General features: G+C 47.8%; 4 protein-coding genes across 7 annotated transcripts; 3 read left to right on the top strand and 1 right to left on the bottom strand.

Moving 5' to 3' along the window:
- The first annotated feature begins 21,887 nt into the window (after positions 1 to 21,887).
- LOC101948741 (zinc finger protein 707-like) lies at positions 21,888 to 63,597 on the top strand. Of its 4 annotated transcripts, XR_010591716.1 has the most exons (7): positions 21,888 to 22,048; positions 26,071 to 26,197; positions 32,828 to 32,941; positions 52,110 to 52,322; positions 59,995 to 60,123; positions 60,485 to 60,580; positions 63,435 to 63,597. XR_010591716.1 is itself a non-coding variant. In XM_065562639.1 (4 exons), exons 3-4 carry the CDS (start codon positions 27,159 to 27,161, stop codon positions 28,525 to 28,527), a joined length of 711 nt encoding a protein of 236 aa, XP_065418711.1. In that variant the 5' UTR covers positions 21,888 to 22,048; positions 26,071 to 26,197; positions 27,077 to 27,158; the 3' UTR covers positions 28,528 to 28,963. The 4 variants fall into 4 exon arrangements, 3 of the variants coding, with proteins under 3 accessions (XP_065418711.1, XP_065418714.1, XP_065418712.1); XM_065562639.1 differs by lacking the exons at positions 32,828 to 32,941; positions 52,110 to 52,322; positions 59,995 to 60,123; positions 60,485 to 60,580; positions 63,435 to 63,597 and adding exons at positions 27,077 to 27,648; positions 28,307 to 28,963; XM_065562642.1 differs by lacking the exons at positions 21,888 to 22,048; positions 59,995 to 60,123; positions 60,485 to 60,580; positions 63,435 to 63,597 and adding an exon at positions 22,456 to 24,867 and having other exon boundaries at positions 52,110 to 55,752.
- On the top strand, positions 33,240 to 46,575 carry LOC122172745 (zinc finger protein 160; the record flags this gene model as incomplete). Its single annotated transcript, XM_065562555.1, has 1 exon — positions 33,240 to 46,575. A coding segment is annotated over one exon (1,746 nt), but the record flags the coding sequence as incomplete, so codon positions are not given.
- A 6,907-nt stretch (positions 63,598 to 70,504) lies between the features above and the next one.
- On the bottom strand, positions 70,505 to 72,956 carry LOC135974439 (SRRM2 protein homolog rsr-2-like). Its single transcript, XM_065562568.1, has 2 exons — positions 72,259 to 72,956; positions 70,505 to 71,193 (listed from the first exon to the last, which is right to left on the bottom strand). The coding sequence occupies exons 1-2, from the start codon at positions 72,803 to 72,805 to the stop codon at positions 70,655 to 70,657; spliced, it is 1,086 nt and encodes a 361-aa protein (XP_065418640.1). The 5' UTR covers positions 72,806 to 72,956; the 3' UTR covers positions 70,505 to 70,654.
- Positions 72,957 to 73,151: 195 nt separating this feature from the next.
- Positions 73,152 to 84,604, top strand: LOC122172744 (tripartite motif-containing protein 10-like). The gene is made up of 4 exons (XM_065562982.1): positions 73,152 to 74,449; positions 81,866 to 82,058; positions 82,743 to 82,973; positions 84,464 to 84,604. The coding sequence occupies exons 1-4, from the start codon at positions 73,881 to 73,883 to the stop codon at positions 84,602 to 84,604; spliced, it is 1,134 nt and encodes a 377-aa protein (XP_065419054.1). The 5' UTR covers positions 73,152 to 73,880.
- The last annotated feature ends 21,010 nt before the right edge of the window (positions 84,605 to 105,614 follow it).

A 105,614-nucleotide genomic window follows, 5' to 3' on the forward strand; every position in this document is an offset into this window, starting at 1 on the left:
TCTGCGAGCGTTTGGCTTCGGGCCCCAGTTTGTGGGTTTTCTCTAGGTGCTGTATGCCGCCGCAGAGTGTTTGGTCAGGCTCAACTGGACCCTGACCGAACCGGTCAGCTTCGGGCGAGGAGTACGTCAAGGGTGCCCCCTCTCGGGCCAGCTGTATGCTCTGGCGATCGAGCCCTTCCTCTGTCTCCTCTGTAGGAGGTTGGCAGGGTTGGTGCTGCGGGAACCGGAGCTGCGGCTGGTCCTGTCGGTGTACGCCGACGATGTGCTCCTCGTGGTCGAGGACCCGGGCGACTTGGTGCGGGTGGAGGCTTGCCAGACCATCTATTTGGCGGCCTCCTCCGCCCGGGTCAACTGGGTCAAGAGCTCTGGCCTGGTGGTAGGGGACGGGTGGCAGGCGAGCTCCCTCCCACCCGCGCTTCAGGCCATCCGGTGGAGCGCGGGTCCGCTGCTCTATCTCGGCGTTTACCTTTCTGCCACGCATCCGTCTCCGCCGGAGAACTGGCTAGGTTTAGAGGGCAGAGTGTCGGAGCGGCTCCGGAAATGGACGGGACTGCTCCAGTGTCTCTCCCTTCGAGGGAGAGCACTGGTGCTCAATCAACTAGTCCTGTCCATGCTCTGGTACCGGCTCAACACCCTGGTCCCAGCCCCGGGCTTCCTGACCACCCTCTGGACGTTGATTCTAGAGTTCTTTTGGTCAGGACTGCACTGGGTCTCTGCGGGGGTTCTCCATCTACCCCTGGAGGAGGGAGGGCAGGGCCTGAAGTGTCTGCACGCTCAGGTCCACGTCTTCCGCCTCCAGGCCCTGCAGAGGCTCCTTTATGGTGCAGGTAGTCCGGCATGGAGCGTATTGGTGCACGCCTTCCTGCGCCGCTTCCGAGGGCTCCGATATGACCGGCAGCTCCTTTGTCTCCATCCAAGAGGTCTTCCGCGAGGCCTCTCCGAGCTGCCGGTCTTCTGCCAGGACCTCCTCCGGACCTGGAAACTGTTTTCAGTGACCAGGTCCGTGGCGGCCACCGTGGGGGCAGATCTCCTCATGGAGCCCCTGCTACACAACCCCCAGCTTCGTGTACAGGTGGCGGAGTCCCCCATGGTGCGCCAGAGGTTGGTCCTAGCAGAAGTCACCAAAGTCGGAGTCCTCCTGGACTAAAACGGGGAGACTGGCTGGATCCCCTGATGCTCGCTCAGCGCATGGGGCTCTCCAGTCCTCGTACTCCCCGGAGTGTACTTCAGGAGGTGAGGGCTGCTTTGCCACCCCTGCTCGGGACTAACTCGACCAGGTCCTGCGAGATGGCATGCCCCGCCCACCCTCCACTCCAAGCCCTCCAGATTTTTTCATCAGGCCCCTGCCCCGTGGACCCAACCAGCCCCCTCCCCGTCCATTTGCCATGAGCCGGCTGCACGATCTGCAGCCGATTCTGTTCCGGACTGCGCCAAGGAAACATCTATACACACTCATGCTCCATGTTCTTCATGTCCTCACCCTCGCATCCTGCCCCGATACGAAGTGGCGGGACCTTTTGCCACCTCTGGAGGGTGAGCAGCCCCGATGGGCCAGCCTTTATTCTGCTCTGATCCCAAAGCGCACCAGGGACATCAGTTGGTGGCTCCTTCACGGAGCCATGAGCACGGGCGTGTACTTGGCGCGGTTTACCCCTATCCCAGACACCTGCCCCTTTTGCTGTGTGAGGGAGACCCTGGCGCATGTTTACCTGGAGTGCGCCAGGCTGCAGCCCCTATTCCGGCTCCTCACGGATATTTTATTGAGAAAAGTGCAACCAAAATCTTCTCACCTTTTTATTTATGCGCTCCCTATCAGTCGCCCCACAAAGTCGCGGGACCTCCTGGTCAACCTCCTCCTGGCCCTAGCGAAACTGGCCATCTATAAAACCAGAGTGAGGAGGTTGGCCGATGGAGTCTCCTGTGACTGTGGAGCATATTTCAGGTCCTCCGTTCTTTCACATATCCAGGCAGAGTTCCTCTGGGCGGTGTCCATTGGCACCCTTGACGCCTTCGAGGAGCAGTGGGTGCTGTCCGGGGTTCTCTGCTCGGTGTCCCCATCTGGTTCCCTTCATTTGACCCTTTGACCTCACTCCTGTCCCTGTTCTTTTATTAGTTGTCCCCTGTAATTTTTTGGTCTCCGGATCCTGTGGACCCCCCATTAGGCTGGGGGGGATCCTTTAGCTTCGCCTGCCCACTTCTTGGATCCCAATAGGACCAGACTCCTGTACCCCACTGGTCTGGGTCTGTCACAACACAAATTCACAAACCCAGAACCATGTGTATTTGGGTCTTTTCCATTCACCTTGTCCACCAGTGACTCCCATGAGCTGGGGTCGCCTTCCTCCAAAGAGTTGATCTTCCTCACAAGCAGTTGGGTTTCGCGGTTGGATTCCAACATATCCATCAATGGCTTAAGCTTTAAAGTTTTGGGTTGTTTGGAAATAAAATGGATGTATCACAACCACAGTAAACACCCTACAACTACCCCTAGCTTTAAATGTTTGTACAGCAGATACTTGTTCTATAAAAGTATGGTGGAGGTTTGTGAACCCTTGAAACATTTCAGTTTTGGGTTAGATCCCTTGTTTATTTTTGTAAATATATTATTTTAATGATTTTGAGTTGCTAGAAAGAGTGACCCATAGCGTTAACCAACTCCTAGGTTATATTAAAACTGTCCCATAGCATCTATGAACTCCTGGGGTTATATTTCATTTAATATTAATCAGAGCTCACCATCCCCACCTACCCACCTCCCTTACTGTGGGTGTTCACCCATCACACTTAATTACTGATCACAAATACATTTAACCCTGATGGAAACAAGGGTGGATAATCACATCTAGATCTACAGACTCAATAGAGTCACCCTGGCTATTCAGTGGGGGTGTGGTTAAACCATCAGCTCAACAGGGTGAGTCAGCTCTATTGTAGTCAAATACATGTCTCAAACATCCCTGTTTTATATAGACACCTTTTTTGGGGGGTGGGCTTTTATTTTAAACACATTTTTTGGGGGGGTCCCCACAAGATTCTACTACACGCATTTCAGCTGTTATGCTGTAAAAGGGTCTCTTTTACAGAAAGACACAAGAGCTAGTTTCTTATGAACTTTTTTTTTTAATTTAAAAGACATACAGCCCTTGAAAACAAACCAAGATGCTCCATCAAAACTTTTATCTCACTTAAGGGCCACACAGACCTTCTAACAGAAACAGATAGTCACAAAGTCCTTTTCAATCGATATTTTTATTTACAGCTACCAAGTTTTATATCGCATGTTTGTCCCCGCACCATTCTCTAACTTAATCCTTTTAGATTTCTTACAAATAGTCTTTTTCTTAAGCAGGGTTCTGTAACTTTCTATGTGGACCAGACAGTCAATATAACGCTGTAAGCAGGCATCTTCTGGTTTGGTCATTTCCTTTAAAATACTGCCAGGGTCTCGACCGAATTGCACAGCATTTACCAAGGTCATCCCTTGTGCTAAATTTTCTTGGGTTAGGCACAGACATTGCAAAGCATAATCTATGTCAATAACAGTGTTTAATAAGCTTTCCAAACACAGGTCAGTGCACAGGTCCCGAAGCTTGCAGTTTATATCCTCTGAAGTCCAACTCAGTCAGTCATAGTGCTGTTGGGCTGGCGTGTCTATGACACAGGCCTCACAATCTTCAAAAAGCTTTTCCCTAAGGCAGTGATTAAAGACAGCATAAACAGCAATACGTACAATAGAATACATGACGTTTTAACACTCACAACGTGGCACTGTCTCAGTTCCATGCCACGCCTCTTCCTTAAATCCATATAACCGTCATCCTCGGTGTCCTTGTCAACAATTTGTACCAGCATTGAGCAAAACCAAGATGGGCCCAGTTCATCTTCATTGTCTGATGCAATGCTGTCCAGGGCCTCCAGATCCTCTAGAAAGGCATCGTTGAGCTGTCGAAAGATTTTCAGAAAAGAAACAACTGTAAGCCCCCACTGCTTATTTTCAGATTTACGCAACCACGGGTCAGTTCCTAACCCCATTACACCCCATCCTTGACCCTCACTTCTTAATTGTTCATTTACCTCAGTGACTTCTCTTCCATTCACCTTGTCCACTGGTGACTCCCATGAGCCGTGGTCACCTTCCTCCATAGGGGTGGTCTTCCTCACAAGTGGTTGGGTTTGGGGGTTGGGTTCCGGCATATCCATCAACAGCTGGGCCAAAGGGCTCACCATAGCGCTCCCTCCTCCTCGGAACTGTCGCTGATGTAGCGCTTCCTCCACAGGTGGTTGAAGGCCCTCAGAGCTAAAACAAAGCCTGAAGTTCTCACGGGGGTGGAGAAGGAGTCCATGTTTCCTCTCAGCCTTCCATGATTTCTAAAACATGCGTTCTTGGAATGAAATGGCCTCTTCCATGTGGCGCTGGGACTTCTGGGGATGATGCTGCGCTCTGATTGGAAGAGGGTAATGGGGGAGCTCTTAGAGGGGTCACACGACCCTCTTCTGGGCGGGTCACTCCGCCTTGGAACTCCCCCCGCCCCACGATTGGTCAAATCCACTCTCAGGGAGGTCCTCTGCCGCTGAAACCCATCCTGACTGGTAGAGGGCAGTGGGAGGAAAATAAACACTCTCCCCTCTCTCTGCTTCACCCTCTCTGCTCTGACTTAATTAGTCTGGGCAAAACACCCTGACTTCCTCAAACAAATTGTATGTGGCACTAGTTACATTTTCTCTGTGCCACAAATTCTTCCTTTTCCTTCTCTGTTTGTGGTGTTGGAACCTTTAAAAGTTTGAAATCAATTTTCTGGGGCTTCTCTGGAGCCTTGTCTGGGCTGAGTTGTGACCTGCAGACTTGGAAATAATAATACTTAGATTTCCTGTGAAAGATAAAATCCCTCTTCAGTTAAGGCTGTCACATCCTGGGGTGCAATCCAGACCGGGCAGAGCATACATGCCAACTCTCCTGAACTGATCACCAGACTCACGATTTCTAAGTTAAATTAAGCCTCACAGAGGATCTTATGATAGAACTCTCAAATGGCAGGATTTTTTTTCACCTGTGGCACATTCTTAAAATGGGTTTCCAGTCAAACAGGAGTGACCCACAGTAAACAAAGAAATGTGCTTTCTTCACTGGGCAGTTACTGCCACAATACTTGGAAAGACACTGATAATTCACACACATATCAGGTAAACAAAGCTACCAAGCTAACAAGTGGGGGGAAGAGAGAACTTCAGTTGAGACAGAAAGAAGGGGGCAGAGGGGCCAACCATCAAATAAGCAATTGAATCAACTGAAAAAAAAATCCTGACATTTGAGAGTTCTAAAAGTGAGGCTTAGAAATCCTGTCAGCTACCGTGAGCAAGGCAGGGCTCCAGCTGTGAGCCCCAGGTGGTTGTTCCCCTGGGAAGTGGAAGAGGGGACCCTACTGCAGCCCCCCACCCTGGGGATGCTGAAGAACCCTAAGGAGCAGAGATGAAGCTGGGAGTTGCAGGGGGGCTGAAGTTAGTCGGGTGAGTGAACTGCATTGATGGTGGGTTCTGAGCAGATGGGATGAGTGCTGGGAGGATGCATTGAGTGCGGTGGGGTTCGATGGGGTGGTGATGATGGGGGATGGGGGATTGAACTGGGGGGCTGAATTGAGTGGAATTGGGTGGGAACAGAACTGATGGGGGACAGGATTAATTGCTTGGCAGTAGATGGGCAGATGTGGGGCCAAGAGCTCCTGAAGCAGGGGCCAAAATCACCTTACCCAGTACGTAGGAGACATTAATTGTCACATGCACACACCCTGAGGTCACGCAGGGGGAGTTCAAGCATCAAGAGACTGACCTAAAAACACAATATAATATTTTATTAAAATGTTAAGTTTTTTGGGCCATTCTCATGATTTTTGGGGGTCGGACTCATGATTTTTGATCTCCCAAAATTGGCAATACTGTATTGATGGATAAAGGTAGTGGTAGCAAATTGTGACAGGCATACTGTTGCCTGATTTTAGGAGGTTAATATTATTAGTTAGATAATATGAGTTATAGGCTCGCCAGTTGATCTGATCAGAAGATAATAAGATTCTTGTCCCAGAATCAGGCTACACAGAGTTGCAAGGACCCTTGGGATGTATGACAAGGACACTCACATTGAGACAAATGTAGCTTTAAAGACTTTTATTGAGATAAATGGAATAGTAATCAAACAGTAATTAAATGGTAAAATAATCAGAGTTACAAAGGCAATAATATTGTTCTAGAGATACGTGTGATATTATGCACTATAAAGCTTTTGATTAATATACTCAGAGCCTTCCTTGATAACCTGGTGATAAGAGACAAAGAACCAGCCTTGCCTCTGGCATGCTAAGAGAGTTCAGGTCCAGGTTCCTCAGTTCTTGAGTGGGAAGTGCAGAGCTTAGGAGAAGCTAGAGAGCTGAGAGCTATAGAAGACTGAAGAAGCTAATTGAGAGTTTTACTGAACTAACTGACTTAAAACTTACAATTCAGAACTAACAGACTAATAAACCAAAGGGTAATAAACTAAGAACAAAGAAGCTTCTTTGGCATGGTAGAAGGTAGCCCTCCTTCTCTGTACAAACTCAGTTTTCTCACCCACAGAAATGTTAGGGTACACTTACTCCATAGACTGGTATGTTTATATTTATTGATGACATATACATACATATTAATGACATTAGCTCATTCTCACATTTGTTATTTCTGTCCTACCCAGTTATTTCAGTTATTTGCAAGTTCCAAGTTGTGGTGTACCTGTTAAGTTTAAAGAGGGTATGCACTTAGGTAGCCCCCCGTATACCACCCTGCTTCAACGCATTCTTTATGTATCTATGTTAAAGGTCACAACCATATATGGACCTTATGCTTTAGCTCATCACCACCTATCTAGGTGAAAGGTCCCAAACATATGTACATTAACTTTGCCTTAGCTCAACACACAGGATGTGGCCTGTAGTTCCCTTGTGTTATAGCCAAACATACTCTAATTAAATCTATAAATCTATTATAATAAAATAAATAGTCAAACCCATAAGAAAATAAGAAACCCATAAGAAAAGATATTTAGGCAAGCAAGCTGGCTAGCCCTATAGGCTACGATACCCCATATCCATCACAACTTTCTACCTCTGGACTAGGAGATAGGGAAAGGTAGAGGATGGGGAAGGTGAGAGGCAGCAAATTGTGGTGGGAATGCCTCCATCCATCAAAACTTACTGCCCTTGGACTGTAGGATGGGGAAAGGCAAAAGCAGCAAATTGTGACAGGGCAGCAAAGGAGAGGATACACAGATTTTAATAACTGGTACCAGAGGCAAATTGTGCAGGCGAAGTTACACTGGCAGGGTGAGGCACAGCAGGTAGCCCTGTGTGGAAACGGGGGGAGAACTGGAGGGATTTTTACCTACAGCCCAGTGATGAGTTAATTTGACCCTACAAATAACCAGAGGAACCTGGTGACATAGCACTGATAACTCCATGGCCCGAACTAAGGGAGCAGACCTTGCAGCTCAGCCCAGGGCTAGCAGACAGTGAACAGCTGTGGGAAAAAGAGACCACATCTTACAAACTGCTCCCTGGATCAATCTCTTCAGAGTGAATCAGACAGTGTCGCTCACTGGGAAAAATATCCCCTGCCTCTCTGGGTTCCGGGCAGCATCTGTAGGACCAGAAATCCATCACCTCCATGTCCCAAGTCTCTATAGATGTCCAAGCGGGATGTCTCCTCTCTGTCCCCCCCATTGACAGAGTGCATTCTATGCATAATGCCTCCTTAATGCTGAGAGGAGCTGCCTGTTCCTAGGGGGATGTGGTTCCCCGGAGAGGGAGGGTCTGGGGCAGGTGGCTGCAGTGTAATCCTTTTTATTTATTTATTTGATTAATTTTCATAAAGAAAGAAACAATAATCCTTTATGTATGTATTTATTTATTTGATTGATTAATTTGCATAAAGAAAGAAACTGAACACAATAAAAATATAAAAAGGGAAATGACTGGCAGCTTGACTGAGTTACCCAACACCGCATGTCTCATAGGATAGCCAGTAACATTATTCACTCAAACAACTTCACAACTTTTCAAAGCTGCCAAACTAGCCTGTGCAAAATCAGGCACTATTACACAGACAGAACATGCTAGGGGAATTCAGACCTGCCAACAGCAATTCTGGGCCCCAGGGCAGAACAGTCAATGGCCACCTAGAAAGGGATGGCTGAGGTTGATGATGCTACTTTTTATCCTATGGATAATACATTAGAACCCACTATGTGTAAGTTGTGGTGTATATAAAAGAAAAAGTGATATGGCCTCAAAAGTGAAGTTTAATTATTTAAAGTTTACTGTACTTCTTTATATGTAGTGAATCCTTTCCTTTCACCAGTTCTTCAGTTTTCTTTCTCCTCATGTGGCCACACATACTTTTCTGTAGATCGCATTTTTCGCAGCAGTGGTTGATTGCTCTTTAAGAAGGCATGAAAGTCTTTGCAAGAAGTTTGTCTGAAGTTGTACTGTACAAGTAGAATTCCTTTCAGCGACTCAACATTCAAGTTGTTCCTTTCCTTTGTCCACTGGCTTTGCATCAGTGAAAAAATTCGCTCTACATTTGTATTGTGAGAAGGAATAGCAAAGAAGAATTGTGCAATCTTTAACAGTTCTGAATGACACTCAATGTTTTTAGATTTCTCAAAATATTTGGTCCACTTTTGGTGTGCTAGCAAATAATTACTGAACTCTTCATCACTGTTGCAACTTTCTGTAAACTTCTTCAAGTTGCTGACCTGATCAAAACACTTCACGTCATCAATTTTCACCCCCTTATCGATCAGGTACTTGATACAAGGTTCCACATCACTCCAATTCAGTGTCTCACACAGGGTAATCCACCTGAAACAAGAGAAGTCTTCCAGGGGTCTAAGCCACTTCTCCAAATATTCTAAGCATCTGCTGTACATATTATCTACTTCAGCACAGAATTTGTCACACCCTTTATCAATTCCTTCCATGCACTTTTGTGCCAGTAGTCCCTTAACTTTCAGGGACATAAAGTGGTGAGTCTTGCGTTCAAGAAGGGTAGTGTGAACCGAGTTCAAACTTTTCAGCACTTCCACGACAGAATTGCTTTCCCTTTTGATTTCTTGGATGTAAGTTTGGAATACACTCATGAGTGAATGCATGTGCCAGAGGTAAATCTCACTTAATTCATACTCAAAAAATGTCTCAAGCACTGTGGGTGGTTTGTCCTGTGACAGAAAGAATGACTTCAAGGCCAGAAACATCTGTATCGGCCTTGTAATGCCTGGAAATAATGACAGCCATCGTGTCTTGCTATGAGAAAACAGCTTTCTGTATTCAACATCAACAAACTCTCAGTACTCCTTCAGCCACTCAGTTCGGACAGTGTAGATATGAAAGTACTGGTAAATTTTAAAAATAATGTTCTCAATGTCAACGTTCATTCTTTCTGTTGCATGGTGAACACAGCTGTTCAAAATGTGTGCTGGGCAACCCACACCAATTAATGTTCTCTTCTGCAACAAGTTTTTTAAGTTTGCAAACACATTCTTTCCATCTTCATCACGCCGGAGTCCTCCAAACATTGTATTGCAGTTGTCACCTGTAAATGCAATACACTTCTCGAACAAACCATTTTTTTCAAGCGTTTCTTTTATGTAATGAGCAATTGTGTCAGCAGTCTCATTAGGTGTGTTCTGGACCTCAATCAATTTTGACTGCAAACCGCCATTCTTCCAGTTGAAATACTGAATAATTACTGGAAATATTTTCACTGAACTGTGATTGCTTCCATCTGCAGCAACTCCACAGTAAGCTATGTCATTTTCTTCAAATGTTTTCAGAACAACATCAACAGAATGCAGTGCAAGCACAGAGATAATTGCTTCTGTCTTGGTTCTAGCACTTGAAAATTTCCATGCTACTTCAGAATCAGGGAATGTCTTCTTCAACAAGACAGAGGTGCAATCCATTGATTTAACGCTATTCTGATGCTTAACGGCGTGAAATGCAAAAGCACCCTCTGCTGCAGTAACAGCAGCCTCTGATTTGCTGCCTGGTTTTACAAAATAATCTGTCAATTTTGTTGATGAGCTCTCTCCCCAAACTGCTTTTTTGTACTTGTCTGAGTCCGTATGAGTTTGTAAATCATTAGCGCCTTTATTTTTCACAGAGACGTAAGTACCAGGTCTACATACCAAGCACTCAGCTTCCCATTCTTTTCTACCACTTCGAAAACACGGGAATTTCGTCTTTAGTTCTGCAGTGAATTTACACTTTCATTTTGGCATTGTGTTTGGGGGTAGTGAAATAAAATATCAAATAAAGAGCTCTTGAGGAAACACTACCGTGCACGCTACAAACTCAGAAAAGACACTGAAATTGTTGATGTTGCACTATCGCCACTATGGAAAAATGATCTTACCTGTCTGGAACCATAGGGTTAGGTGCCAACTTTCCCCGGTGCCGGTGAGTGCTCGTGCCCCCCGCCCCCGGCCCTGCCCCAACTCCACCCCTTCCCCGCCCCTTCTGTGCCCCCATTTCAACCCCTTCCCCAAAGTCCCCACCCCAACTCCGCCCCCTCCCTGTCCCATTGGACCCCTTCCCCAAATCCCCGCCCCAGACCCGCCTCCTCCCCTGAGCTGTTTCGCGGCGCAAGCACTGGGAGCTAGGGGGGAAAAGCGGGCACTCTCTCGAGTGAGCAACATTCACTTTCTTTCTCAAATGATTGACATTCACTCTCTTTCTTGAATGATCAACTCTTCTTTGGGGAAAAATAATAATGGCAAAATCCTGGACATTTTTAGATATTTAAAAATTCCTCCCAGATGGCGATTTAAGAACCAAAAAGCCAGACATGTCCAGAAAATACGGATTTAGGGTAACCCTACCTAGGGGTGACAACAAAATAAATAATAACAATAACAGACAGACACAGGCCAGACCCAGTGCTATCCATTTTGCTAGGACCCAGGAGGTGCTGGGTGGAGCAATCCCCAGGGTCACTCAGCCTGACAGCAGGAGTGAATTGCAGTCGCGCCTGCAGTGTCTCTGTTGCGGTGCAACCCACCTTTTTTGGGAGACCCCAGGGCCTCGGCTGCTGCCACTGAGGACCCCAGAGCCCTAGCTGCAGGCGGGGGAGGAACATTCCCGCTACTCCCTGAGAGACTCTCCCAATGCAGAGACCCCAGCCTGTCCTGCTCCCCCTTACTGGAACCCAGAGCCCTGCTCCCAGGCAGTGCCCCACATGGAGAGAAGGTGACACCTGCCCCCATCCCCAGAAAGTGCTGCTCCCGGTGCAGCCTGTCTGCAGGGGCAGGGGGATGCCCCAGGTTGCTCCCAGCTGTGCTGGCTGCGATTCCCTGCATTGGCAGAGGAAAGTTGGCTGCCAACTCCCATTGTTTGCAGTGAGTGTGAGGGATTGGGGGTGGGACAGTGACAGGTGGGGAGCCAGAGGGGAGTGGGAGCCTGAAGGGGGATGAAGAGAGGGAGGGGGCTCTGAGAGTCAGAGGGCATTGAGGGGTGAACAGGGATGTGTGTGTGTGGGGGGGGGGGGAACTTGGATGCAGGGGTGGGATGGGGCCATGGGGATGTGGGGCCACAAAAAGGAAGCTGAGGGAATACCCAGGAATCAGGGGGCAGGGGGAGAATTCTGGAGCTCAGGGGAACAGAGCTGGAATAGAGGGAAACTCTGAGTGGGGCGATAAATGAAGGAAAAGGGGGGATGTGAGGAGAAAGGGCTGTGGGGAGGCTGGAGGAAGAATATGAGAGCAAGCGGAGACCGTCTGGGGAAGGGAGAGCCAGAGAGTAGGAGAAGGGAGAGGGATGGTGAGAGATACAATGGCAGCTCCCCCAGCCCATGGGGTAGGAGAGGGAGAAGGGGCTGCCCCGCCTAGCAGCCAGTGGTGAATCTTTTCCCCCTAAAAATGGTCAAACAAGCATTGGGGGTGGGCAGGGGACTTCCCTCTAAGGGCTCAGACTATACAAGGCAAATACTCCCCCTCTCCCACCACACACACACTGCTCACAATTTAGTCTTTGATTTTCTTAAGACAATCTAATTATTTGGGGGTCTGACTCCTGATGTTAAATGTTTGGGGTTGACAGAACTGAAGAGGGTCCTGCTCTGATTTCTGTGCAGGATTCTGCATCAAACCAGAGTCACTGTAAGCAACAGCAGGTAAGGAGTCTAACTGAAACTTATTTTGTTTTTGTTTTTTCTGTTCAGTTCGGGTTCAGTCAGTAAAACAAAACTAGGGTTCAGGTTCTGTTCCAGTTTAAGTACAAAATCCCAGTTTGAAGTGGTTCTCTGGTTCCAGTGTGAGACTAGATGGGCAAATGAGATCAGCACTGGCCTGACTGTCCCTGGGGCCTGCAGGGGCAGCACATGGAGGCTCCGTCATTAGCTGCCCCCACTAGAGGGCTCTGGTAATTGCTAAGGCAGAGGAGGCTGGTATCAGTCTCTCTTTGTGCTCAGGATACTGCAACCCTAGAGCTAGCTGGGCTTCCTGGGGTAGATGCTGCTGCCTCTGTTGTGATCTGGGAACATGGGCTTAGCAGCTGCTGCTGCCCAGCAGTGTCTGTGGTGGGGTAGACCATCACTAATGCCCCCTCTATGTCCAGTCGAGGGGGGGACTTTCTCCTGTGACTGGAATCAGTGCTCTAGGTCTGCCCCGGGCTCTGCCACGACAAGCTCCTGAGCTGAAGACTCCAGGTGATGATAGAGAACTTGGAGAAAGTGCTGGGGACAGACAGAAAAGTAACTGCTCAAACGGCCCCTCCTCACCCCATCTCTTCTTCCAGCTCTCTGTGAGTCCCAGAGCTGCTGCCTCCGACACACCCAGGCCCACACTCCTGTTAGCAGTGACAGTAGTTATTGGAGAGGAAACACCCACAGGAATGGCAGGACAGTAACCAGCTCTTCCATGCAGAAAGGAGACAGGAGAGACTGAATGGGGCCGCAGGAGCAATAAGTGGGGAGGGAGGTTCCCGGCTCCCAGCCCTGCCCAGCTCCATTTCCTGCAGCACCCCGGGGCAGATTGACTTACTTGGGAAAAAGGTGAGGAGCAGAGAAAGTAAAAGCCAGTTCCTGCTTCTGCTTATTCTCCATGCTGCTGGGCGAATGTGCTGGCCTGGGGACAGTGTCAGGGGGGATCCACCGAAGTGGCTTCTTCGATTCTGCTCTTTTCTAGCATTTGGCTCAGAGACTGTGTTCGTATGGGGTTTAAAGTGTCTTGTGGGTTTGGTCCCTGTGGGAGGGGTCAGGTCTGTGTTGTAATAAGGTAACTGAGCGTTTTCCCAGCATGGCGGAATCTAGAGTGTCTGTCTGCAGGGAAAGAGCTTGGGGGGAATTGGGGTGTGAAATGGATTAACACTAATTCAGAAACTTCCCCAATTGTCCTCCTCACCCTGACAGGCTGCAGAATAATGACCCTGTTTTGCTCCAGATCATCCCTACTTCCTAGGGGACAGGGAAGGGGAATGGCTGTGCTGGAGCCATCTTAGGTAGGGGATGTTTTGGGGAGCTGCTGGGGAAGGTTGTTGTAGAGAGGGAGGGCCAGAAATACACAGAGTGAGCCAGGGACGGGGACCGGCTGTGTTAAACATGCTGGGACATGCTCAGGCTAGGGGATGATTTATGAGCAGGTGTGTGTGTATATATGTATATATACATATATATCTTCTTACTATATGTTCCATTCTATGCATCTGATGAAATGGGTTCTAGCCCATGAAAGCTTATGCTCAAATAAATTTGTTAGTCTCTAAGGTGCCACAAGTACTCCTGTTCTTTTTGCGGATACAGACTAACATGGCTGCTACTCTGAAATGAATCTAATGGACATGCTAATTTATCCGCATCTCTCCAGCTTTCCTGGAGGCAGAAGCAGTGTATTATCCTATCTGCATTAATTCTCACTCACACACTGTGCACCTCCCTTCATATGACTAACTCCATGTCTGGGGAGGGCTCTGGGGTGTTCAGATATAGGCAGGGGTTTAACACCAGACCTGTGTGTGCCTCAGAAAGTCCCCCAGAGCCCACAGATCCTCAGAACTCCTAGTGAGGGTGGGACAACTCCCCCTCCCCCAGACATCGGCCTCTCCCAAGGGGGCTCAGTGACCATGTTCTCATCATTTCAGATCCCACAACCCCCAAGAAAGTCATGGGGTCAGTTTAAACTCAAGATGGTGTCCTTTGTGACAAATACTCCACCAATCCTCAGTGCACTCTGATCATACCTGATTTCATCCCTGAGCAGGACTCCCATTCCCAAGCCTGATCTGATCGCCCGGCTGGAAGCAGGGAAAGAGCTGTGGATCCCGCATCTCCAAGCCTCCGAGGAAAGGAAGATCCCAAGAGGCAGCCACGCAGGTGAGGAGTCAGTGACACTGACACAAAAAGTATCGGCAAATGAAGGAAAAGTTTATAATCTCTAAGATGTGGTATGAGCCCCTCAGTTCTGCCTCATCTCACTCAGGTCAGGCTGTGGTCAGCAGGTTTCATGACATCATGGGAGATATCGCTCATGGTTTCTCACCCACCCTGTTAGCTGCCAGGAGTTTTCTCCTCATCTTCACTTCCCTGTGAGTGTTTGGATGGGATGTGGACGTAGAATCCAATTTTTCATTCTTCCCACGGTTATTGCGCTTTGTTTTCTCTCATTGCTATTCCCCTTTCTGTCCTTTTGACCAGTCCAGGCAATGACTCCTGCCTGGATTCTCTCTCTCCCCCAGAAGGTGATGAGACAATGAGTCTCAGATATCAGGAATGGCAATATACAAAAAACCTGTAGGAGAACACTTCAACCTCCCTGGCCACACAATAGCAGATGTAAAGGTAGCCATCTTATAGCAAAAAAACTTCAGGACCAGACTCCAAAGAGAAACTGCTGAGCTCCAGTTCATTTGCAAATTTGACACCATCAGATCAGGATTAAACAAAGACTGTGAATGGCTATCCAACTATAGAAGCAGTTTCTCCTCCCTTGGTGTTCACACCTCAACTGCTAGCAGAGCACCTCACCCTCCCTGATTGAACTAACCTCGTTATCTCCATACTGATTTATACCTGCCTCTAGAGATTTCCATTACTTGCATCTGAAGAAGTGAGGTTCTTACCCACGAAAGCTTATGCTCCCAATACTTCTGTTAGTCTCTAAGGTGCCACAGGACCCTCTGTTGCTTTTTACAGATTCAGACTAACAGGCTACCCCTCTGATACGAGACAATGAGTGAGAACGAGGAGGCAAATCCACAGCAGGAAGATCCTGAGCAAGTGGAACTCCAGGTGACCTTTTGGAGAAGAGCTGAACATTTTTGTCCCCAGTGCTTGGAACAGAGAAAAGGCTGGAATAATTGGCACAGATCAGAGAGGAAGCTGGGAAACCGCACAAGGAAGAAAGTGGATGAATCAATTGAATGTAGTGAAGGAGGCAAGGATCCCAAAGAAACCGCAGCCCAACAGACAAATCACAAGGAAAATAAACCCTATAAATGCAGTGAGTGTGGGAAAAGCTACTGTCGGAATCTTATTAGTATTACCCATGGGGGAGAGACCCTATAAACATGGGGTAGAGACCCTATAAATGCTTGGATTGTGGGAAAAGCTTCAGTCAGAGCTCAAGTCTTAATACTCATTGGAGACTGCACATGGGAGAGAGACACTATAAGTGCCTTGAGTGCAGGAAAAGCTTTAGTGACAGATCACAACTCATTACACATCAGAGAACCCACACGGGAGAGAAACCGAATAAATGCTTGGATAATGGGAAAAGCTTCAGTTCCAGCTCATACCTTGCAATACATTGGAGAATCCACATGGGACAGAATCTATAAATGCCTTGACAGCTGTGTACCCTCTAATTTTTCCCACACATGTGCGGAATTAATTTTGTTATGTGCACCAATATGGAGGTGTTGTGTGACACATCACCTTCATATTAGTGCACAAAACGAAAGTCATGTGGCGGGGTGGGGTCGAGGGGTTCGGAGTGTGGGAGGGGGCTCAGGGCTAGGACAGATGGTTGAGGTGCGAGGGTGTGAGGGCTCCAGCTGGGGCTGTGGGCTCTGGGGTGTGGCCTGCGATGAAGGGCTCTGGGCTGGGGAAGAGGGTTAGAGTGCAGGGGGTGAGGGCTCCAGCTGGGGTGTGGGCTCTGGGGTGGGGTCAGGTATGAGGAATTTGGGGTACAGGAGGGTGCTCTGGGGCTACAGAGGGGAGAGAGGACTTCCCCAGCTCTCTCTCCCCACAGCAGCACCTGGGCTGAGGGGGAAAGTGTCTCTCCCTGACTGTGGCAGGTCAGGCCTGGGCTGCATTCGGGCTGCCCCTCCCCTGGCCGCGGCAGGTCCTGGCCGGGAGGGTTCCCTCAGTGCCATCACGGTGTTAAATAGGCTGCTGCACAGCTGCATGGCCGCGCAGCTTACACTGAACTTAGCATGACAGTGGAAAAAGTTTCATTCAAAGATCAAACCCTGCTTCACATCAGACAAACCACACAATGGAGAATACATAAATATTTGGATTGTGGCAAAAGCTTCAATAACCGCAGAAAGAGATACAGTCTGAGCACACACATGACTCCCCATCTGACAATTCACACAAGAAAGAGCTTGAATGTGGGGGAAACTTAATTTGTTGCTCACACGGCATCAAGCATTAGCAGATCCACCCAGGGAAGAGCCTCTCAGATGTCCTTAGCATGGAAAATGCTTCCATTGGAGCTAACATCACACTGGACATCAGAGACTCCTCCACACAGGAGAGAAATTCTCTCAGTGCCCTGACTAGGGCTGGCCACAGTGAAAACTCCATTTCCTAATTCCCACACACAGCAGTGACATTTGGCTCCCATGTATCCAGCTGCCCATCTCTGGGGGCAGGTTCCAGCAGACGCTGACCCAGAGATGATCAATGAGCCTGATTTTGCCTGGTCTAAGCAAATCGACGTCCTCCCTGCTGCAGGCCTGGCTGCTGAACTGATGGGCCTTTCTGCCTCCTGCTAACCTGCGGGGGAAGGGAGAATGAAAATCCTCCAGAAGCTTATTCAGCCTGAATGAATTTCCCCCCTCTCCCTTCCCTTCCAAGATGCGATGTCCTTTCCATGGAGACTAGGAGAGGGATACTTGGGCCAGGCTCGTCATTCACTCGGGACACCTGCCCCACCCCCCATTTTTCAGGAACCCCTGGATGGGCTCCCTCACTTACTTAGAGCTGGTCCCAGTAGGGTGAGTGTCCCTGGGGGCTAGCAGCTCTTCCCCTCCCTAAATCCCCTGAGGTGCTGGGTTCTGGGGGAGCAAATGTGAAGGGACCAGGAGGGATGGGTTTGGGGGAAGAAACTGGGGGATTAAATGGTTGGGTCTGGTGGATGTGGGAAAAAGTGGGTGCTGAGGAAATCAAGTGTTAGGGATCATGGGATAAGAAAGGCCCGGCTTGACAAAGCCCTGGCTGGGATGATTTAGCTGGGAATTGGTCCTGCTTTGAGCAGGGGGTTGGACTAGATGACCTCTTGAGGTCCCTTCCAACTCTGATATTCTATGATTCTAAAGGAGAGTACAGGGAAGAGAGGTGCTGCCTCTTATCACTCACCCCCTCTGCCCCTTTTCCCTGCCCCCTCTGCATTCAGAAAGCACCACTAAGAGAGACTGATTTCCACACCGTCTTTTGTGGGAGGTGTAAAGGCTTCGAGATCCCACCTCTGCCTGCACAGCATCAGCTTCTGAGGGTCTGTCTGTGGTGGGAAAAGTGGTTGGGATTAGCTAGCAAATCTCCCCTGACCCTCCCCCACTTTTCCTAGTCTAGACTGACCCCAACCATTTTATATATTCTGATTCCCCCGATTAGCAGAGTGATTGTTAGAGTCATTGAGTTCCCCCTTTGGGGAGAGATTGTCTCATTCCCACATAGTCTCACATTGCTCCAGGTTATGCCAAAAACATTTATTTTTTGTACATTGACTCCCTTAGAGACCAGAATTAAATAGATTCTAAAATTGCTGGAGCAGAGATAGGAAAATGTGGTGTTTGGATTCTGTGTTTTTTGAGGGTGATTGGATGAGTTGGAGGGATTCCCTCCTCCCTCCTTCACTGTCATGCTCCACCCCAACACAGCAACCTGTGTCCGAGCCTTGGAGAGTTTATCGTCCTCCCATTCTACCCTCCACCTCCCAGCGTGGCACTTGCCACAATGTTCTTTACTCTCCACGCTTTGGAATCGCACTTTGATTTTTTTGATCCTGACACAGACTCCTGAGGGCTAGAGATGAAAGTGTCCCATACTTGGAGGGGGAATTCAAATGAACCCGAAAGCTCTGTTTGAGCTTAAATCCCTGTTTCCATCTATTGGTAAAGTGTCTTCTGGCTTTTTCCAGCCAAGTCCAGAACATTTGTAGATAGATAGATTTTAGCTTTGGTTTGTTTTTGTTTCTTTTTTGCATTAGGACAATACTAAAACTTTTGTAAATGACGCAACCAAATAATGAGGAGGTGCTGAGTACAGCAGATTTAGCCAGTTCAGAGGAAAATGGATATATTTGTTTTCCTTCTTTTGGGAGTTATGATTCTGTGGGTTTTCACTTTATGAACCTGAAAGTGTTTTGTAGCCCCATCTTGTAGTGTTGGCTTTTCTCTCTTCCTGAAGGCTGTTTGGTTACATAGTTTGATATTAGTTTAGTTTGATAGGATGTAGCCCAGTTTTATTGAGGACTTTACGAGACAAATGATCATTTGCCAGAAGAGTCTTTTTTATTTTATTTTAACCTTTCTTAACCCTTTGTCATGAGATTTTTGTGTGTTTGAACAATGAAAATTATCAATATCTTTCAGCATGAATACCGAGGCTGAGTGCTAGATTAACACTCTGAGAGGCTGAGACTGAACGGGACATGGAGTTACTGCCTGATCCCTGCAGAGATGTGAGATGCAGTCAGGAGTGGGAGAGAGTGGGGAAACAGAGCTGGGAAACTGCAGGCTTTTCTCTTGAGAACCAGAGAGCTGATGCTGAGAACTGTGAACTTGCTGTGCCAATGCCAGAGAGAGACAGGAATTGCCCTGTGAGTGCTGGGTGAAGCCATCCCTGAAATCTAAAGGGCTACAAATTATGTCTCTAGATGAAATATGAGGGGAGGGGACAGCGTCTCCCGATTGCTGAGAGGACGAGGCTGGGCAGAGACAAGATGGGGAAGCCAACTAGTCTGAGCCAGCCTTGAATCGAGACTGACCCCCATCATAGAGGCCAGAGAGAGATGAGGAGCCTGACAGCCCAGCTGGTGATCCCCTCCCCATCTACCAGTGTCCTGCATGGGGATGACAAACAGTCTTCCCCACTCACCCCACACTGTACCCCTCTAATCTCAGTTCCTTGGATTCCCTGCTCTCGGAGTGTTTGCTTTGTGTCTGGGTCCCAGCATCTCTCCTGGATTCTCTGCACTTTTCTACCAGTTTGTAACTGTTGCTCTGTTGCTGCTGTATGAGGGATTTGGGCGCAGCAATGTGCTGGGTTGGGGATGTAAAGTACCATGCTGAGCTGGGCTGGGGAAAGGAGTCTGTCCATCCTTTGGAATAATAAAGTAGAATTTAGTTTCTCACACTCCCAAGTGTAGTTTGTTTTGCATTAACTACCCAGCAGATTCAGAGTGGAGGTTAACAGTAAAAGCAATGCTAACATGGTCTGGTATGGAAATACACAGTGACGTTTCCCATACAATCTCACTTCTGCCCTATCATACCCTCAACTGCAGCCACTATACTCACAAATTTATATATGTATAATATGGCTAAAGTGATTCTGGTCTCTGAGCTGGGTTTCAGCCCAAGATCCCCACTCTCTCAACCTTACCACCTGGTTAATTCTAGCTGAGACCCATTTAAATCAATGGGGCTATAGGTAGTAGTAAAATTAAACCTGTAAATAAGGTCTTGCCACACTGGGAGTTTAGATTGGTAGGTTTGGAAGTCTCTCTCTGTTGATACTCGGCCTGTTCCTCATATCACACTTTCATCCAAATTCATTCTTGTCTCATTGCAACATAATTGTATCTCAGTTAATATCATGATTATTTGTAATACAGCAGCAGCTAGACATTCCACAGAAGACTACGGCCGTATTGTGCTAGGTACTGTTTATACATATCATGGGAGACAGCTCCTCAGGGAAAGAGTTTACAGTTTCAAAATGCAGATCAGCCAATGTAATGATTTTGTACATATCAGGAGCAATCCTGAAATCTAAAGGGCTATGAGTGACGTCCCAATAGGAATGATGGGGGGAGGGGGCAGCATCTCTCAATTGCTGAGAGAACGAGGCTCTGCACTTCATTCACCTTCTGTTATGTCTAAAAACCAGATTGTTCTCCCCCAGAATTACAGCACTTACCCCTAGAGTGCAGAACACATTTTCTGAGCAAAGTCAATCTGTTCCTGGCTTTAGCAATAATCATTAACATTGGGTCTGTTCAGACATTTAGCACTGACTGTCAGACCCTGCCTTGTAGTGATACCATTCAAAGCCCTATACTATTCCAATTAAGGTATTTTAGTGCTTGTGGGTCCAGGTTATATTAAACTGATTTTTAAAGCCCATTAGCTTTTGGGTAAGTTTTTCAAAAGCATCTTTCCCAAAATGACTTAGGGTTGTATTTTTTAAGGTATTAGGTACCTGAGGATGCAGATAGGGGCCTAGTGGGGTTACCAAAGCAGGTTAGGCACCAGGGGCTAGATGCACAAAAAGATTTAGGTTCCCAGCTGCTACTTTCACTTTAGGTACTTGAATCTGACATTTAGACGCCATCAATCCTCAACTGCCCCCCCACCCCTCCCCGCCACTCAGCTGTTGCCTAACTCTGATGGTGTCTAAAGATCCTATGCACCTAAATTTCTGTCATTTAAATCATCCAAGAGCCTACAAATCTGGTACTGGGCATGATCCCAGCTGCCTCAGACTAGGTGCACAGATCCCTATTTCATACCTAAGCACCAGCACGTGCCTCACACTATGTTTTCCCTGGCCTGTCTCTCATGTGGCTGTCCCACTGCCCACTCTGGTTTGTCTCAGGCCCGGGCCCCATTACGGGTGGGGGGAGGCTAAATTTGGTGTTTCAACTCACATGGCACAATGCCACTGGGTCAATTTTGGCCCCAGATGCTCCCCTCCCTCCCCTTCTTGCAACCATGGTGGGACATTCGGGCCTATCCAGAGTCCTCAGAGCACCAGCCTCAGAACCAGACCAGCTGGTGCTTCATTGCCAAGATTCAGGCGCAGCATGGGGAGCTGCTCTCAGTGCCCACATGGGGGAGCCAGCCAGGAGAGGGGGACTGGCAGGGGGCAGAAATGGTGGGGTGTTGCCTATTACCCAGTGATGGGTTAATCCAGCCCTATCAATAATCAGAGGAACCTGATGGCAAAGCACTGACAGCTACATGGCCCGAGTTAAGGGAGCGGAGCTTGTAATTCTGGCCCAGGGCTAATAGCAAGTGAGCCTGGTGTGGAGACAAGAGACCGTCTCTGACAAACTGCTCCCTGTGCCAGTCTGTGATCAGAGTGACTCACACACAGAGTCAGTGTTACCGAGAAACCTGTCTCCTGCTGCTCCCGATCCTGGGCAGCCTGTCTAGGACCAGGACCCCCATGTGTCCCTGTTAATACTGGGGACTCCATGGAACAATGCCCAGTCTCCATGGAAATGCCCCTTCTCCCCTCATCTTGGGATCTTGACGTCTCCTTTCTGCTCATTGACACAGTGGCTTCTATGTATGATGCCCCCTTTATGCTGAGAGAAGCTGCCTGTGCCCAGGGGACATGGGGCCCCAGGAGGCAGGGTCTAGGGCAGGGGGACTGCAGTGCAATACCTTGCTCGCTAGGACCCAGGAGAAGCTGGGATGCGGCTCTGGGAGCGATCGCTGGGGTCACTCAGGCTGGGCAGCAGGAAGTGAATCGCGCTCGCTGCAGTGACTGGGGCGTTGTGAGGAGCTCACGCTCATTGCAAGATCCCTGAGCCCCGGCCGCTGCTGCTGGGACTCCGGAGCCCTGGCTGCAGCCGGGAGAGGTGAATCTCGAGCAGTAACATTCCCAGTGCTCCCCAGGAGCCTCTCCCAGTGCAGAGACCCCAGCCTGGCCAGGACCCCCCTTTCCGGGCCCCAGCCCCTGCTCCCAGGGAGGGCACCGCTTGGAGGGGAGGTAAGAGACGCAGGGAGCGGTGCCCCCTGGTGCCAACCTGGCTGCAGGGGGAGGGTTTGCCCCCAGGCTGCTCCCAGCGGAGCTGGCTGCGATTCCTGCCCCGTGCCCAGGAAAGCTGCCGCCAGCTCCCATTGTTTGCAGGGCGGGTGAAGCTAGCGCGCGCCCTGGGGAGGGCTGGGACAGCGACTCGTGGGAGGATAAAGGGGGGGGTGGGAGCCGGAAGGGGCTGAAGAGGGGCAGGGGGTGTGTGGGCAGGAGGGGATTGAGGGATGAAATGGGATGTGTGAGGGGGTAGAAGGGGCTGAACAGGGATGCAGGGGGCGGAATGGGAGTAGGGGGGCAGTGGTTGCGCAGCAGGGAGGATGAGGCAATGCCGGAGACTCGGGGTGCGGGAGGAGAATCCTGGGGCGGGAAGGAACAGGGCTGGGATAGAAGGAATATGTGGGGATGGGGGTGAGGCTGGAGGGAGAACGGCGGTGCAAGCGGAGGCTGAATGGGGAGAGCGGCTAGTGATAAAGGAGAGCGATCCTGAGAGATGGATCTCAATGGCAGCTCCCCCAGCACACAGGGCGGGGAGGGGGGAGCTGCCCCGCCCAGCAGCCAGCGCGGGATTTTGTTTTTAGAGGAAATGGTCACGCGGGGGGGGGGCCCGCAGGGGACTAAGCCCTAAGGGCTCCAAAGCTACAAGGCAAATATCCCCACGGAACTTGCCCCCAACAGACACACGATTGCATTATTTTCTTAAGCCAAACTCATGATTTCTGGGCTCTGGTTCCTGACTGGGACTGTCTGGAGTGACAGGACGGACCAGGGCCTCTCTTGGATTTCTGAGCAGGATTCAGGGCTCAGAGTCACTGCCAGAACAGCAGGGGATAGATCCGAATGGGCGAATGAGATCACATCTGCCTGGCTGTCCCTGGGACTGCTGGAGGAGACCAGGGATACTCAGTCATTAGCTGCTGCCACCAGACAGAGAAGAGGCTAGTGTCTGCCTCTCTCTGGCCTGAAGAAGCTATGTTGACTGTTCTCCAGCATATAATGTTTATATATGTTTCTGATATTTCTGTTCTTTACTATACTTTCAACCAATTTGTTTGGTACTGAAGTTAGTTTTACTGGCCTGTAATTGCCAGGATTGCCTCTGGAGATTATGTTAGCTATCGTCCAGTCTTCTGCTACAGATGCTGATTTTAGCAAAAGATTCATACCACAGTTAGTAGTTCTGCCATTTCATATTTAATACAGTGTTGCTGAAGCCATGTCAGTCCCAGTATATTAAAAATACAAGGTGGGTGAGATAATATCTTTTATTGGACCAATTTCTCCTTGAATGGTCCCTTGAAATATGTGTTACCTACTAATGCTAAACATTTTGTATTTGTTGTGACACTCTGAGTACATTTCCCAGACCTGAAGAAGAGCTCTATGTAGCTCAAATGCGTATCTCTTTCCCCAGCAGAAGTTGGTCCAGTAAAAGATATTACCTTGCCCACCGTGTCTCTCTCAAGACATCTAGACAGACTTATGTGTAGTTCTGGGGCGGAGCCGGTGGTCGTGGTACATGTAGGTACCAATGACATAGGGAAGGACAGGAGAGAGGTCCTGGATGCCAAATTCAGGCTGCTAGGTAAGAGATTGAAGTACAGGACCTCCATGGTAGTGTTCTCTGAAATTCTTCCAGTTCCATGCACAGGGCCAGGTAGACAGGCAAAACTACAGGGACTCAATGTGTGGATGAGACGATGGTTTAGGGAAGAGGGGTTTAGATTTATTAGGAAGTGAGGAACCTTTTGGGAAAGGGGGAACCTATACAGGAAGGATATGCGCCACCTAAACCAAAATAGAACCAGATTGCTGGCACTTACAATTAAAAAGGTCATAGAGCAGTTTTTAAACCAAGAGCTGGGGGAAAGCTGACAGGTGTGGAGGAGCACGTGGTTCAGACAGAGACATCCCTTAGGGGAGGATCTATTAATGGAGATTCCCTATGTCCTAGGAAGGAGGAGAGGATGGAGGATGATAAAATACGGGAAGGATCTGATGAGAAACAGTCAAATGGAAAAAAAAGGCCCATTCAATTACACCATGTCATGGCAGACAGCTAAAAAGTGACAATTGTTTTAAGTGCTTATGTGCAAATGCTAGAAGTCTAAATAATAAGATGAGTGAACTTGAGTGCCTGGTATTAAATGAGGATATTGATATAGTAGGTATCACAGAAACTTGATAGAATGAGGATAATCAATGAGACACAGTAATACAGGGTACAAAATATATCGGAAGATCAGAACAGGTTGTGCTAGTGGGGGAGTGGCATTATATGTGAAAGAAAGCGTAGAATCAAATGAAATACAAATCTTAAATGAACCAAACTGTATCATAGAATCTAGTAATTCCATGCTTGAATAACAAGAATACAGTAGTAGGGACCGCCTGACCAGGATGGTGATAGTGACTGTGAAATGCTCAGGGAGATGAGAGGCTACAAAAATAAAAAACTCAATAATAATGGGGGATTTCAACTATCCCCATATTGATTGGGTACATGTCACCTCAGGATGGGATGCAGAGATAAAGTTTCTTGACACCTTGAATAACTACTTCTTGGAGCAGCTAGTCCTGGAACCCACAAGAGGAGAGGCAATTCTTGATACAGTCCTCAGTGGAGCAGAGGATCTGGTCCAAGAGGTGAATATAGTTGGACCGTCTAGTAATAGTGACCATAATATAATTAAATTTAACATCTCTGTGAGGGGGAAATCACCACAGCACCCCACGTGGTAGCATTTAATTTCAGAAAGGGGAACTATACAAAAAATGAGGAAGTTAGCTAAACAGAAATTAAAAGGTATGTGCCACAAGTCAAATCCCTGAAAGCTGCATTGACACTTTTTAAAGATACCATAATAGAGGCTCAACTTAAATGTGTACCCCAAATTAAAAAGACACAATAAAAAGTGCCACCATGGCTAAACAACAAAGTAAAAGAAGCAGTGAGAGGCAAAAAGACATCCTTTAAAAAGTGGAAGTTAAATCCTATTGAGGAAAATAGAAAGGAGCATAAACTCTGGCAAATGAAGTATAAACATATAATTAGGAAGGCCAAAAAAAAAATACACAGGGTCAGGTAGGGAGGAGGATAGGGTCTGAAAAACCCACTGAGACTTGCTCAGGCTAAGGCCTGATTTATGAACAGGCTTATTGGGAGGCGAACATTCCCCCATTTCTGAAACAGGAACCGTCTCCTCAGCCCCACCCCCCTGGACAGGGCTGGGAAAACAGACCACAGTGCTGGAGCCTGAACCCACTAGGTAGAGACTGCGGGGAATACAAAGGGAGGGTGCTGGGATTCCTGTCTCTGTCCCCTGCCCAGAGCTCTGCTTCCTACATCAGCCTGTGCCTAGTAGGTTTGTGGTAAATGAGAAGACGCTGCCCTCCTCTGTTTGCTGGGAGGGACATGGAGCTCTCACTTTCTTGCCACTCCCTGAAGCTTCCTGGCTGCTCTGAGCAGGATGGGCAGGGCCGACTCCAGGGTTTTGGCTGCCTCAAGCAGCCAAAAAAAAAAAAAAAGCCGCGATCGCGATCTGCGGCAGCAATTCGGCGGGAGGTCCTTCGCTCTGAGCCGGAGTGAGGGACTGTCTGTCGAATTGCTGCTGAATAGCTGGACGTGCCGCTCCTCTCCGGAGTAGCCGCCCCAACCACCTGCTTGACAAGCTGGTGCCTGGAGCCGGCCCTGAGGGTGGGGGTGAGATTCTGCTCCTCTGTTCCCCCCCCCTTCCCCCCTCCCCCCGGTGAGCTGGCTTGCTTGCTTCCTTCCTTTCTTCCTTCCCATGAATAGTGGGATTGTGGCTGTGTCAGCAGGTGCTGAGTAGGGAAAATTTGTTGTTTCAGATGCCGGTGACCTTCGAGGATGTGGCTGTGTATTTCACCGAGGGGCAGGGGGCCCTGCTGGACCCTGGTCAGAGAGCCCTGTACAGGGAAGTCATGGAGGAGAATTATGATAATGTGACCTCACTGGGTAAGGCTTTCCTGGCCTCTCTGTTATTAGAAGCCATGGGGTCTGCATTTCCAAATCTGTCAGGTGCATCTTTGGAGAGATAGACTGGAGGAAGGGCCAGCTCCAGGCACCAGTCGAGCAAGCTCGTGCTTGAGGCGGCAGATTCCAAGGGGCGGCATTCCGGCTGCCCTTTTTTTTTTTTCTTTTTGGTTTGCTGCTCTGGCCGCCCTGTAGGAGGCAGGCGGCGCAGTGGGAGGGGCCGCATCGCGAGCGCCCCGCTGAAGCCCTGGCTGCCCCACTTCTCTCTCTCCCCCCCGCTCCCTCCTGCCCCCCGATAGACCGGGCGCGCACTCCGCTGCACGTCTGCAGCACAGGGAGTCTGCCTGCATCCTGGCTTCGGCCGCCCTGCAGGGTTTTTTTTTTCCCCCCTGCTTTGCCGCTCCGGCCACCCCGCAGGTGTTTTGTGTGTGTGTGTGTGTGTGTGTGTGTGTGTGTGTGTGTGTGTGCGCGCGCTTTACCACTCCGGCTGCCCTGCAGGTGTTTTTGGCCTTGGCTACGCTTGCGAGTTACAGCGCTGTAAAGGCTCCCCTAGCGCTGTAACTCACTCCCCGTCCACACTGGCAAGGCATTTGCAGTGCTGTATCTCCGTGGTTGCAGCACTGCATGTACTTCACCTCTCCGAGAGGAATAGCGAGTATTGCGCTGCCACTGCAGCGCCAGTGTGGCCGCCCAATGCGCTGTGAATGGCCTCTAGAATTATTTGGCAGTATCCCACAATGCCTGTTCTAGCCACTCTGGTCATCAGTTCAAACGCTACTGCCCTGGCCTCAGGTAACCAACCATGTGACCCACCCATTACATTCCCCGGGAATTTTAAAAATCCCCTTCCTGTTTGCTCAGCCCGGCGTTGTTTGGAGTGCTATCAGCGAATCTTTCCAGGTGACTATGCCTCCACGCGCCAAGCGAGCCCCAGCATGGAGCAATGGCGAGTTGCTGGACCTCATCAGTGTTTGGGGGGGAGGAAGCTGTACAGTCCCAGCTGCGCTCCAGCCGTAGGAATTACGATACCTTTGGGAAGGTATCAAAGGACATGATGGAAAGGGGCCATGACCGGGACGCCCTCCAGTGCAGAATTAAAGTGAAGGAGCTGCAGAGTGCCTACCGCAAAGCCCGCGACGCAAACGGCCGCTCTGGTGCTCCCCCTGCGACCTGCCGATTCTACAAAGAGCTGGATGCGATACTTGGGGTTAACCCCACCTCCACTCCGAGCACCACCATGGACACTTCAGAGCCGGTGGGGGGGGAGGAAGAGGAGGAGGAGGAGGAAAACGGGAGTGATGGTGGTGAGCCAGATGGAGACATCCCGGAATCCCTGGAGCCATGCAGCCAGGAGCTCTTCTCGAGCCAGGAGAAAGGTAGCCAGTCGCAGCGGCTGGTACTTGGTGAAGGACAAACAAAAGAGCAGGTTCCCGGTAAGCGTTTTTTTTTTTTTTCGAGAAGGAATTTTTTCGGTGCGGGCTCTTTGGGAGAGGAGGATTAGGCATGCATGCCTAGATGCGGAATAGTGCATTAATGTGGTTTATCACATTGCGGTAATCGGCCTTGGTAATCTCCTCGAATGTCTCATGCAGAACGTGTGCAATGCGCTTGTGCAGGTTTATCGGGAGAGCCACCGTGGTTCTTGTCCCAGCCAGGCTAACATGTCCGCGCCACTGTGCCGCGAGGAGACCATTGCTGCACACAGGCAAGCTGCATATGGGCCAGGGCGGAAGCCGCATTGCAGTAGAAGACGCTCCCTTGCTTCCCAGGTCACCCTCAGCAGCGGGATATCGTCCAGGACGAACTCCTGTGGAAAATGTTGGGAAAGTGTTCAGTGTAGGTGCCCCCTGAAGCTGTTGGCTCTCCCCAAGGCACAGAAACCCAGAGGACAGTGCAGCCCTGAAACAATCAGTCCCCCTTACTCACCATTTTGAGGCTCCCGTGGGACGTGTGTGCTCTGTTTCGGATGGGAAAATTATGCTATTGTGTAGACCCTGTGTTCTTGTCTACTCCTTAAGTGCGGGGGGAATCATTACTCTGTCAGGTATAAACAATGCTGCCTCTGTTAAATGTTGCATTTTGCCTATACAGCTGCATCAACCTTGAGACCTCAGCCGTCCCTCTTATCGCCTCCTCAGAGACTGCAAAGACTCAGGAAGAGACCGCGAAAAAGCAAAGAAGACATGCTGCAAGAAGTGATGCAGCAATCTATTAAAGAGAATGAGAAAGCACAGAACTGGAGGGAGAGAGAAAGCAGGATCCGCCAGGAAAATGCAGCGCACCGGCAGCAAAGCACCGCGCACCAGCAGTAAAGCACTGATAGGCTCATAAGCATCCTGGAGCGCCAAGCAGACGTTATCCAGGAGTTGGTAGCCATGCAGAAAGAGGAGCAGTACCGCAAACACAAACACCACCCCACCCTACAGCCCTTGTCCCAAAACTCTTTCCGTTGTGCCCCACTGTCACCTCCAACCCACTTTCCCCAACTTCCGTGTTCTTCACACCACCTGCTGCCTCCAACACCAGTATCTTCACCACCCAGCCCTGAAAACCACGACCCTTACCCTCTGCACTCAACCCCCATCACCATGCAGTATAGCTGTCCTGAAGTGCAGCATTCCCTGCACAGCACACCAGACAGGACATACACGAATCTGTGATTGTACTGTTCCCCACTCCACCCCCTTGTTTCTTTTCAATAAATAATGTTTTTTTCTTTTCAATAAATGGATTTTTTGGCTTTGAAAACATTCTTTATTATTGCATAAAGTAAAAGACTCCTTAGCCCAGGAAATAAACAGGCACTGCAAATCTGCTTGTCTGCTTAGCAAACACTGATTCCTAAAGATTGGAACTACTGCACTTCACACCCGTGCAGCGCACCAGATATCACTGCTGGGTTTCAGCCTCAAAGTGCTCCCTCAAGGCATCCCTAATCCTTGCAGCCCCGCACTGGGCCCCTGTAATAGCTCTGATCTCTGGCTGTGCAAATTCAGCCTCCAGGTGTTGAACCTCAGAGGTCCATGCCTGAGTGAACTTTCACCCTTCCCTTCACAAATATTATGGAGGGCACAGCACGCGGATATAACCGCAGGGATGCTGTTTTCGGCCAAGTCCAGCTTCCCATACAGAGATCGCCAGCGGGCCTTTAAACGGCCAAAGGCACACTCCACAGTCATTCGGCACCGGCTCAGCCTGTAGTTAAACCGTTCCTTGCTGCTGTCAAGGCTCCCTGTGTAGGGTTTCATGAGCCACAGCATTAATGGGTAAGCGGGATCTCCAAGGATCACAATGGGCATTTCAACTTCCCCTACCGTGATCTTCCGCTCTGGGAAAAAAGTCCCGGCCTGCATCTTCCTGAACAGCCAAGTGTTCCGAAAGATGCGTGTGTCATGCACCTTTCCGGGCCAGCCTGTGTTAATGTCAGTGAAACGCCCACGGTGATCCACAAGCGCCTGGAGAACCATAGAGAAATACCCCTTCCGATTAATGTACTCGGATCCTAGGTGGGGTGGTGCCAGAATAGGAATGTGCGTCCCATTTATCACCCCTCCACAGTTAGGGAACCCCATTTGTGCAAAGCCATCCACTATTTCCTGCACGTTACCCAGAGTCACGGTTCTTCTGAGTAGGATGCGATTAATGGCCTTGCAAACTTGCATCAACACTATTCCAACGGTTGACTTTCCCACTCCAAACTGGTTTGCGATCGACCGGTAGCTGTCTGGAGTTGCCAGCTTCCAAATTGCAATAGCCACCCACTTCTCCACTGGCAGGGGAGCTCTCAATCTCATGTCCTTGCGCTGCAGGGTCGGGGCAAGCTCCTCACACAGTCCCATGAAAGTGGCTTTTCTCATCTGAAAGTTCTGCAGTCACTGCTCGTCATCGCAGACTTCCATGACGATGTGATCCCACCACTCGGTGCTTGTTTCTCGAGCCCAAAAGTGGAGTTCCACGGTGCTGAACATGTCTGTGAATGCCACAAGCAATTTCGTGTTGCACGCGTTACGCGGCTCAATATCATTGTCGGACTCCTCACCCTCACTCTCACTGTCACTTTGGATCTTAAGGAATAGTTCGACAGCCAAACGGGACGTGCTGGCGAGAGTCGTCAGCATACGCCTCAGCAGTTCGGACTCCATTTCCCGCAGACAGATCGCGCTGCACAGAAACCGTTGAAAGATGGCGCCAAAGGTGGACGGAAACAAAGGGATTTCTGGGATGTGAAGCGATGCATCACGGGGCATTGGGACAGGACGCAGAATTCCCCGCACCCACGCCCCCTTCCCACAACCCACGGCGCCAGAATGGGAAAAGGTGCTCTGTGGGATAGCTGCCCATAATGCACCGCTCCCAATAGCGCTGCAATTGCTGCAAATGTGGCCACGACAGTGCGCTGGGCACCTGTCAATGTGGACAGACTGCAGCGCTTTCCCTACTCAGCTGCACGAAGTCAGGTTTAACTCACAGCGCTGTACATCTGTAAGTGTATCCAAGGCTGTAGTGTGTTTGTGTGTGTGCTTTGCCACTCCGGCCGCCCAGTGGGTTTTTTTTTTCCTGCTTTGCCGCTCCGGCCACCCCGCAAGTGTTTTTTGTGTGTGTGTGTGTGTGTGTGTGTGCTTTGCTGCTCCGGCCGCCCCATGGGTTTTCTTTTTTTCTTTTTTCCTGCTTTGCCACTCCGGCCACCCCGCAGGTGTTTTGTGTGTGTTTTTTTTTTTGCTTCGCCGCTCCATGCTCCCCCCCAACCCCGCAGGTTTTTTGTTTTTTTTTTGCTTGGGGTGGCAAAAAAGCCAGAGCCGGCCCTGACTGGAGGTGAACCAACCCTATAATCCACAGCTGCTGTGTGAGAGAGACTTTCATCTCCTTACACCCTCCAATGAGATAGGGGTGTCAAAACCTAATGGACATTCTATCTCATCCCCACCCCTCCAGCTTTCAAGGGGCCAGAAGTCATGTATTGTCCTGTCTGTATTATTTCTAAGGCACACACAGAATCCCTGTGTGACTGGTTCCCCCTGGGGTGCCACCTGGAACTGGGGTACCACTGAGCCCTCTGACCCACAAGGCTTGGGCTCCCTCTCAAACTGTGCTTCTGTGACAAGCTGCAAACCCACTCCCAGTCCTACACTTCCACCAGCATCCACACAGGCAGGGACACACCCCGCTGCAGTTACATGCAGGCTCTCTGTCCAGCCCCTGCATGAACCAACAACAGGAATGCTACAACCAGGATAACTCCCAGCTCCCCAGGCATGCACCCCCTCTGGAGTATGAACCCAAAATTATACCATATTACGCTGCACAGGGTAAGGTCATAGAGTTCGCCTGCCCCCTCAGTGTGGGGAGGAAATGCAAGAAACTTGTGTTAAATCAAGCTAAGATTTTTTTCCCCAGACACTTCACTTAAAGGCACGCTGGGTTTAGATTAAAACATAAAACCAGTTTATTAGCTACAAAAGATAGACTTTAAGTGATTATAAGTGATAGCAAACAGATCAAAGCAGGTTACCTAGCAAATAAACAAAACACAAACTAAGCTTAGATTGGATATGTTAGCAGATTCTCACCCTAACTGATAGTACAGGCAGACTTATAGATTCTTAAGGCACAAGCTGTGTTAGTTTTACAGCTTGGGTTTCTCAGGTCTTTATACACAGGCTAGAAATCCCTTCAGCCTGGATCCAGCACTTCCCCCAGTTCAGTCTTTGTTCCTCAGGTGTTTCCAGGAGTCTTCTTGTATGGGGAGTGAAGAACAACAGATGAATTCACTCCCTGCCTTGGATAGCTTTAGCATGTGGTGGGAACCCTTTGTTTCAAAACTTGGTTCCCAGACTGGTTTGTGGAAAAATACTGACATTGCAAAATGGAGTCCAGAGACAAGTGGTCTGGTCACATGTCCTTGTAGAGTTATAGCAGCCACTGCTAACTGGCTGGCCAAAACGCCCACAGAAAGCTTAAGCTATTCCACAGTCCATTGTCTTTGCTGATGGACCATCAGCCCCGTCTGGCTTCTTCATTGTTGTACCTGAAAGGCTGGCTGTGGGTGTTTTCCAGAGTAAGCCCATTTGAATTACAGATCCTGAGGCAATAATCATAACTTTAGATACAAAAATTATACTTGCATACAAATTGGATATTCATATTCAGCAAATCATAACTTTTCCAATAACATCTTACATGACCCGTCTTGCAAAAAAGGAATAATAATTACGCTATAATTATCTTATAATAATATCGCTATGAAGAATATGCGGTGCACTGTCACATCCTGTTCACCTCCCTTCTTGGGACTAGCTCCAGCCATGAGGGGGGGTCTGGGCTTTGCAGGTTTAGAAATAGACAGGGGTTTAACTCCAGAGTTGTGTGTGTGTCAGCAAGGCCCCCAGAGTGCACAGATCCTGCAAACTCCTAGTGAGGGTGTAACAATTCCTCTCACCTCCCCAGACATCTGCCTTTCCCAAGGGGGCTCAGTGACCACATTCCCATCCTCTTGGATTCCATGTTCCCCCAGCACAGCACAGGCACAGGTTCAACTCCAGGAATGTCCTTTGTGACAAATACTCTACCAATCTTCCATGCACCCTGATCTTGTCTCTTTTCACCCCCGAGCAGGATTTCCCATTCCCAAACCTGACCTGATCACCCGGCTGGAACAATGGGAAGAGCCATGGGTACCCGATCTCCAGGCCTGCCAGGAAAGGGAGATTCTGAGAGATACCCACATAGGTAAGGAGTTGGTAAAACTGACACTGAAACCATCTGGCGATTGAGGGAAAACATTGAGAATCCCAAAAATGTGGTGTCAGCGAGCACCTCAGTTCTGCCTCATCTCACCCAGGTCAGGGCTGTAGTCAGTATATATCATTCATGGCTTTCCACCCATCCTGCCAGCTGCAGGCGTTTCCTTCCCTGTGAGTGTTTGGATGGGATGTGGAGGCAGAATCCAATTGTACAGTCTTTGAAAATTTATTGTGTTGGATTTTCCCTTTGTGCTGTTCCTCTTTCTCCCCACCACAGACAATGACTTCTGCCTGGATTGTCTGTCTCTCTCCCAGCAGGTGATAGGCAAGAGAGTGAGAAAGAGGAGGATCATCAATATCAGGAATTTCCTGGGAAAGTGGAACCACAGAGGACCTTTGGGAGAAGAGTTTTAGGGAATTTCTCGCAGTGCTTGGAACAAGGAAAAGCCTCTGGAAATCAGCACTGGTCAGAGAGGCTATTCAGAAACCAGCCTACCAAGAAAGTGGCTAAATCTATTAAATATGTGGGAGGATGCAAGGATCCTGAGGAAACCACAGCCCAGCAGACAAATCACAAGAAAGAGAAACCCAATCAGTACCTCAAATGTGGGAAACAATTCATTCTGAGATCACGCCTTCTTACACATCAGACAATCCATATGGGAGAGAAACCCCATAAATGCTTTGAGTGCGGGAAGAGCTTTAGCCACAGCTCATACCTCACTGCACACTGGAGGACCCACACTGGAGAGAGACCTTATATATGCTTGGACTGTGGGAAAAGCTTCAGTAACAGCTCAAATCTCACTAAACATCGGAGAATCCACACGGGAGAAAGACCATATAAATGCCCAGACTGTGGGAAATGTTTCATTCAGAAGTCAACCCTTGTTACACATCAGACAATCCACACTGGAGAAAAACCCCATAAGTGCTTAGACTGTGGGAAAAGCTTTAGCCACAGCTCATACCTCATTAGACATTGGGGGACCCACTTGGGAGAGAGACCCTATAAATGTCTCGAGTGTGGGAAAAGTTTCATTCGGAACTCGCACCTTATTAGACATCAGAGAATTCATACTGGAGATAAACTTCATCAATGCCTCCACTGTAGGAAAAGTTTCATTGAGAGACCAAACCTTATTAGACATCAGGCAATCCACACAGGAGAGAGCCCCCATAGGTGCTTGGAGTGTGGGAAAAGTTTCACACAGAGATCAGCTCTTGTTACACATCAAGCAATCCACACAGGAGAGAGACCTCATAAGTGCTTGGACTGTGGAAAAAGTTTCATTCAGAGAACAAACCTTATTTCACATCAGACAATACACACAGGAGAGAAACCTCATAAATGCTTGGATTGTGGGAAAAGTTTTGCTCACAATTCAGGCCTTATTGTGCATCAGAGAATCCACACAGCAGAGAAGCCCTATAAATGTTTGGACTGTGGAAAAAGTTTCAGTCACAAATCAAATCTTACTAAACATCAGAGAATCCACACGGGAGAAAGGCCATATAAATGCCTGGACTGTGGGAAATGTTTCATTCAGAAATCAAGCCTTGTTACACATCAGACAACCCACACTGGAGAGAGACCCCATAAGTGCTTGGACTGTGGGAAAAACTTTAGCCACAGCTCATACCTCACTAGACATTGGAGGACACACACAGAGGAGAGACCCTATAAATGCCTTGAGTGTGGGAAAAGTTTCATTCAGAGCTCACACCTTATTAGACACCAGAAAATTCATACTGGAGATAAACCTGATAAATGCCTCCACTGTGGGAAATGTTTCACTGAGAGAACAGACCTTATTAGACATCAGGCAAGCCACACAGGAGAGAGCCCCCATAAATGCTTGGAGTGTGGGAAAAGTTTCAATCAGCGATCAAACCTTATTATACATCAGAGAATCCACACAGGTTATACCCTTCATAAATGCCTTGACTGTGGGAAAAGCTTCAGTAGGAGCTCAGAGCTTACTAAACATCAGAGAATCCACAAGGGTGAGACCCTAGAAATAGCTTAAAGAACAGGAGTACTTGTGGCACCTTAGAGACTAACAAATTTATTTGAGCATAAGCTTTCATGGGCTACAGCCCACTTCATCGGATGCATAGTAAGGAGATATATATACACATACAGAGAACATGAAAAGGTGGGAATTGCCATACCAACTCTAAGAGGCTAATTAATTAAGATGAGCAATTATTAGCAGGGGGGGAAAAAACTTTTGTAGTGATAATCAGGATGGCCCATTTCAGATAGTTTGACAGGAAGGTGTGAGGATACTTAACATGGGGAAATATATTCAATGTGTGTGATGGCTCAGCCATTCCCAGTCTCTATTCAAGCCTAAATTGATGGTATCTAGTTTGCATATTAATTCAAGTTCAGCAGTTTCTCGTTGAAGTCTGTTTTTGAAGCTTTTCTGTTGCAAGATTGCCACCTTTAAGTCTCTTACTGAGTGACAGCTTGACTGGGAAAAGATTCAACCTGAGTTCACACATCAGTGATCCACACAACAGAGAGACCTTGAAAGTGGGGGAAAATTGTGGGGGAAATTGGTTGCTCCCATAGTATCAGGCATCAGCAAATCCACACAGGGAAGAAACCTCTGAGATGTTCCCAGTGTGGAAAATTCTCCTAGTGTAGCTAACACCATATTAGACTGGTCTAAGCAAACCCAAGGCAGAGGATGGGAAGCCCCAATCAGCCCCATCTCCCTGCTGCAGCCTTGGTTGCAGAGCTGATGGGCCACAGGTGGGGGAAGGAAGAGAGAAAAACTTCTCCAGACACTCTCTCGGCCTGGCTGAAGTTTCCCCATCTCCCATCCTTCCTAGATGGGATCCCCCTTCCATGGAGATTAAGAGAAGGACATTTGGGCCAGGCCCCACTTTCCCTCTAGACACCTGTCCCACCCCCTCATCTTCCACCAGCCCCTGGACTGGGCTACTCCAATTACCTGGAGCTGTTTCCTGGAAGGGGGCTGTCCAGAAAGACTTCTTCCCTCCCCAAATTCCCCAGAGTGCTGGGTTCTGTGTGATCAAATATTGAGGGACCAGGAGGATCATTGTGTGCAGGAAACTGGGGATTGAATGGTTGGATCTGCTGGAACTAGGAAGCAGAGCAAGCTGGGTTCTGGGACTGTCGTGTGTTTGAGGATCATGGGATAAGAAGAGAGGGAGATCACAGGGGTGGAGAGGTGCTGCCTCTGATCATTCATTCCCTCTTTACCTTCTCCCTGTCCCCTCTGCATTCAGGAAGCACCAATGAGAGGGACTGATTTCCACAGGGCCTTTTGTAGGAGGCCCAGAGATCCCACTTCTGCCCCCACAGCATCAGCCTCTGAGGTTCTCTCTATGGTAGGAAATGTGGTCAGGATTAGCCAGTGAATCTCTGTGACCCTCCATCAGATTCCTAGTATAAACTGACCCTGAGCATTTTATCCCCCCATTAGCAGAGTGATGGCTTGTCCCTGAGTTCCCCTTTTGGGGATTGTCTCATTCCCAGATATTCTCACATTACTGCAGGCCGAGGTGAAAACCATTTATTGTTTGTACATTTTCTACCTTCTGGACCAGAATTAACTAGGTGCTAAAAAATCAGAGCAGTGACAGTAAATGTTGTTCTAGCTTCTGTGCTATTCGAGGGTGATGGGGTGAGTTGCAGGGATTCCCTCCCCATCACCATCAGTCCACCCTTGACACATTAACCTCTGTCCAAGCAATAGAGAGTTTTATCCTCTCCCCATTCTACCCCTTCACCTTACCACAATGGCCTTGGTTCTCCATGCTTATGAATCACAGTTTGATTTCTATGATCCTAAATCAGATTCCTGAGGGCTGGAGAAGAAAGTGTCACAGACCCAGGAATGGGCAGGGAAGTCCGAATGACCCTCAAAGCACAGTTTGACCTGTCCAATCTTATAGCACTGTTTCCATCTATTGGTAAAATTGCTTCTGGGATTTTTCTAGGCTAGTCCAGATCATTTGCAGATGGGAAGTTTGGGAATTTTTTGTCTTTCTTTCTCTTTCCTTTAGCATAATGATACTATAACTTTTGTAACCAATACACCCAAATAATGAGGCGAAAAGTAAAGCAGGTTTAGCCACTTCAGAAGAACATGGGTGCGTTTATTTTCCTGATTTTGAGTCTTAAAAGATTCTCTGAGGTTTCACTTTATGAATGTGAAAGTGTTTTATATCCCATCCTGTATTGTGGGATTTTCTCTCTTTGTGAAGGCCGTTTGGTCACATACTTAAATATTAGTTTAATTTGACACGATGTAGCTCAGATTTGTTGATGACTTCATGAGACAAATGATCATTGCCAGAAGAGCCTTTTTTTTTTTAATATTTTATTTTAACTTAACCCCTTTTTCATGAGATCTTTTGTGTGTTGGAACAATGACAATGATCAATATCTCTCAGCATAAACAGTGAGGGTGAGAGCAAGATTCACACTCCAAGAGACAGAGACTGAAACAGGGAAAGAAGTTTATTGCCTGATCCCTGCAGTGATGTGAGAAACAGTCAGGGTGGGGGATCAGAGCTGGGAAGCTGCTGGGTTTGCTCTTCAGAGACAGACAACCGAGGCTGAGAACTGTGAACCCCCTGTGTCAGAGCCAGAGAGAGACGAGAATATATGAGTGTCATGTGAAGCTGCCCCTGACCTCTAAAGGGTCATGAATGACACCCCGCAAAGAATGATGGGGACAGGGGGACAGCATCTCCCGATTGCTGAGATGATGAAGTGGAGTGCGGGCAAGAAGTGAGCTGGGGATGTCAACAGACCTGGCCAGCCTTGAAGCCAGGCCGACCCCAATCATTGAGGCCAGAGAGATATGAGGAGCCCTAAACCCAGTTGGTCATCCCTCCACACTGAATCTACTGCAGTGTCCTGTGTTGAGACAAGAGAGGCTGTCTCTGCCCCACTCACCCCACCTGCATCCCTCCAACCTCAGCAATTTGGGTTTTCTGCTTTTGGAGTGTTTGCTTTTGTGACTGGGTCCCTGCATCTCTCATGGCTTCTCTGCACTTTCCAACCAGTTTGTAAATGGTGCTGGTGCTGGTGCATGAGGGAGTCGGGTCCAGCAATGTGTTGGGCTGGGACTGAACTGGGCTGGGCTGCGGATGAGGAAGGGAGTCTGTCTTTGTTCCTCCTTTGAAATAATAAAGTAGAATTTAGTTTCTCCAATTCTCAGTGTCCTTTGTTTTGCATTAAATAGCTACCAACTCCAGAGTTAAGGTTAAAGTTAAAAACAATACAAACATGGTGTGGAATGGAAATGCACAGTGAGGTCACTCATACAACCGTATCCATGCCCTGTAATAAGCTAGTCAAACTTCCCTTTGAGCTAAAACTTGCTGAAATCTTGTCCCCCTCTCCCTGACCCCTGCACAAATCAGGAGTAGTATGACTGGGTTCACAGGGTCATTCTCCTCTCCCTCACCCTGATGTAAAACAGAAATAATCCCATTGGAATCTCATGAACTGTCTACAACAGTGTGAAGTTGTTGTGAGAGGAGAATCAGACCACTGGCCTCTAAGCGAATTAGCAGGAAATGTACAGAGAGAGAGAGAGAGAGAGAGAGAGAGATTCTGATCTCTGGAATGGGTTCAGCTCAAGACCCCTGTTGTCACAACCTTACTCTCTGCCTCATTCTATCTCAGGCCCATTGAAATCAATGGGGCCTTTGGCAGTAATACAGTGAAATTTTGCAGGATTGGGAATTTAGATCGCTAGACTGGGGAGTTTTTCTCTGCTGATATTCGGCCTGTTCCTCATACCACAATTTACCCCATTTCATTCTTGTCTGACTACACAGTAATTGGTCTTATTAATATCAGGATTATTTTTAATACAGTAGCAGATAGAGGCTACACCCAAGAGTAAGGCCCTATTGTGCTCGGTATTGTATTCAGCATACACATCATGAGAGACAGCTCCTAAGGAAAAGAGCTTCAAATCTAAATATACAAAACAGACAAAGTAATGATTCTGTAGGTGTAGGTAGCGCGTGCATTTAAAGCAGGTTTCCAGCTTCCGATATCTGTGAAAAAAAGATTTTTCTTCCCCCAAATTATAGCACTTACACTTAGAGTACAGAACACATACCACTGGGAATGAAGAAAATGGGCTTCCCTAGCTTCAGTTATCTGTGTATGAGAGAGCTTGGAGGACTCCTCTCTATACAGTCTCTTGGTTCATCTCTATGACCCTGGAGGACTCACATTTACACAGTCTCCTGCAGAGACGACATACCTGCTGATACTGGGGGGGGGGGGGGCACGTCACCACCCCATGTGTCGCCTCTGGGAGGAATGTTCCAACACCACCTCCCTGGGCCAGGGCATCCAAGCCCGCTGGCTCCTGGGGGCTGGGAAGCACGTGCCTCCATGCTAGCGGGGTCTCACAACAACACAGTTTCTCCCTGGAACTCTTAGGCACCCATGGACACCTCAGCAGGAGAGGCATGGGATGCAAGTGTTACACAGTACCCCATATTCATCATAGTGGTATCATTATGATATGATTATGACATGATGCATCTTGTACAAAATGTGTCATGTGAGGTGTCTATGGAAAAGTTATGATTTGCTGAATATGATTATTCTATTTGTATGCATGTTTCATTTTGTATCTGAAGTTATTAATATTAACTATGTTCTGTATTTCAAATGTGCTTACTCTGGGTAACACCCACAATTAGCCTTTCGGGTACAGCAATGAAGAAGCTAGACAGTGCAAATAGCTCATCAACAAAGACAATGGACCATGGAAAAGGTTTGTCCTCACTGGGGAACATTTTAGCCAGTCTATGAGTAATGGCTGCTATGACTCAGCAAGACATGCAAGGGCATGTGAGCAGACCACAGGACACTAAATTCCATCTTGGTACCTGTATTTTTCCATGAACTGGGCCTGTAATTGCTGGGATCACCTCTGGAGCCCTTTTTAAAAATTGGCATCACATTAGCTATCCTCCAGTCATTTGGTACAGAAGCTGATTTAAATGATTTAAATGACAGTTAGTAGTTCTGCAATTTCACATTTGAGTTCCTTCAGAACTCTTGGGTGAATACCATCTGATCCTGGTGACTTATTACTGTTTAGTTTATCAATTTGTTCCAAAACCTCCTCTATTGACACCTCAATCTGGGACAGTTCCTCAGATTTGTCACCTAAAAAGAATGGTTCAGGTTTGGGAATCTCCCTCACATCCTCAGCCATGAAGACTGATGCAAAGAATTCATTTAGACCTTGGCTACACTTGCAAGTTACAGCACTGTAAAGCCTCCCCCAGCGCTGTAACTCACTCCCCATCCACACTGGCAGGGCACTTACAGCGCTGTATCTCCCTGGGTACACCGCTGCAGGTACTCCACATCTCTGAGAGGAATAACAGCTGCAGCGGAGTGGCCACGACTCCCGGGTGTGAGTGTAAACGCTTGCAGCGTTGTACTAATTACCTTGTCAAGTGGCCAATCCTCTCCATTGTTGTGACTGGCTGCAGGAATGCGGAAGTGCCGGTTTCAAAGCTCGTACCACAGAGAAAAGCAAACAGATTGCAGCTTGCTTTGAGTGAGTGAATGAATGAGCAGGGGGCCGGGAGTTCGGAACTTGCAAAATAGAGAGATGACATGCTCCAAAAAGCACGCTTTCTCCCCCCACACTCCCTTTCACAATCCACCCCACCGCCCCGTTTTGAAAAGCACGTTGCAGCCACATGAATGCTGGGATAGCTGCCCATAATGCACCGCTCCCAACACAGCTGCAAATGTTACAAGTGTGGCCACACCACTGCGCTGGCAGCTGTCAGTGTGGACAGACTGCAGCGCTTTTCCCTACTCAGCTGCATGAAGACAGGTTTACCTCACAGCGCTGTACAGCTGCAAGTGTAGCCAAGGCCTTAGTTTCTCCACAATGGCCTTATCGTCCTTGAGTGCTCCTTTAGCACCTCAATCGTCCAGTGGCACCACTGGTTGTTTAGCAGACTTCCTGCCTCTGATGTACTTGTCGGGGACTTTTTAACCCAGACGGCAAGGTTCGTTGTCTGACCGCAGAGTGAGAGACAGGCAACACCAGCAAGGTCCAATACAAGCTCTTTATTGAAGAGTGCACACAACAATAGAGAGCGGCCCGTCTCCAGAGAGAACCAGCCACGATTACAATAACTAGTGAGATTATATAGACAGTTCCGTCGCGTCATAGTTAAAGCAACCCAATCCCCTCCTTTACTAGTTAAAAGCTTCTAATATTCATACATATCTATGTTCTTTGACAGTACAAACAGTTCATGATTCCTCAGCAGCTTCTTATCAGCTTTTTCGTCATGCACTAGAAAGTAGGGAGTTAAGAACAGAAACAGGGAGTGAAGACTGCAAGTCTCCATATGTCCAAACAAACTGTTCCTAGTACATTTGGTACAAGAATACGGTCCCCCCGCCCTTTATCTTATTCTTTGTAGCCCAAGCAAGCATGTCCTCATGTTTCACAGAGAGACAGGAATGGCCCAGCAACTACAGTTAGCCTAACTTTGGCTAAGCTGGCCAAACAGTGTTCTGTACTCCATATTTTTTTTGGCCTAACAGTCCCCCCTTTTGTCCCTGGAGTACCTTGGAGGGACTCCTGGGACAACTACTGAGCAGAAAGACTGGGGTTGGTTACTTTTGGGCAGAACACACCTTGGCGCCCATCCAACGTCCAACTTTTATCATAACATACAAGGCCAGTAAGCCGCATATAATTACAACGGCGCTTCGGAGTACATTATGGAGCCAACCACCTATATCTGGAATCCAACTGAACAGGTTACTCCACCAGGATTCAATTCGCTTCCCTCCGTGGTCCTTTGCTACCTCCATAAGGTGGTTTTCTCTTTCCCAAGTGACATTATAAACATCTGGGACATACACACAGCATTCTTGTCCAATTAATGCACATGTTCCTCTCTGAGAGGCCAGTAAAATATCTAGAGCCAAGTGGTTCTGAAGAACCATCTGCCTTAGTTTTCTCTGTGCTGTTGCCAAGTCCACCAGGGCATCGGCGTTAGTCTAATTTCCCAGATGTCTCGGTGAATTACCCAATCTCACATGCATCCTCCCCATGGACCCGGCAGGATTCGGTATGTGGGAGCCCACACCCCCCTAACCGGTCCATATGCTTGGAAGGAGCATTGAGAATGTCCGCACTTCCACCAGGAAAGTCTCCAAGTATTTCTTTATGGCCACAGATCAGATGGTACTCCTGATGTGTCTGTAAGGGCAGTGGGCCAAGCCTGAACATGCTAGATCCCACTGCAATGCCTTCCCAGCCTCAATGATATTCAATACCATCTCTATCAGCAACTTCTGGGTCATAGTACTAAGGGCGGAGATAACATGTAACTCACCAATCCCAGCCTGTACCTGGGTTAGCTGTGCTCCACAAATAAGGCTTGTGGCCTTCTTTAGTTGCCCTAATTTCTTATTATGTTTTTGGTTCTTAAAAATATTTTAAACTGCTGCTGTACTATTGGCCTTATTTTATAGGGATCCGGTCAAGTCTCTTTTCTTTCTAGAGGAAATAACCCAAGCCCTCTGTTGTGCTAATCTAATAGCAGCCCCTTTTGCATTTAAAATCCAATTAGGGAGGGCAATACATGCTGAAGGACTCATTCAAAACACAGGGCGCAGCCTGTAGAATAAACCCCAAAATCCAATCAAAACCACATTCCCAAGCATGGGTCCCACAAGTTTCTTCCTGCCAGTGTATAATTCTTTGTTTCTTCACCAGGGTTAGTTCTTAATGTTTTTTTTTTTGGTAGTCAGGAATTCCTGGACTTTGGTGGTTTCAATGGAGCGAGTGTTCCTTCTTCTCTTTTTCTGAAACAGTGTGGTTCAGCATCATACAGGGGAGAGGTTACTAGCACATTACCCTGTAATGGGTTTTGCTTTTTTTTAGAAAAAAATTCAAAGGCACAGTAGGTCTGTCAGTGGACAAGGGAGAGGTTACTAGCACTTCACCTTGTCTTTTTTTTTTTCTTTTCCCTGCTGTCCAGAAGGCACGGCAGAGCTAGAAGGAGAAATAGGCTGATCATCAGTCAGAGAGTCCTCCCGAGGTGGAGGGGTCTTTTTGCAGTGAAAAGCATGAGTCCAGGTAGGCAGTCCTTGGCACTTTACAGCAGTGTTGGTGGTTAACAGGACTTGGAAAGGGCCTTTCCAGCATGGTCAAAGCAGTCTTTCGTTGATGGACTTTACGTAGTCTCAGTCTCCTGGTTTCAATGAATGGCAGGGCTGCTACGGTCTTTAGGTAGCACTTCTTTACCTGTGAGAAAAACCTAACACATTTCATTAATGCCTGGCAGTGTTTTGCAGATTTTACAGCTGCTTGGGCACATTCAGGCCCCCCCTTTTCTTGGCTGTCAGCCAAGTCTTAGCTGTGGGCAGTGCCCTTGGATGGGCCAGCATCTTATCTTTAGACTGAGCTTGCTAGCTATTTTTTTTTTTTTTTAGTTAACTCGTTCTGTTCTTTTTCCTTCTTTCCTTTTTGGCTTCTTTTAACCTACAAAGGAAACTTCCACTTTTCACTCATACACCTTTTTCCAACAATGAACACATACAGATTGCCATTATACTGTACATTAGTCTTATTATTCAATGTATGCCATATACACCCTTCCAGTAAAATAACTTTTATACAGAGCTTTGGAGCAACAAACCAGGACAAGCACACCCACCTTTGAGGAGTCCACTCGGTACAACCTCTTGTGTCCAATAGCTTTCCTCCCTCCCCAGCCCTCTGGCTAGAAATCTGAAGCCAGAAGGATCCCATGTGCAATATGGGGAGTGGGTTAACCTTCCATGTCCTTGCTTCCAAAGACTGTTGATATGCAAATTTTAACAACATTTTTTTTAATTAAAAGATTTGACCAATGAAGCCTTTTTTTTTTTACTTAAGCAAATGTATTAGACTTAGTATATCACATTTTTCTTGATTTATTTAAACACTTTGTATTCTAAGTTGAATAAAACAAGTATCTGCTTTTTATTTCAACCCTTTTATTTAATTTTGAACTAGACTGTCTTACGAAAATATTAAACCCAACAATTCTGGCCACAAGACAAACACCACAAGACAGGCCAAAGAACACAAAAATAATTTCTATTGTACCAGTAAATGCATGGTACATTGAATGCTGTTCAGCTGGCATCCGTTTTCTCTAATGATCTGAAAGACAAAAGAACAGAGGTCTACCCCTTCTGGGCAGTCAGTCATTGCTTAAAATATTTCCTTTATATACACATACTCTTGTTGATTTTAGGCAAAACAGAGGAATTACTCCATATTTCTTTGTATTTGTTTCATAGGCAGCCCAGGTTTCAGTGGCTTCTACCTTATTAGTAAGATCATTTGCATCAATACAAATGCTTTCTGGCTTGCTTCCAGGTCCAAAGCTATCCACAGCTTAAAGATTCTTACTTTAAAAAAGGACACAATTAACTTTCCCAGACTTTTGATTGCCTTTTACTTCTAACTCCTGCTTTCAAACGCACAGTGTTCTGAAAAAGACAACACAACCTATATTGGTAGGTTTGCATTTCTTTTACCTCTACTACAATATACACTGCACATGTTCTGGGGAAAATGCACATCCTATCCACAATTCAATTTCTACAACACTAGCCACATCAATTTCTACACAAGGTGTAACTGTTTCTTTTATGCTTACAAAATCTCCATGCACCCACAGCAAAGTGTCAGCTCAACCACACAGAGCCAGGGGCACTGTCCTTCTCTCTCTTTACCAGATCTTTTATCTGCTATTTTGTTACCCAAAAACAAAATTTAAATCTTTTATTCTTCTGGCTTTGACTACCCTGCTGCAGCCACAACCTTTGGTCTTTATTTAAAACATTTTAACTCTTGTCGCATTAAGTCACTTTAAGGATTAAATGCTAAATACCTTAAACAACACTAGTTTCCTGTGCCTGGCAAAAGTATTCTCGGTTTTGCAACTTTAAACAATACCAATTCATCTTAAACTTATAAAATACAGATTGTACACAGCAGGAGTGTTCTTCAGCAAATTAGACTAACGTATTCATAGTCGAATAATTCCACTTAAATAACTTCTTGCCTGGATTACTTACAGAAATTCTTACCAAGCTTCACTGCTTAATTCCCTCTAGCAACTATAGAGTTAACTTCTCACTCTTGGGAGGGCTGTTCTTTTACACCCTGGGGTCTCCTGCGACGTCTCTTTCAGAGATTCCAGTCCAGGCCGGCTGCCTGTGGCTTCTTCAGCGTCCCCAAACCACGCCAGCTCCAGGGTCTCAAAGGCAGACTGTTGGATCTCACTTGATAGTTAAGCGTTGCAAATGTAATCTCAGCACTGTAACTTGTACTGCCTTTGTTAGTCTCTAAGGTGCCACAAGTCCTCCTGTTCTTCTTTTTGCGGATACAGACTAACACGGCTGCTACTCTGAAACCTTTCGTACTGCCTTTGGTTTGCCTCTGTCTATATTTTTTCACAGCCAGCTGGGGCCGAAAGCAGTTTTTCTTTTGGTTTATAGTTATACCATACAAATAAATAATCCATTTCTCCCGGTCTAAGATCAACCAGGATATTCCTGAGGGAATCCACCCTGTCAACAGAAAAGGTTCTGCACCTTGGCCAGTCTTTAGTCGGGGACAAATGAGTAGTAAAGGAAGGCCATTGAATTTGGCATAAGTTTCTCATTTAGATTAAGTCAAACAGGTTGTTCCAGAGATTTCCTTCTAATTTCTAAGTACCAGAGACAACGGGGCGTCCCCCGGGCATTTGCTGCCAAACTGTCCCATTTAGCCTGTAGGGACTCTAACCCTACTCCGGGGACTCTAACCCCTCACTGGGGACTCTAACCCCTCTCCGGGGACTTTAACCCCTCTCTGGGGACTCTAACCCCTTTCCCGGGGACTCTAACCCCTCGCCGGCGATCGCTTACCTTATTCAGGGACTTGAACCCCGAAGACCTGACCTCCCCAGGGACTCGAACCCCGAAGACCTGGATCCTACTCAACGGGTAGGTTTCTACGGGCTTCAGCTGGTTCACAGAACTCGCCTTATCGCCGATGCAGGGATCAGGTTACCGGGCAAGGCTCCTCAAAGCCAGAGGATGCGCGCTGCGTTGCTTCGGAGTCTGATCCCGCACCGGAGAGTCAGACGAGTCCCGGCGGAGTCGCCAAATTTGTCGGGGACTTTTTAACCCAGACGGCAAGGTTCGTTGTCTGACCGCAGAGTGAGAGACAGGCAACACCAGCAAGGTCCAATACAAGCTCTTTATTGAAGAGTGCACACAACAATAGAGAGCGGCCCGTCTTCAGAGAGAACCAGCCACGATTACAATAACTAGTGAGATTATATAGACAGTTCCGTCGCGTCATAGTTAAAGCAACCCAATCCCCTCCTTTACTAGTTAAAAGCTTCTAATATTCATACATATCTATGTTCTTTGACAGTACAAACAGTTCATGATTCCTCAGCAGCTTCTTATCAGCTTTTTCGTCATGCACTAGAAAGTAGGGAGTTAAGAACAGAAACAGGGAGTGAAGACTGCAAGTCTCCATATGTCCAAACAAACTGTTCCTAGTACATTTGGTACAAGAATACGGTCCCCCCGCCCTTTATCTTATTCTTTGTAGCCCAAGCAAGCATGTCCTCATGTTTCACAGAGAGACAGGAATGGCCCAGCAACTACAGTTAGCCTAACTTTGGCTAAGCTGGCCAAACAGTGTTCTGTACTCCATATTTTTTTTGGCCTAACATACTTAAAAAAAAATTGCTATTACTTTTTGAGTCTTCGGCTAGCTGTTCTTCAAATCCTTTTTTTGGCTTTCCTAATTATATTTTTACACTTCATTTGCCAGAGTTTATTCTCCTTTCTATTTTCCTCACTAGAATCTAACTTCCACTTTTTAAACAATGCCTCTCACTGCTTCTTTTACTATGTTGTTTAGCAACGGTGGCACTTTTTCTGTTCTCTTACTATGTTTTTTAATTTATGGTATAAATTTAAGTTGAGCCTTTATTATGGTGTCTTTAAAACGTTTCCATGCAGCTTGCAGGCATTTCACTTTTGGCGCTGTACCTTTTAATTTCTGTTTAACTAACCTCATTTTTGTGTAGTTCCCCTTTGTGAAATTAAATGCTACAGTGTTGGGCAATGACCCTAACTCAGGCTGAGCAGAGGGAACATTCTCCCAGCACCTTCCCCAGCTACCCTGCACCCAGCCCAGGGCTGCTGTGCTCTCCCTGCCAAAGTTACCTGCGGTGGGGGTCCCTGTCCATCTCCTGCTGCGCCTGCCCCTGGCATGTTCCTGGCTCGCTCAGCCTCTCTTCCTGGCAGCCGGGCCCAAATGTGGAGTGGAGTGGGCAAGACAGAGAAGCCTCTCACAGGTGAGGCTGGCCACTCTGAGTCGTTGCCTTTATGTAGAGAGCCTGCCTCTGGAGGTGGCGGCCTGCTCCCTCTGCTCCCTGCCTGGGCCTGGCTGCCGGGGAAATGGGGCTGGTTGCAGGACCAGAGCCTAGCTTAGTGGTATTGTTTTCACAAAAGCCTCCAGGGCTGTAATGTTACCAGGGGGCTTGTTCCAGCTCAGCAAACAGCACAAGTCAGTTCAAGGAAGGGAAACACCCAGATGCTGCTACAGGTGGGGCTTATTGCTGAGCTCAGGAAAGTGAACCTTACCCCATTACACTGTCCAGAGGGAGCCATGGCTGCAGGGTCCTCTGTGGAAAGGCTCCAGGATGAAGTTACTTGTCCCATCTGTCTGGAGTATTTCACAGAACCTGTCACTCTAGAGTGTGGGCACAATTTCTGCAGAGCCTGCGTCACCCAGTACTAGGGAGAATCAGATACAGGCATCACCTGCCCTCAGTGCAGACAAGCTGTACAACAGAAAAATCTCAAGCCAAACAGGCAGCTGGTGAATGTCCTAGAAATAGCCAAATGGCCGAGTTTCCAGGCAGCAAAGGGATCAGGGGGGGAGAAGGTGTGTGTGGAACACCAGGAGACTGACAATGTTCTGTGAAGAGGATTGAACCCCCATCTGTGTGGTTTGCCATCTGTTCCAGGCTCACTGAGCTCACACAGTGGTTCCCATAGAGGAGGATGCCCAGGAGTACAAGGTAGGAATTGCTATCAAGTTCAATGAGTAACGACTTTGAATTTTTATGATAGGTGCAAGTTTCCTGTCACAGGTGTGACTGCATCGTTCAGCTCTATAAGGCCTTCATTGTATGGGAGATGCTATAAACAGTAAATAAGATGGCTGGATAGCAGGAAGCACAAACAATGAAGACTTGAGAGATTTCTAATGTGGGAAACTTTTACCTGAGAAGCTGAATCCTTTTCAAACCCAGTCCCCTCTGGTGAATTAAGGGAACAATCTATGGAACAGATGCTGTTAAATGATCAGTGAGGTTTAAATCACAGTACCTGCAGGCCTGCCTATGTAAGAGTGTTGCCTTCAGGCTGGAGAACATCAAGTTAAAAAACTGGTGTTGTCATTACTGATTTGTATTGTAGCATTTATTATCATTATTGTTATTTGCATCCCAGTAGCCATTATAGACCTCAGATGAGATCTGACCTTGATTCTGCTGGACCCCGCATGAAACACTGCGGGATAATCCCTGCTCTGAGCAGGGCTAATCCAATTTATAGGCTAATCTGAGAAATAAAATGCAGAGCAGGAGGGGAAACTGAGGCCCAGAGTGGGGAAGTTAATTGCCTAAGGTCACAGAGCAGGACAGCGGCAGGGTGGGAAATAGCACAAAGGTCTCTCAAGGCCCACACCAGTGCCCAAACCATGAGACCATGCTGTTGTGGCCCTAGCAGCACCTAGCAGTGATGAAGTCTATTAGAAGGGAAAGACTCCTTGAGAAACGTTCCAAGCGCAGCAACGAGATGAAGTTTCTTCTTGAGACTGTGAATTCCCATGTTGTTCCATGGGGGGTTAAACTGAGATGCACTCTCACACCTAAAAATAAAAATCAAACCATCCCATCATTTCTGTCGAATCAGGATAGATCCAGATCTATCTGAAGATTCTGAGGAAAGAGAGAGAAAAGCTCCTTGGATTTAAGTTGAGTAGAGATAAGAGAACTATTTTTAACAAAAATGAATTTCAGATTGAAAAATAAAAACATTTTCTTGATTTGTTTTCAGGATTTTGTATTTATTAAGTATCAGAGGGGTAGCCGTGTTAGTCTGAATCTGTAAAAAGCAACAGAGGGTCCTGTGGCACCTTTGAGACTAACAGAAGTACTGGGAGCATAAGCTTTCGTGGGTCAGAACCTCACTTCTTCAGATGCAAGTAATGGAAATCTCCAGAGGCAGGTATAAATCAATATGGAGATAACGTGGTTAGTTCAATCAGGGAGGGTGAGGTGCTCTGCTAGCAGTTGAGGTGTGAACACCAAGGGAGGAGAAACTGCTTCTGTAGTTGGAAAGCCATTCACAGTCTTTGTTTAATCCTGATCTGATGGTGTCAAATTTGCAAATAGGGTGACCAGACGTCCCGATTTTGTCGGGACTGTCCCGATATTTGCTCGTTTGTCCCGCGTCCCGACCAATGTTTGGTCGGGACACTGGACAAACAAGCAATTTTTGCCCTCCGCTCTGGCTCGCGCCCCCTCCCTCGCCCCAACTCCGCCCCCTCCTTCCCCCATTGGATAGCTCCCCAAATCCTCGGCCTGGCCCCACCCCCTCAACTGCCCCATTGGATCCCTCCCCAAATCGCCGCCTCTTTCTGAAGCACGCCGTATTCCTCCTCCCTCCCAGGCAAGCGCTGGAGGGAGGAGGCCTGGGGACAGCGGGATGAGTCCGGCCTGGCCCTGGCCCAATCGCAGGCAGGAGGGCGGGGGGTACCTGCAGGGGGGCAGCCCCGGGTCCAGCCTGGGCAACCGGCTCCCTACGCGCCCATGGGTGGGGGGGCAGCAGCTGTCCGCGTGGGGCTCTGGTTCCTCGGGGCTTCACCTCCGCCACGTGCGCTCCGGCCCCGGAGGGGTGTAGTTGGCGCTGGGTGCCAGGCAGATGCCTCTGCCTGACACGCGGCGAGGGAGAGGCGGAGTAGCAGCTGGAAGGGCCGGTCGGGCTGCACTCCCGGGCCCGCGGGGAGCTGAAGCCTGCCAGGGAGGGGCTGCCACATGCTGGCGCGCCCGCAGCCAGCCCAGGACGGTCTCCGCGCAGGGACTTGGCGGGGGTGCTCCCCCTGTCCGTGCCCATTTCCGCGGCATCGGGCTCCGGGCAGGGGTTGTTGCATCCCGGGACCCAGGGGCCGCTGTTTACCGGCACCAGCCTAGGCGCTTCCCGCTTGTTCGTGCTTTTTTTTTTTTTCCTCCCTACCGGCTTTTTTATTTTTTGGCTCCGCCCCCTTCCCCCCCCCCCCCCCCGCGTCCCAATATTTCGCCTCTCTGATCTGGTCACCCTATTTGCAAATGAACTGGAGCTCAGCAGTTTCTCTTTGGAGTCTGGTCCTGAAGTTTTTTTGCTGTAAGATGGCTACCTTTACATCTGCTATTGTGTGGTCAGGGAGGTTGAAGTGTTCTCCTACAGGTTTTTGTATATTGCCATTCCTGATATCTGACTTGTGTCCATTTATTCTCTTGCGTAGTGACTGTCCAGTTTGGCCAATGTACATAGCAGAAGGGCATTGCTGGCATATGATGGCATATATAACATTGGTGGACGTGCAGGTGAATGAGCCGGTGATGTTGTAGCTGATCTGGTTAGGTCCTGTGATGGTGTTGCTGGTGTAGTTATGTGGGCAGAGTTGGCATCGAGGTTTGTTGCATGGGTTGGTTCCTGAGTTAGAGTTGTTATGGTGTGGTGCGTGGTTGCTGGTGAGAATATGCTTAAGGTTGGCGGGTTGTCTGTGGGCGAGCATTGGCCTGCCTCCCAAGGTCTGTGAAAGTGAGGGATCATTGTCCAGGATGGGCTGTAGATCACTGATGATGCGTTGGAGAGGTTTAAGCTGAGGACTGTAGGTGATGGCCAGTGGAGTTCTGTTGGTTTCTTTTTTGGGCCTGTCTTGTAAGCAGGAGGCTTCTGGGTACACGTCTGGCTCTGTTGATTTGTTTCTTTATTTCCTTGTGTGGGTATCGTAGTTTTGAGAATGCTTGGTGAAGATCTTGTAGGTGTTGGACTCTGTCTGAGGGGTTGGAGCAGATGCAGATGTAAAGGTAGCCATCTTACAGCAAAAAAACTTCAGGACCAGACTCCAAAGAGAAACTGCTGAGCTCCAGTTCATTTGCAAATTTGACACCATCAGATCAGGATTAAACAAAGACTGTGAATGGCTTTCCAACTACAGAAGCAGTTTCTCCTCCCTTGGTGTTCACACCTCAACTGCAAGCGGAGCACCTCACCCTCCCTGATTGAACTAACCTCGTTATCTCCATACTGATTTATACCTGCCTCTGGAAATTTCCATTACTTGCATCTGAAGACGTGAGGTTCTTACCCACGAAAGCTTATGCTCCCAATACTTCTGTTAGTCTTAAAGGTGCCACAGGACCCTCTGTTGTATTTATTAATTTATTTATGCAAAACATTGGGTGAAAATTTACAGGAATTCATGAAATATTTCAGACACAACAAATCTCCATTTTCCTTGCATAAAAGTTTACTGCAAAAAATGCAACTGAGTTCTAGGGCTGAGTCCTGACTCCGGCTGCTTTGGATCTGCATTTTTAAAGGCCATTGGTAATGCAATATCCTAACCATGTCAGACATGGGAATATCCTTTTAAGAGATATAGGGGCCAAATGGGAAGGTGTGAGAAAATTATCTTTCTAGTAACCACAGGTCACAGGCAGGTGTTAGATGTCTTAGAATTTGCAAAGAAATTCTCCCTCCTGCATAGTCCGCCCTCCATTAATAAGGGATAGCTCAGTGGTTTAACCATTGGCCTACTAAACCCAGGGTTGTGAGTTCAATCCTTGAAAGGGTCACTTAGGGATCTAGGGCAAAATCAGTACTTGGTCCTGCTAGTGAAGGCAGGGGGCTGGACTTGATGACCTTTAAAGGTCCCTTCCAGGTCTAGGAGATAGGATATCTCCATGAAAGGACCTCAGTTTCCATTCACATCCTTGACTAGCCCTTTCTATATTTTTTTTTCTTACAGAAAAAGACACAAGATGAGAGACAGAAGATTGTATCTGAATTTCAGCAACTGCAACAGTTCCTGGAGGAACAAGAGCGACTCCTGCTGATCCAGCTGGAAAAGCTGTACAAGGAGATTATGAAGATACAGAATGAAAAAGTCACTGAAATCTCTGGGGAGATTTCCTGTCTCAGTGACCTGATCAGTGAGATAGAGGGGAAGGATCAGAAGCCAGTAAGTGAATTCCTGGAGGTGAGACAGATTTAGAAATACCCTAGATCCCACCACAAGGACAGTACAGTACATGGGCACTGGAGTCCAGCGGTCTGTGAAAGTCAGTGTGTGAATTCCTGAAACACACAAATCACAGTTTGACCAATCTCAAAACCCATTAAAGGATACAGAAAATGTAAATTTCAGAGACAACCCCATGGAATGGCTCACAGAATTTAAACTTCAGGAAATGGAAGAAACCCCAGTGACAGTGGAGAGAGAAAGAGGCAGGGAGAGAGAACTCCATGTCCATTTATTACTGAAAAATAAATGTTGGTTATATTGTTTAATTGCTCTAACTCTCTATAGTGAAGACAAAGGGTACATCTATGCTGCAATCAGAGGGTGTGACTGCAGCTCAAGTAGATGTCCAAACTAGTTATAATTTAGCTAGCTGGGCTATGGAGCATGTAAGCCGTGACAGCACGCATTTGGCACAGGCTGTATAAGCCAACCTGAAACTATGGGTAATTTCTACAGGGCTAGCCCATTTGGATATTAGGAAAAACTTTTTCCCTAGGAGGGTGGTGAAGCACTGGAATAGGTTACCTAGGGAGGTGGTGGAATCTCCTTCCTTAGAGGTTTTTAAGGTCAGGCTTGACGAAATCCTGGCTGGGATGATTTAGTTGGGGATTGGTCCTGCTTTGAGCAGGTGGTTGGACTAGATGACCTCCTGAGGTCCCTTTCAACCCTGATATTCTATGATTCTGGAAATACTGCAGGATAAGATGCATGGTTTTTGTAATGCTCACAAGAGCGCACACTGAGCAGAGTCCATACATGGGGCTATGGCATATGTGCGGCTAAACCAGGCTTTCGAAAATAGGTGTGAAAAAACATGGGTTGTTTGCCATTGAAATCAAAGGAGGGAAGAAAGTGCATCATGGGAGACCAAAGCCATGTTCCCATTCCTCCCTGTTACAATGTTTTGGTCCCATGAGGCATTGAAAACCCTTCCCAAAACACCCTGTGACCAGTTGACTGTGGGATAGCTACTCATGGTGCACTGCTCTGTGCATCAGTGCAAGCGCTGCCAGTGAGGACTCACCCCACAGAGACAATGAGTGTGGTGTGGACATGCACAATCAACTTAATTAATGCGGAGACTTTATGTTGACTTACATTAACTAACTTAACTTTGTAGTGTAGACATGCCCTCAGTGTACACTAGGGAAGGTGAGGGGTGGGGAGGGAAGGTAGTGGGAGGAAAGTGATCGCTGAGCATAGGCAGGTGAACAGGGGATGAGAGGCTAGATAGGTGCATGGGGGTCTGTCATTGGCAGTGAGGGGAGAACTGAGCAAACATGCAACCAGAAGAGAGAAAATAAATATCACAATACAATGTGATCATCACAAATGTCCAAAGGGCATTTTACTGTTGTGGGATCTCGCTGATTTCTGGCTCCTCCATGGGAGATCCTTCCCACTGAGCCCATAGGGTTCAGAAACGGTGGGTCCTGCTGCTCTGGGATGGGGGTGCCTCACTCACAGCCCTTGAGTCTTTCCATTGTCTTTCCAAGGGCCTCTGCGTGCGACTCTTGATCTTGTGGGTTAAGTGAAAACAGACATGAGAATCCCTGCTCCCATAGGGCTGATCCCAGCCCTTTCCACTGCCTGGAGACCCCAGTCAAAGTCTGCTTTTCTGAAGTCCAGGGTCCCTATTTTGCTGCTCTCCTTTCTTCCTTGTGTCAGGATCCTGAACTCGATCATCTCATGGTCACTGCCTGCCAGGTTCCCATCCACTTTTGCTTCCCCCTACTAATTCTTCCCTGTTTGTGAGCAGCAGGTCAAGAAGAGCTCCGCTCCTAGTTGGTTCCTCCAGCACTTACACCAGGAAATTGTCCCCTACACTTTTCAAAAACTTCCTGGATTGTCTATGCACCGCTGTATTGCTCTCACAGCAGATATCGGGGTGATTGAAGTCCCCCATGAGAACCAGGGCCAGTGATCTAGTAACTTCTGTTAGTTGCCAGAAGAAAGCTTCGTCCACCTCATCTCCCTGGTCTGCTAGTCTATAGCAGACTCCCACCATGACATCACCCTTGTTGCTCACAAGAGCCAAGATGGGAGCCACAGTGTGGAACATTGCGATGTCACACAACAGCCCTGCTGTAAGCCATAGAATGAAACAATTCCCGGTTGCTGCTGGCAGTTGCGCATCAGCTGAACATGATAGAACACTATTTCTGGTCCCAGGAAACAAGCACTGACTGGTGGAAGAAATAAGGCAGCCCTTCACAGAAACCTTCTGCAAAGGATTGCAGAGTACCTCCATGAAAGTTTCATAGAGATCTCCAGGCCATCCCTGTGCACATAAACAGTCTTTTCTGCAGAGCACCCTTTCAATTGCTGGAGCAGCCAAAGGGAAGCAGATACCCACTGCACCTAATTTTTTGTTCAGGTTAAACATAAAGTTTAAGAGCATGTAATCCCTACACTTTGATTGGAAATGTGTACGCACTAGAGGTGCCTTCCCCAGCATCACACTTGGTAACCACTCAGTCCTGCAACCAGCTGGGCTCCCGGGTTAAAAACAGCTCCTGGCTGTTGAGAAGAATGGATCCACCGCTAGCCTGTCTCCCATTCTCCTCCTCCTCTTCCTAATCAAAAATGTCCTCCTTGTTGTTGCCTGAGGTGGCCCCAGACTCAGACTCCTGGGAGCTCTCCACACCTGAGCAGGTGTGTAGAAAAAGAACAGGAAACCTGACAGCCCCCATCCCACCCCATTCCATAGAACATCATGGAACTAGCAGGTCATTGCCTAGCTCTCCCTTGGGCTAGCCTATCAGGTTACTTAACCCCCCTCTGAGCCACATTAACCTTCTTCCCTCACACGCCCATTGATTTTCAATGAACAGGAACTCTGTAATTCTTTGGTGCCATTTTAGTTCCTTTCAGGTGAACCATTCTTCAGATATGTGGACATTTCCCCATATGTTCTGGTTACTAACGTTTCCTCTCAGATACTTTTAAGCCTGACACTTAAAGTAAATGAAGCCTATAAAATGTTCTCTTTGGTTGTTTCCCTTTGATTTCCCAGCTGTGATGTTTGAAGGGGGTTGTGGGATTTGCTCTCAAACCTGGTTGTATTACCCCAGCACCAATGAGGAGTGTGTGTGTGTGTCACTGTGGTGAGAGCCTGGATCTCACTGCTACTATTCATCCTGTTCTCTGGGTCATGTGCTGTATGTAACCCTGTACAGCAGGACGTGTTCAGCTGTAACCCTGTACAGCAGGACGTATTCAGCTGTGCTGGGGAGAGACCTGGGTTGTCTCTCTTCACCTCCAGACTTGCCAGGGTGTGACCAGCAATCACAACGTGTGACAAATGTTTATGATGTGGAACACCTGCGGTTTATTGCACCACAAACCATAATCTACAGATTATAAAGTCTTAACCATGCTGTGAATTAAATAAGACATAGAAAATAAAAAAATAAATGTGTAAAAATTTCTATTTCATGAAACCATAAAACCACCAATTCCCCAGCAGCAGGCGTTGCACCATGGCCTATAAAGTGCCCAGCTCACAACTCTAACACATACTTAACACATAATGTATGATGACTTTCTAAGACTGCGGAACATAGACTTTTGCTCTCCCTAACACTGTCTGTTTTCACCCTAGAAAATAAAAGATGTCCCCAAAGAAGCCTTCAGGAGCTCGGTAAAGGAAGCAAAAAGCTCAATTGCAATCTAGTTTGCAGCATGGGGCAAATCTGATGGGACAATATCTGAAACAGAACAAGATAGACCAGCTTTAGGCAGTAGCGATTGTCCCATGGCAGAAGAAATTGAGAAATGAAGCGTAAATGATGGAAGTCCTATTACTAAGGAATTAGGAGATTTGCCAGAAGATAAGAAATGGAAATGTGAGGAAAGTGATGGAGAATCATCCAGTTTTCCTGGTGGGGTAAAAGAGAGTGATGATAAAGAAGGACATGGCTCACATGAAAAGGAGAGTAATGACAATGAAAAATAGTTCACTTGAAAAGGAGAGAAACGATAAAGAAGAATCAACCTTCCGTGATGACAAAAACAGCAGCGAGAAAAATTGCACACCACTTTTAAAAGTGATGAGGCCACGGCTCCCAGACCCTGCCTGTTCCACAGCTGGCAGACACTGATGCCCAAGTAAAAACTCCAGTGACCCTCCACACAAGCAAACAGGGCTGATTGCAGGGCCGGATCCCTAGTGATACAACTTTCTCAAAAACCTCCAGGGCTGGAATTAAAATGGGATCATTCCAGCTCAGCAAACAGCATGAGTCAGTTCCAGGAAGGGAAACACGCAGTTGTAGATGCAGGAGGGGCGTATTTCTAAGCTCAGGTGAAATTGAAACTTACCTTGTTACACTGTTCAGAAGGAGTTATGGCCACAAAGAACCCTGTGGAAAGTCTCCAGGATGAAGCTACTTGTCCCATCTGTCTGGAGTATTTCACAGAACCTGTCACTCTGCAGTGTGGGCACAATTTCTGCTGAGCCAGCATCAGCCAGTACTGAGAGGGATCCAATACAGCCATCTCCTGCCCTCAGTGCAGAGAAACTGTACAACAGAGACACCTCAGGCCCAACAGGCAGTTGGCAAATGTCCTAAAAATAGCCAAATGGCTGAGTTCACAGGGAGGAAAAGGAGCAGGAAGGGTACACAGTGTATGGGGAAAACAAGAAGGCTCTGAAACTGTTCTGTGAAGAGGATCAAACCCCCATCTGTGTGATGTGCAACCAGGGCCGGCTTTAAGCCGATTCAGCCGATTCGGCTGAATTGGGCCCCGCACCTAAGAGGGCCCCGCAGCTCTCCACTCCGCCCCCAGCTCACTTCCCCCTCCTCCCCTCCCCTGAATGCTCCGCCCCCTGTTCCTCCCCCTCCCCTGCTTCCCGCGAATCAAATGTTCGCGGGAAGTCTGAAAAGGGGCAGGCGGTGGCAGCAACAGGTAAGGGGGGGCGCGAGGAGGGCTCCTGGGAGGCGCGGCACGGCGCGGCCCAGTCCGGCCCTAGCCGAGTGGCCCCAGCGGCTCTGGCTCCAGCCCGGCACGGGACAGCAGCCTCAGTTCCGGCCAAGCACCCCCAGCACAGCTCCACGGCTCCGGCCCCGGCCGAGCACCCCGGCTCGGGCCCCGGTGGCTCTGGCTCAGGCCCCGGCCCCGGCGGCTCTGGCTCAGGCCCCGGGGTGCCGGCCCCGGCCCCAGCCGAGCGGTGCTGGCCGAGAACCCCCGGCCAGGCTCGGGCCCTGGGGCGCTGGCCCGAGCGGCCCCGGCGCGAGCCCCTCGGGCCCCGGCGGCTCTGGCTCGGGCCCCGGCGTGCCGGCTCGGCCCCGGCCCGAGCAACTCCGGCCTGGCCCCGGCCCCAGCGGCTCCGGCCCGGACCCAAACCCCGTGACCCCAGCCCGAGCGGGGTCCGATTCCTGGGGGCGGGCCCCGCTCTTGCTAAGGCCGGCCCTGTGTGCAACAGATCCTGGGCCCACAGAGCTCACGCTGTGGTTCCCATAGAGGAGAATGCCCAGGAGTACAAGGTAGGAAATTGCTGTCCAATCCAATGAGTAATACATTTGGATTTTAATTACAATTTAATGTTAGCACAAGTTCCCTGACACAGATGCAACTGCATCATTCAGTTGTGTATAGCCTTCATTGCATGAAAGATGCTCCAAAAATAAATGATACTCCACTCTGTGAAGAAAGACAAAAAATGAAGATTTTAAATTTGTCTGACGTGGGAAACTTTTACCTGAGAAGCTTAATCCTTTTCCAAACCAACTCCCACTGGTGAAATAACAAATCTTTCTACAGAACAGAAGCGGTTAAATGATCAGTGAAGTTTAAATCACTTGAGCTGCAGGCCAGTCTATGTGAGAGTGTCGCCTTCAGACTGGAGAAAGGGAAGTTATGAGCTGTTGTTATTATTACTGATTTTTAGTGAGGTATTTATTATTATGTTTGCATCCCAGCAGCCTGTACAGACCCAAAATGAGATCTGACCTCCATTCTGCTAGGGCCTGCACAAAACATAGGGAGAAACAATCTCTGCACTGAACAGTTTACAGACATAACAGACAAAGGGTAGGAGGAAAAACAGAGGCACAGGGAGAAGAAGTATCTTGCCTATGGTCACCCAGCAGCTCAGTTGAAGAGCACCCAAGTCTCCTAAGGTCTAATCCGGCATCCTAACCCCTAGGGCATGCTACCCCAGCAGCACTGAGCAGTGAGGAGGCCTGCCGATTAAGAGGAAAAGATTCCTTGATAAAGGCCCCAAGCCCAGCAGGGAGCTGGGGTTTCCCATGGGATTCTGAATTCTCATGTGGCTCCATGACTGGTTAAACTCAGATGCCATCCTCCACTACAGTAGTTGACTGGGTGGACCCAAGCACCAGGCATCACACAGAGAAGGGCTCCAGACAGCAGAGGTCCATGCCAAATACCATTTGGATTAGAGTGCATTGCAGCAAAACTAACCACTGGGTGGTGCTGACCAACAGTGAACTGTTTTGTTGTGTATGTGGTCAAGGACCAGCCAAAGGGGTTCCCCTCATGCAGCCTTTTGAAATCTCCCAGAATCCACATCTTCTGGAACCTTTGCTATGGACTGTGGGGTAGCTACCCAGAAGGCATTGCTACCGAAAGGGTTTATGACAACACTAAGGTAAACCTCAGCTGTCCTTAACACAAATCAACCCATCTCATGGGGTTTCCACGTGTGCCCAGGCCACTTCTGTCCAACTAGTGCGATCCGCAGAGGTTCAGGGCTGAAATTCAATGGGAGTTGCGATCCTTTGAGAATCCCAGACCATATTTCTAACCCTGGTGACTGCTGGGACTTGTATCACTTTGTTTGCTAAACTGCCTCAAAAACAGGTTTATTGATCCACCACCGGGTGAAACCAGTTTCCTGCTGGTTTAACTCAACTGAGAAACTGGACTAAAACATTCCAAACAGTCTGAATATAAAACACTCCCAATCTCCATGAGTAATGTGTCATTTCCTTGGTGTCTCTGATGTCATACTATGACATTCTGGGGTGCAATCCCAACCAATGAGGTGTTGTGTCACCCCTGTCCTGCACCCTTGGGTGCCTTACAATGCCTTGCTGTGTTAGGTGGGCTGCTCACAGCCAGCCTATCAGCACGCAGGTGCCCCTGAGTGTATGTGTGTATCTGCAGCCAGCCAGCCACAGTCTGGCTCTCACCTGCGTTGGTTACCACTGAAGGGTGTCCCCAAAACACTCCCAGTCTAGGATTTCCCCCAAAAATGTAGGTCTCTTACTATGAAGCCCTCCCCTGGACAGTCCAGATATACAAAGTCCGTTGTCCCTTTGAGCGAACAATACACAATAACTTTTCACATTAAATAGAGTTACCCAGACGGTTTAATTTAACAACATTGGATTAGTTTCAATTAAAGAATAAAAGAAGTTTATTATAGAAGAAGATAGGATCTTAAGTGAGTGCAAGTAATGAGGCATAAAAGTCAGAAATGGTTACAAGAAAAATAAAGATAAAATGCTTCCTAGTGCCTAACTTAACAAACTATACTTGATTCAAAGTAAAGTCTGTACCGTGTCCTTCCAATTGACCAACCTTTGCAGGTCACGATCCCTCCCGCAAAGCCCAACAGCTATTTCTTTTGTCTTCTTAGGTGGATAGAAGGAGATGCTTCATGCTGCTTTGTCTCATCTGGGAGTATTGAGATGCAGATTTTCTTTGTCTCCTTTCTTTTCACTCCCGCTATCTGAGGACTTTGTTTACAGTTTGTATGCAAATTGAGGTAACCACACATCCCTTTGTTTAAGACCTGCTTGACCAATTGAGCCTAATTGGGGCTATGTGAGTTTAACATCATACGGGAGGGATCTCACAACTTTACAGTGTTGTGACATAGATTCTACCATGATATTGACCAGTGAGTTAGTTTTCAAATGATACCTCAGAAGGCATTTTTGTACAAAGATTATTACAATCATGTGAAGGGTGCATATACGGGGTGCACTCAGTCACACACAGCTCTAGTAGAACTGATAGTCATCTACAGAATCTTGTGTTTTGGGTGAAAAGAACCCGCTACACACACACACACACACACACACCACCTTTAAAATGAAACCAGCAAATCATCTCTGTTTATTCAGGAAAAAATCTGGGCCCATTTGAAGACTCTGAGGGAAGAGCGACAAAAGCTCCAGGGATTTAAAGTGAGTGAAGAAAAGAGAAGCCAGGAGTATCTGGTAGGTGGCCACAGTTTTTCACCTGTTGTTTCATGGGAGTAGGAGGTTTGTTTGTTGGTAGATTTCCTTGTGGCTAGGTGAATGTGAGCTTGTGTTTCTTCATGATCATGGAATTGTGTGTGTCTGTGTGTGTCTGTGAGAGAGAGCGAGAGATAAAATTTCTCTCCCTGGAGAAGGACAACACCATCATCTGTAGAATCTGAGATGCATTTGAATGAATGAATTAAATTCTACCCCTTGTGGCTTTCACAAAACTTCCCCCAAACTGAGCTGACCATACCCTGGGCAGCACTGTCTGTTGCAGTCTGCAGTCATTTACTGCATTTTTGGATCATTTGATTACTTTTCTCCCCTGACATCTCTGTCAGTGTAGTGCTGAGTCCTGCCTCCTGCTGCTTGGGACCTGAATTCTCAGGGCACATCTACACAGCCATCAGCAGTGAACCTCCAGGCCAGGCTGACAGACTCAAGCTCACGTGACATGCAGTAAAGCACTAAAAACGGCTGTGTAATCTGTGCTTCTACACTGCAGCTCTGGCTGGAGCTCAGGCTCTGAAGTCCACCCTACTCCCGCCCTAGGTTTCAGAGCCCGAGCTTCAGCCCTAGCTGTAGTGTCTGCACAGCTATTATTAGTGCAGTAGCATAAGCCCCATGAGCTCAAGTCTGTTGTCCTGGGCTCAGAGGCTCCCTGCCACAAGCTGTGTAAATGGAGCCTCAGAGGCCATTGATAACATGGTGTCCTAACCATGTCTAATATGGAAACATCCCTTGAAGAGCTATTGTGGCCAAACGGAAAGCTGTAAGAAAATCCTCTCCCTAGTAATCACAAGGGATACTAAAGTGTCAGGAAGTGAAGGATGGAGGGTCTTGAACCTGGATCTACAAGTGCCAGACCACAGCTGCAACCCAGCAGCAATCGGGAACCAGTTTGGGAGGGGGCAAGTAGAACTCTGGCCCAGCAGAGGCGCCACCTAAGAAGCTCCTAATTGGAGCAAACATTCGGATGTACTGCTTAAGCCAGAAGGAGTCAGGAAGTTGTCTGAGCAACTGAGTGAACTCCTGATCTGCTGCTGGACTGGACCCTGAGTGCAGCTTGACCCTGGCATAATTACCTGACTCTGGTTTGACCCTTGATCCTGATATCTAACTCCACCTTGGTCCTTGACACCGTTCCCTGAGTCCAAATTTACCCACGGCATGGATCACTGACTGACTCCAGTCCAGACTCATGGCCTGACTCCTGACACTGCTTCTGGCAGAACTTTTGCTATGACTCATGACACTGAGTGTGGCTCCAGTCCTTGGTGCTATCTGGCTTTGACTCTGGCTTCAGGTCCTGGCGTCCAACCCTGGCTTTGACCACTAGGCCTGACCACCCATGCCTCATTCCCTACACAGATGTCTTAGAAATGGAAAAGAAATTCTCTTTTGTAGGGCTTTATGTAAGGCCCACAGGCCCTGTACATGTGCCTGGTCAGCCCTTTACTTATTTTTTTATAGAAACAGACACAAACTGAGAGGTGGCACTGAGATATTCTCTCTGTCTCTCCTCTAGGATGTCAGAAGCACCTTGAGGAGGTACATGGCTCTCTCTCACCCCACACACACTTCACAATGTGGGAAGGGACTTGGACATAATATTAAAACCACGTTTCCCCAGAGCTCCACGGCACAATGTGAGGGGAAGGTCACATTTTGGATACAAATCTCCCCATTGAGGTTAATCCTGAGGTTCTCACCCTTTTATAGAAGACTATGGAATTACCTGTTCAGTGGGAGAGATTGAGCGAAAGTATTTCTTAGAGATGTATCCCTGGGGGACTGGCTGCCTAAGCATTCTGGGGATGGAATATGGGCTTTTCACCTCTAGGACAATGGTTACAATCTGATCCAGGTCAGCAGTGAGCCAAAGTCTTTGCCACCAGAGGACTGAGGAGACCTGAGTGGAATTTAGCTGGGGAGAGAGGTATCAGTCTCATTCCTAGGGGAGAGATTTCTACAACACTTAACATGAGAACCTCCTGATCATCAAAGCATTGAGGCCAAGGCGTAAATTGCCTGAGGAGATTCAATTTGCCTTCTACAGCCAGAGCTGGTCTCTTCAGGCCACAGCTGAAGAATATTAATGGGACCTTTAGCAGGTAGATTGGATTGCCATGGTCTGTGCTGCACCTGCTCCGAGGCTGGGAAAAGTAGAGGAATTCAAACTCCAGGCCCATTAAAGAAGCAAGTTTTATTAGCAAGAAATTATGAGTCACTAACTGAAATATTTCAGAGTGGCAGCCATGTTAGTCTGTATCAGCCAAAAGAACTAGGAGTACTTGTGGCACCTTAAAGACTAATGAATTTATTTGAGCATAAACTTTTGTGGATTAAAACCCACTTCATCGGATGCATGCAGTGGAAAATATAGTAGGAAGATATATATACAGAGAAGACATGAAAAAATGGGTGTTTCCATACTAACTATAAAGAGAGTAATCAGTTAAGGTAGGCTATCAGCAGGAGAAAAAAAAACTTTTGTAGTGATAATCAGGATGGCCAATTTCCAACAGTTGACAAGAAGGTGTGAGTAACAGTAGGGAAAAAAATTAGCATGGGGAAATAGGTTTTACTTTGTGTAATGACCCATCCACTCCCAGTCTTTATTCAAGCCTAATTTAATGGTGTCCAGTTTGCAAATTAATTCCAATTCTGCAGTTTCTCGCTGGAGTCTGTTTTAAGCTTTTTGTTGGAGTATTGCAACTTTGAGGTCTGTAATCGAGTGACCAGGGAAGTTAAAGTGTTCTCCGACTGGTTTTTGAATGTTATAATTCTTGACATCTGATTTGTGTCCATTTATTCTTTTGCGTAGAGACTGTCCGATTTGGCCAATGTACAAGGCAGAGGGGCATTGCTGGCATATGATGGCATATATCACAATCAGCATCTGGGTCCAGTACAGCAAGAAGTTATTTAAAAAACTCTGCTCACTATACAAAATGTTCTGACCCCCAAAGGATCAGCCACATTGCCAGGTCAGTATAGATTTGGATCTTACCCAAAATACCACGTCGCCAGCCAATCCTTTAGTGTCTAAAACTAAAGGTTTGTTATAAATAAAAAAGAAAGAACAAGAAGAGAGTTGTTAAATGGCAAAGCAATCAGATACATACAGAGATGTCAAAGTCCATATATTAGGTTCTTAGCAGTACTGGTGAGTTTGTTGGCTTGAAAGTCCCTCTGGAACACATCTAAAGCATGGATGGGTCATTCAGTCCTTTGTTCAGAGCTTCAGTTTGTAGAAAAGTCACTCCAGAGGTAAGAAGCAGGATTGAACACAAAATGGAGATGATGCAGCTGCCGCTTTATATTCCTTTTGCCAGGTGGCTTGTACTTCCTGTGTCTCAAACACAAGCTCTACAGCACACGGCATGGAAAACCCTTAGAGTTCTGTCCATAGACATGCTCCTACATGACTTGCTGACTCATTAGGTGTAGTCCCTGGTCTTTCAATAGGTTTATTTTACAGCTGATGACCCTTGATGGGCCATTGAACAGGCCAGGCAGTGCTGATGCCAATCTGTCTGAGGGTGTCACGCAGAAACACAGCACAAGTTTGGAAATACAGATATACCCTACAGATCTAAAACTCATAATGCAAAGGTGATACAAACAGATGAATAAGATCATCATACTTGGCAAATTATAACATTTTTGCAGATACCTCACCGGCATAACTGGTCAGATTCTGTGCAATGTTATAATATCGGTGTCAAGAATATCAGAAAGTGTCTCACATATTCCATACAGTGTCACAATGGTTGTGAGGCTTAATGGCCATGGATTCCATTGCTGTGACATGCCAGAATGAAAGAGGAAATGGGAAATTAGTTTATACTACAGACCTGAGTGTGTCTCTGTCCCTCTCCGTCTGTTTCTCTGGCCAATTAAAAGACAGTTATGTGAGTTAAGAATGGGAACGCCATCATAAACGTGAGAGCCTGAAATCTCATTTCTGTAGTCCTTGCCCCCTCCAGACACTGTGCTTTGAACTGGAGAAAAGTGGCTCTTCCCCCACGCAGTGCAAACTCCTACTCTGTGGTCTTCAGTGGCTCTTCCCCAATGCTGCACCTTCCTCTGTTCGCTGGCCTGGGAGTGGAGGCTGCATTTAGCGGAGGGAGCTTCCCTCTGGGGTTTAAAGCTGGTACCTGCCTCCCTTGCTCCCTCCTCACTAAATGCTTCTGAGACCTTCCTAGCTGTGTCAGCTGCTGGGAATGGAGCAGCCCCAGCAGGGGGAGCAGGGAGCTGCAGCCCCTGTAAAAAATGAGAAACTGATGAGCAGCTCCCATTAAAGAGAATGAGAAACTGCAGTGAGATCTCTGCTCAGTCTCAGGAGCCCAGGATCCAGGACTGTCCCAGCCAGAACAGGGCTGTTGCTGGAGAGTGTGAGAAATGGTCTCAGCCTTCTGCAGGGCTGAGTTTTGCCTTTAATGCTCTGATTCTCTCTCTCCTCAGTGAATGTAACTCTGGATCCAGACCCTGCTCATCCCCGACTCATCCTGTCTGAGGATTGGAAAAGTGTGAGATGTGGACAGGGCCGGCTCCAGGCACCAGCTTCTCAAGCAGGTGCTTGGGGCGGCCACTCCGGACAGGTGCGGCAGGTCCAGGTATTCGGTGGCAATTCGGCGGACGATCCCTCACTCCGCCTGGGAGTGAAGGACCTCCTGCCGAATTGCTGCTGCAGATCGCGATCGCGGCTTTTTTTTTTTTTTTTTTGGCTGCTTGGGGCGGCCAAAACCCTGGAGCCGGCCCTGGATGTGGAGACATCCAGCAGGATCTACCTGACAATCCTGAGAGATTTGACACTGAACACTGCATGCTGGGCTGTGAAGGATTCACCTTGGGGAGACATTGCTGGGAGGTGGAGCTGGAGGATGGGATGTGCGGGGCTGTGGGGATGGCCAGAGAGTCCGTGAGGAGGAAGGGAGGGATCAGCTGTAACCCTAAGTAGGGGATCTGGGCTGTGATGTGGTGGGTGGATTGGTACCAAGCTCTCACCTCCCCTGAAACCCCCCTGACTCCAGCAGGATCCGGGTTTGTCTGGACTATGATAGGGGGCAGGTGACATTTTTCGATGCTGATTATGAGGCCAATGATCTTCACTTTCCCACCAGCCTCTTTCACTGGAGAGAGAATCCACCCCGTCTCTGGGTGGGGCAGGATCCCAGATCAGACTGTGTCTCTGAGACATGGGGGGAATACCCCATTGGGGACATTGAAATCAGCCTGTCTTGTCTCAGACACACCAGTCTCTATTCAGACATGGGGTCTGGACTGTCAAACCATAGAGAGCAGGGAGTGATTGAGATGGAGAAGCCAATCTCATTGTGCCAGAGATTGTGCAGCCCATTTGTCACTGTTCTGTATGATCTGGGAGGATCTGGAGATCCTGGGTCAGACTGTGTAACTGAAACTGGATGCGGGGGTAGAGGGGAAGGGTAAGTACAGCACACTAAGGCCTGTTCTACACTACAGAGTTAGGTCTTCGTAAGGCAGCTTATGTCGACCTAATAACTTCAGCATCTACACTCCAGAGTTCCTCTATCTGATTTAACTTGCCTGCTACTTCAACTTAATAACTCCACCTCCGCAAGAGGTATAGCTCCTAAGTTGACATAGGTCGACACAGTGGCATTGTAGACATTGCATTGCTTATGTCAATTGAAGTGGCTTCCAGGAGCTGTCCCACAATGCTCCGCAGTCAGGGCCGGTGCAAGGAAGTTTCACGCCCAAACTTCCACCTTGCGCCCTCCCCCCCCGCCAGCCCTGCGGCAGCTCCCCGCCCCCCCTCCGCCCTGAGGCGCCCCCCTCCGCGGCAGCTCCCCCCCTGGAGAGCTGTGCGGCAGCTCCCCACCCCAGCTCACCTCTGCTCCACCTCCTCCCCGAGCATGCCACCCCCGCTCTAATTCTCCTCCCCTCCCAGGCTTGCGGCGCCAAACACTTGATTGGCGCCACAAGCCTGGGAGGGGGGAGAAGTGGAGCAGCAACAGCGTGCTCGGGGGGGGGGCGTAGCAGAGGTGAGCTGGGGTGGGGAGCCCTGGGGCAGCTCCCCCCTGCCCTGAGGCACCCCCGCAGCAGCTCCCCACCCCACCCCAGCCTGGGGAGCTGTGCGGCAGCTCCCCACCCCAGCTCACCTCTGCTCCGCCTCCTCCCCGAGCACGCCGCCCCCGCTCTAATTCTCCTCCCCTCCCAGGCTTGTGGTGCCGAAGAGCTGATTGGCACTGCAAGCCTTGGAGGCGGGAGAAGTGGAGCGGCAACCGCGTGCTCAGGGGGCGTAGGAACGCTGTAAAAAAAATTGGGGGCACTGCTTTTTGGCGCCCCCAAATCTTGGCACCCTAGGCAACCGCCTAGTTTGCCTAAATGGTAGCACCGGCCCTGTCCGCAGTGACTGCTCTGGTCACCATTTTGAACTCTACTGCCCAGCAGCCAGGTATACCAGCACAAGCCCCTTCCCTGTTAAAGAACCAGGAATTTTGGAAATTCCATTTCCTGTTTGCTGAGCATGGAGAGCTCACCTAGCAACTGCCCAGCTGAGCATGCTGGCTACATGCTCAAAAAGTGCTTCTGCCTGGACTGCATATAGGAGATGGTGGATCTCCTGGGTCTGTGGGGGAAAGAGGCTGTGTAGACACATCACCAATCCAACCATAGGGCAAATGGGGGCATTGAATGCAGGTCTCCCACATACTGGGTGTGACGGGTTGGATCACAGAAACCCCCTTGGGAACTGCCAACTGATGTGCCAAGACTACTTCTGCCCCTGCTTCCCCTGCCAGCCTGGGACACCAGCACCCTGTCTTGTTGAGCCAGACATGCCAGTCTACTCCCAACACAGACCCAGGGTCTGAACCACGTGCCCCAAAGCTGCAGACTTACCTGAAAGCAATTTACAGAAGTGTTCCTGTCTTTAACACTCAGTTGCCCAACTCCCAATGGGGTCCAAACCCCAAATAAATCCGTTTTACCCTTGCTCTGTTAATATGTGTGTGTGTGTGTGTGTGTTCATCCAGTTCTGGGGCTGGCGGAACCCAACCCTAGGGAACCTAGGTCCTGTAGGATAGCTCTATCGGGGGGGACTTGCATAAAGGAGGAGTAGAGCTCCATATGAAAACACATGTGACAAGCAGTACATTGATAGAATTACAGAACCAACCACCCCAGAAGAGTAAGCCGAATAAATGAGCATACCCCAAAGTAATGGGCAAATCTGGTAACAAAAGGCAGACATGGAGTTCTGAGTAAGGAAACTGCCTGCAGTTGTTTGTCTCTACCATGTTCGGAGCACAGGAATGTGTGGACATTGTAAATAATAACTACTCCACCAAAGAAATACCAGACTCCTATAATCAACTTCTTCTGCCACTGGAAGAACTGAGAGAGGCCCCAAACACTGTCTAACTGCTGAGATCAAAGGAGCAATGGTTTGACCCGAGTCAGAATCTAGACCAATGGAAGTAAATGCATGGGTGGCAAACATCTGCAGGGAGCTCCATCAGCAAAGAGCCTGTGCAGAGGAGTAGATTGCTGCTCATTGTGGGCTTCAGCATATCCAGCTTTGTGTGCTGAGCAGTCTCCATTGTCCTTTCTCTCAGGTCTGACCCTCCTCTCCCCAGAGTCCAACAAAACTAAAACTAGGATCCCTGGCTCATATCCCCCCCAGCCGATTCAGCCCACACAGTGATTATGAGCTCAGTATTAGCACAAGGAGACAAGAAGACAAAAACGCTGGGGCAGCTGCAATGGGGCAAAGGTGGGTCGGATTGTTACTTTCCCACAAAGTTTAAACCTAAAATCTTTTTTCCAGCTCTTAGCTGGCATTGTGAATGGGCTGGGCTGTAACCTTTAGACTGCAAAGGATTTACCATAAAATCACCCTTCAGCTCAAGGGTTGGTCCTGATTAGTGACTTGCTGCCATTTTTCAGGCCTTGTCACTAGCACACACCAGCTGCCTCTGACCTTAACCCAGGGAGCTCCTGTAGCCCGGCTGGTCCCAGGCGGGTGGCTAGATGTTCAGCAAGACACAGCCAAGCCAAGGCTTCTCTGCACACACATTGTCACTGAAAAAAGCAACAGAGGGTCCTGTGGCACCTTTAAGACTAAGGGTATGTCTACACTACGGGATTAATCCGAATTTATATAATTCAGATTTGAAAAACAGGTTGTATAAAGTCGAAATGTATGCGGCCACACTAAGCACATTAATTCGGTGGTGTGCGTCCAAGTACCGGGGCTAGCGTCGATTTCTGCAGCGTTGCACTGTGGGTAGCTATCCCATAGCTATCCCATAGTTCCCGCAGTCTCCCACGCCCATTGGAATTGTGGGTTAAGATCCCAGTGCCTGATGGGACAAAAAACATCGTCGCAGGTGGTTCTGGGTACAGCCTCACCTCCTCCCTCCCTCCCTCCCTGCATGAAAGCAATGGACGGCAGACAACCATTTTCGCGCCTTTTTTCCTGGGTGGGTGAACACTGCAGACTCCATACCACGGCAAGCATGGAGCCCGCTGAGCTCAAGACAGCAGTCATGAACATTGTAAACACCTCGCGCGTTCTCGTGGAGTTTATGCTCAGCCAGGACCAGAAAAACGAGGCGAGGAGGCAGCGGCGGCGGCAGCGCAGAGACAAGCATGATGAGGACATTGACATGGACATGGACACGGACACGGATACAGAATTCTGTGAAACCACGGGTCCCGGTGCTTTGGAGATCATGTTGTTAATGGGGCAGATTCTATCCATTGAACGCCGATTCTGGGCAAGGGAAACAAGCACAGACTGGTGGGACCGCATAGTGTTGCAGGTGTGGGACGATTCCCAGTGGCTGCGGAACTTTCGCATGCGTAAGGGCACTTTCATGGAACTTTGTGACTTGCTGTCCCCTGCCCTGAAACGCCAGAATACCAAGATGAGAGCAGCCCTCACAGTTGAGAAGCGCGTGGCGATAGCCCTGTGAAAGCTTGCAACGCCAGACAGCTACCGGTCAGTCGGGAATCAATTTGGAGTGGGCAAATCTACTGAGGGGGCTGCTGTGATGCAAGTAGCCAAAGCAATCACTCAGGTGCTGCTACGAAAGTTAGTGACTCTGGGAAATGTGCAGGCTATAGTGGATGGTTTTGCTGCAATGGGATTCCCTAACTGTGGTGGGGCGATAGACGGAATCCATATCCCTATCTTGGCACCGGAGCACCAAGCCACCGAGTACATAAACCGCAAGGGGTACGTTTCAATGGTGCTGCAAGCACTTGTGGATCACAAGGGACGTTTCACCAACATCAACGCGGGCTGGGCGGGAAGGGTTCATGACGCTCGCGTCTTCAGGAACACTACTCTCTTTAAAGGGCTGCAGCAAGGGACTTACTTTCCGGACCAGAAAATAACCGTTGGGGATGTTGAAATGCCAATAGTTATTCTTGGGGACCCAGCCTACCCCTTAATGCCATGGCTCATGAAGCCGTACACAGGCAGCCTGGACAGGAGTCAGGAGCTGTTTAACTACAGGCTAAGCAAGTGCAGAATGGTGGTAGAATGTGCATTTGGCCGTTTAAAAGGTCACTGGCGATCATTATTGACTCGCTCTGACCTCAGCCAAAGAAATCTCCCCATTGTTATTTCTGCTTGCTGTGTGCTCCACAATCTCTGTGAAAGTAAGTGGGAGACCTTTATGGCGGGGTGGGAGGCTGAGGCAAATCGCCTGGCTGCTGATTACGCGCAGCCAGACACCAGGGCGATTAGAAGAGCACACCAGGAAGCGCTGTGCATCAGAGAAGCTTTAAAAACCAGTTTCATGACTGGCCAGGCTACAGTGTGAAATATCTGTTTGTTTCTCCTTCATGAAAACCCGCCCCCTTTATTGACTGATTTTCTGTAAGGAACCCACCCTCCCCCTTCCCCCAGCTTTCTTTCAAACCAAATAAAGTCACTATCATTTAAAAATCATTTATTCTTTATTAATAGATTAGAAAAAGAGGGAGGGAACCCGGGTGGTATTTGGGAGGAGGATTGCTGGGAAGGAAAAAGCCACTAAGAAAAAGTTAAAAAAATGACAGCCTTTTGCTTGGGCTGTCTACTGGGGTGGAATGGGAAGGTGAACGGAGCCTCCCCCCCCCCCGCGTTCTTACACGTCTGGGTGAGGAGGATACGGAACATGGGGAGGGGGGAGGGTGGAACAGGGGCTGAAGCGGCAGTCTGTTTTCCTGCAGCCATTCCTGAAGCTCCACCAGACGCCAGAGCATGTCTGTTTGCTCACGCAGCAGCCCCAGCGTTGCATCCTGCCTCCTCTGATCTTCCTGCCGCCACCTCTCATCTCGAGCGTCTCTCCTCTCCTCACGTTGGTCCCTCCTGTCCTCACGTTGGTCCCTCATGTCCTCACGTTGGTCCCTCATGTCCTCACGTTCACTGGCTTCTTTCCTATACTTTGAAACTGTTTCCTTCCACTCATTCAGATGAGCTCTGTCACTGCGGCTGGATTCCATAATTTCAGAAAACATCTCGTCTCGCGTTCTCTTCTTACAACGCCTTATCTGTGATAACCTTCGGGATGGAGGAGGGAGGCTTGAGGAATTTGCAGCTGCTGTAGGGAGGGGAAAAAAGAGAGAATTGTTTAAAAAGATACATTTTGCAGAACAATGCTTATACTCTTTCACGGTGATCAACACTATTCACATTACATAGCACATGTGATTTCTGTGCAAGGTCGCATTTTGCCTCTTAATGCTGAGTGCCTGTGGCTTTGCTGCTAGAGATCACACGTCTGGGCAACAGAATTCGGCTTGCATGCGGCCATGGTAAGCCATTGTCTTACAGCTTCTGCGCCCTCCTTTCCCACATACCAAGCATAGCCTGTAGAGTGCTGCGGTTTTTCTGTTAACATTCAGCAGCAGCAGAAAACAAACTAACCACCCCCCCCTCGCCATGAATTCTCTGGGATGATCGCTGTACCCCTCCCCCCCACCGCGTGGCTGGTATCAGGGAAGATCCCTGCAGGCACCAAACTAACCCCCCCCCCCGCTGCCGCCCCCCTCCCGCCATGAATTCTCTGGGATGATCACGGTACCCCTCCCCCCACCGCGTGGCTGGTAACAGGGAAGTTCCCTGCTAGCCAAACGCGAAAAACTCAGGGCCAATTTCCCATCTGCGCTTGGCTAACTGCAGGGAAGGATTTATTTTCCGCCACAGGCAAACAGCCCAGTAGGAACGGCCACCTCTGTCCCCTTAATTAAGTTCCCGTATTTCAACCAGGTTACCAGGAGTGATATCACTCTCCTGAGGATTACACAACAAGATAAAGAACGGATGTTGCTTGAATGCCAGCAAACACCGGGACCATACGCTGCCAGGCTTTGTCAGGCAATGATACCAGATTACTTGCTGCAAGCATGGCGTGGTCAAGTGTCCTACCATGGAGGACGGAATAAGGATGCACTGCCCAGAAACCTTGTGGCAAGGCTTTTGGAGTACCTCCAGGAGAGCTTCATGGAGATGTCCCTGGAGGATTTCCGCTCCATCCCCAGACACGTTAACAGACTTTTCCAGTAGCTGAACTGACCGCGAATGCATCCCAAGTCCTCAGGGCAAAGTAATCATTAAAAACCGTTTGCTTTTAAAACAAGTTTTATATTTTAAAAGGTAAACTCACCTGAGGTCCCTTCCATGGGGTCAGAGTCTTGGGTACTGGCTTGGGAGGCTTGGGAGGGTACTTCAGTCAGGGTGAGAAAAAGATCCTGGCTGTTGGGGAGAACGGAGTGCTGTGTGCTCTCTGCAAGCTCATCCTCCTCCTCCTCCTCCTCCTCTCCCCCATCGGCAGAATCCTCAGGCGTCGCTGATGAGACTATCCCCGACCCAGAATCCACGATCACAGGTGGGGTAGTGGTGGCAGCCCCCCCTAGAATTGCATGCAGCTCGGCGTAGAAGCGGCATGTCCGCGGCTCTGACCCGGAGCGACCGTTTGCCTCCTTTGTTTTTTGATAGGCTTGTCTGAGCTCCTTGACTTTCACGCGGCACTGATCAGAGTCCCTATTGTGGCCTCTCTCCATCATGCCCTTGGAGATTTTTTCAAAAGTTTTTGCATTTCGTCTTTTAGAACGAAGTTCTGCAAGCACTGAATCCTCTCCCCATACAGCGATCAGATCCAGTACCTCCCTCACGGTCCATGCTGGTGCTCTTTTTCGATTATCAGCCTGCATGGTTACCTGTGCTGATGAGCTATCTGTGGTCACCTGTGCTCTCCACGCTGGGCAAACAGGAAATGAAATTCAAATGTTCGCGGGGCTTTTCCTGTCTACCTGGCCAGTGCATCCGAGTTTAGATTGCTGTCCAGAGCGGTCACAATGATGCACTGTGGGATAGCTCCCGGAGGCCAATACCATCGAATTGCGGCCACACTATCCCTAATTCGAAATGTTAAAATCGATTTTGGCGCTACTCCTCTCGCCGGGGTGGAGTACAGAAATCGATTTAAAGGGCCCTTTACATCGAAATAAATAGCGTCGTTGTGTGGACGGTTGCAGGATAAATTCGAATTAAAGCTGATAAATCCGAATTAAAGTCGTAGTGTAGACCAGGCCTTACAGAAGTATTGGGAGCATAAGCTTTCATGGGTAACAACCTCACTTCTTCAGATGCAAGTAATGGAAATGTCCAGAGGCAGGAATAAATCAGTATGGAGATAACGAGGTTATTGTCACTGAAATAACTCAATGGGGTTTAGCTCCCACCTAGTTTTGTTTCAATGCAAGTCTGTGTGTGGCTGTGGACACCTTACTGTGAATTAAGCATGTCCTTGTTTGATTGAAGGTACTTCTCCACAGTACCTGGGAGGTGTGATTCCCAGCCCGGGTAGATGTACATGTGCTGACTCTGCGGGAGCTAGCACACTGCCAATAGCAGTGCAGCCACGACAGCAAGGGGGAGGCTTGGGCTAGCCACTGGAGTACAATCCAGCCCGACCCCCGCCTGGACACCTATTGTGTAGCCAGACCCTGAATTTAAGTTTTTGTGTTCTTGTTTGTTTGTTTCCTTGCCCCCCTTTTCCTTTTATTCCCTTTCTGCATTTTTAAACCTCGCCGCTCCTGTTCCTTGCCTATGTAGTTCCTGCTTCCTTCTTTTCTTATCTTTCTCCTGCTCCTCCTCCAGGCCTCTCCTTTTTCTTTACTTCATTCTGCACCTGTGCAGCTGATATGAGGTGGGACAGGCACCTCCCATTGTCAGCAAAACCATTTCTGATGCAGAGAGAACAGAAGCCAAGAGATCCCAGCAGCCATGGAAATCCAAGAGGAAACCAAATGTCCCATCTGTCTGCAATATCTGACAGACCCAGTGACCATAGACTGTGGGCACAACTTCTGCCGAGTCTGCATCACTCAGCACTGTGAGACCTGGACAGAGGGGGACCATGACCCTTTGTGCTGCCCCAGTTGTAAAGCCATAATACGAAACAGGACTCTCCAGAATAACTATCAGCTAGCAAATATAGTGAAAACAATTAAAAAGCTGGATTTAAAACCAGGAAAAGAGAATCTGTGTGAGAGACACAGCAAAGCCCTGGATCTGTTCTGTGACAAGGACGGAGAAGCCGTGTGTGTGGTTTGTTGGCGATCCCCCGAGCACAGATCTCACCCGGTGCTTCTCATGGAGGAGGCTGCCCAGAAATACAAGGTAGGACACACTGTGGATCCAGGTTCATTCAATCCTTTCCTTTTCAGACTAAATCTCTCAGAGCCCTGGAATCTCCCAGTTTCCCAGACTTTCTACCTTGATCTCTGGCTCCACCTAAATCTCTCCCCTGCAGGCTCCTTCCTCTGGGCAGGTGCAGGGAGCCCTGGCCACTGATTCTGCCCTAACCTGTCAACCCCACACTGTTCATTAGGGAGTTGTGGGCACTAAAGCTCCGTGGAGGCACTTTCCTCACACACAGGATTGAATCAAAATGTGTCTGAGCTGCTGCTAAACCAGGAATGGAGGGAATGAGCTGTTCCCAACACACCCCTGACAGCCCAGGCACTGCTAGCAGGACATTCACATTAATCATGAACACAGCAGCCCTCGCTCTGCTGCATACAACATACATACAGGAGTGGGTTTAAGTACAGGTACTATGGACACTTCCCTAGCGACCAATCTCTGGAGTTGCCTGATTAGAACAGGCCCTCAGGTTTCATCATAACATATCAACAACCAAATAGTAACTTTCTAGCCCATATGACTGAAAAGTATGAAAGTGTGACCTAAACGTAACTGATACAGTGACGTGTGCCTGACTCTGCAGAGAGCCTGAGCCAATAGCTCTGAGAGGAGGGAACTACCCCATGCATGTCAATGGGGTGTTCGCTCCAAGAACTACTGCTCTAGGGTCCTCATCCACCTCTCCCAAGTTGGGGGCTCTGTGTGTGTGGCAGGCCAGGAAGAAGGCAGTGGGCCCAACTCACCATCCCAAGAAAATACACGATACACAAATCTGTGCTGGCAGCTTACATGTACTGAGGTCCCTGCCCCAAAGAGCTTGCAGTCTATAAAGATGAGTAAAGATAAATTTCTCCTCCCCTCTGAACAAGCCTTTGTATGTGTACTTTATTTTCTTTTCAAACATAGTTTGAGCATCTGCTGAATTTTCTGCTGTACTCAGATTCCATTTATCCAAAATAAAAAAATAGCCCTTTGATAGAGGCAGATTGTATCACTATGACCCTTTAAAAGAATCTGATTTCTACCCAGGGCTGTGTTTGACTCAGTGTTTGTGTATTACTCAGGTTCAATGGCTGCACAATTGTCCCTTGAACCTCTGAAATCTGTGAGTCATTGTTAGCTAGCTTTCAACCCCCTAAACTTCTCTCTCTCCATGTATATGCTCAGTGTCATTCTTTGGTGCTTGACCCTGAGTGAACAGCAGAGTCAGTTCCAGAAAGGGAATTGCACAGTTGTGTTTCAGGCTGGGCATAATTCTGGGCTCTGGAAAGTGAAACTAACCCTGTTACACTGTCCAAAGGGAGCCAGGCTTCAGAGAACCCTGTGAAAAGTCTCCAGGATGAAGCTACTTGTCCAATCTGTGTGGAGTATTTCAGAGAACCTGTCACTCTGGATTGTGGGCACAATTTCATCCAAGCCTGCATCATCCAGTACTGGGAGGGATCGGATACAGACATCTTATGCCCCAAGTAGGGAGAGACTGTGCAACAGAGAAACATCAGACCAAATAGGCAGCTGGCGATAGAAGTAGAAACAGCCAAACAGCTGAGTTTAGAGGCACTGGATGAAGCAGGAGGTGAGAGGGTGTGTGGGGAATACCGGAAGCCTCTGAAACAGTTCTGTGAAGAGGATCAAACTTCGATTTGTTTAGTTTGCCATCTGTTGTGGACTCAAAGGGCTCACACAGTGGTTCCCATAGCAGAGGCTGTTTGGAGTACAAGGTAGGGAATTGCTGTAAAGTTGAATAACTTTAGATTTTGGATGACTTAATAAAGTATTAATAAGAGTAATAACTTTGGATTTTAATTACCGGTTAATTTCATAGCAAGTTGCCTATTATCGCTATCTGTGTAACTGCATCACTGAGCTCTGTAAAGCCTACATTGTATGAAACATTCTATAAAAAGTAAATTATGCAGTATAAAGACTTTAAAGATGTGCAGTGAAAGAAACATTTTTCTGAGAAGCTAAATTCTTTTCCAAGCCATTTCCCACTTAGGGTCGTTTGAGCAAGAGAGTCCTATGGCCACAAAGAACCCAGAATAACTGCATCATTCAGTTCTGTAACGCCTTCATGGTATGACAGATGCTATAACAAGTTAATGATACTGCAGTGTGGCAAGAAAGGCAAAAAACCCAAAGAATTTAAAGATGTCTGATGTGAGAAAATTTTTGTCTGAGAAACTGACTCCTCTTCAAACCCAACTCCCACTGGTGACATAAGGGAATTTTCTATAGACCAGAAGTTGTTAAATGACCAGTGAGCTTTAAATGACATGAGTTGCAGGCCAGTCTATGTGAAAGTGCTGCCTTCAACGTGGAGAATAGGAAGTTACAAGCTGTTGTTGTTACTGATTTGTAACACGGTTTTTATTAGTAGCATTTTCATCTCAGTAGCCCCAACAGACCCCAAATGAGATCTGATTGTGATTGTGCAGGACCCTGCACAAAACACAGTGAGGGACAATCCCTGCCCTGTTACAGTGTAATTAGACAAGACAGATGAAGGGTGGGAGGGGAAACAAGGCACAGACTTGCCTATGGTCACTCAGCAGGTCAGTGGCAAAGATGGGAATAACACCCAGGTCTCCCAAGACCCAGTTCAGTGCCCTAACCAGTAGGCCATGCTACTACCCTAGCAGCAGCACTGATCAGTGATGAAGTGTGGCCATTAGAAGGGAAAGATGCCTTGATAAAGGCCCCATGCCCAGCAGGGTGATGAGGTGTCTCACTGGGATTCTGAACTCCCGTGTTGTTCCATGACTGGTTAAACTCAGATGCTGGCCTGCACTAGAGGAGGTCACTGTGTGGATTCAACCTTTATTGCCCCTGCACCCAATAACAAAGAGATTTGTGATCCAACATCAACCAAAAGTGATCATTTGGGCAAAGCAGATCCATCATGCTGAGCACCTAGGCAGGGTAGATGTATCCATGCAAACAAGGTTGGCTTCTGAAGTTCTCTTCCCCAGCTCATCACTAGATGTCAGGGAGAGCTCATGTGGACCTTGCTTACATGTACATGGGCAAGGACCACCTGAAGTGTTTCCACTAGTCCGATCATGCAGCCTTTTCAAAACTCTCAGAATCCACTGTTTCTAGGCTCTTTAGTAGGAGGATACCTACCCAGAAGGCATTTCTGTTCAGGACAGCACTATGGCAAACCACAACTGTTCTTACAAGTCAGCCTGTCTAATGGGATTTGCCCTAATGCTCAGACCAGTCTGTCCAACCAGTGCAATCCTCAGGGCTTCAGAGCTGAAATTCAACTGGGAGTTGGGCTCCTTGGATAATCCCAGCTCATATATGGAGCCCTGGTGATTTCTGGGATTTGTATCACTTTGTTAATTTAATCATCTCAAAAGTAAATTTATTGATTCACCACCATGTAACTCCAGTTTCTTGTTATGTGATGTACTACTAAGTAATTAATAAATATCTATCAAGCTTGGATAATTGAGGTTTCTCTCTAATTACTAAAAAAACTGAACCTGAATCGGTAACAAATCTGCATGTGACACACTCCCAGGCCTTGACTACACTTGCAGATGTACAGCACTGTGAGTTAAACCTGACTTCGTGCAGCTGAGTAGGGAAAGCGCTGCAGTCTGTCCACACTGACAGGTGCCCAGCGCACTGTCGTGGCCACATTTGCAGCAATTGCAGTGCTATTGGGAGCGGTGCATTATGGGCAGCTATCCCACAGAGCACCTTTTCCCATTCTGGCGCCGTGGATTGTGGGAAGGGGGCGTGGGTGCGGGGGATTCTGGGTCCCGTCCCAATGCCCCATGATGCATTGCTTTGCATCCCAGAAATCCCTTTGTTTCCGTCCACCTTTGGCGCCATCTTTCAACGGTTTCTGTGCAGCGCGATCTGTCTGCAGGAAATGGAGTCCGAACTGCTGAGGCGTATGCTGACGAGTCTCGCCAGCACGTCCCATTTGGCTGTCGAACTATTCCTTAAGATCCAAAGTGACAGTGAGAGTGAGGGTGAGGAGTCCGACAATGCTATCGAGCCGTGTAACAGTGCGCCACGAAATTGCTTGTGGCATTCATGGACATGCTCAGCACCGTGGAACTCCGCTTTTGGGCTCGGGAAACAAGCACCGAGTGGTGGGATCACATCGTCCTGGAAGTCTGGGATGACGAGCAGTGGCTGCAGAACTTTCGGATGAGAAAAGCCACTTTCATGGGACTGTGTGAGGAGCTTGCCCCCACCCTGCGGCGCAAGGACACAAGATTGAGAGCTGCCCTGCCAGTGGAGAAGCGGGTGGCTATTGCAATCTGGAAGCTGGCAACTCCAGACAGCTACCGGTAGGTCGCAAACCAGTTTGGAGTGGAATCGTGTTGATGCAAGTTTGCAAGGCCATTAATCGCATCCTACTCAGAAGAACCGTGACTCTGGGTAACATGCAGGAAATAGTGGATGGCTTTGCACAAATGGGATTCCCTAACTGTGGAGGGGCGATAGATGGGACACACATTCCTATTCTGGCACCAACCCACCTAGGATCCGAGTACGTTAATCGGAAGGGGTATTTCTCTATGGTTTTCCAGGCGCTTGTGGATCACCATGGGCGTTTCATTGACATTAACACAGGCTGGCCCGGAAAGGTGCATGACGCATGCATCTTTCGGAACACTTGGCTGTTCAGGAAGATGCAGGCTGGGACTTTTTTCCCAGAGTGGAAGATCACGGTAGGGGAAGTTGAAATGCCCATTGTGATCCTTGGAGATCCTGCTTACCCGTTAATGCCATGGCTCATGAAAGCCTACACAGGGAGCCTTGACAGCAGCAAGGAACGGTTCAACTACAGGCTGAGCCGGTGCCGAATGACTGTGGAGTGTGCCTTTGGCCGTTTAAAGGCCCACTGGCGATCTCTGTATGGGAAGCTGGACTTGGCCGAAAACAGCATCCCCGCGGTTATATCCGCATGCTGTGCCCTCCATAATATTTGTGAAGGGAAGGGTGAAAGTTCACTCAGGCATGTACCTCTGAGGTTCAACACCTGGAGGCTGAATTTGCACAGCCAGAGAGCAGGGCTATTACAGGGGCCCAGTGCGGGGCTGCAAGGATTAGGGATGCCTTGAGGGAGCAATTTGAGGCTGAAAACCAGCAGTGATATCTGGTGCCCTGCATGGGAGTGAAGTGCAGTAGTTCCAATCTTTAGGAATCAGTGTTTGCTAAGCAGACAAGCAGACTTGCAGTGCCTGTTTATTTCCTGGGCTAAGGAGTCTTTTACTTTATGCAATAATAAAGAATGTTTTCAAAGCCAAAAAATCCATTTATTGAAAAGAAAAAAACATTATTTATTGAAAAGAAACAAGGGGGTGGAGTGGGGAACAGTACAATCACAGATTCGTGTATGTCCTGTCTGGTGTGCTGTGCAGTGAGTGCTGCACTTCATGACAGCTATACTGCATGGTGATGGGGGTTGAGTGAAGATGGTAAAGGTCGTGGTTTTCAGGGCAGGGTGGTGAAGATACTGGTGTTGGAGGCAGCGGGTGGCATGAAGAACATGGAAGTTGGGGAAAGTGGGTTGGGGGTGACAGTGGGGCACAACGGAAGGGCATTCGGGGTGGTGGTGTTTGCGTTTGCAGTACTGCTCCTCTTTCTGCATGGCTACCAGCTCCTGGGTAGCGTCTGCTTGGCGCTCCAGGATGCTTATGAGCCTATCCGTGCTTTACTGCTGGTGCGCGGTGCTTTGCTGCCGATGCGCTGCATTTTCCTGGCGGATCCTCCTGCTTTCTCTCTCCCTCCAGTTCTGTGCTTTCTCATTCTCTTTAGTGGATTGCTGCATCACTTCTTGCAGCATGTCTTTTTTGCTTTTTTGTGGTCTCTTCCTGAGTCTTTGCAGTCTCTGAGCAGGCGATAAGAGGGACAGCTGAGGTCTCAAGGTTGATGCAGCTGTATAGGCAAAATGCAACATTTAACAGAGGCAGCATTGTTTATACCAGACAAAGTAATGATTCCCCCCGCACTTAAGGAGTAGAAAACACACAGGGTCTACACAATAGCATAATTTCCCCATCCGAAACAGAGCACACATATCCCACGGGAGCCTCAAAATGGTGAGTAAGGGGGACTGATGGTTTCAGGGCTGCACTGTCCTCTGGGTTTCTGTGCCTTGGGGAGAGCCAACAGCTTCAGGGGGCACCTACACTGAACACTGTCCCAACATTTTCCACAGGAGTTCGTCCTGGACGATATCTCACTGCTGAGGGTGACCTGGGAAGCAAGGGAGGGTCTTCTACTGCAATGTGGCTTCCGCCCTGGCCCATATGCAGCTTGCCTGTGTGCAGCAATGGTCCCCCCACCACTCGCAGCACAGTGGCGTGGACACGTTAGCCTGGCTGGGACAAGGGCCATGGTGGTTGTCCCAATAAACCTGCGCAAGCGCATTGCACACGTTCTGCATGAGACATTCGAGGAGATTACCGAGGCTGATTACCGCAATGTGAAAACCACATCAATGCACTATTCCGCATCTAGGCATGCATGCCTAACCCTCCTCTCCCAGCGAGCCTGCACCGAAAAAATTCCTTCCCGAAACCCCCCCTCCCCCGCATACCGGGAACCTGCTCTTTTGTTTGTCCTCCACCAATTACCGGCCGCTGCGACTGGCTACCTTCCTCCTGGCTTGAGAAGAGCTCCTGGCTGCATGGCTTCAGGGATTCCGGGGTGTCTCCATCCGGCCCACCACCATCACTCCCGTTTTCCTCTTCCTCCTCCTCCTCTTCCTCCCCCCCCCCCCACCGGCTCTGAAGTGTCCATGGTGGTGCTCGGAGTGGAGGTGGGGTTAACCCCAAGTATCGCATCCAGCTCTTTGTAGAATCGGCAGGTTGCAGGGGGAGCACCCGAGAGGCCGTTTGCGTCGCGGGCTTTGCGGTAGGCACTCTGCAGCTCCTTCACTTTAATCCTGCACTGCAGGGCGTCCCGGTCATGGCCCCTTTCCATCATGTCCTTTGATACCTTCCCGAAGGTATCGTAATTCCTACGGCTGGAGCGCAGCTGGGACTGTACAGCTTCCTCCCCCCAAACACTGATGAGGTCCAGCAACTTGCCATTGCTCCATGCTGGGGCTTGCTTGGCGCGTGGAGGCATGGTCACCTGGAAAGATTCGCTGATAGCACTCCAAACAACGCCGGGCTGAGCAAACAGGAAGGGGATTTTTAAAATTCCCGGGGAATGTAAAGGGTGGGTCACATGGTTGGTTACCTGAGGCCAGGGCAGTAGAGTTTGAACTGTTGACCAGAGTGGCTAGAACAGCCGTTGTGGGATACTGCCGAATAATTCTGGAGGCCATTCACAGCGCATTGGGCGGCCACACTGGCGCCGCAGCGGTAGCGCAATACTCACTATTCCTCTCGGAGAGGTGGAGTACATGCAGCGCTGCAACCACGGAGGTACAGCGCTGCAAATGCCTTGCCAGTGTGGACAGGGAGTGAGTTACAGCACTGGGGGCAGCTTTACAGCGCTGTAACTTGCAAGTGTAGCCAAGGCTCCAGTCTCCATTCTTAGGTTTCATTTCCCTGCTGGCCCTGATGTCATAGACGGATTAGGACAAACAGTCCCCTGGATTTGGATGGAAAAACATCCCCCTACACACCCCTCTCAATCCTCAAAATGAAACCTCCCAAATCGTTTCTGTCTCTACAGGAAAAAATTCAGGCCTATTTGAAGACTCTGAGTGAAGAGAGAGAAAAACTGCTGGGATTTAAAGTGACTGGAGAGGATAAAATCCAGGAGTATCTGGTAGGTGCTTGTTGTTATTGACCTGTGGAGAGTTGTGGTGAGAGGTCTGTTTATGGGCCGATTCCTCTAGGCCCTTGGTGAATGTGGGCATGTGTGTTTTTCTCTGTGATCCTAGATTTTCTGTGTTTGATTCATGTGCAGAATCTAAGCTTTCATTTCAGTTAATGAGTGAATTTCTAGCCCTTGTGGTTTTCACTGTGTCTGTGTCATGTTTTTCATTGCTGAATTATTTGATTCTTTTTTTTCTCTCCGGCCTCTCTGTCAGTGTAATGCTGAGTGCTGCCTCCTGCTGCTCTGGAGCTCCATTGTCAGAGGCCATGGATAACACAATGTCCTAATCATGTCAGAGATGAAAACATCCCTTTCCAGAGACATTGGGGCAAAATGACCAAGGTGTGAGAGAATCCTCTCTCAAGTAATCACAGGGTAGAATCAAGTGTCAGAAATCTTAGGGTTTACAAAGAAGTTCTCCCTCCTGCACACTCAGCATTCCATATAGGATGACCAGACAGCAAATGTGAAAAATCGGGACAGGGGTGGGGGATAATAGGAGCCTATATAAGAAAAAGACCCAAAAATCGGGACTTTCCCTATAAAATTGGGACATCTGGTCACCCTAACTCCATGAAAGTTCTCTACACTACCTCCAAGTTCTTGACCAGCCCTTTCCCTGTTGTTTTACAGAAACAGATAGAAAAGGAGAGGCAGAAAATTGTGTCTGAATTTCAGCAACTGCTGCAGTTCCTGGAGGAACAAGAGCGACTCCTGCTGGCCCAGCTGGAAAAGCTGGACAAGGAGATTGTGAAGATACAGAATGAAAATATAACCAAACTCTCTGAGGAGATTTCCCGTCTCAGTGAGCTGATCAGTGAGATGGAGGGGAAGTATCAGAAGCCAGCGAGAGAATTCCTGCAGGTGAGACTGAGTTAGAAATAATCCAGATCCCAACACAGGAACAGGACATCTCCTAAAACATGGGCACTGGAGTCCAGCAGTTAGAGATCACAGTGTAACTCAGTGTGTGCATTGCTGAAATGTGAATTCCTATTGTTCTTTGCAGAGTCACAGACACATTGATATTAGAGATAGAAAAGCCCCATTAGCTCAGGGAATCCATGGCCCTGGGTCCAGGGCAGGGACTCTTTTCCCCATACTTGCAAAATCCCTTCCTTGGAATTCAAAGTGTGTGTGTCATGTGGGACTTAAATTCTCTCTCTCTCTCTCTCTCTCTCTCTCCCTCCTCCTCCCCCACCCCCCAGGATTTCAGAAGCACGTTGAGCAGGTACGTGGCTCTCTCTCATTCCCCTTCACAATGCTGGGAAAGAGCTGGGAGACGATGTTAGCACCACATCTCCCTAGGGCTCTACAGCAAAATGTGGGGGGGAAGGTTGCATTTTTGGATACAAATTTCTCTGATCAACCTCATCCCGAGGTTCTCACCCTTTTACAGAACACTCTGGAATTATCTATTGAATGGTAAAGATTAATCTAAAGTATTTCTTAGAGATGTTACATCCCTGGGGGACTGGCTGCCTGAGGATAGTGGAGATGGAATATGAGTCTTTTAACTGCTGGGGCACTGGTTACTTTTCAGCCCAGGTCAGCAGTGACCCAGAGTCTTTCCCACCTGAAGTTTGGAGACCTGTGTGGAATAAGATGGGGAGGTTGGGAATTGGTGTCTCACTGTAATTCCTAGTGGACAGACTTCTACAACACTTCACATGGAAACTTTGTGTCCATCAGAGCATGGAGGCCAAGGAGTGAATGGGCCATAGAGACTCAATTCCTCTTTAATCCCCAGACCTAGCCTCCCCAGGCTAGGGCTTAAGAATATTAATGTGACCTTTGAGGGAAGGTTGCACAGCCATAAACTCTCTTGTGCCTGCTCTGAGGCTGGGAGGAGTAGAGAAATTCTAACTCCAGACATGGATGCCATAACCAGGGGGGATGCAGGGGGACCTTGCCCCCCCCCACACACACTTTTAAAAGTGGGAGGGCAATGCCTGCTCACTTTTTAACATGGGCATAGTTTGGAGGTCAGAGGGTCATGTTGCCCCCCACCAAACTGCAAGCCTCGGGCAGGCAAGGAGCAATGCCAGCAGGAGCTGCATTTCCCAGTGGGGTGATCACCTGGACTCCCATGCAGGGCATGTGGAAGTTCTGAGGTGCCCACAGTGGCCCAGGCTCCCTGTGCAATTTTTACTGCAGTCCAACTCTGGCTTGTGGCCTGGACAGGGGGAGGGGCCTCTGGGGGCAAGAGGAGGAGCAGAGGCCACAGAGAGGTGCAGGCCCTTGTGGCCCCTGACTTCTACTGAGGTTCCAGCACTGTTGGCTCCAGGCCCATTAGAGCAGCAACTCACTAGCAAGAACTTATAATGAGTCACTAAATGAAATATAACCATGTTAAACTCTTTCTGTCCAGGTGTGAGAAGGGGAAGTTCCAGCAACCACTGGAGATTACTCCTGAACTGGAAAAGAGACTCAGTGATTTCTCCCAGAAAACTATGGCTCTAATGGAGACTCTGAGGAAGTTCAAAGGTACCTAGAAGGGATCTAGGAGGGGAAATCAGGATAAGCCTCTGGGACTGTGGGAGAATGGCTTTGGCCTATTGGTTCATAATTATATTATGCATGGATTTAATTGTTGGGTGAGAAGGCCACACATGGGGTGCAAGAGACTCAGGTTGAATAATTCATAGTTTTATTTGTACCAAAAGCATGCCTTGCCATTACAATTACAGTTACAGTTAAAGTAAGAAATGTCAGATGTACAGAATAAAGTACAGTACCATCTCCTGGGGCATGGGTAGGTCACGGTGCATTTCTTCTATGAAGCTCCGACAACCCCTTACAATGTCTGACATATTATACACATCCAAATTATATATTTGTTAGTTCTCTTCCAATCATGTTTGAGTGCTATGAATATTAAGTATCTTATATAACTCATACAATACACATATATGAACTTTTAAATTGGCTATCCAAGCTCTTTTCATGTTATTATTCTCTTTCTTGGTTGGTTTATTACCACTGATTATGCATAGGTCACATTGACCGTTACCTCCACAGTACATTTTGGGTGTCTGTTGTCTTTAAGCACATTGTGTAGTCAAAACATCTCTTTGTCCCACAGAGCAATTTATCTGAATTGCAACATCACTAAATAACAAGGTCACTTAAGGCAATATTTCCTGTATGTCAAGCAAACTGCTAAGTAAGCCAAAGCCAAGTCAGTCGGCATAAATGCACAATCTTGTGTTCTCCAAACTTATGCATAAGAAATGCCCCTTGTACCAACTCTTAATACTTAATCTAATAAGTAGTGGGAAAGCAGACAAATTGAGCTGATGTAATAGGGGCCCAGGTGTCAGGGTGTCTCACATTAATTAATGACTTAACAACAGTATGAACATTAAGGCCCAAATTTAGCAAAATGGACTAATTTGGGGCACCGGAGTTTCTCTCCGAACTAGAGAGCTGCAGGGCAGGCAGGGCTGGCTCCAGCATTTCTGCCGCCCCAAACAAAACAAAAAACAAAACAAAAAAGCCGCGATCGACGGCGGCAGTTCAGCAGCAGGTCCTTCGCTCCTAGAGGGAGTGAGGGACCTGCCGCCCCCGAATTGTCGCAGGTGCCACCCCTCTCCCTTGGCCACCCCAAGCACCTGCTTGTTAAGCTAGTGCCTGGAACCGGCCCTGAGGGCAGGTGCTCCAGAGCTATTTAGCATCCACAGCTGCAGGTGGAGTCAGTGGGAGCTGCAGGTGCCCAACACCTCTGAGAGCCAGGCCCTCGGGCCTAAAGGTCAGCACTCAAAATTTAGATCCTAAATTAATGGCCATTTTTAAAACCTGGACCCGGTCCCTCTCTGTGCTGTGGTCCCGTATGGCAGCTAGTCTGGGCCACATGGGCTGTAGGCAAGGAGAAAGCCCCTCCCACTCCAGAGGAATCCTCTTGTGTCTCCTCCACAGCAGCTACAGGCACAAGGCGTGTTCCTGAGAGGGCTGAGAATGGGGTGGGGTTGGTGAGGGGGGCAGGGATAGAGGGAGGGGGGCAGCGTAAAGCTGGGCCTCTGACACTCTGCACACTGGCCAAGAGACACAGGGGCCATTGTCATAGGGATGTAACTCTGGCTGGCTTCAGAACTTCCTCAGCCTGTGCCAAGGTCTGCACCGGCCCCTGCCGCCACTGAACAGCAGAGTCACAAATTGCCCCTCCCCTCTCTCTTTTTGCCCATACAGGGGTGAATCTGGCCCATTTCGCCAACCTTCCCCCTGCCTCAATTTCTACATTTGGTTCCGAGGTCAGCAATAAATAGATTAAATAAAATTGGACCCAAAACTGAACCTCGAGGAACTCCACTGGTAACCTCCCTCCAACCTGACAGTTCACCTTTCAGTATGACCCGCTGCAGTCTCCCCTTTAACCAGTTCTTTATCCTCTGGATTTTCATATCGATCCCCATCTTTTCCAATTTAACCAATAATTCCTCATGTGGTACCGTATCAAATGCTTTACTGAAATTGAGGTATATTAGATCCACCGCATTTCCTTTATCTAAAAAATCTGTTACTTTCTCAAAGAAGGAGATCAGGTTGGTTTGGCACAATCTACCTTTCGTAAAACCGTGTTATAATTTGTCCCAATTGGCATTGACCTCAGGGTCCTTAACTACTTTCTCCTTCAAAATTTTTTCCAAGACCTTGCAGATTACAGATGTTAAACTAAGAGGCCTGTAGTTACCCGGGTCACTTTTTTTCCCCTTCTTGAAAATAGGAACCACATTAGCTATTCTCCAGTCAAACGGTACCACCCCCGAGTTTACAGATTTATTAAAAATTATCGCTAACTGGCTTGCAATTTCTCGTGCCAGTACCTTTAATATTCTCGGATGAAGATCATCCGGTCTGCCCGATTTAGTCCTGTTAAGCTGTTCGAGTTTGGCTTCTACCTCGGATATGGTAATGTCAACCCCCCGTCCTTTATTCCCATCCGTCATGCTGCCACTATTCCTAAGCCCTTCATTAGCCTCATTAAAGACCGATGCAAAATATTCATTTAGATATTGTGCCATGCCTAGATTATCCTTAATCTCCACTCCATCTACAGTCTTAAGCGGTCCCACTTCTTCTTTCTTTGTTTTCTTCCTATTTATATGGCTATAAAACCTCTTACTATTGGTTTTAATTCCCCTTGCAAGGTCCAACTCTACACGGCTTTTGGCTTTTCTCACTCCATCTCTACAAGCTCTGACCTCAATAAGGTAGGTTTCTTTGCTGATCCCTCCCATCTTCCACTCCCTGTACACTTTCTGTTTTTTCTTCATCACCCCTCTAAGATGCTCGCTCATCCAGCTCAGTCTAAATCTCCTGCCTACGAACCGTTTTCCCTTTCTCGGGATACAGGCCTCCGACAGCTCCTGCAACTTCAACTTGAAATAATCCCAGGCTCCTTCCGCCTTTAGATCCCTAAATATGTTAGTCCAATCCACTTCCCTAACTAGTCCCCTTAATTTATTAAAGTTAGCCCTTTTGAAATCGTAAACCTTAGTCTCCGATTTAATTCTGTTAATCTTTCCATTTAGTTTAAACCGAATTAGCTCATGATCACTCGAGCCAAGGTTGTCCCCTACAACCATTTCCTCAACGAGATCCTCACTACTCACCAAAACCAAATCTAAAATGGCATCCCCCCTCATTGGTTCAGCAACTACTTGATGAAGGAATTCATCAGCTATCACGTCTAGGAAAATCTGAGCCCTATTATTGTTACTAGCATTTGTTCCCCAATCTATATCCGGGAAGTTAAAGTCTCCCATGATTACACAGTTCCTATTAGTATTTACTTCCCTAAAAACATTAAAGAGTTCTCTGTCCATATCCAGGCTAGATCCCGGCGGTCTATAGCACACCCCAAACAGTATCCCAGGGGAGGCTCTAGTAGTTCTTTTACCCAATGTAAGTATTGCCCAGACAGACTCCGTCTTATCCATTCCATCACTTATTATTTCTTTACAGTTTACCTCATTATTGACATACAATGCTACTCCCCCACCTTTACCTTTGTTCCGGTCTTTCCTAAACAGCACATACCCTTCCATACCTGTACTCCAGTCATGACTACCATTCCTCCACGTTTCGGTTATTCCTACGATATCCGGTTTCATTTCTCGGACCAGGAGCTCCAATTCCTCCATTTTGTTACCTAGGCTTCTCGCATTGGTGTATAAACATCTTAATTTATGCCGTTTGGCCTCTCTCACATTCGTTATCCAATTTGGTATGGACACCGTACTGCCAGTATGACCTATTAGTCAAGTATCCATCCCCCCCCTCCTCCTTATGTCCAATCTCTTCCCCCTGGCTATATCCGTTCTTATCTCATCGTCCTCCCTCTCAATGTTATAATCTGGTGTGGAGATTAACTGGACATCTCCCAACCATCTCCCCCAAATTCCTAGTTTAAAGCTCTTTTGATTAGATGAGCCAGCCTCCCTCACAGAAGTCTATTTCTTTCCCTACTTAGGTGAAGTCCGTCCCGTGAGAACAGTTTTCTGTCCCCGAAAGCCTCTCAGTGGCCATACATCCCAAAGCCCTCTTTATAGCACCACTCCCTTAGCCAACTATTTATCATCACAATCCTGTCACCCCTTTGCTGCCCTTCTCTAGGAACAGGCAGAATCCCACTGAAGATGATCTGTGCCTTGATTTCCTTAAGTGTCTTCCCCAGCCTGGCATAATCTCCCTTGATTCTCTTCAGCGAGAACCTAGCCGTGTCATTCGTTCCTACATGAAGGATGATCAAGGGGTTCTTACCTGCTCCTTTTAGGATCCTTTTCAGTCGCAGGTCCACATCCTGTATCTTAGCGCCCGGTAGACAGCACACCCTTCTGTTCTCTGGGTCTGCCCTGGTCACAGGCCTGTCTATCCTCCTCAGTAAGGAGTCCCCAATCATGTAAACCTGCCTTTGCCTGGTGACAGTGCGATCTACTAATCTATCCCCTGATCCCTCTAGTTGCAATCCCTGTCCATTCCTATTTCCTTTATAATCCCCCTTATGCCATCCTGTATCCTCCCGGGGCCCAGATTTAGTGCTGTCTCCATCAACTCCTCCCCTCTTTCTATGGGACTAGCCGCTCTTCTCTTCTTCCTCACCCTCCCACCTTCAGTTACCACCTTCTGCACCCCTTCCCCATTTTCCAAACACCCAAACCTGTTCCTGAGCTCTATTTCTCCTTCACTGGCCCTCCTTTTCCTTGGCCTGCTTCTCACTGTCACATGCTTCCACTGCCCTTGTTCTCCCCCTGGCATTCCCCCTTCCCAGCCCTTTGCCCCTGCTTCCACCTGTACCCCTGAGCATTCCCCTTCAGCCACTCCTTGCCTTTGCTCCATCAGCAGCTCGAACCCCCTTCTAAACTCTACCAGGGTATCTACCTGCATTTCCAAACCTCAGATCTTTTCTTCCAGCAGCTCTATTAGGCAGCACTTCATGCAGGCATACCTCTGTTCAGGCACCGCCGCTAGGACCATGTACATACCGCAGCTGCCACATGCAATCATCTGCATTGTGTCCCCTGCTGCTTGGCTCATGGCTGCTGTTGTCTATGCCCTCTGCAACTGGGGTAACACAGCACATGGGGCACCACGCCCTCCTGGCTCCCCTTCCACCTCCCCCTGTAAACTCCCACTCAAACTCCCCTGTTCGCCGGCTCCTGTGCCGTTGCTCACAGCTGTGCCGCTGCCTGGCTGGGTGGCCGCTTTATAGGCCCTCTCCTCAGCCAAGCTCCGCCCCCTAATCAGGGCTCAGCTGCCCTCCCAGCACGCTGCCCCTACAGGCCTCTACACATACAAGCACTACAAAGACAGACGCAAATACAGATACCTTCTCCTCCAGTGGAACTCCCACTCAAACTCCCCTGTTAGCAGCCCTGTTCGCCGGCTCCCGTGCCGCTGCTCATTCCATCCTCATTGTGTCTGAGGATCAGAAAAGTGTGAGATGGGCAGACTTATTTCAGGACCTACCTGAAAATCCAGGAGATTTGACACACATCACTGTGTGCTGAGCTGTGAGGGGTTCACCTCATAGAGACATTACTGGGAGGTGCAGGTGAGGAATGGAGTATCCTGGGCTGTGGGGTCACCAGAGAGTCAGTGAGGAGGAAGGGACAGAACAGCCCTAACCCTGCAGAGGGAATCTGGGCAGTGTGGCAGTGCAGGGGCAGTTCTGGGGTCATCATAGACCATCTTACACAGCCTCTACCTCTCCCGTGGCCTGGCTAACTCAGTAACCTGTGTTCTTCTCCAGGCTTACCCAGAACCGGGCTTGAGAGCTGTGTGTTAGGGAGAGAGATTGGGGGGCACAGCGGGACTGCAAACACTAGCAAGTTTGTTTGTTCATTTCCCTGGGGGCGGGGATTTTAAAATATTATGACTGAGAAACCTGAGACTTTTAAATTCAATCTGCCCCCTTGTATTGTTGTGAACAGCATTGACCTGCCAGGGAATGGCTGACACAGGGTGAAGCTGATTTGCAACAATGTGTCTAGTTCACACTACACCAGTGCACCAATGTATCCACTCACAAAATGGTTCAATGGCTGCATTCATTGTGTCTAGTTCAAAGAGCAGTTCAGGTCTCCACAGCAGCATCTGTAATCTCCAATTTTCACTACAGCTGAATTTCCTCTTTAGGCTTCAGGGAGCTTCTCAGATTTTCACAAGCCACCGCCTCTTTGCTGGAAAGGGCCAAGCCAGGGCAGAGACCAAGCATTAGCTGAGGGAAGCAATGGAGACCAGGGAGTAGAATGAGGCAGCCAGTCTGCAAGGAAAGCCAGCGAATGCCGCTAGAAATCCAGCATCTGCCTAATAGAGGTTTGAGCAGCCCGTGATCCAGGTCAAGCTCTGGTCTGCTCTGGCCACCACTGAGAGCAGATCAGACAAGACCTACCTGAAGGAAGGAGGTAGCTCAGTCTCACTCACCCTGTGCCCAAGACCTGGGCCAGCACACAGCCACCCAGAGGAGTTCTTCCTCATTCTGGCTGTGGGACAGGGAGTTTGGTTCTTACATAAGACATTGCCAGCAGCACCCCCATAACTTCCCTCAGCTGAACTCTGCACCTGCTGAGACGCTGGCCATTGTCTTGAATGATTGTGGTGGCAGGATCCTAAATTTCAAGCTTTCTATCTATCTATCTATCTATCTCTATCTATTGTAAGACAGTTCTAGGCAGATCCTCAGCTGGTGTACATTTTCATAGTTCCACAGTGCTGCTGAGATCAGCCCCAGCAAGCTTCCAGGGAACTGAATGTCTCCTCTTCCCCAACAGAACAACATGAACTAAGCCAAGCACAAGGGCTAGAACTGCATAAGGAGGAGCTACAACTTCAGAGGAAGGATTGTCCAGTGGTCAGGGGGTGAACCTGAGATTGGAGATCCAAGTTATATTCTCTGTTCTGCTAAACTTTCTGTGTGGCCTCAGGCATTTCTCTGTACCTCATCCCCCATCTGTGAAAAGCAGGGGCGGCTCTATGTATTTTACCACCCCAAGCACGGCAGTCAGGCAGCCTTCAGCAGCATGCCTGCGGGAGGTCCAGCTGGTAACGCGGATTCGGCGGCATGTCTGCGGGAGGTCCGCCAGTCCCGCGCCTTCGGCGTACCCACCGCCGAATTGCTGCTGAAACCGCGGGACTGGCGGACCTTCCGCAGGCATGCCATCGAAGGCAGACTGACTGCTGCCCTCACGGCGACCAGCAGGCCGCCCCCCGTGGCGTGCCGCCCCAGGCACGCGTTTGGTGCGCTGGTGCCTGGAGCCGCCCCTGGTGAAAAGAAGTGAGAATGTTTCCCTGTTTCACATGGCTGGTATGAACATAAATACTTTGAAGATTTTTATATCACTGAGCTCTTATGAGCCTGGAGGTCATAAAAGGACCTAAGGTAGCTAGAGGGGAAACGGACATCCAGAGCTACCTCCTCTGCTACACTCAGTTGGGGTCCAATCAGTTGCTCCAGTTACGCATCAGTAGCACATCTCAAGCCCCTTCATCTGTTCTGCCTCAGCTCAGTATTTCACACTTGGCAGTGCCCCTGAGAAGGGAAACCAGAACCCCACCCCCCACCCCAGCACAACACAACAATCAAGGCAAATGGGGCAAACCAAACCAGGACAAATATTTTTCCTTAGGTTAAAATACCAAGTGGGAAGGAAAATTCATTACAAACAAAACCATTCCTGCTTAATTGGCTTCCTTCAATTCCTACAGGGAATGTGTCCTTCAGTGGCATGGAAGGGGGAGGGGGAGGGGGAAGAGGTGTGTGTGGGGGGGGAGTAATTGATGGTGAGAGGCAGGAAGTTCACAAAGAAAAAACTTCTCCCAAATATTTTTTCTCAAGTTAGTTAAATATATGTCCTAAATCCTGTGATGTTGGTCACACCCCTGTGGCATCTCATGGTGTGCCCAAGTCCATCCCTGGCACAGGCTTGTGGGCAGTGCTGTGGGGGGGAAGGGGAGGAAATAGGAAGCACAGTATGGTGCTGTGGGGCCAGGCTGTTGTGGGAGGGTCTCGCTTCTACATTGAAAATGCCACCAACCAGGCTGGTGCCAGAGTCCTGGCTGAGCTGGGTCAGTTCTTTGTGAGGCTAGGCTGGCTGGACTCTTGTCCAGCGGCATCAGGCAGGCTGGCTCAGCTTGGCATGGGGTGCTGGGACGGGCACGCTGGGGGCCTGGCGCACACACACCGAGCTCAGACTGACATGTTGCTGAGGGGCAAATGTGGGGGCTGGACAGGGGGTAGAATTAATTGCCAGGCTAGGGACAGAAGATGGAAGCTCGGACTGTAGTAGCAGGGAACATTTTGTAAATCCAGTCTGGTAGACAGTAAAACTCAAGGACTGAACAGACACACTGGATTTATGGCCCATTACAACAAAGCTGCAACCCACTACCCCCCTCTTTTTGTCCTATGACTGCAGAGGTGTTAACAGGCCATTCTACCTTGAATGGTCCCTTACAATATGGCCTAACTATTTATGCAAACAATCTGTTTCATCTTGTATTTTGCTGTGGTGCTGGAAGAACCTTTCCCAGCCCTGAAGAAGAGATCTGTGTGGCTCGAAAGCTCGTCTCTCTCACCAACAGAAGTTGGTCCAATAAAAGAGGTTATCTCACCTACCTTGTCTGTCTAATAACTATATCAACACAGTCACAGCTTCCTTGCTGTTTCAGATCTTGTTCATGTGATGGCAAACCAGTACATGTACCTCTAAAAATATTGCACTGTGATTGTCTTGGTCTGACCCCATTAATTCACTGCCCACTTTTGAAGGAACAGCAAGAACATGGAGGATTGTGATTCAGTTCTGCAGAAAAGGACTTAGGGGTTACAGTGGACGAGAAGCTGGATATGAGTCAACAGTGTGCCCTTGTTGCCAAGAAGGCTAATGGAATTTTGGGCTGTATAAGTAGGAGCATTGCCAGCAGATCGAGGGACGTGATCATTCCCCTCTATTCAACATTGGTGAGGCCTCATCTAGAGTACTGTGTCCAGTTTTGGGCCCCACACTACAAGAAGGATGTGGAAAAATTGGAAAGAGTCCAGCGGAGGGCAACAAAAATGATTAGGGGTCTGGAACACATGACTTATGAGGAGAGGCTGGGGGAACTGGGATTGTTTAGTCTCCAGAAGAGAAGAATGAGGGGGGATTTGATAGCTGCTTTCAACTACCTGAAAGGGGGTTCCAAAGAGAATGGATCTAGACTGTTTTCAGTAGTAGAAGATGACAGAACAAGAAGTAATGGTCTCAAGTTGCAGTGGGGGAGGTTTAGGTTGGATATTAGGAAAAACTTTTTCACTAGGAGGGTGGTGAAGCACTGGAATGGGTTACCTAGGGAGGTGGTGGAATCTCCATCCTTAGAGGTTTTTAAGGTCAGGCTTGACAAAGCCCTGGCTGTGATGATTTAGTTGGGAATTAGTCCTGCTTTGAGCAGGGGGGTGGACTAGATGACCTCCTGAGGTCCCTTCCAACCCTGATATTCTATGATTTTATGATTAATCTGTGGTGATGATTTAGACAGGCGAGCACCATGTCTGCTGACCAATCAGAACTTAGACTCAACTAATGCTGTTTGATCCCAGTTAGACTCCTACCTGAGAACAGAGATGGGTTGGGTTTTAACCTTCAGACCTTACAGCAATAAAGACACTGGCTTCACCATAAACTCCAGTATGCAGTACAAAGGTTGCTTAGTTATTACTTAAGTAATTAAAAGGGGAGTTTCCATTTGGAGCATGAGATGAAAGATATAATAATGATTATTATGACAGTATTTAGCAGTTCTTGCCTTCAGCCAAATCGGGGCACTCGGAAATCGGAGTCTGATGCCATCAACACTAGCACCCTAGGAGGGCTTCTTTGAGAGAGGATCCTTATCTCCAAACTATAATGAGGGAGTAATAGGGTGGAGCATTAAAGTTCCTTTTTTATTTTTGCTGCTGTCTTGGAAAAGGCATGAAGAGAGACACATTTCCCTTCAAAAACAATGAGTACTTGTGGCACCTTATGGACTAACAAATTTATTTGGGCATAAGCTTTCATGGGCTAAAACCCACTTCATCAGATGCATGGAGTGGAAAATACAGTAGGAAATTATATATAGCAGTACATGAAAAGATGGGAGTTGCTTTACCCAGTGGGGGGTCGAGACAAATCAATTAACGTGGGCTATTATCAACAGGATGAAAAATCACTTTTGTAGTGGTCATCAGGGTGGCTCATTTCAAACAGTTAACAAGAAGGTGTGAGTAACAGTAAGGGCAAATTAGTATGGGGAAATTAGTTTTTTTTTTTAGTTCTGGTAGTGACCCATCCACTCCCAGTTAATTCAGGCCTAATTTGATGGTGTCCAGTTTGCAAATTAATTCCAGTTCTGCAGTTTCTTGTTGGAGTCTGTTTTTGAAGTTTTTTTGTTGAAGAATTGCCACTTTTAAGTCTGTTATTGAGCGTCCAGGGAGGTGAAAGTGTTCTCCGACTGGTTTTTGAATGTTATAATTCTTGATGTCTGATTTGTGTCCATTTATTCTTTTGCATAGAGACTGTCTGGTTTGGCCAATGTACATGGCAGAGGGGCATTGCTGGCATATGATGCATATATCACATTGGTAGATGTGCAGGTGAACGAGACCCTGATGGTGTGGCTGATGTGGTTAGGTCCTATGATGGTGTCACTTGAATAGATATGTGGACACAGTTGGCAACAGGGTTTGTTGCAGGGATAGGTTTCTGGGTTAGTGTTTTTATTGTGTGGTGTGTAGTTGCTGGTGAGTATTTGCTTCAGCTTGTGGGGGTGTCTGTAAGTGAGGACTGACCTGTCTCCCAAGGTTTGTGAGAGTGAGGGATCATCCTTCAGGATAGGTTGTAGATCCTTGATGATCCCAACTAAAACCTCTCCAGAGCATCATCAAGGATCTACAACCTATCCTGAAGGATGATCCCTTACTCTCACAGACCTCACAAGTACTCCTCGTTGCTTTTGCTGATACAGACTAACACGGCTACCACTCTGAAACATTTCCCTTCAGTGTCCCACAAAGGAGAAACACCATTTTGGCAGAAATATGGAAGCAGAGACTGGGATTCAGCTCTGTCTCTGTAATTTTTTATTAAGAATTAATTTTGCAGCCTTGTAACTGAAATAGTCACTGACAATGTAAACTAATTGGAGGAGAATGTTAGAAAACCTGGGAATACGAAGGAGATCTCAAAACTGTTCCAAAGCTTATTTCCAGGATTTATCAGGTAGGTGAGCTTCTCTCACTTGAATACCATCTCCATTGCTCTTTTGTATTTCCTAGTGTTTAATCCTGACCTTGGGTAAATTATTAACTGCAAAATGATCCAATAATCCCAGATAAATGTGTCTTACTCTGAATATCAGGGCTGCCCAGAGGATTCAGGGGGCCTGGGGCAAAGCAATTTCAGGGGCCCCTTCCATAAAAAAAAGTTGCAATACTATAGAATACTATATTCTCATGGGGGCCCCTGTGGGGCCCGGGGCCTGGGGCAAATTGCCCCACTTGCCCCCCCGGGCGGCCCTGCTGAATATAAACTTTGCTTTTGAACTATGTATTCAAAATGATATATGAGCTATTTTCCTCTCCTTTCATTTCAATTTAACACCAGACTATTGTGGTTATTTTATTTAAGAATTTATTTATTTGCTCTTATATTTTACTCAAGAAAACTGGACCTGATCCCGCTCTCAATGCATTCAAAGAGAGATTTGATATGAATTAACTTATTGTATATTTCTGTTTTGTAAAGTAAGTTACAAACTCATGTAAATCCAACTTTATAGGGGAGTATCTTTCTCTGTTGTGCCTGTTATTTAATAGCTCTGGTTGTGGGACTGAATCATTTTGTCTGTGATGTGTTGAAAGAAAAGAAATGGGTAAAAAAAATCAAGAATGTCTCTCTCTCACACACACACTGAAACACCCTCTTTCTCATTCCTTAAAACTTTTTTCTCCATAGATGGAATTACTACCAACTTTGACACTGATCTTTTTTTTTAATGTAGATTTTGTAGAGATGGGACAAAATCAGACTTATAAAGGAAACACGTTTTCAACTTTAATTGAATGGCTGTTCTAACTCCATAATATGAAAGAGTTCACTTAACAATGTATTTATTCCTTTTTTTATTTAATGTGTCTCCTTAATGTCTGACTTTAATGATTTAATGTTAATCAGTGTTATGCTCACTATGATGAGTTTTTTCCCCTTGTTCTTCCTGTTGTCTAGATCAAGTCACAATGAAGATGAAGATCCTCTCATTTTGCCACAGCTCCAAAGCCAGCTCCCCTCTGCCTGGTTTTATTATTTTCTTCCTTATTTGTTATGTTCACAAGATGGAATCAGGTAGGAATCCGCACTGTGTGTGCTGTTTCTTAGAGGATGTATTTAGGCCCCTGAAGTGTCTTCACAACATGCTTAACTCAAAATCAATGGAACTACTCACAGCATGTAAATTTAACCACACTGCAAGATCAGCACCTTCATTATTCATTGTTTGCTCTGATTGTGTTGCTGATGGCATATTTTATTTGCTCCTGGGACATTATACAGGTCTGTTTCTTCATGCAAGTATTTTTAAAAGATTGTCAAGCATTGGATGGACATTTATTGAAGAGTTTAATAAAATAATAATAATAATTAATTAATGTACTTACTAGGTTTCAATATAAAAAAGATCAGAGCCATAGTTTGAGACTCCATGTGCACAAAAACATAATAAGAACCAGAATATATTGATGTCATGTGACTTTTTTTTATTGAGCCTGTTAGCTAATACATATATGTAGTATACACCATATTATTAGGTATTATATGCACAGTAGTCGTATAATATACATTATATATATGTATGTATATATGTATGTATAAAGTATTGGGAAGCTAACTGCATGTATTATGCTCTTCCCACAATTCTGTTCATCAATATCAAATATCCCACAAAATTATGCAAAGCTGAAGTTAGCATTCAGAATAGAAAATAGGAAATCAGTCAAAGCCAAGATACATGAATGGTGTGTCCTAGCACTGGTTGGGATGTACCTCTACACCCACCTGTTTTGGAATGTGATGTTCAAAACAGAGATAAGGAAGGTACAGAACAGCAAGTTAAGGAACTGGTGGGTAGGTGATGTATAAAGTGCCTTTTCACTTGTAAGCAGCATGATATAAATATAAGTGGGCTTGGGGGTGTATTTTTGAAGCACACCTTCTGTGTAAGGTGAGCACCCTGCAAGATAAGACTTGCTTCCTGGAAGGAGAGTATGTGTCTCCTTTTCGTGGTATACAGTTTTGTCTTTAGGTGTTAAGTTTGGTTATTTGGTCTCTTGATCATGTGAAGTATTGAACCATAATAGTCAAACAATTAGCTAAAGTAATAGTCCTATATCTCAGGAGCGCCTTGGTGAAAGAACATCAAATATGGCCCACCAACCCTTCCCTTACTCCTATTGAGGCCTAGCAAATTACATGGCAATGTCAGTAAGCATGTAAATTTGAGAGCACTTAGAAAAATGAGTTGTTGAATAATAAGCTTGTCTCAACTATACATCTAGCATGTTATTATTGTTGTTGTTGTCCTGGTGCATTTTCCAGCAAAGTTCACAGTGATTGGACCCCATGACCCTATCCTTGACATCCTGGGTCAGGAAACTGTATTACCCTGTCACCTGTTCCCCAGGATGAGCGCTGTAAACATCAAGGTGAGACGGTTCCGATCTCAGTTTTTATCCTTTGTGCACCTGTACCATGATGGGAAGGATCAGTATGAAAAGCAAATGCCAGACTATCAGGGAAGGACAGAACTTTTGAAAGCTGGACTCATAGATGGAAATGTTCCCTTGAGGATTCTCAATATCAGACACTCTGATGAAGGACAATATTGCTGTTTTGTTCAAGATGACACTTTTCTTGAAGAAACTGTATTGAAACTGCGGGTAGCAGGTCAGTTCTTTGTGTCAATTTTATTTTTGTGTGCGCTGCAGGCTTTATTTTTTTCTATTACTCTAACTTTGACTATCTGCTTGTGAATTATTTTACAATAACACAGTGCTCTTTCCCAATATGTTATTAAAAACATTTTCAGGATGGTCAAGGCACTTTCTTGCCCAAAAGAAATTCTTGATTGACTTCAAAAGGGGTCCTTAGTTAGGAGGGAAAAACTTCTGGACACAGATGGCCTTCCAATTGCTCTGCAGTCATTTCTAGGATGTGTGACTACAGTGGGACTGCCAGACTTTTATGGCTTTCTGATTGGTTCACTGTTGGTTGTTACTTAGGGGTATAGTCAAAATCAAATGCAGCCTTCTTATTTGCTGAGATTGTATAATGGTGGTGGGGAGGGGAAATGATGTTTTTACCAATCTTAGATGAGACTGAGCATTTCTCCGCTGATGCTTTGACACTATAACCATAATACCAGTTAGATTTTTTTTAAAATAACAATATCTATCCAGTGCAGTAATGATCATATTTTGAAAAAGTTCAGATCCTATTCAGGTATCTAAATGAAGTGGTCATGTCTCCAAAGGTGCTTAGCATTCAGTTGCTCCTGTGTTGATAGGACAATATTTTCCACTGACTCAGTGAAATTATTTTAAATATTTGTTCAGACATTCCAGTATTCATTTATCCCTTCCAGTGACTACCCACATGAATTAGTGCTTTCTAATGTGAGTAAGGGATCCACAAACTGTCCCTCATCCCTTATGCTTTATAAATTAATTCATGGAATTAACACCTTCATGTATTTTCCCCTTAGGTTTGGGCTCTGCTCCTCTCATCTCTGTTAAGGGTCACCAGGATGGAGGGATCTGGGTGGTTTGTCGATCAGCTGGTTGGTACTTAGAGCCTGAGGTTCTGTGGAAAGATCTCAATGGCCGACATTTACCATCACTCTCCGAAACAAAATCCCGAGGGGATAACAACCTCTTTAAAACACAAACTGCTATGGTTGTGAAAAAACATTCAAACCAAAACTTGTCCTGTTGCATCAGGAACACTGTTCTCAATCAAGAAAAGGAATCAGCTGTTTATATAGCAGGTCAGTTACCATCCAAATCCCACTCTGAACTCACCATCACTAGAAACAAAACAAAACATAGGAAGAAAAGAACTGAAACTTCTGTGGTGGATATTTCACATACAATGAGAGGCTGGTATCTTTATGGGGTGTCACAATTCAGGCAACTTAATTCCCTAATTGTGAGTATTCAAATTAGTTTTGGATTTAATGTTAACTCTGGCTCTGCTGATATTCTAGCATGTACACACACTCAGAAACTTCCAACATTTTTTAAAAGAAACTTTCACTCAGTCGACTGACGCAGTATGTTCCTGCAACCTTAACTTCATCTTAATTATTTTTTTGAACGTGGTAAATTTTCTACTGTGGCTTGTTTGTGATCTTGTCATTGAACCAACTCATTGTTCATTACCAGGGCCGGCTCCAGGCACCAGGCAACCAAGCACATGCTTGGGGCAGCACCTGGTAAGGGGCGGCGGGGGAAGCGCGGTGCGGCATTCCGCGGGGGGGCCGCTCCGGCGGCGCGCCACTCGGCGGGGGGGGGCGGGCTCCGGCGGTGCAGCGCTCGGGGCGGAGTTCCGGCGGTGCGGCGCTTGGCGGGGGGGCGGCGCGGGGCACGGCGCTGGGGGTGTGTGTTCCGGCGGCGCTCGGCTGGGGGGGCGGGCTCCGGCGGCGCAGCGCTCGGCGGGGGGGCGGCGCTGGGGGGGTGGCGCGGTGCTCGGCGGAGGCTCGGGGGGCGGCACTTTTTTTTGCTGCTTGGGGCAGCAAAAAAGTTAGAGCCGGCCCTGTTCATTACCTGTGTGAAATGTCACCTAAGTCATGTGATGTTGTTTCTACTGACTTTCAGTGGGACTTGTGGTCTTTCAGTCACTTTGGTCCGGATCCATAAAGGGATTCATTTTACCCTTGTCTACACACAAAAGTTGCACTGATCAACTATTTAGTTAATCGATGCCACTTGCTTGGGTGAACACTCATATAAGTTTCAGAGTGAACTATATAGATTTAGCTTCAGTCAACTCCTTACCAACTGCAGCTAAATGGAGGTAGGGCTTTATTAAGCTAATTTATGATTTAAGGTTTTGTTCATTAATTTATTTAAATTGGTGCAACTCTTCTTGAACCAATTTAAGAATGACCCCATAAGAGGGTTGCCCCAGTTTCACTAAATCAGTTCACAAACCATGTGTGGAGAAGGCCTCAGGCACATTGGACACCATCTACCCCTCAGCTGGCCCCGCCACCTGCCAGACCAGAGTGGCAAATTTTGAATTTTTTTTAGCACACATTGGGCTGCGGGTTCAGAACCACTGCTGTAGATGTTGATATCATCAATGTAGGTGGCCGCATAGGACCCAGGAGGCCTTAGCACTCTGTCCATCAGCCGCTAGAAAGTGGCAATGTTCCCATGAAGTCCAAAGGGCATGGTTTTAAACTGGTATCCTCCATCATAGGAAGGTTTTTTAAATGTTGTGGAGTTGTTTGCTTTTTAAATTAACTTTTATTTATTTTGCATTATTAAACCTGTTTTTGTTTCTTTGCTTACATTGTTAATTATTATTATTATTGGGGGGTTAATATAACTTTTTAAAATGTGGAGAAAGACTAACTTGGAGAAATTTCACACAAAAAGCTAGTTTGAAAAATTGGTCAGCAATAGAGTAATTGCGTTTGTTTTTAGTATGGGGAAGAAAAGACTGAGTGGGGACATGATAACAGTTTTCAAGTACATGAAAGGTTGTCACAAGGAGGAGGGAGGTAAATTGTTCTCATTAACCTCTGAGGATAGGACAAGAAGCAATGGGCTTAAATTGCAGCAAGTGTGGTTTAGGCTGACATCCTGAAGAGGATGTTGATTTCTTTCAGTCTTCACTCTCGTAGTGATGATAAAGAGAAATAAAACATAAGAAAAGGGAAACACCTAACAAAAATATATATTTATTTCTCTTTAAGTTTTAGACAAACAAGAAAAAGAAATAATTAAGTGTCATCATGACTGGAGTACTGTCATGGATGGATATAAACTGTTCAGGAAGGACAGGCAGGGCAGAAAAGGTGGGGGAGTTGCGTTGTATGTAAGAGAGGAGTATGACTGCTCAGAGCTCCGGTATGAAACTGCAGAAAAACCTGAGAGTCTCTGGATAAAGTTGAGAAGTGTGAGCAACAAGGGTGATGTCGTGGTTGGAGTCTGCTATAGACCACCAGACCAGGGGGATGAGGTGGACGAGGCTTTCTTCTGGCAACTAGCAAAAGTTGCTAGATCACAGGCCCTGGTTCTCATGGGAGACTTTAATCACCCTGATATCTGCTGGGAGAGCAATACAGCGGTGCACAGGCAATCCAGGAAATTTTTGGAAAGTGTAGGGGACAATTTCCTGGTGCAAGTGCTGGAGGAACCAACTAGGGGCAAAGCTTTTCTTGACCTGCTACTCACAAACAGAGAAGAACTAGTAGGGGAAGCAAAAGTGGATGGGAACCTGGGAGGCAGTGACCATGAGATGGTCGAGTTCAGGATCCTGCCACAAGGAAGAAAGGAGAGCAGCAGAATACGGACCCTGGACTTCAGAAAAGCAGACTTTGACTCCCTCAGGGAACAGATGGGCAGGATCCCCTGGGAGAATAACATGAAGGGCAAAGGGGTCCAGGAGAGCTGGCTGTATTTTAAAGAATCCTTATTGAGGTTGCAGGAACAAACCATCCCGATGTGTAGAAAGAATAGTAAATATGGCAGGCGACCAGCTTGGCTAAACAGTGAAATCCTTGCTGATCTTAAACGCAAAAAAGAAGCTTACAAGAAGTGGAAGATTGGACAAATGACCAGGGAGGAGTATAAAAATATTGCTCAGGCGTGCAGGAGTGAAATCAGGAAGGCCAAATCACACTTGGAGTTGCAGTTAGCAAGAGATGTTAAGAGTAACAAGAAGGGTTTCTTCAGGTATGTTAGCAACAAGAAGAAAATCAAGGAAAGTGTGGGCCCCTTACTGAATGAGGGAGGCAACCTAGTGACCGAGGATGTGGAAAAAGCTAATGTACTCAATGATTTTTTTGCCTCTGTCTTCATGAACAAGGTCAGCTCCCAGACTGCTGCACTGGGCAGTACAGCATGGGGAGAAGGTGACCAACCCTCTGTGGAGAAAGAAGTGGTTCGGGACTATTTAGAAAAACTGGATGTGCACAAGTCCATGGGGCCGGATGCGCTGCATCCGAGGGTGCTAAAGGAGTTGGCGGGTGAGATTGCAGAGCCATTAGCCATTATTTTTGAAAACTCATGGCGATCGGGGGAGGTCCCAGATGACTGGAAAAAGGCTAATGTAGTGCCCATCTTTAAAAAAGGGAAGAAGGAGGATCCGGGGAACTACAGGCCAGTCAGCCTCACCTCAGTCCCTGGAAAAATCATGGAGCAGGTCCTGAAGGAATCAATTATGAAACATTTAGAGGAGAGGAAAGTGATCAGGAACAGTCAGCATGGATTCACGAAGGGGAAGTCGTGCCTGACTAACCTAATTGCCTTCTATGATGAGATAACTGGCTCTGTAGATGAGGGGAAAGCAGTGGATGTGTTATTCCTTGACTTTAGCAAAGCTTTTGATACGGTCTCCCACAGTATTCTTGCCGCCAAGTTAAAGAAGTATAGGCTGGATGAATGGACTGTAAGGTGGATAGAAAGCTGGCTAGATCGTCGGGCTCAACGGGTAGTGATCAATGGCTCCATGTCTAGTTTGCAGCCGGTTTCAAGCGGAGTGCCCCAAGGGTCGGTCCTGGGGCCGGTTTTGTTTAATATCTTTATTAATGATCTGGAGGATGGTGTGGACTGCACTCTCAGCAAGTTTGCAGATGACACTAAACTAGGAGGCGTGGTAGATACACTAGAGGGTAGGGATCGGATACAGAGGGACCTAGACAAATTAGAAGATTGGGCCGAAAAAAACCTGATGAGGTTCAACAAGAACAAGTGCAGAGTCCTGCACTTAGGACGGAAGAATCCCATGCACTGCTACAGACTAGGGACCGAATGGCTAGGTAGCAGTTCTGCAGAAAAGGACCTAGGGGTCACAGTGGACGAGAAGCTGGATATGAGTCAACAGTGTGCTCTTGTTGCCAAGAAGGCTAACGGCATTTTGGGCTGTATAAGTAGGGGCATTGCCAGCAGATTGAGGGACGTGATCGTTCCCCTTTATTCGACATTGGTGAGGCCTCATCTGGAATACTGTGTCCAGTTTTGGGCCCCACACTACAAGAAGGATGTGGAAAAATTGGAAAGAGTCCAGCGGAGGGCAACAAAAATGATTAGGGGTCTGGAGCACATGACTTATGAGGAGAGGCTGAGGGAACTGGGTTTGTTTAGTCTCCAGAAGAGAAGAATGAGGGGGGATTTGATAGCAGCCTTCAACTACCTGAAGGGGGGTTCCAAAGAGGATGGAGCTCGGCTGTTCTCAGTGGTGGCAGACGACAGAACAAGGAGCAATGGTCTCAAGTTGCAGTGGGGGAGGTCCAGGTTGGATATCAGGAAAAACTATTTCACTAGGAGGGTGGTGAAACACTGGAATGCGTTACCTAGGGAGGTGGTGGAGTCTCCTTCCTTGGAGGTTTTTAAGGCCCGGCTTGACAAAGCCCTGGCTGGGATGATTTAGCTGGGAATTGGTCCTGCTTTGAGCAGGGGGTTGGACTAGATGACCTCTTGAGGTCCCTTCCAACTCTGATATTCTATGATTCTATGATCATCCTTCCTCTGACAAGAAACTTTTTGTACCAAATTGGATCCTGACACGGGAGCTTGTTTAATTATTGTGGAGGTGTTTGCTTTTAAATTTAACTTTTAAAATAGTTGCAATATGAAACCTTTTTGGGTTGTTTGATTGCTTGATTTTTTATTATTATTATTATCATCCTTTGGGGCATATGGGGGTTTGTTTTGTAATGTAATGTGGGGAAAGACTAAACTGGATGAATTTCAGACCAAATGCTAATTTGAAAAATTGATAAGCAATACAGTCATAGAGTCACAGTGTTTAAGACCAGAAGGGATGACCAGATCCTCTAGACTGACCTCCTTAGGAGGAGATTAAATAAAATAATAATCCCTCAGCCTACATTATCATATTGATGATAAAGAGAAATAAAACATAAGAAAAGGTAAACACCTAATAAACAATATTTCTGTTTAATTTTTAGGCAAATAAAACATAGAAATTGGTAAGTGTCATTAACCTTCCTCTGACAAGAAATTTTTTATACCAAATTGGATCCTCACACGGGAGCTTGTTTAATAGTTATGGAGTTGTTCACTTTTAAATTTAACTTTTAGAGTTTTTTTGCAATATTAAACCTCTTTTTTATTGCTTGCATGCTTTTTATTATTATAATGCTTCTGGGGGACATGTTTTTTTTAATGTAACTTTATAAAATGTGGGGAAATAGGGTGACCAGATGTCCCGTTTTTAAAGGGACAGTCCCATATTTCAGCCCTCCTGCAGGTGTCCCAACTTTTTCTTAAAACGGGCATATTGTCCCATATTTTCTGTCTCCCGCTCCATCAGTACTGGTGAGTCCTGCTGCTGGCCATATCCCTGCTCATCAGCTGCCCACCTGCCAGTGGTGAGTGTGTGTGGGGGGGGGGGACAGAGGCTGACAATGGGGTTGGGTGTGCAAGGCTGGTGGCAGTGCAAAGCTGCAGCACGTGGGGCCGGCCGCTCCCCCTGCTGATCTATCAGTGCAGCCCCTGCTGCGTGCCAGCTCTCAGCCAGCAGGGCCCCACCCACGTCCCATTTCCAGCCAGCACTGGCTGCGCACTGTGAGATGCAGTGGCTGGTGAGTGTGGGCAGGTGCCAGGCAGTGACCAATTACATGTTGATTCTGCTGCTCACCCATCGGCCCTTTACATGCTCCCTCTCTCGCTGTCCTCTCCTTGCTTTACCACTTTGTCCCCGCAGCCCCGCTGCTCCTCCATATCCCCCCCACCCCAATGGG

This window comes from Chrysemys picta, chromosome 12, assembly GCF_011386835.1.
Source record: "Chrysemys picta bellii isolate R12L10 chromosome 12, ASM1138683v2, whole genome shotgun sequence".
NCBI lineage: Eukaryota > Metazoa > Chordata > Testudines > Emydidae > Chrysemys > Chrysemys picta.

Coding starts and splice junctions, on each gene's coding strand:
- LOC135974439 (XM_065562568.1), bottom strand. CDS start 72,805: ATGCAGGCTGATAATCGAAAAAGAGCACCAGCATGGACCGTGAGGGAG. Junction 71,194..72,258: donor CCCCATGGAAGGGACCTCAG/GTGAGTTTACCT, acceptor CCCTCCCTACAG/CAGCTGCAAATTCCTCAAGC.
- LOC122172744 (XM_065562982.1), top strand. CDS start 73,881: ATGGAAATCCAAGAGGAAACCAAATGTCCCATCTGTCTGCAATATCTG. Junction 74,450..81,865: donor GCAGGGAGCCCTGGCCACTG/ATTCTGCCCTAA, acceptor TAGACGGATTAG/GACAAACAGTCCCCTGGATT. Junction 82,059..82,742: donor ATAAAATCCAGGAGTATCTG/GTAGGTGCTTGT, acceptor GTTGTTTTACAG/AAACAGATAGAAAAGGAGAG.
- LOC101948741 (XM_065562639.1), top strand. CDS start 27,159: ATGGCGAGTTGCTGGACCTCATCAGTGTTTGGGGGGGAGGAAGCTGTA. Junction 27,649..28,306: donor AACAAAAGAGCAGGTTCCCG/GTAAGCGTTTTT, acceptor TTGCCTATACAG/CTGCATCAACCTTGAGACCT.